Source organism: Heterocephalus glaber, unplaced genomic scaffold, assembly GCF_053883595.1.
Source record: "Heterocephalus glaber isolate CG9 unplaced genomic scaffold, H.glaber_assembly_v1.0 deba00001509, whole genome shotgun sequence".
In the NCBI taxonomy this organism is placed as follows: domain Eukaryota; kingdom Metazoa; phylum Chordata; class Mammalia; order Rodentia; family Bathyergidae; genus Heterocephalus; species Heterocephalus glaber.
In genome coordinates this window covers 10,157,928-10,279,823 of record NW_028258325.1, presented here as the reverse complement: position 1 = coordinate 10,279,823, position 121,896 = coordinate 10,157,928, and the positions used below count along the sequence as shown (strand labels likewise).

At 41.2% G+C, this 121,896-nt stretch overlaps 1 protein-coding gene across 3 annotated transcripts; it reads right to left on the bottom strand.

The window, feature by feature from the left end:
* Nucleotides 1-807: 807 nt before the first annotated feature.
* On the bottom strand, nucleotides 808-99,487 carry C1qtnf7 (C1q and TNF related 7). Of its 3 annotated transcripts, none has more exons than XM_021260265.2 (3): nucleotides 99,120-99,487; nucleotides 7,657-7,902; nucleotides 808-1,924 (listed from the first exon to the last, which is right to left on the bottom strand). In XM_021260265.2, the coding sequence occupies exons 1-3, from the start codon at nucleotides 99,130-99,132 to the stop codon at nucleotides 1,293-1,295; spliced, it is 891 nt and encodes a 296-aa protein (XP_021115924.1). In that variant the 5' UTR covers nucleotides 99,133-99,487; the 3' UTR covers nucleotides 808-1,292. The 3 variants fall into 3 exon arrangements, with proteins under 3 accessions (XP_021115924.1, XP_004847320.1, XP_087043507.1); XM_004847263.3 differs by lacking the exon at nucleotides 99,120-99,487 and adding an exon at nucleotides 62,731-62,986; XM_087187381.1 differs by lacking the exon at nucleotides 99,120-99,487 and adding an exon at nucleotides 14,540-14,810.
* Between the last annotated feature and the right edge of the window lie 22,409 nt (nucleotides 99,488-121,896).

The window sequence follows — 121,896 nt, the reverse complement described above, 5'->3', positions numbered from 1 at the left end:
GAATATGATTGCCGTAACCCAAGGGAGTGGTAAATGAAATAGAATCACAGAGAAGATTAACCAAGGACCTGCAGTTCAGTGGGCAGCAAGATGCCAACAGAGAAGAGGAGATGGACTAAAGGAGGTGCAAGACTTGAAAGAGAAGTTATTTACTCATGTTTGGTCTCTCTCCCTTCGCCTCCTGTTCCTTCCTGCCACCAGCTCACTCATAGATCAGTGGAAACAAGTCTTGCTTCATTGGAATTCAAGGTGTAGAACGTCCATAAGAAACATCATCTCACCCCAATATGAAGTAGTGGTGGTATTTTGAGAAAGCTACTAGGGCAAATGCATGTCCTGGAAAACCTTCAGGTTAAAGGATTTGGGAGAATGACCTACTGGCTATTTCTCTCCATATTGATTACCTATCCCGGGCTTCCTCTATTTCTAGGTTTTTCATCCCATTCCCAATTGAAAACTCATTGAGGTTGTGGGTGGGTAGGGAATGCAGTCACTGATTTCCTTCTTTCCTTTGCATTCATCCCACTCACTGAAATACACATACCTTGGGGTGCCCAGTGTGTTCCTGCACATGACGTCTTCTCTGGTCCCAGTCCTAGGCACTGCTGGTTCTGTGTGCCTCCAGCATTGAGTCAACCTGCCAATGCTGTGAGTGTGCTTACCCTATGCCAGTCTGCATGAAGGTGAGACTTTCGTCTAAACCCATTCTTTAATCTGATCAGTACCCCAGTGTCTGATCCACACAGGCTCAATAAAGAGTTGAGTGAATACGTACAACCATGAAGGAAGGAAGAGTAGAACAAAAAATTTTATCACTTCACTTTAATTTACTTGAAAATACTCAGCATCTCCTACATTTGTATTTTTAGGTATTATAGCCTTTTGAGAGTTGTCAGACTTTAGGAAAGTTATGGTTCTCTTAAATAATAGACAAAAAAATATAATTTTATAAAGATTTAATGAGGCAATATCATTGCCAGCTGGTTTTATCACTAAGGGCATTTAACAAAATTTTTGTTAACATTGTCTTTAATTTGTTTAAATATTTACAAACATTAGTTTCAAGAGAATTCACATCTGGCGTTATTATACATAGTTCATGTTGGTGTGGTTTCAGTTGTCTGGTGGTTTCTCTTGTTTCCATAAATTCAGCGGAACTGTCTGTAAATGCTCTGGCATCTGATTAGGAGCCTCTTCAGATCCCCTTCTTGCTCACTTCACTTCCCAGCTCCCCAGACTGAATCAAAGTGTCAGCCACCGTGACCTCGGCGCTCTCAGGTCTGCTGTGTGGATCACAGTTCCTCGCCTTCTGATATGGAATCCAGGTAATCTGTGTCAACGTAGAGGAGAAAGCCAGAGAATAAGCTGTCTGCCCAGCCCGGGTCTGAGAAGAGGCCGTTCTGGTCTGTGAAGAAGATCTCCAGCCAGACCTCGTCCTCTGGCTGCAGGTAGATGACCGTGGACCCGGAAGCCACGTCGTGGTTCCCTGTGTTGGCGTCAAAGGTCTTTATCTTGTACTGGCCGTTGTGCACCAGCCCGATGGCCAGGTGCTTGTTGGCCAAGGTGATGTCGTAGGAGAAGTAGTAGATCCCTGGGAAGGCGCAGATGAACTTCCCGGTCGTGGGGTTGTAGTGCTCCCCCTCGTTGAAGAGCACCTTGTTAAATATGATAGGCAGTCTTTCTTCCGGGTAGCTGGTGGTGATGCCCACAGAAAAGGCGGATTTGAGCATGATGCTCCCACATCTGCACACTCCAGGCAGCCCTGGGTCCCCTTGTTCTCCTCGGTCTCCCTTTGGGCCAGGAGGCCCCACTGGACCTACTTCTCCTTTCTGTCCCTCTGGTCCCATGGGACCTTTCTTTCCAGGCTCTCCTTGGTCCCCTTTCTCACCAGCAAGACCCAGAGGCCCTGTCTTGCCTCTCAGACCTTCGAAAAGAGGGAATGGTGGAATCAGTAGTTCCTCTGAAGAGTTAAAACCAGCATTCTGATGCACCCTGACTTGTCTGGCACACCCGAACTTTGCCTTTTCAGTCAATCTTCAACAGTATACTACTTAACAATAAACCCTTAAAAAAATGAAGCCACTAAAAATGAGAACAACATTTTCATCAGAATCTCAAGTCCGTTTTCTTGAGTATATGAGCCATTGTTTAGGCCCTGACTAATTTAAAAATACCCAACTTTCATTTTGGTGACAGATCACCTGCCACTCAGTAGTTCCAACTGTATATTTTTAAAGAATACTGCATGAAACGTAACAGATTAGTCAATTTTAATTGGGTTGCTAGATTCCTACTTTCAATCAACAACTTCATGAGACAGATATTTGTATAATCTCTTTCTCTGAGTATAAGCAGAAGTTGTGACTTGCTTTATCCACATCAAGGTACTGATCGCTACAGGAAGAATTCTATCAGCATGATACTGTTATTCCCCAGAGTGGGCCCGTTGGGGCAGACAAACTTTTAGGGGGTGCTTAGTCTCTTGCCCCTTTCTATTTCAGTTGGTGTTAATAATAAAAGTGTTAATCACAATTAAACTCACTTAAGTTTGTCAACAAGTTAATATGTATCAGGAACAGTGTTAAGTGTTTTATTTGCATGCATTATCTTACTTAAATTGCACAATGATTCTGCAAACTAAGAGTTATTATTGCTTCTATTGTAGATGGGGAAACTGAGCCATGGAGAAGTCATTTTTCTCAAGGGAATAGAGCTAATTATGATGGAGCTGGGCTCTGAGCTTGTGAGGCTGCCTGGCTCTGGAGCTTGAGTGTCCCAGGGGACAGTGGTTAGCGTGGCCCATGTGAGGGTTCCATATGCCACAAGAGCTGAAAATCGATGACTGTGACCACCACACAGTAGTTCCTTTTTAGAGGAGAAAAACTGAGTCCCAGATAGGCAATGAAAGTTGGTTCTGTAGCACTGCTACTGGAACCCAAGCCTTTCAAGCCTAACCTGAGACCACAACACCTAGTGCTGTCTTCCCTTCATCAAAATGCCTCTTGCCTTTGGGGCTGGACTCAAGAACCCTACCTCTGACTTGCTGTGCTACTATGTAGTTGTATCCTTTTAGGCAAGAAGACCCTTAATTTCTCTGGGTCTCCTTATATTCAGAGAAGACACAGTAACTGTGAAAGGTCAAATTCAAAGTCATCATACAGGGCTATTTTAATTATATCCAAATCTTTATATCTTCAGTTTAACATTAGACTAATTTACAAAAATGGTGATCCTGGTCATAAGTAATAAGCAAAATTTGCTTAGTTTTTAAATAGCAATGACTTAATATCATAAAGATATGCTATTTAATTTTATGGCAAAATCCATTTTATAAATATTGCTTGTATAGTGATACTTTCTTCCCAAATACACAAATTATTGGTACTCTGTAATGCATGTTGTAGTCAGGGAAACATATTGTTGATGCATGGTTTTATTTGTAATTATGTTTGTGTTTTCAAGAAACTTTATTAAGCTAAGCATTTTGCTCTTGATGTTATGTTGACATATTTATTTGAGTACTGCACATACTTCAATGTGTGAGTTTGAGAATTTGGTCTTTTTTTCAGTTAACTGGAAAATTTAATGAAGTGTTCTCGGTAATATAAATTTGAAGAGAATTCAAACTTTACCTTTAAAGTACCAAGTATTGTGATTTATTAATTTTGGAAAGTGGCATGTCAACAATTTACGCTGTGTAGAGGATGCTAACCATGAATGTGACCCTTTCTTGGAGATTCAGGATCAGTAATCTTACTGTTCACACTCATGTCTCTTAGCTACAGAGAGGAGCTATTGTTACATTGAAACTGTACTAGTCTAGCCAGAACCCACTCTGATATTTACTTCTTGAAATAAGGTCATAATCATCTAATCTTTCCATGTTTGTTTCTTTTTGGTAGCAGTGCAATATGAATAGTATCTTGCTATTAAATTAATTTTAGCATCAAAGACTACAACTTGTAAATTGACATTTTTATCCTTAACAAGAGCTTAATTTTTTTCTGTCTTCATCATTGACCTTTGATGCATTCATAAAAACCGTTTGGGTTTCAGTAACAATTTTGACCATAAGATTTCATTACCAACTCAAGTCCCCCTGCCTCTTTGATTTTGGGGGTCATTCCTGTGTGCTTTCAAATGCTCCATTTGTAATATGGAGAAAGTGTTCATAAGTCTACTCCAAAATTAGTGGGCAAAGCCATCAACAGTGAATTGGCATATTGAAGTATTAAAGTGGCCTAAAACCCACTTTGGCTACAGAGTTGTTAGGTGATTTTAAAAGAGGGGCCTGACCTCTCAGGCTTCAGTTTCCCAGCCCTTGAAATAAAAGTTTGGACTTTTAGATTGCTTAGGTCTCATCCTCTTGAAAATTCACTGAGACCAAATCTTAAATATTGGGATATGATTTCATAATGCTGTGCACAAAAATGTTTGCATAACCTAAATGCTTAAATTTTCTATACTAATACTTTAATATGCTGAACTTCTGGGTAGCAGATATCATAGACTAACTGTAGTAACTTACAGAAACTCCTCCTTTCTGCATGAAGAATTTGATGTGCTAAGGGCCTACACAATAAGCGTATAAGGAAAGAAAGAATCATCATCCCTCTCCCCATTTAATCAGATATATACTTGCGTAGAGAGGAGTATTATGGAGCACTATGGAGTATACTTATGTACACTAAGTGTGTACTTAGATACTGAAGCTTGGACAAAAAGAATTTCTTCTTACTTCTCCTTTAATGAAATGGTTCTATCAAGATTTTCTCTTCAGTGCCACTCCATCCATCCATCCATCCATCCATCCATCCATCCATCCATCCATCCATGATCCATGTCTCCAAGGATCTATGCATGCATGCATCCATCTAAACCATTTAACATGGACTAACCATCCATTATGTCAGTGAGATAGGGACTAGGTGTGACATTGGCATGATAATACCTACACCACCCTGCAGTTGGCTGTTATTACCTTGAGATCTGCAAATTGGGTTTAGCTAAGCTCATGAATACCTAAATCCATATATTGAACAGTTACAAGAGAGAGTTCTAGTGACGTTTGAAGATGTTTACATGACTATGTCTTTAGATTTAATGAAATGTTAATAGTATGCTACTTTTAATAATTGGTACAGAGTAGTGGAGAGAAAGATATATTTTCTGGAAAATTTATAATTCAAAATAATAATCTCTTATTTCTAAATAAGGGTAGGGATATTGGGAGAAAATACACCTCATTCTCCCTGGGCTTGGTTGTGCGTGTGGTGGTGGGGTGTTCACTAAGGGTATGCAGTGAAAAGACACTGTGTGTCATTAATGGGGCAGAAAGGGAGCAGAGGCTCCTGGCCATGCCACACCCAGTTACAGCCACACTGTAAACACGTCCCCAAAGCCCATGAGCTCTGCTCTTGTTTCTGAGTGAAGTATGCTACTCTTCATCAAGCATCCAGTCGCTCTTCTCTTTCTTGTCTGTTATACACCCTTATTGTGTATACTGAGGAAGCCACTTTGTTTTCGAATCTCAATTTTTCATTTGTGGCATTATTTTTATTGCTTATTATGCTTATTGGTGATTATAGTGCTGGGGATTAAACAACCAATTTAAAGTTCATGGCATGTAGTAATTTCTTAATCAATGGTCATTACTTTGGCATATTGTAATTATGTGTTTATATAATGGTGTCTCTCACACAAATATCTGCTTTTCAAGACAAGAGTAAAGTGTCATTCATCTTTGTGCTTCCAGTGTCTAGAATGGAGTTCTCAGCCAGGTGTAGTTTTGTAAGGATTCTTCTCATTCCCAAAGGAGAGTTTGCAATGTCTGGAGACCTCTGTGCTTGCTCCGTTTGGAGGGGAGCTATACTGGCATGTAGGGGATGCTGACAAACCTACCGTGTGCAGCCACATGCAGCAAATAATTACACAGCCCTGAATGTCATTAGTGTAGAGGTTGAAAATACTGATCTGGATTAGTCACAGGTGCACAAAAATCTTTCTCTATGAGTAACGCATGGGCACCTGGAAGAATAAATGGGTTGACATGTATGGGAGTATAGCTGGCCTCATAGAAGCTTAAAATTGTAGCAGTTCTGATCATTTAATTCAATCTGAAATAAAACCAGAAGTACTTTATGAAGCAGACAAATCAGTTTTGGTTTATTGTATAGCTTTGGATAGATAGTCACAAGTTTAGCCATAGTCTATATTTGCAGATCAAAATGCAATAATAACAGCTAACATTCACTGAGTGTTTACAAAATGGCCATCGTTCTGTGAAGTGTTTTGCATGTGTTATGGCCCTTAAGCTTCACAATTAGTTTTGCTATCCTCAGTTTACAAGTGAGGAAACAGGCTCCAAATGACTATTTGTCCAAAGATAGTAAGTTAAGTAAGTGAAGGAAGCAAGATTTGAGTCTAAGCATTTCTGATTCCAATGCTTGTTTGTGTAACCATTACATTATTTCTTTCAGTAAATTAAAAGGGTCAGCTATACATAGCTATAACCCTGGTGTTATGCAATTTCAAGGATATTCATAATCACAGCCCAGTGGTAACTTGTAGATACAAGAGTTACCCTATAGTTGACTTTGAAAAATAACCAAATTTGAAGTTCTTTACATTGACACATTGCCTGAAGGTTCTTTCATATTGAACAATGTTTATAGATTTGGTTGTTATTGATTTGCTAAATCATTTTTACATGGAAAATTCTGAAATGAATTATTCTCCGATAATGTCAACATCTATTCTGATATTGTTTCACAGAATCCCAGCAAATCAGGTGTGGTGATTGGATAGAGACATATTTCACAGATCTATTGATTTTTTTCCTTCCTATCTTTTGTCCCAACTTTTATTCCTAGAAACTTGTTTACAAATATTAACTCCAAATCATTTCCTCTTTTGGAGTTAACACAGCCTCTGTAGAATTTCAATTTGGTTTACTCAGAAGGACTGCGGAGTCTGGCAAGCTTCCCAGGCCAACTTATTTATGGGGAAAAAGAGTGAAAATTACTGAAGGACTAGGGGACAATTGTGTCATTGCAGAGAGCTGAGAGGAATCTGTGGGTTAGCTGCTACAGAGCCCCTGAGAAGGCACTGACCTACAAAACCTGGTTGCATAACACCACTGTCACTTCATCTGTGAAAAAAATGAAATCTTGAAAACCTTTAGGTATCTTTGTTTAGGACATCAGCATCAAGCAGGTTGGCACTTGCGAGTCTGGCTCCTAATTTCCACCTCTGCTTAGTTTGTTCATCTCCTCTCCTGTCCATCTGTCTGTCTGTCTGTCCATCTGTGGGTCCAGGCATTGCCAGGCATCAGGTGTTGGAGTCCATCCCTCGGTCCTGAGCAGTGCATGTCCATCTATACCCATCTCCATGTTGTCACCTATGGCTCAGTTTCCCCCGCACACAATGAGATAACGTCTGCCTGCGAGAGTGGTCATGCCAGTGCAGCAAGCATGCAGGTACAGAGTGGAGGGCAATGTCTCGAGCAGACTAAGGGCTCAAGAAATTCTTATGATTAATGGAGGTGAAGTAGGGAAGATTCCAATTTCTTCCCATTAGAAGAACAGTAATAAAGAAAGGGAGTAGTTTCAGGGTAGGGGGAAGGAGGAGTGTTCATGGAACTTCATCATTCGTTACCTGCAGTTCCCTTTTCACCTTTCTCTCCTTTCCTGCCGTCTCTACCATCTCTTCCTGGAAGGCCAATCCGACCATGGTGCCCAGGGGAACCATTTGCTCCAGGCGGCCCTGGGGGTCCAGGTAAGCCAGGAATGCTGCAGATGTATCTGGGGGAGTAGTTGTCTCCTTTGGGCTGACTACCCCGAGGTTGTCCACTTGCACATATGGCAAAACTTGTAACATAGAGCAACACAAACATCTTTGGCTCTGGAAGAGAAACACACAGATATAAATGCACCCTTTTAAGGTGGGGGTTTCACATGGCTGATTCAGTAAGAACTCGAGAATGAGCATTTGCAACAACTCTCTCCAGTGTTTGCCTTTCCATGCATGTAAAATCAGTTTTCCCTCATCAACCCCTTGAAAATTGTTAACACTTATTGACAGTTCTCGGTGCCCGACACGGGGTGGTGTAGATGAAGGATTGATCAGAAAAATTTCAAAACAAATCACTGCGTTGCATTTATTCTACAAAAATCAATGACAGACATTGAAAAATTACCCTTTCTTTTTGCAAAAGTAATGCATTAAAAAATAGAGTTGTAAGTGAATAAGATAAATAGTGCTGTTCTTACCACTCAGAGATAATTACTCTTTATACCCTAATATTTACGTCTTTCTGCACTTTTTCTTTTATGCTATGCAGAAAAGTGATATTGAATCATTTCTATAATCCTTTCACACTTATTTCACTTAACATGTGTTAAGAACATCTTCCTAAAAAAAGAACATCTTCCTATGTTAAAAATTATTCATGACATTAAGAATTCTTGCTTTTGTCTTTACTGTGTTTTATGCATATCATCCTCCATTATAGACATTTGCTTCCAGTGTTCTGCCAATATAACCGCGGCTACCTAATCTTTGCATGCATCTGTGATTGTTTTCTTTGAATTTACGGGCTCTTTAAAGCAGAAGAAAGAAGAAGCATTTCAGGAAAACCATGATTTTCACTTGGTAATCATGTGTAATGCCAATTAGTGTTAATTGGAGTATTGTGCATGTCCTGAGGGGAGTCTCAAACTTTAATTTAAAATCTGCAGGATATAATGCCATGGTGTCCCACTAAGTCATTAGCACAGGGGGTCAATTAAAGAGCTGTGTGAAACTAAGTCATGCAGCGAGCCTCGTGGTTGGAGCGAAGGGGGCCCTGGGTCTCCTTGGCTGTAATCTAATAGGACTTGGGCTTCCCTCCATAAAGCCTGGCAGCTGCACGTGATGCATCATGTATTAGCCCGGCATCCGTGCTCCACTGAGGGTGGAGGAGGGTGGCATCGACTAAAGATTCCTGTTTTTTAGGATAAGCAATGTCTTGCATGGGAAAATATACACAGGTGGTTTGGGGTTGTATAATGGAGTCATTTTTGTTTTAAAAAGAAATCTGTATAATGCTTGATCTAGGCTATTCTCCCAAAGGGTATAATCATAAAACACAGAAAAAGCAGTCAGATAGTTCCTGTCTTTCTTTTTTGATGGCTACCTCATAAAATTAACCAGGTACAATGTACTATTTTTAGGGTACCTGTGGGAAATTGCAACATTTTGAAATTTGACCTAGAAACTTGCCAGAGCATAGGAAGGACAAACTGAGAGAAACACGGTATGTCTATGAGATTCTGAAATAAACCTCATTCATAGAAATTTATTAGTGAGAAACCAAAGAAACTTATTTAAACAGGGGCTTTCTATTCTCAACCAAATCTTGGTGTTACCAGTTCTCCACACACACACAAAAAAGACATCATTGCATCGCCACGTTTTGCTGCTCCACTTGTCATCATCTATGTTTTACTACTATAATGAAATACTTGAGGCTGGGTACTAATGGAGAAAAGTGGCTTATTCAGCTCACTGTTTTGCATGATGAAAGTTCAAACCACATAGTACTGGCTTTGCTCAGGGCCCATGTGGCTCATAACTTTGTGGCAGATGGCTTCATGATGAAAATGTTGAGAGAGAGAGAGAGGTCACAGAGCAAGTTAGAGAGAGGGGGCATGTCCTGTCTTGTGGCTTCCCATTAGGCCCCACCCCCTTAGTATCCCACCACTGCCACAACTGGGGACCCAGTTCACAACACACAAGCCTTCGGGGCTTAAACTACATCCAAGCTATGGGAAGCACAAGCCCCAAATTACTGATCCTGCTGCTCAAATGTGATTAAAGCACACTCTGACACGCCCTGAGAGCCTGATAAAGATACCAGCTGTTTGAGCCTTGGAGAAAGAAAATGGAAAGAACTTTTCATACACACTCCTTTCTGACTTTAACATGCATAGATTAAATCACCAATTTCCCTCTCTTGTGGAAAACTGAGGAGGGGAAGGAGCTCATCAAGAGGCTTTCACCTACATGTGTAATACAAGGTTCGAGGCCAAGACCAGCACATGGTGCTGATAGGGGCTAGAAGCTGTCTAGAGAGGAGGTACTTGGGCAGTGTCATCTCAGACACTAGCAGAGGTGGGAAAACACAATGATGCCAATGGAAGGGGACCGACAGGGAAGAAGAGTGGAGTAAGGATCTACTTGATGAAGAACAGAGGAAGCAGAAGTTTAAAAGGTGGACTCGGAAGAAAGGATACTTAACATTGTCAACAACCAGGCAACAGGGGGCCCCAAGGAGGAATCAATTAAGGCAATGGACATGGAGTTGTCACTGAATGAGTGGATTGGTTTTGCTGATACATGCACTGAAATATTGTCTATACAGAAGACAAAATGCTGTAAGTCTGTGAATCTTTGTCAGTGTGGAGCGCTGTGTGTGGTACCTGATGTACAAGGAGGGTGTGGTGAATAACACCAGGAACTCCTGGGACTCGGTTCATTCTGAAGACCAGGGACTGTGGGTGGGAATGGAGACCCACAGTGGCTCTTCTCTGCAACAGTTCTCTCTTCCCCTTAAGAGCCTGATACTTCCTGTCACATGGCACATGTCTGTGAGGCCCCCTACTCCCCTGACTTCATCTGTCTTCCAGCTCCCTCTCCTACTTTCAGCCCCTCTGGATTCCTTGGAGGTCCTTTGTATGTTCCTCCTCTCTGTCTAAAACCCTCATTTTTTTTTTTTTTTTTGGTACCGGAGATCGAACTCAGGACCTTGGGCTTGCAAGGCAGGCGGCAGAACCACTGAGCTAAATCCCTGGCCCCTAAAACCCTTTTTGTTATGTCTTTCTAAACAACTGAATATTTTTTATTAGTGCACAATGAGCACACCCATTGTGGGGAGTTGGTACATGTACAGGACATCTCAATTCTTTCTGCCCTGTCTTCATGGATTACTTCCTCACCTGCCTGAAGTCTGTGCCCAAATGCCATCATGCCACTGAGGTCAACTTTTTCACCTTATTTAGCATTGGAAGGTGCTTCCTTTTACCCCTGATCCTCTTTTGCCTGCCCTATGTTTTCTATTCCCCATTGTGCTAATCATCTCAAACTCACTAGGTTATCCCTGTCTTTATTTTATATTGCCCATTTCTGGCTGGTAGTGCATAAGGTCCATGTGGGTAAGAGTTTTTGTCTTAATTATCAATGGGCTCAACTGCTTATAACAACACTTAGTGCAAAAAATCTGAAGCTGGGGAACAGAAGACCACTGGGGGGAAGGCGTGAGTTTTGTGGAAAAAACCCTGAGAAATTATGGAATATGAGAATATTACAAGAGAAAGGGAGAAAAGAAGATTTAAAGAAAATTTCCTGGGGTCTAAGTGTCACTTTTGCAGTGTTTGAGAGGTACAAATAAAGGGTTTGAATTAATTTTATTTCATACAGCCTATGGTGTTTGAAAATATTTAAAATTTAATTTTTGTATAGATAATAATGTACACTTCATAAAAATTTGAAAGAACGAAGAACATGGAATGTGAAGTACATAAATCTCTTTACTTTCTCAAACTTCTAGCTACCAAATTGGCTCTCTGTGGATGAGCACTATTGCAGATTCTTGCGTGTGCGCTTTCCCCATTTGGCACCTGTACACAATAGTCACCACATTGCCTTTTCCCTTTGCTTCCGTATTAGTGTAGAGAATCACCCTTGGCATCCACGGAGGGCTGATTCCAAGACCCCTCTACCATCCACATCGACACCAAAATCCCAGGATGCCCAAGCCCCGATGTAAAACTGTAGCATGTGCACATCTTCCTGAATGCTTTAAATTATCTCTAGATTACTTATTGTATCTAATACAATGTAAATGCTATGTAAGTAGTTGTCACATTGTTTATTCAGATAATAAGAAAAAAGTGTGTACATCCTTAGTGCACAAGCTTTTGAATAGTTTTGATCAATGATTGATTGAATCCATAACAGTGGAAGCTGTGGGTAAGGAGTTAATCTTGGTAAATGAAGAGCTACTTCGCCCCTGTTATTTCAGTGGTTATACAATGCCCATTATATGCGTACATTGTATTTTGCCAACCTCTCCTAATGCACATTTATTCTTTTGCTACTATAAATAGTGGTGCAGTGAATACTTATATCTACCTATCTGCACATGTTGCAGGACGTGAACACTAAGTAATTTTTCCCAGTTTGTCTTTTTACTTTTTTCCATGTGTTTTAAAAATATTTTTGCTGAGAAAATGATTTTAAAATTCTAGTTCATTGTATTTAGAACACTTACATCCTTACACTTCTCTTTGAATTCTCTAGTTCTAATTCATCACTTTAAAAAATTTGATGTTAGAATTTTTCTGACTCCAAAAGGGATACAACTTTATATTTCCAACTCCTTCTCCTGAATAATCAACCCATCACTCACTGCCCACTGCTTTTCAGTGAACTCAGTTATTTGGAATGAACCATTTGGGAGACAACTTTAGAAGCTTTATAATAATTGGTAACAGCTTTATAAAGATATAATTTGCAAACCACAAAATTAGCCAAAGTACACAATTCAGTGCACACCATAGTCCACTTTAGAATCTTTTTAAAATCCCCAAGAGAAAACTTATATCCATTAGCAGTCACTTCTCATACAATATGCTTTAAAAGCATTAAATTGAACTATGCAAATTTATGTAGGTGTGTGCTGAAGTGTATTTCTTTCCATTTTTGTGCTTCTTTGGAGTTGGAAACCAAAGTTGTGGAAATTATGTTAATCTTGGGCAGGTCTGTCCTAGACAGGAATTGTAAATGACTTTCTTATTTTTCTGCAGAGATAACAAAGAAAGAAGTCATTGGCTTGCCAAACACATATTTAAAAAAGTTATACACACATGCATACATACATGTATGCACTGTACTTTCATGTTAATGCATGTTTAGCATCTTTAGGGTAGGGATGTAATACTAGTGTTCTGTAAGTCTTCTTAGCCACAAATATCCTTTGTTCTTGCTAAAGTAGCCATGAAAAACTGGAGGAGAAATGCTGGTGAAATAATGCAAGCACTAAGCTCCCAGAAAATGTGTACATAAATTGAGATCTTTTTATAATAATGTGCTTTTTTCTTGTAGAAATAAAAGATGTTAGTGGGAATGTAAAATGGTGAAACCTCTGGAAAACAGTGTAGTGATTCCTCAAAAAAATTAAATTGATCCAGCAATTCTACTTCAAGGCATACATCCCAAAGAAGTAAAAATGGATTCAAACAGATATTTTCACACTCATGTCCATAGCAGCATTATTCACAATAGCCAAAAGGTAAATGCAACCCAAGTGTTCATCAACAGAGGAATAGATTGAACAAAGCATGGTCTATACATACAATAGAATATTATTCAGCCTTAAAAAGGAACGAAATCCGATACATATGACAGGAGAGATGCACCCTGAAGCCATTATGCTATGTGAAGTAAGAAAGTCACAGAAGGACAACGATCTGTGATCCTTTCATAGGAGGTTCCTAGATTAGCCACATTCAGAGAGACAAAAATACTATTTCTCCATGGACTCATCCACACGGTCATAAAATGGCACAGCAAAGATTTGGACTGAGTTATGTTTGTCTCCAAACATTTGAGTTTTCCTCTACATCATGTGCGGGAAACTATAGCACATTACTTCATGACAAAGGACTGGGCTTGATTATTAATTCCACTGGATAAGGCGCTTTGCCTGGAAATCATTAGGAAGAGGATAGGTGACCAGGGAGGGCTGCAACAAGACATGGCCTTGGCCTGCGCCATGCAGATTTCACAATAGCAGGCTCCATCCTTCTCTGGCTGCGGTAGGAGAGGCACCGAGCTTGGGGCAGGATGGAGAGCTCAGCTTCCACCCCTAGTTCCTTCTTTGCTGCAGGTCCTCAGTTCTTTAGCCCTGGAGCTCTAACTTTCCCATGCAGGGCTGCTCTTCCTGTTTGAATGAACTCCTTCTCCAGGAACTGCCCAGATACCCTCAAGCCCACACCATCCCCGGGTGTTGTGGCTTCTACTTGCTTGCTAATTTCCCCCGCAAAAGGTCAACTCTGTGTCACTGACATATAGGGCAGACACTGGTCTGCGGCAGAGGCCCAACGAAGGTTGAATGAAGAAAAATAAATATTCATTGGGGTTTATTATTACCAGCAGTTCATGATTCATAAAATTTTGACTTTTTCATGTTAAGCGCTATCACAGTTCTACAGCAAACACCTGACATTCACAAAACACTTTATAGTCTACAGAGCAGTGGTAAGTCCGTATCATCCCCCCAAAGGCCCTTTTGTGGTAGGTTGGACAGGACACCCAAATCCAGAGGCCTTTGTCTGCTGTCACAAAGCTAGTGTCAGACCCGAGATTGAGACTTGGGTCTTCAGTCTCCTGGATTCTTCCTACAGAACCACCTGTTTAATCAACTAAAAATCTACCATAATGAAATCAGGCCAGTGCATCTACACTTGCCAAACTTCAAAAAACAGAGTAAACACCATACCGTGCTCTGGGCTGGTGGGTTGCTGCTGGATTCTCAGTGCACAAGAGACTGAAGATCTTTCATGAGAGCTCAGTGAAAAACTTGCTTTGGTACCAGGCAGAATAAGAAATCCAAATTCTCAAAGATATCCAAATAGTTGTGCTAAAAATAATCTTCTAGTTTAGTCCCAAAGAGCCAGATACCCTGGAAGTCATTCATCCACCAAAGCTCAACTCAGGGACCAGTTAAAATTACAGTCTTGTTTGGGATAAACTTTAAGTGCCTGCTTTCCTTGACTGGTAAGTTTACAGGCTTCTCCATCTCTGTGTACTTTAGCCTCCGTTTTGAATTTGTTTACTTAATTTTTCCCTCTTCATTTGTTTTCCATTGAGTAGATGGTTTCGGAAAAAAAAATTACTCACTGCCTGGAAATTAGTTGTTAACTTAGAGAAAAGAGTCATTTCCTAGTTGAGAGTTTTCGAGGTAGAAACTTTAGATTCTAGACATAGAATGAAGTTTCACGGACTAATAAGAAGCACTGCCCTTATTCTTGGTAAATATGGCAGGAAAATGGCCCTTCATGCTTTGTGCTATACAAAGAGAGAGGGTTATGAACACTACGGATGTTTTCTTTGTTCTTTGCTGAAAGGATAAATGATTGAGTATTTTTAGAAGACAAATATGTGTTTGTTCCTGCAGAGAACAGACCATAACAACTCAAAAGGCAGAGTGATTCTCCAAAGCCTAAGACTACTCATCTTTGGCGCAATCAATTTCTTTGTTTCCTTCTGATATGTATTTCTTGTATTTCCATGGTAACAGCAATATATCATTCATGATGTCACTTAGGGAAATTAAGTGGCTGAAAAAAAAATCTTGTTTTTGCCCTCATTCTTCTGAAGCAATAAGAACTTTGAAAGAAATGTTTCCAGAGCAAGGGAAGTGAATACTGACTACAAAATTGACCAAGAATATTAGTGGCCTGCCCACTCTAAGCTTTATTCTGCCTTCAGTACCCACTCTTTGTTTGGGAGGAAATGGTCTTTTGAATTTTGGGCTGTCAAATTCTGAATAACATCACAGTATTGTAAAATACAATACAGAAGCTAATCCAATATTTTTTTCTAAATGAGAATGTATTCTTAATCACACAGAATTCCCGGGTTTGTTTTCTCATCCTCAGAATAAAATGGTTGCCCTTAATTATTTCTAACGTTCTTCATAGTTCTTCATCTGCCTTAATACAGTGTTGATACTGTCAGCTACTGACAAGTTAATTTCAAGTAGTCCAGCCTTTTCCTATGCCCATTTGTTTACAAGATATCACTTCTTAGGTGTGCTTTTTCCATTCATTCGTTGAATGAGTTCTCTGACAGGGAACTTGGATGAATTTGTGCACCAATAAACGTTTGGATAGGGAGATGTGCTCTTCCCTTTCTGACTTCCTTTGGCCAAGTGTTGATATCGTTTATGGATATTCATATTTGCTTTCTGTATCATTTCCCGTTAGTGTTATTTACCACGTTAAAACTTTTTATATTTTTGGTGAATGTGTATCAATTGCAATATGAGTGGGGTTCGCTGTGATCCTTCCATTCTTGCATACAACCTGCACTGATCAAGTCCAGTCTCCCTTCCCACTCTACCCTGCTCCAACCCATCCCGATCCCTCCACCACACTTTTACACTAGATCTTAGCCAAAAGGCCGAGAAGCGATTCTACCACACTTTTGATGATGAGGGTTCTTGTGTCGTGAAAGTATCATGGTATTTTTTTCTGTTCTGTAATATTCAATTTTCCCCTTTTCAGACATTGTTTTTCATTTCAGACAACTTCATATAGTCTGTGCCTTTCTGGATTTATTTTTCCTTCCAGGGAGATGAGCCTTGGAATAGTGTCTTACATCATCCAGATCGCAGATGTGGATACAATTTGTTGGCATCTATTTCACTGAGTTATTTTCGTACTCATTTTAGAAGCAGTAGTGAAAAGCGATGGGTAGAAAAACAAGCTGAAGGGAGCATTGGGTTTGAGTAAAAATCTGGATTCCATCTCTACCTGCCACTTATCCTACTGCCAAGGTCTCATTTTGTTTTTCCTAAACAGGTAGATTTTCTCTCTCAGCTTGTGCTTTTGTTTTATTGTAGCTTTTATTGACTTTTCAACTGAATTCAGTTCAATTTGTTCCAATCCAGTCAATGTTTCCAGAACATCTAATAGTGTGCTGGTAAACCAGCTCTTAAAAAAAAGTTCAGGTTTGTAGCATTTGTGATTTCCTGTGTATAAATACTCCACTCTAGTCAGTTTCAAGCTACCAACCTGACATTTGCTGGATACAAAGTTGGGAAGGATGTGGAGAAATTGGTGCTTACAATGGCTCTTCTAATACTTCACATACCACTGATCTCTCTCTCTCTCTCTCCCTCTCTCCCTCTCTCTCACACACACAAACACACACACATGCATGTACCATTTCACTAGGCACTAGAATTATTTTAAAAGATGATTTTGACAGATATACAAGGAGCACATACAGTGTGCTAAGAAATCGCAAGCATTGCTTCCTTTAATCTTCACAATATGATTTTCTTATCCTCCTTTCATAGATGAGTAATTTAGGCAGTTAACTCACCACACAGCTTGCACACCTCACTACTACACATATTTCCTCCCTAAGGTGTTGGTAACTTTACAAGAGCAGATTTATGTATCCAAACAACTTGCGATTGGGTGGACACACAGCTGCCTCCTCCTCCTCCCTGCAGTGCACCGAGGTCTCTTAGGAATCTAATCTCCCCATTCTAGCCTCACAGCTTTACTTATGTCATTTCCCAAGTCTGCAAGTCCTTGTCCACCATGTCCTCCCCATGCCCCCTTTCCATCTGTTTATCTTCCTTATGCATCATTTTCTCCAGACACTTTCCCTGATTCTCTCCCCAAGGCACAAAATTTCCTCTGCCCACAGGTCCAAAATTTGCTTTTATAAGGAAATCTGTCATAATGCCTTAAGATTGTTTAGGAAACACTAGACAACTGGCTCTGTTTTTCAAATGTTAGTTCATCTCAGAATCTGGGAATGCAAATGGGCAGAGGGTGATTTGAATCCCCCCCTAAGGGTTTAAGAGTCTATGGCAACAGAATTGGGGAATGTCACCCTGGAGTGTGTCTCCACATGGGTAGGCACTGCTACTCCCATCCTTACTACTGTACTGACACAGAGAGCAGAGGTGATGTAAGTGTGCAGAATGACAGCAAACCTTTATGGAGCCTGCTTTGTGGTCTCCAAACCTCTCAACTGTGCCAACTTCAACTTGCCTACTTTACAGAGAGATATTTAGCACTGACAGGTGTCATATCTTTGGATTATGGACAATAAAACAATCATATTCATCAAGAGTTACCATGGGAAGAAAATTGTGATTATTAACTTTATGTGTGAAGTTTACTGGACCACAGGATGACCAGATACCTGATAAAACGTTATTTCTGGGTGTTATGGTTTAAATCTAAAATGTCTCCCCAAAGACTCATGTGTTTGGAAATTGACTGGCTTGGGGAGGTGCTTCACTCATCAGGGGATTCATCATTGATGAGTTTAGTAGTAGAGTGTGCTGTTAAAAGGTGAGGCCTAGTTGGAGGTGGATCGGTGAGGCTGTGATTTGGAAGGGTGTATCCTTTTCCCTCGCTCCTTCCTTCTCTCTCTTTGCTTCCTGATTGTCATGGCTTTAACAACTTCCTTCTGTCATGCTCTTCTGCCATGCTGTTTCTGCCTTGGAGCCAGATGACCATGGGTTGAAACCATAAACCAAAATAAATCTCCCCTCCTTTAAGTTTTGGGTGTTGGGTATTTTGTCCCAGTGATGGGAAGGTGGCTAAGACACAGGGTATATCCATGAGAATGTTTTTAGACGAGATTAGTATTTAAGACTAGGTAGGCCGAGTAAAGCAGATGGTGTCCTCAATATGGGTGGGTATCATCCACTCCAACGAGGGACTGGATAGAACCAAAAGGTGAGGGGTGACTGAATTTGTTCTCTGATTTGGCTGATACATAGATCTTCTACCCTTGGTGCTTTTATGTCTTGAACCTTCAGACCTGGCCCAGAATCTTTACCATCAACTCTCCAGCTTTAGGTTTCTGAGCTATATCACTGGTTTTCCTCAGTCTTGGAGATGAGAGATCATGGAACTTCTGATCCTCCATAATTACATAAGCCAATATCCTGTGACAAATCTACTTGTCCATCTATCCATCATCTGTCTGTCTGTCTATCTATTCTTCATGAGCCCATGAGATAGAGGCTGTGGCTTCCCTACATGTGAGGTGAATGAGTCAAGGTATAGATTGACATTACTGATGGGAAGCAGAGCTGAATTTCAAGGTCTCCTTTTCACAAGTGGTTACTTTATTCATATAGGTAAAATTCAAGAATTATCTATTTAATGTTTTTTGGGTTTTTTTTGAGGCAAACTCTTGCTATGCATTCCAGGCTGGCTTTGAACTCACTATGTAGCCCAGGGTGACTTTGAACTTGCAGTGGTCCTCTTGCCTTAGCCTTCCGAGTGCTGGAATGATAGGTTGCATCACCATACTCAGTTAAAATGTTTTCTTAGGAATCAGTATCAGTCAGCTTTCCCATTGCTGGGACAAAATGTCTGACACACGTATTTTAAAGGAGGAGAGGTTCGGTTTGGCTCACAGTTTCAGAGGATTCAGTGCATAGTCAGTTGGCCTGGTGGAGGAAAGCTCCTCATGTCATGGCAGCCAGGTGACAGAGAGAGGGGAACAAAAACACATCCTTCTGGGTTGTGCCCTCTGTGAGCTGCCCTGCTGACGTGGCCCCACCTCCTAACCTCACAGTTGTCTAAGAAGGCCTCAATGAACTGATCCCCTGGTGAATATAGTGCCTGCATGATCCAGTTATTTTCCAAAAGGTGCCCACCTCTGTATAAAAGACTTCTGAGGGACATTTTAGAGCTGAACCATATAATCTGTCTTCATGACATCCAACAGCAATAGAAAACTTCAATTAAAATGTGCTGTTTGTGAGTTAAGTGTTGACTGAACAGGAAATGATGTTAGACGATAATGCATTCCTCCTAATCCTTTGGTCAGGAGGACAGATTTTCTTAAGTTTTTTCATGTCCTACCCCGTCATCTTATTTTTCCTACCCCAGAGAAAGTAGAATGAATTATTTTATAGGCAAATTCGGGAAGGATAGATAGGCATACTCTGCCAGAGATGAAAATCTGCTCAATTCCAAGTTATCTGGATTAAAATATCTTTTTTAGAAAAGCAAGTTTGTTGAGGTATAATTTATGGTAAGATTCATTCTTTTCATATGTATACTTTGTACGACCACACCCACAATAAAGATTAAGAGCACTTCCCTCAACCCAAAATGTTTCCTCCTGCCCCTTTGTAGTGAATCTGCTCCACCCCAGCCACTGGCAGCCATCTTATTTCTGACCTATAATTTTACCTTTTTAAAGAATACAACATAAATGGAATCATCCCATATGTGGACTTTTGAAACTGTCTTCTTTCACTTATCACACTGCTTTTGAGAGTGTTTCTTTTATTGCTGAGTGGTATTCTACCCCTCAGTTGCAGTGGTTTATCCATTTATCCCTGTCTCAGCTGATGGACCTCAGGCTAATTTTCTATTTTTAGTTATTTTGAAGGCTGCAATAATGTGTGGTTGTATGTTTTCATTTCTCTTGGGTAAATATCTAGGAGTGGAATTTTTGGATAATACGTTAAATGTATATTTAACTTTATAGAAAACTACCAAACTGTTTCGAAAGAGACAGTGTCTGCCATTTTGCATTTTCAGCAGCAATGTATGAACATTCTAGTTGCTCCACATCCTTACCATCACTTCATTAGTTTTTCTTTTACATTTTAGCCATTCTAGTTGGTGTTGGATGGCATGATATTGTGATTTTTACCTGTATTTTCCTAATAGAGTTCAAGTCTCTTTTTGTGATTATTTGCTATCTATGTATCTTCTTTCAGTTCAAATTATTTGCATGTATTGGATTGTTCACTTGCTCATTATAAGAATTCTTCATATATTATAGATACATATCAGATATGTATTTTGTAGACATTTTTTCCCTGTCTATGATATAACTTCTTAGTTTCCAGCAATGTCTTTTGAAGAGGCTTATTTAATTTTGATTATATATAATTCATCAACTTTTTTCTTTTATTGTTTGTGTTTTTGTGTCCTAACTAGGAAATCTTTGCCAATTCTAGGTCACAATTATTTCCTCTGTGACACTTACTTTGAAGTTTTGCATTGAGACCTACAATTCATTTAAAGTCAATGTTTGTATATGGAGGTTGAGGGTTTTCTTTTCTTTTTTCATATTGACAGGCTTAATACACAAGTGAACAATGCTCAGACCTATAAAAACAGAACTCTCACCTAGAAAACCAAGCCCTTATTCACAGCACCTAACCTCGACAGCCCGCCTGTTGTAAGTTATACCTGTAGAAAGTCAGACTGCTATCTCTAGTAACAATCCAGGAAGCCAAACAGTAACTTCTGTAACAATTGGCCCTAAATGGCCAAGACTTGATTTCTAACTGACAACTTCTTAATTTTTGTTCAATCAGACAAAAATTGTAAGTCCAACCAGAGAAATCACATAGAACGCCAACCTTCTAGTCTCTGGTCTCTGCTCTCCCAATCCTGGCACAGCTGAAGCCTCTCTTTTGACCCGTGACACGTTCCCACACCTCTGTGACCTTTGAGTCTCTGACAAAACAAAGGACAGCGATTGACTCCCTTACACATCAAGCTCTGACTGAAGAGCCTTCACTTGTTCCCATGTGGTTGGTCTTCGTTTATCTCCACAATGTGGATGTCAATATACCCTTTGTTTCATTTTTCAATTTGTGTAAATCTCTGGCAGGGAAGGTGGATGCTATTGTTATGAGGCCTTAATACATGGGAGAAAATCAGCATCTAGTTTTAAATGATATACGTCCTGGAAGGGGAAGCTAGACTTCTGTACGTGAGTTACATCTGTATGTTACCCAGGTAGAATGGGCAGCTTAAAATGAACAACTTTGAGCAATAGATCCTCTCTTATTCATCTTTATGTCACTCATATACAGCCATGAACTAGAATTCAGACATGCTCAACATATGCTGGTCAACTTAGTGATTACTTCTAGTTAGATGCTAAGATAAAAGCAGGAAATTGGTCTTTGATGTTGACTGAGTTCTGGAGGTAACTTCTGATGAGTATGTACCAAGAGCCAAGTAAACACCTCTCTTCCCACTTTCCTACAGCAACTTCTTGAGCCTCCGCCCTGCTGTCTCCCACCTGTCTTGCAGAACCTTTTCACTGTTCTCTCTGACTTTGAAGTTTTTTTATCTTCAAGTCCAATCTCCAGTCTGTTTTGAAGGTGAACCCAAGTAGCAGGCATTTGATAAATGAATATTTGATAAACAAAGTAATAATATCACTTTCTTATTTAGAACCATTCCAACAGTTAAGTACACCTTGTTTTTATTTGATCCAAAGAAAAAATAATCTATGATGATAAAGAATACACACTGCATAAACATGTTGAGAATCTACTATTTGATGGGTATTTACCCAAATATATATATATTTATATTCAATCTATACATTGAGTTTCAACTTCATTCATAAGTAGTATTCATGCTAAAGTGTTGATTGAAACTAGATGTGTGATTTGAAAGCATTTGACTGAACTTCCACTGGATTTTAAACAAATACAATCATGTACAACAGCAGTAGCAATCATAATAATGGAGGGCTAGCTAACAAACAAGGATTTGCTTGTCATGAGATTGGAACATGGATCATAGGAAGCTCTCTAAAGTGTCTGCTGAATGAACCTTGCCATACCCATTGCATATCTACATAAACTACAGCTTCAGGAGAGCAAGCGGCTTGTCCCAAGCCACACCATGAGTAATTGTTGGAGCAAAGATGTGAAGTGCTTGGTTTCAAGTGGAACATTCTAAAGTCCCAAGTTTCCACACTAATTGCTTCTCCTAAAATGTCCAGCTAGACTGTGGGTGGGACATGAACAGCCAAGAAATCCTTCTGGGATTTTTATTCTGGCCAGGGCTCAGTGGGCTGATGTGAGGAGAGGCAGAGAGAAAGGAGGCAATCATTGAGCCAGGAGGTTAGCTCTGGCTTTGTAATGGCACCTTTGGGTCCTCTCCCTCATGAAGGTAAAGGGAGAAGCTGAAAGGGAAGAGGGACCCGATATCTCATCTCCTTCTTGGGAGGGTAAGTAGGCAGCCAGCTAAAAACAACCTTGAGCTTGTTAAGACTGAAAAGGAACTGGCTCAAGGGTATTTCATTACGTAGAACTTGGCCAGGGGGCCAGTACAAGGGAAAACTGACAAGAGGTGCAAGTAGAAAGAGGGAGTACTTGCCAGCTAATGGGTGGTATTGGTTGGAATCCACCTTAAGCTTGGATTCCCAGTACACATTTGCAATCAAAAACCAATTCTCACTTCCAGCTGGCTACTGGCTGTGCCTTCTCTGTGGGCAGATGTCCCCTCCCTTTTGCAATGCCCACATCTGGCTTCCCAGAAGGCCTTGGGAGGCAGAATGAGGGCCTATTTGAAGGGTTAGAGTTGCAGCCAAAAAATCTGCAAGGGTCTAATAGTCAACACCAACCATAGAGATTCCTAATATGAAGTTAATAACACCCATATATTGAGCACTTTTTATACGGCAGCCACAGTGAATACTGTGAAGTATGTGAACTTCGTGAAGTACACATGTGGAAACTGAGGCTTCCAGATGAGAGCATTTGCATGCTGAAGGTCATGGCGGTATGGAGGGACAGATTTGGCATTCAAATCCAGATTTGCCTGACCCCCCTCGAGCTGAACCCTTAGTTTAAAGTGAGGGTGGTGATAATGCTTATTTCCTTGGATCATTGTAAAGATTGAAATAATTCATAGAAAATGGGCCACATGTTTGCTAGCATACAGGAAACAACAAGCCAACAGTCTCGGGTGGGTGATAGTTTTGTCATTGTTGCACTGCAGTTTGGTTGCTGTTTTCTGTTACTGTCTGTCTTGTGTTCTTTGTGCTTCTCATCTTTGCATCTGAAATGTCCAGAGCCCCATCCTTGATTGTAAGGAGCTGAGGCCTAACAGCAGCATGGGCATTCAATGAATTAAACCTTGCCAGCTGAGGATTGTGTGACATTATGAATATGTAACAATACTGATGATAATACTAATAATCCTAATAGTTTACATTTATTCTTTATTAAACATTAACATTTATGTTTACCCCACCCCCTAAAGTTACTTCATTTTAGCTGTCTCAGGTCTACTAAATGTTTTTATGTATTTATTTTTGGTACTGGGGATCGAACTCAGGGACCTTGCACTGGCGAAGCAGGGGCGGCACCACTGAGCTAAATCCCCAGCCCTACTAAGTGTTTTTAAACATCTACCCAGACAGTGGAGACTCACTTTACTTCTTGCAGAGCACACGTGTGGCATTCTGGCCAGGGGCCTGTGGGTATGAGCCAAATGCAGGGCCAGCAGCTACCAGAGAGCCAACAAAGGCAAAAAATTAGAGGCAGGTGGTACTTCTTGCGCACATATCCCCTTCCAGCCAAAACAATGTTCTCGGCAGACTCTATCGTAGTGGAGAGAAAACTGGAAAATCTAACAGTGACTCATGTGGTGGGGAGGAAAGCAGATCACCATAGTTTGGCCCACAAAAAAGACAAACACAGTGGAATATTATCCTGGACTCTAAATGAGTGACCACTCCACATCTTCTCTCTTTCTCTATTCACCTCTCTTCATGGCAGCTGATGGAGGAAGGCCACTGACTTTGAATGTGACCTTGGGCAAACTGCCCTGGACAAATGATTCTGGAACCTTACCATTCTCTTTGATAAATTGAAATATTCAAAAAGCCCTGCACAAGGGGGATGGTTATAAAATTGGATGAAATAATGTATCTTGTTGGCTGACAAATTTTTTCTACTCAGGAAATGTTGGTTTCTGTAGGTAGGGGAGGAGAAACTTTCTTTTTGCAGTGTTGGGAATTTATCCTAGGGTCTCACGCATGCTTGGCAAGTACTTTACCGCTGAGCTACATCCCCACTCAAGGAGCCATTTTAAGGTAGATGCATTCATGTGCACTGTTGATGGGGCTAGGAAAGGCACATCTCAGGGGCACCATGCTTGTAGTCTCATCTAGGGGATCAGGATGACTCTCCCCAAGGAAATAACTTCAGAGAAATTGAGACCTGAAGTATGATTGTGCAGTAAGTGTGTAAAGTAAGGTGGAGTTGGGTGGCCTTTCCTGGAGGTGCAGTGGCTTGAATAAGGGCTGGACATTGAGAGAAAGCAAGGAGTCTTGGAGAAAGTGAGAGGAAGCCACTGAGGGTAGCGGAGCAGGGAGGAAGGAGGAATGATGAGAGATGAGCGTGGGGCCCATGGCGGAGGCTGACTGTGTGCACTGTCTGTGTCAGGGACTTGGGGCCGATAAGGAGCCATGAAGGGCATGTTTGAGAGGAAGGAGAGCACGCACTTATTTTAGAAAGATCTCTTGGACTGCTAGAGGGCTGGAGGAAGCAAGCAAGAAGGGGCTCCAGAGGGCAGCACCTTTGGCCAAGCATCGCTCAGAAAACCACCCCACCATAGCCGTGCTTCTAATATAATCGGATTCTAATAGGCAAGTTACAGGTTCGGTTTATTTGTGTGCATGCACGCGTGTGTGATTTCCTCCTAATATTTTTTTTTCTGCTAATACTTTACAAAGTTTCTAATCAAAATACATATGCTCCCCTTTACCTCAACATGCATTTCCTGTTCTCTCCATTCCCAGTATAATTGTTGCAAGGATCTACTCACATTTAATTTTCAATGTATGTTATTAAAGAAAATTTGTAAAAAAGCAAAAGGTAGAAAAATTAGAGTAACAATTATTCATAGTCTATCTTCCAGATAACCACTGTTACCATTTTAGTTTATTTCTGTTGTTTTTGTCCTCTGTATCTGTGTGTAGGCATAGATCTTTTACTCAAAGACTTCTAATATTATCTGTACAGTCTTGCTGCTTGCCTTTTTTATTCTAATGTTACACATAAGCCTATCCTTCTATTATTTCTTGGAGTCACTAATGGCTAAATAATATCCATAAAGTAATTCTATAATTTATTTAATCCCCTTCCTTCCTATTATTGGCTAATTAATTGTTTCCATGGTTTTTCTAACCCAAATGAGATTACACTGAAAGTTTGTATGAATAAGCCTTTATCTCTATTTAGGATTATTTCTTTAGGATGGATTCCTGGAAATGGAATTACTGAGTCAAAAGGTTTGTATGTTTTGTGTCTCTCTGGATATGTGTTGCCAAACTGCTTTCCAAAAGGCTGTGTGAATTCACATTGCCCCATCCCTGTACAAAAGTGGAACACAGAGGACTGTGAGTTCCTCAGCAGTCAGGCATCTTTTGTCCCTAGAACACAGACAGAGCTGCAGAATCTCAGATTTGGAAGGAACTTGGAAGGCTGGTGAAGCTAATCTCCACATGGACAGAACATCAAAGCTTGTCCATGGTAGTATTGGCAATTGCACCATCTCCAGGTTGGGTGGCAACTGAAAAATAATTTTGTATGAATGTCTCAAATTCTATACAACCTCAGCCAGCAGCTAAATCTTGTTCCTTTGTAATGTCACAGAACTAATACCATGCTAGGTTCATTATAGGTGCCCAGTCTACACTGGTAGAATTGGATACAGGTAATCAGGTGCAGTACTCAAGTCAAAGTTATCATGTCATTGTCTTTATGGGCTGATAGCTCTGGCAGGAGCAGAGCAGTCACCTTCAGGGCTCAAGGCGTCAGTGGCCCTCCTCCCAGTGATCCTCTTACATGGGGTTTTGAAGTGTGGGTCACTCCTAAAAAGCTTCCAGGGATCCATTTTGGGTAATGTAGTCAAGCAGTCGTGATGCCTGGGGAAGAGTCATGTGGCCAGGGAAGTCACTGGACCAGGGAGGAGCCATGTGACCAGGGAACTCATGTGATTGGGGAGGAGTCACATGACCAGGAAGGTAGCATCCATTTCCATCTTCCTCACTCAAGGTGTTCTTGATGGCACTGACCTTCCTTGATAGCACTGATCCTCTTTGATGGCACTGCACTGACCCAGTTCCACATGTGACCTTTTCTGTGGCTTTTTTTCTGTCTTCTGCCCTTCCCTGGTACCTCAGTCTGTCTAGAACCTACCCTGATACCAGGCCTACCCAGAAGCTGGTTTTGAATACCCCAGGCAGTTCATTCACTCCCCTGCATCTGCTTGGTACCAGCCACTGGCCTGCTGCTGAAGATGAGTCAGGCACCCCGATTCTGGTGCAGATACACACCTAGTACTCTCAGAGTCCTGAGACTTCACTGGTGTTGGTCTCTTTCAACTGGAAAAGTCTTCCTTTCAGTTTCTTCACCTGGCTCACCCCCCTACTCATTCCAAAAAGCTTTGTTAACCTTCAGCTATGTATGCAGGCGTTGGTCAGAGCACTGAACAGACCTGCTGAGGCCAGGAGTCCGACATGGGTTGGGGCTGAGCAGCAGTGGAGACTTTTACTGAGCTGCCCTGGGTGAGGCTCTGTGCTGAGTGCTCTTCCCACATGGACCTCTTTCTACAGCTGTAGGAGGAAGCCACTATCTTTATTTCCATTATTTAGATGGAAAGAGTGAGGCACAAGAAGTGAGTCACTTGCCTGGAGCCATGCAGGTTTGGGACTCAGCCTCTCTATTTTACTGTCTCTTTTTTGTAAGTAGCTACACAACTGATGACAGACAAATTCTGTGAAGGAAGAGAAGAGGGGTTGGTGAGAGACATTAAAAAACATGGGACTTGAGATTAGGGGAGCAGGATGGTCACTGTAAGGAAGGGACATTTAAGGGGACCCCGGAGGGAAGATGACTTAGCCGGGGAAGGCAGAGGATGAGCCTCTCAGGAAAGGAGAACAGCATGCGAGAGGGGCCGGAGCAGCAGTGGACATTGAGAGTTCTAGGAAGGGTGGGCTGGTGCTCACTTGACAAAGTAGGGTAGGAGAGAGGAGGTCAGAGAGACAGGTGGGTTCAAATCCTTCAAGGGCTTGAAGACGTTTGTTTTTGTCCTAAGAGTCATGGGAGCTGTGGAAGGATTTCCAGCAGGGAGACCCATGATCTTTGTTATCCTTAAACAGTTTTCTGCCTGCTCAGTGGAGAAAGAATCAGAGAGGGCAGGGGAAGAGGGAGGGTGACTGTGGCAGAGGAGTGGGCAGAGATGACCACGGTTGGTCTTTGGGGCAGCAGGGGAGGAAGAAGAAGTGGAGAGATTGTAGGTATTTTTGTTTGAGTCCTCCTGGGTCAGATGAAGCATCCTGAGCTTCCATGCTGGCTGGCTCTGCAGTACCTCCCCTCTGAGGGCCTCACCACATGGAGTGCAAGTTCTGTTATATTTCATAGACTTCCCCTCTGGACTGAGAACTGTCTGTTTTGTTTATTGCTTTGCACTTCTGGCTTCTGTCCTCTGCCACTAGAATGGTGGCTTCTGCATAGTAGGTACTCAATATATATTTTTAAAATTCGTGGAATTGGTGACTTAGAGAATCATTTTAATGTGTGTCATCTCATGTACTGTGCTCTAACCCCACATGAGGTGGCTACTTCCCCTTCCCCATTTTACAGATGAGAAAACAGAGGCATAGAGAGACAACTGTCTTTCACACCTTCAGGTGACTGTGAAGTGTGAGAGCCATGGTGGAATCCAGGTGTGCTGGTGATGAGAACAACGTGTGAGCCCCCAGGTGTATGATATGGCCCTGTACCTCTGTCTAGGCTTGCACGTGAGGGGACCAGGGTTCTTGATTGTATCATGCCGAATTGGAAACCTGGGCACAGGGCAGCAGCCAGCAGCTAGGTGTGCAAGGCATATGTATAGTGGAATATTATTCAGCCACAAAATGGAATTGACTCCTGATACACGCTGCAGCATGGAAGAACTTTGAAAACGTGCTGAGTCAAAGTTACAAAATGTCAGATATTGGATATGCCTATTTATAGGAAATGTCCAGAATGGCTAAAGCCATAGCAACAGAAAGCTGATTGGCTGTTGCCAGGGTTGGATGGAACAAGGCATTGGGTATTGGGTTTCTGTTGGGAGGATGAGAATTGTTAATGTATTAAATGCCACTGAGTTGTACACCTTAGGATGATTCATTTTCCATTATATGAGTTTCACCTCACAGAAAAATATCAAAGAGGACAAATGCTGTAGCTTCCAGAGAATGGTTAACAGAGAGTCAGAGAAAGGATAAAGATACAGTTTTAGTTGACTGCCCTACTTCCTATTTTGTTTTATATTTTGTTCTTTATTCATACTTTGGGTTTTTCATATAAGAGAAAATGTGATATTTAAGCTTGCATGTCTGGTTTATTTCACTTAACATTATGGTCTCAGGGTACATCCACTTCCTAGATAGGATTCAAGTTTGTCCTTCTTTTTTTTTTGGTACTGGGGATCGAACTCGGGACCTTGGGCTTGTGAGGCAGGCGGTGGAACCATTGAGCTACATCCCCGGCCCAAGTTTGTCCTTCTTTACAGCACAGTAATATTACATTGTGTGTAATTTTCTTTATCTGGTCATCTGTTAATGGGCACATAGGCTGCTTCCAAGATATAGCTGTTATGAATTGTGCTGCTGTAGGAGGGCTTCAAGGTTACTGGTCAAACTTGGTGTGCTGCAGGCACAGTTCCTGCTTTAGAATGAATGCAGCACCAACCCAAGGCCCAACAAATGGCAAACATCAGCTCCCACCACTGATGGAGACAGCTGGGCATTGGAGCACGGCAGGCTGAGTCCCCAGGCCCAGCAGCATCAGAGGGCATCTTGGGGGAAGTCACCCCAGCTAACAGTGAAGGGCACTCAAGAGTCCACACTGACTGTGAGGCCCTGCAGGCTCCAGGCCCGTGCACCATGCTCCACACTGAGTGTCGCCGCTCAGGTGTGTTGGATTGCAGCCGAGAAGGCAGAGGGGTGCAGGTGAAGAGCATGCCAAGGCTGCAAAGGAGCGAGGTAGAGCTGGGCTTCTACCCTAGAACAGAGCCTGGCATGCAGAGCAATTACGTTCAAGGAAGTAATGAATGACAGCCAAATGGAAGAATTTTAAAGGGGCTATTAGTCTGGTACAAATATGCAGAATAAAAACCAGCTGTGAGGCACATAGGTTGTTGGTGGAAATATAACATAGCACTGTAGAGTCTTCTACCACTAGAATGGTGACTGCTGCATAATAGATGCTTGCAAAAAGTTTAAAAAGTGTGTGGAATGGGTCACTTACACCCAGTCCTTTTAATGTGTGGCATCGTGGGCATACAAGGTGGCCAGGACTCCACCCTCATTTCACAGATGAGACCAGTTGTCTTTAACACCTTCATGCGACTATGGAAGGAATGCTACAGCCGTGGTGGAATCCAGGTGTGCTGGTGATGAAAGTGTTACAAATTATCTCTTAGAAGTGCAATATGTATATTGACAATGGTACAAAGGACCTGAAAACTATGGAAGCATTTTGTCCTGACACTTCTCCTAGGGTTTAACTCCAAGAAAACAATAAACGCTAAACTTAGTCAAAGCTGGATGTACAAGGATGTTGATCACAGCGTAGCATCACTTTTTTACTGATATAAATGATTTCTTCTACACTTAGAGACCAATTAAGTCAATGGCACATGAACAAAAGGATGATTTTGCAACCATTCAAATCTGCATTATATAAGAGCCGTGAGTGACAAAAGCAAATATTTATAATATATTGTTTAAGGGAAAATGTAGGCCACCAAACAGCGGCTCTAGTTTGGAACATTTATTCTAGTTTAAAATAATATATGCGTCAAATGAAAAGATGAGAAGGCTTAATAACAGAATATGAATGTGGCTGTTTTCCTGGGTGGGAGCTATGGATGATTCATGTTTCCTACATTTTCCAAATATCCTGCAAGGGCAAAAAGCATATTCCTTTCAGTTTTAGAAACAAGTCCATAAATGCTACATAAGAACAAGACAAACCCACTCTACCCACTCGATGGACAATATTCTGTATAAATTAAAAGAAATGTACTCTTTCTCAAAGAAATAGACAACCGATAATATAAATGACCATATTTTGATATTGCCTCCGTGTATTTGCTCTTCATTTTCCTGTCCTATCCCTTTTCCCATTTGGTTCCTCAGTATACAATTCTAGCTGCTTCTCACCCTGATGCCAGACATAAACATTTGGTTAAAGTCCCATAGTCTCTTCTTCTTCTATGTTTTCTCACTGTGGAATTCGAAAGCAGAGAGTCTTGGAGTTTAGACATCTGGGAATGGCCAAGAGTTTGGACTTATTTTGTGAAAAGATGTATTTGTTTAGTTGAGCAAGTGTGAAACAAATGTTTTCAGTGTGTCAATTAATCTAAGTGGCCTGAGTGATGTAAGGGTTCTCTCATTCATCTTTCATGATGCTCGGTTTCATAAAAATATGTTTGGTTTCAAGGCCTTGGTCCCTGCTCTCTGTTGACAAGGAAAAAATTTGGAGTATGGAAGGTATTTTGAATTTTATCTCAAACCCAGTTTGTTTTTTTAATCATCAGCTGGAACTCTATAGAGGTTATGACTAACATTTTATGAGTTGACAAAAACATTTATTTTAGCACAAAAAATTAGAACAAGAGAATCGGAATGAGTGACATCTTTTTTGCCAAGGGCTCTTCCTGGAAGGTTTCAGAGATGGACTGAGAAGGCCGTCACTGTTTATCACAATGAGGAGAAAACGGAGAGATTCTAAATTTAGGTCACAGATTATAAAACGTTAAGGAAGCAAAACAAAAGGATTTTCTAGTTCAGTTGGGGAACTCTGGCCTGATTTATGCCAGCTGGGACTTCGGCAGAATTCTCTTTCGATCACCGAGAGCTGAAGTTAGTAATATCCTCAGTGAGGTGCAATTCATTTGTACCTCCCAAAGCAATATTAGGACATCCTCTACCTTTGATCCAGCTTCAGGACTCTAGGGTAATGGGAGGCAATGCTCGTGTTATAATGTTTACTGCAAGAGTCTCGACACAAAAATGTATGCATTTGATTTTGTAAGAAGAAAAATTAAAAGAAAGGAAGGAAACCCTTCTATATTAAATACAAAACAAAACAAAAAGACAGGGGAATATAACAAAATGTTACCTTGTTTTGAACCTGGAGCTATGTTTATTGCCTCCTGCTTTCTCTGTTTTATAAAATTTTTGATGAATTTGCATTATTTTTATAATAACGATTCTTTCACTCATCTAATACACAGGTGCCATTTGCTAACTTTAAAGATTCAAAGATAATTAGACCATTTCTCTGCCCCAAAGAAGCTTGTAGCACTAGAAGAGAGACAGAGAGAAGTGAATAATTGCCAAGAAAGGTATGCACACTTGGTCCAAATGTGAAATAAGAAGACAGTGGCCGTATGCCTGTGTGGAGAGAGCCAAATGTAGAGACTTCCACATGCATGTTAGTATGGTGACAATATCCCAAGTGCACGAAAGAAAGAATATCACTTCTTAGAATCTAAGTCCTTTTCTGGAGCCACAGGATCAGCTCTAAAACCTGATATGACATATTTTTTAGGGGCTGAATAAGGCACACACAGTATCAGGGTTGTGGCTTTGCAAATTGTCAATTTGAGCAACACAATGAATCACCCTCTGAATCCTTATCTCTGCCCACAGAGCCTGTGCCTCGATTCCCATCTTTTGACTTCTATTATGTTGACATGCAGGTGCTTCACTCTCTTGGCTCACTGTAAATAGATAATCTTCCTTTTTAGTTTCAACTATAACTGAAGCATGTTCCCCTATAAGAGGAAGTGAGTGATAAAAAGCTCAACAAATGAGTTAGATATTATTTAAAAAGATAGAACATAAGCTCTGGATTGGGTCCCAAGGGATTTTCCCCAAACACTGTGCATTTCCTTGGCTTAGAGCTGTTTATTTTGGATGCTAAGAACTCTTTTTGGAGGAGCTGTTAATTTTTAGCGTTCCTTTCATGATTCAAATTGTTGGTTTTGCTCACACTGGTTATTGCTGGGTCAAATGAGTGTGACTTTTGTTACTCAGGCATTTGGTGCCTACTGTGGGCCTGTCCTGTGACATCAGTCATAAGTAGGCAAGAAGTGTTCCTTCGTTGAGGGACAGATATTAAGCCTAAAGACAGCAGGTGGACCTGGAGGCAGGGACGGAAGTGTGTCCGTGTGCTGGTGTGGGGCGGCGAGTGCAGAGTGCTGCCCGGGTACTTAGTCCCCTTTGCTGGATGTCTGGAACAGGGACTGCTTGTTCTGATCAGGTCTTGTGCCAGCGAACTTGGCTGGCTGGACAATACCAGGGCTTTGGTCTCAGAGCCCCCCGAGTCCGACTCACAGGCTGGGTGGACCTCAGGAGAGTTACACAATGCCTCTGAACCTCAGCATTCTCTTTCTTGTTTGGGGGATGTGGCTGCCTCCTGTTAGTGTGCTGTGACAATGAAATGAGTTAAGGAAAGTGATGGATGTAGGTCTCATTAGGTGCTTAGGAAATGAGAGGGTCGGTACCCGTTCTTTTCACTCTCTCTGGGCCCTCTTGCTGGCTCTGTTGGAATTGCTAGGATTCTAATCATTACAGTTTTCTCTACCTAGAAAGTCTCCAGAGTAATGGTTATGCAGGGGGACTTCAGTTGTCTTTTAGCTTGGTTCACTCCCCAGGTCTGAGTAATGGCTCCCAAAGATGTCCTAGAACTGGTGAATGCAAAACTCCACATCAAAAGGGACTGGCAGGTGTGATTAGGTTAAGGAACTTGGGAAGGGGAGTTTGTCCCAGAGAGACAGAAGCAGAGGGGGCAGAGGGGGGGGGGGAGAGAGAGAGAGAGAGAGAGAGAGAGAGAGAGGTGCCATGTGGATGGATTCGAAGATGGAGGAAGGAACCAGGCACCAAGAACTGTGAGCAGCTTCGGGAAGGAATCAGCTTCTCCCTCCCGCAGCGCCCCCCTCAGGAGCACAGCCTGGAACCTACGCAGGGTTCTGCTTCTTACATGAGAACCGTGCTGCCTTAAGACACTACACTTGGGAAAATTTGTTGCAGCAGCAACAGAAAACTAATATTCGAGGAGAAACCTGGAGACCCCACCGAGGAGCAGGCAACAGCAAGAGAGGGGTCTCCAGGGCTGTTAAGATAACCGCTTCTGGATTCAGCGCGTGTTTTAAGACGGACTCTCCCACCTCCCAGCCAGGTGGTCGTGAGGAGCTGGGAGGCTCTCGGTACCTCAGTGGGCTTCGATAGGACAGGGTGAGAGTTAGGACAGGATTTCTCACCAGTTGTAGGTGTCTATAAACGCTGACCTTTATCAATATGAATGAGCTCTTATTGAAATGAATCGATTGTCTCCTTGGAATACTGGGAGGTGAGTGAGTGGTCGGTATCCAGGCCCGGGTAGAAACCCACTAGATAGTGTTGAGTGGAACTGCAGGATCATCTCAGCTGTATACACGTGCATTTGCACTTCAGAGGGGCCAGTGGCAGCTTGTTTACTTTCCTGTTCACATGTGGAATGAGGGACACAATTTGGATGACAGGCATGGACGCTTTTCAAAACTCTGTTTTGTCTCTTGTAACTCACAACTGATGTTGAAGTTTTAGCACTCAAATAAAGCGGTGCCCTCTGACCCTTTTGCAAGGGCCACCTTGTTGCTGCTTGTAAAAAGCGATTCCCCTGACTATTCTGAAAGGCAAGGAGGAAGCACATTCACATGACGTATTTGTGCTTTTCTAAGTTTATCTAGTTAGGGTAATACTGTTCTGTAATGTAATTTTATTTTTCTCAACCAGAAGACTTGGTGCTTATGTGGCTTTAGCCTGAGAAATTTATTTTTAATTTAATAAAATACTCACATACAAAGATGTTTGTTGCAGCATTATTAAGAATGAAAAATGGGAATGAACTGAAATGCTGGATGAAAGTGGAATTCCAGAACATACAATGATATTCACACGGTGGGATATTAGGCAACTAGTTGAAAATGTGGATATAATACCCTTACCATGATAAGGAAAATGTTTGCAATATACAGTTGAGAGGAAAACTGGGAGGCAAAATTGTGTTCAGTATGACTACAATAATTATAGCTCACACATTAACAGCTTAGCAGAAAATATATCAAAATACTGACATTCACTGTGTCAAGATGGCAGATTTATGAATTATTTTTTTTCACTATTTTCCAAACATTTAGTAATATAACTATTTGCATCTCTGAGGGGAAAATTAGTTAAATGAAAACATAAAGCAATAAGCCAAAGCTTCAAGATAATGTGGGAGACATCCAAGAAAATTCTGAATGCATACGTTCATAACCCTAAATTAAAATGGCTAAGGATTTCTAATTTTTTGGATTGTTTCCGATGGCAAGAAAGCTAGGGTGAGAAAATTTAGCCATTAACACTTATCAGGGAATATGGAAATTCTTTTAGCACATCCGTTTTCTGGCTTTAAGTCAACTCATTTGGTTTCATGACACAAAGAAGAGTTTGCCTTTCCAAAATAATTTAGTTCTGATCATTTCAATAATCATTCCAGTACCAGCGAGAGAGAGAGAGAGAGAGAGAGAGAGAGAGAGAGAGAGAGAGAGAGAGAGAGAGAACAATTGCATCTTTGATTTATCAAGGCTTTCTTTGATTTATTGTGGCAAATTCTGTGTGGAGGATCATTGTATCATCTTAATTCACTCTCAGCTCTGTTAGGTAGGTCTTACTGTGCAGATTTTATAGTCTAGATGTCAGGAAACTGAACAAGATGTGCCCAAGGTCATGCCCTGGTTGAGGCAGAAGTAGGTTCAGACCTTGGGATGGTGGATTTGACAGCTTACTGTCTCAGCCAGGAAATTCAGCTACCAGGCTGCTCTGAGAGCACCAAGTGGAGCCCACACAGGCTCTTTTACTAAGAGGTCCAACGGAGCCCCACCAGAAGCTCAGCTCCCTCCTGTGCCTGTGCATGTACACAGTGAGTTTTGAAATTTTCATGCAATAAAAAGAACGCACAGCGAAAAGAAGCCTCCCTTCCACATCACCCCTCATCTTTCATGTTCCCCCTAAGGACACTGCTGTAAGTGGAACGTACAGGTACATTTGGATAGATGCCAGGGGCCTATTCTCAGGACCTAATGACCTACAATCTCCTAGGTCTGCCCAGGAATGTGGATTTTTAAGGAGCTTCTCAAACAATCTGGATGCAGGGCTTGGTGCTGAGAACCATGGCTCCAGTGATACAGAGCTACCCCAAAGAATAAAAAGGGTTAGCAAATTCATCTTGTTTATGTCAACAATATTTCAATTGCATAAAGCCTTTCAGGAATAGAGGTGTTTGATAAAAGGAGATCATTTTCTCTTAGTGTTGTCAAATCCAGTAATTTTACAGAGTGGTACAGTTTAGTTGGAGATGTTTCTGAGAAGAAGTGGAATTAAAAACAGATCTGAAAATTCCCCTGCCCTTGGGCCCCCACTGGTATACTGGAAGATGACCTGGCAGAGGGAGGACCGATGTCTTTGTTGGCTTGTTTGGGCTACCACAACCAAAGACCACAGATCAAGGTGCTGGCAGGATCCACTCCCAGAGCCGCCTTCTCACTGTGTGCTCCTACAGCAGAGAGAGGGAGATGGAGGAAAGGAGAGAAGGAGAAAGACTCCCTCTCGATTTTCTCTCCTCTTTACAAGGGCACTAATCTCATCATGGAGGCCCCAACCTCAGGACCTCCTCTGAACCTAATTGCCTCCCCAAGCACCACCTCTGATATCATCACATTGGGAGTTAGGGCTTCAGCATATGAACTTTGGTGGAACTCAAGTATCCAGTCCATATCACTGGTCTGCCAGTCCAACCCACCAACATCTGAGCATACTTGGGCAGGTTACTTCCCTGTTTGGGGCTATGAGGTTAAACCAGCTGGCCCAGCTCAGGGGTATCCAAAGTGCTCCCCTGGGAGAGCCTAGAGCCTTCCTTCGGGCAGAGATGGAGAGGGGCGTCAGTCGCTAAGCAGGCAGGTTTCCAACTCAATAGTCCAGCCCTTCCCTTCCCCCGTCATTCCACAAAAGCAGCTGTGTGCGCTCTCTCTCACGCTCGCTCGCTCTATCTATCTATCTATCTATCTATCTATCTATCTATCTATCTAATTAGACTATGGACTCTTCAGATTCCACTATGTTTTTGATTAATTCTCATAGTCTTTTCCAGGGCCCAATCTAGGATAACACATTGCATTTAATGTCTTACTCTGTTTTGCCTTTGATTAAGATTTTTAGTTAGGGGGCCGGGGATTTAGCTCAGTGGTTTCACCACCTGCTGCGCAAACACAAGGACCCGAGTTGGATCCCCAGTACCAAAAAAAAAAAAAAAGATTTTTAGTTAGATTTGTGGCTCCAGAACAACAACAGATGGGGACTTTTGAAGGGGTGGAAATGTAGTTCAATCTCCAGTAACAAACACCACACACACATACACACACACACACACACGACGTTTACTGGATTAGCTGTCCTTTAGGTGCCTTCCTCTTCTACAGGCTCAAGGCTGACATTAAAGCAGAGGATTAGGGATAGCACGTGTGAGTAAGCAAGCTGTTTGAAGTCCAGCTGGTCAGATGCGACTTTTACCTCTGGAAGCCAGCAGACACGACTCTGAGCCTCTCTGAGCTTCAGGGCTCTCCCAGCTAACTTGCAAGTTCTGAGGATAAAGTGACTTTCGCACAGGGTGTGGCTCTGAGCGGGATTCTGGCCGCAGTGTCTCGCCCGGTTCATTCATGTTCCCTTCCTCAAGTTAAGGGCCACCTAGGCCTCCTTGGGGCTGTAATGTTGCTGCTGCCATCCAGCATTCTCATCCATGCTTTGCTGAGCAACTTAAACATTTGCATGTGCCTGGCGTGACATTTAATAGCAGCCTGCTCTGCAGCTCCAAGGGAAAACCCTCTGATATCTCGTTTTTTGATCATATTGTTGAAATGGGATTTAAAACATGTACCCTAATTCAGTTGTTCCAAGTTGGAAAAAGCTCACACTATTAATGCATGTAAATCATAGAAAAATTAGAATGAATAGATAACAAAATGGAGAAAATAGAAATCAGCCGTAATCAGACCACCCAGAAATAACCTTGTTATCATTTGGGGATTTATATCTGGAAAGATACATAATTTCTCTCCCACCCTTTTAAAAGATAATTACACTGTTCTATACATTGCTGTTTGTGTTTCCTATTTCTCTCCTTGTATCTATTAAATTTCCATGTGGTAAAACATAATTTTGTAGCTTAGTTTTTACGTTATATTACACAGATATAGTGGAGTTGTTTGTACTAATTCCCCATTATTGGAGGGTATGGATGTTTCTTTTTTTTTTTTTGGTACCGGGGATCGAACTCGGATCCTTGCGCTTGCGCAGCAGGCAGCGAAACCACTGAGCTAAATCCCCAGCCTGATGTTTCTAATTTTTGTTTTTGCCAATAACTTTGCAGCAAGCATCCTTCCAGTGAAATCTTGGTGCATCATTTTCCAACTAGGAAGTGTGAAGGTGGAAGCTGGCAGAGTCGGCCCTGCCCTCTCTCAGAATCCCTGGCACCGTTTTCCGTGCAGTGTCCTACGAGCTGGCCTGTGTGCTCCTGGGGGTCACTGAGCACAAGCAGCTTATCCTCCCTTCCTCCTCTCTGATACTTGCAGCACGGAAGGCCCTCACCATGCCTCTGCTCTCAGCCATTACCCTGGGTTTGTGTCTCGATGCTGGTTCTGCTTGGATAGTTGCCATGTAGGCTTTTAGCTCTGGTCTACACCCTTGCTCATTCAGCAGAGAGCCACTGAACACCTGCTATGTGCAGCACATGGGTCCTGGCACTGGAACACAGCAGGAAATAGGACAACAGAATCCTGCCCTCAGGGAGCAGCAGTATCGAGTGGCAGACAGACAACAAACAACCTAGCAAGTGCAGGGATGACTTCAAATGGCATCAGGGTACCAAAGCCCTTAGCGGGATGGTGAATCTTGGGGAGAGGATGGACAGTTAGGTTAGGAGGGGATCAGCGGTTTCTCAGAGGAGCCAGCATTTTGAGTGATGCAAAGGTGTGGCCAGGGAACGTGGGGCAAGAGTTCGCTGCCAGCTAAAGGGCACCCAGCAGGAAGAAGCACAGCTGGAGGGAGTGAGAAGGCAGAGAGAGCAGGGTGAGGGTGCTGGGGTCAGAGAGGCTGGACTGCAACCAGGTTTGGGGGCTTCGAAGGCCCTGGAGAGGCGTTTAGATTTTATTTGATGGTCCATGGGAACATTTGGAAAGAAGCAAGAAAGGAATCTGGTTTTTATTTTTAAGTGAGCACTCAGCTCAAATTTTGTCTTCGACTTGATTGCCTGGATTAGAAGCTCTCAGCAGAGAGAATGACAGCTCTCCAACAGATACTGGGAAGAACAGGGATTTTGGAATTGAGTTTCCTGAGATTTCTGGGCCTCATTTTGTGGCGTTTGCAGTTACTAAATTGATATCCATTTCCCCCACCTTTGCTGTCAGAATCGTGATTCTGTAGAGTGGTAGTGACGCCCCCTTTCTGTCCTCCCTTGTCAGCCTCCTTTGCAGGGGAGCTTGGGAGGTGTCTGCTACAGTCCAGAGTAGTCTGTTCTGTGTGAGCAGACCTCTCATGGGGCATCCTGAAAAGCCTTTGCCTTCCTCCCCAGTGGCCACATGCCTGAGCCCTCCTCTGCCTGCCTCTCACCCAGAGGGATATCTGAGGGGCAGGGCCATCTTGTTGTCACTTGATGACATAAAGTATAACCTGTTAGGGATGAGACAGAGGGGGAGGAAGAGCCTGGGTCCCTATGGCTTCAAGGAGCAGCGGAAGCAATGCTAGTGCCCACTGGACATCTCCTGTGTGAAGGTAAACAACTGTACCAGTTTCAGCCGTCGTCACCAAGGTATTCTGTTGCTTACACACTTATCAGGGAGGAGAAATGCCAGCTGGCTCTGTGAGTGATTCCATGGGCATCCATGGAAATCCCCGGAGGCCTCAGCATCTCAATGTGCATTACATTGAAAACATTACCGAACCCAATTCATGAAGCCTGCTCACTGTGGAATTGGGGCTCATGACCTCTGATGCTGTGAGGCTGGGCCATTCTACTGCCACACAGCGTAAGAATGATGTCCTCAGGTCAGTGCAGAGTCTTCCACACGGCAGGCACCCTGACGCTTTGGTACAAGGGTGACTGGGCTCTCTCAGACTACATGGATCCCATGATCTTCTTCCCAGCAGAATGAAAAGACAGCTTGCACTGTCCATGCCACTTGAAAGTCCTGAGTACACTTCAAAAATGGAAGAACACACAGTTGAAATGATCCTGCTCACTGGCTCGGCAAACACCTTTAGGGTTGATCCTTTCCCTCATTCATAGTGAGATTATTGGTGGTGATCTCCCTTGCACAATTGCTGTGAAATATAATTTACAATGCTAGCATGAGAAGTACTACTATATTATCTGGAATCTTCCTTTAATTTTCACAAAGATTTATAGACTAAAAGATTATTTTCTTGGTGAAAATCAAGACCCAGAAAAGCTAACTGACTTATTCAACGCCATAAAACTCAGTAAGCTGGTACTAAGAAGTACCTGGTTTCAAAACTGTCTGTGTTCTTTCGGGACCCATGGCACTTGTGTGTTGTGTGAAACCTTCATCTGGTGCACTGCTCGCTGCCTCCATGGTTTGCACAGAAGGAGCGGCTCACAGTTTGGGCCTTTACAGCATTCAGAGAGCTTTTGCAGGGGGTTGACTGGTGGCTTGCAAAGACATGTGAATGTGACTTTATTTGGAAAAAAGGTTTATGCAAATATAATTAAGGATGTTGAGAGCAGAGTTCCCTGGATTAGATGCAACTAAATCCAGTGTGTCCTGAGAAGAGAATAAAAGAAGCAAAAAATACAGAAGAGAAGGCTGTGTGATGATAAACAAGATTGGAGTGAGGCATCTGCAATCTGAAGGTCTCCACGAAGCTGAGAGAGAGAGAGAGAGAGAGAGAGAGAGAGAGAGAGAGAGAGAGAGAGAGAGAGGTAGGGGGGACTGGCTTCTCCCACAGAGCCTGCAGAAGGAACCAAGCTTGCCAAAACCTTTGATTTTGGACTTCTGTTCCCCAGAACTGTGAGAAAGAGTATGTTTCTGTTGTGGTAGTTTCTTTTGGCAGCCCTAGGACACTAAGACAATATTCATAGTGTAAGAAGACCAGGAGAGAGGAGATCAACACTTAGGGTCTGGAGTGAGAATCACAGAGCTGAAGGAAGGTATTGGCCCTTGCATTATGGGAGAACTGGGCTATGAAAGTGCACTCAGAAGAGCCCACTGCTGGGCTTGCAGGGGACCCTGCGGGTAACGGGGAGCTCAGGAATGGGAGGATTTTCAGGGATCGACGCAGTTGATATTATCTGTAGGAGACTGAGCACGTCAGTGAGCCTGTGCTAATTATATTCATGGAAATGTAGCTGCTATGAAAATACAAAGTTTCAGAAAAAATCCAAGAAACCTTCCACCCTTCAGACATAATTTTGCGAAAATTTCATCAGTATCATTCCAGATTTTCTGCAGCCATGCATATATATATATATATATATATATATATATATACATACGTATTTTTTTTGTACCAGGGATTAAACTCAGGACCTTGTGCTTGCAGGAGGCAGCACCACTGAGCTAAATCCCCAGCCTGCAGGTATATATTTTTTAACCAGAAGGCTTGATGAATATGATTTTACAAAAATAGATTAGTACTATGCATGCTATTTTTATTAAAATTCCTAAGCGTAAGTTTACTTGAATTTACTAGAAGAAAAATAAACTAGGAGTACAGTGAAGGAATTACTGAACTTCAGACAAATATTTTGCATATTACAAGAGATATTAGTTCTTGAAAGATACTCCTCAGGTTAAAATGCAATTGTAAAAAAAACAGCAAAAGAATTCAGCTTTTAATACACTCCCTAAATTTTAACTTTAACCAATAATTACTTTTCTCTGTGAAACAGGATTTTTCATTCTTCCTTTGCCCTTCCACCAATGTTATTACTATGTTATTACTTTTGAATTGCCTGAAATTATAACATTTCTATTCTCTTTTGTCAACCAATTCCTGTTACTGTTTTGATTCAATGTTTAGATGTACCCAGTACTTACTCCTCTCTTATGGTGGAGTGTTTAATTTTGATTCATGTCTTGTTGTGCTAGATTTCATCATCAGATATTTTTAAGAAGGTCTTTGCTAATATAGTGGTTGAGTTTATGAAGGTTGGGATGATAATTTCCTTTTTTATTGCTCCAGCATAAGTTGGCTGAGAAGGAACTCTTGGTTCATCCTTTTCTGCCTTAGAGCTTGGTGGATCCTTCTCTGTTGTATCCCAGTGTTGAGTGTTGTGGTGGAAACTTGAAGGAATGGAGCGTCCCCTTCTTGTGACATATACTGTCTGAGCAAGCCAGGCAGAGCGGTTTTCTTTGAATAACAGTATCTTCATAGTATACATATCGATATCACCAATTTTGCTTACTTCCCTTGGGACATGGTGTTTCTTTAAATTTAGACATACTTAAGGCAGTTCTCTTTAGTACAAGAAACTTTTTGTTTTTAATTTAAGGTTTTTCCGGTTTCCTTTGTTCTGCTCAGAACACCAATTTGCGGATGTCAGCTTCCCTTTTTCTTCAGTCTGCATTGTCTTATCTGTCATCATTTTTATCACATTGTTTCTTTGTGTTCCCTTCTGTGTGATTTCTTAAGCTTGTCCTGTGCTTTCAGCAGTGTTTATCTTTTTTCTGTTGCTAAGTTGATGTTCATCTTTATAATTGTTTTACTTTTATCTTTCATTGATTTCCTGAGCTCTGCCAGTGCACTTTTCAACTGCTCTTCATCTCATTTCTCTTTTGATCACTTCTGTTTCTTCTATGAACATTATTTTTCCTGAGAAAATATGCTATAAATTCATTTATTTATTGATGAGCACCAATTTGTGCTTTCTGGTGATATATCATTTATGATATATACAATTTTTAAAAACTCCCTTCTATATTTTTCTCCCTGTCCTTTTCCCCCTTTTGCAAGACTCAGCCAAGATATCCTTCTGGTTTCTGTCTTGTTACTCAGACACGAATGGAGGCATCCAGCTGTCTTACCCACAGTAGTGTAGTGGGGCTTGGTGGGCCCAGCAACTAGGTTTCTGGACTCACCCTGCTCCTTCTACTCAGCTCGCTTTGGTGAAATGTCCTCCTCTGGTCTTGGTGGTCAGGAGTCAGTACGGCTTATGAGGAAGCCCTCATAGATACAGGTTATGTTGGGACCCTGGGATCTGGCCCTCCTACACCCTCGTCATCCCTCTCCACCCCAGGCAGACTTCCCCAACCACAGACAGCCCCTAAACAACAAATACGGCATCTTTCTCTGGTTCTTCCTCATTTATTTTTTCACTCCCATCTCCCTGGCTAGTCTGCAAGGTGGAATGGACTTTTACAGGAATATTCTGGCTCATTCTCTGCGTTTCACAGCACTGTGTGCACACCCAGCAGTATTTCTGGTTCTGTCCTTTTCTGAGACACATGGAAAATCACCTTTCCTCACCATCCAGGGTTAGGCCTGGCCCGGCCCGATAAGTTGCTCCGGGTGTGAAATGTGAGCAGAGGTAGCATGAATCACCTTCATGCCTTTCTCTTTTCCATGATGAGGTCTGGGGCCTCACGCTATGATGGTGGCACTGGAAGATGATAAAGTTGGCTGATTCCCGAGTGTTATGATGAACAGAGGTCTCAATGGATCATGTGGCATCATCAGTACATAAACCTGTGATGTTTAAAGTCACTGAGCTTTGGGATTTGTTGGTAATTGGTGTATAACAGCCTCCCTGACTAATGCAAGGCAAGAAAAACCTGTACTTCTGACAGCAGACAGGAGGAAGGCTGGGAACTAAGCGATCATGAGAGCTGGCTGGAAGGTGTGGGTCAGGGCAGACCATTCGCTCATCCAGGTTACTGAGCAGCTCCAGTGGTTTCCTTGAATGTTGGAGGGGAAAAGTAGAATCTCCAAAGTTAGGGTCTCTTGTTGCAAAGAGTTTGAGATCTCTTGTGTTCACCAAAACCAAACCAATGGAACCTAATTCTTTTCCATTTCTCTCTGCCTCCTTTCATGTAAATATGTCCTGTCTACTGAACCGAATGCTGTTGACAGCATTATTTACTATCCTTGAACAAACTTGGCTGATTTACGATAGATTCCAGTGATCATCTATATCCTTAAAGAGCCATGGGAACTGCTGCCTTTGGGACTCGTTGCAATTTATAGTCTATAAATATGTTTTTCTTTCCCTTTTTTTCCAGTCAAGTTTCTTTTCCTTTTTATAATTAAAAATGTGTGTACAAAGCATTTTTGATGAAAAAAACATTGCATTCCTGAATTACTGTGGGGTCTTGTGACTATGAAAGATGTCATAGCTACAATCTCATTTTCCTAAAATCTAGCCTGCAAATTAACAGCATAGCGTTGTCTCATCTCCAGAACTGTAGAAGACAGCCTTAAATCCCTGCCCTTCTCTGATTACTTGGCCTCAGAAAGATCACGTAACCTTTCTCAGCCATAAGAATTCAAGCATAGCAATAACGTTTTTAATTCCATGGGAACATCAGGAATAGGAGACAAGCTAATATGCAGGAAAGGCTCCAGGGTAGGGTCTGGTCCCACCTGGACAGTCAGCACATTCTATCTTGAGGCACGCCTCAAATTCTGCAAGTGACATCTCTAGTTGGTCACTCACACTTAATATATAAATACGGGGCACCCTGCAGGACCCCTGCATTTCTGGTTATGTAAGACATGGGTGATAGCTGAATTAAATGATAAATTTAGATAAAGTGAGATTTGCTACTGCAATGACAGTGTTCTGAGATCGCAATAGCTGACATTTGAAGGTTACTACAAGCTCAAGCACTGGGTTGAGTCTTTATTCGGTCATGTCCTTTAAGCAGTACCAGTTCTACACACATTCCTCCTGTCTAGAACATGATCTCCATTCTAGACAAGAGGCAGCCAAGGTTTAGATTTAGGAGGGAGCTGGCCCAGGTCACAGGGTAGCAGACCCTGCAGGCAGATGACATGGAGGGCAGGGTTTGCCCACTGCCTATGGGGCCTCCAGACATATCCACAGCTGCTGCCAACTGGCTGCTGCCAGGATGGACAGTTATGAAAGGCCATTCAGAGGTACCTGAGCTCAGCCTTGAGAGTTGAGTAGGTGATGTCCCCTCAGACAGGGGACCTGAGCTTGGGCCCAGATGGCCATGGAAGAGAGGTGCTGGGTAACTGCAGGTAGTTCATAGTGCAGAGTCTGTGAAGGTCAGTGTTGGAGGACAACACCTGAATAGAAGGCAAAAATCTGATAAAGATGTTTTGACATTAAATATAAGACCTTGGATACCAATGAGAGGCCAATGATAGATGTTAAGCATGAGTTTAATAAGATGAGCTCTGCCTTTTGTTTTTGGTAAGTGGATGCTAGCTGGGATTCATTAGAACCCTGGGTCATTCCCAGTTATCTATGGGAGAATAAAATTGAATAATCTTTATAGCCCATAAAGTCCTTTTTACTTGGGCCATATCTCAGTCATGATTGTAATGCAGAAATTAAAACAGCATGTGACCCATAACTAGCACTGAGTGAATTGTTGGATGAGTGACAGTAGCCAAAGCTGAGGAAAAAAAAAGAAGAAAGAGTAGTAGAATTGTGGGAGTGCTCATCTGTTGGTCGAGTTGAGGATGGCCTATTTAGGATGGGGGGAGATGAAGGTGGTGGAACTCTATTTTCCTGTGTACTTTTGCAACTTCTTGGAAGTAGAGCGATGTGGCCACCAGCAGCCATAGACAAATGCTGATGTGACTTGTTAATGAACTCGTTGGTTGTGGGCTGGGCTTTAGTAGGTAAGCCATAGGTGCCCTGTGACTGATCTAGGAATGAGGGTGAAGCTGATTCCATAGCATATTTCTTGCTTTCATTTCTCAGTCAGCATATTTCCAAGCAAAGCCTTAAGGACTCTGGGGAGTGTTCACAGCCCAGCTGGTGTTGAGTCCCTCTCACTCATTAAGTCCTTGAAAGTGAAGGCCATGACTTACTCTGGTCATACCCAGTGCTACTTGGAGCATCTGTGCTCCATCATTACCTATGGTGGGAGAGGTGGGAACCTATGGCAGGTGTGGCACAACAAGCTGTGTTAAAGCTCTAAAAATTTCATCATCACTGCTCTAGAGGTATTTCTGGGTGCTAGAAGCACACTGCTGCTTCAGAGTGGAGGTCACAGGGAATTTCAGAGTAGGGCTGTGTTTACTCAGTCCTGAAGCTGAGTAAGAGGTTCCCTCCCATCCACAGCCAGACCTTCTCTACCTCCATCTTTATCTCCTTCTCCACCTCCTTCTCCTTCTCCTTCTCCATCTCTGTCTCCTTCTCCATCTCTGTCTCCTTCTCCATCTCCATCTCCTCACCCCTTCAGAGCCTGCTGAAAGGTTGGCATCCAGGAGCCTCTTGCTGACACTCTGGGTGACACAGACCTTTTCTACCTTGGCCCTGCCCACCCACTCCCTGCTCCTCTTGCTTCTGTGCAGCCATTGTCTGATGTGACCCATGGCTCCTGGTTGATTCTCTCTCCTCATTGCAGAGGAAGATCCCTGTGGCCACGAATTTCTGTCTTGTTCACTTTTGTGTCTTCCATGTCTAGAAAAAGGCCAACACACAGTAGGCCCTCTATAAACACAAGTTGAATGAGTAAATGACCTTGTCTTGGTGCTAATGCTTAGGTCACCCACTTGTCCCAGCAACCTTATGAAACAGGCTCTGGCAGGCGAACTTTCTTTCTTCAGGTCACGCAGCAAGGAAATTACTCATCTACTCCTGAGAATTTCTATAGAGCCTCTTAAACCCAGAGATACCTACTCCCCACCCTACAAGTTCCGAATTGCAATCTTCAGGCATGGAGAACTGAGAGTCTGCATGATAACACACCCAGGAGACCAGGTGATTGAGAGAAAGGCCAGGGTTGGGAGTTTCCGGTTTGTTTTCCTAGGGGGATTTAGCAGCCTAGGGTCTGTGACTCTGACCTCCAAGGGAGGAACCTTGGCCCTCAAGGTCTGTCTCTGCACTCTTTCATTGCAATTGTTACGGTGATTTTTAGGTTTGAGGGTAGGAAATTCCCAGGCATTGACATCTGTTTTCTGGTCACTCTCATCTCTATTCTTTCCTTACACTCAAATTCCTCTTGGAAATTTCCCCTTGCTTCTTTTTGTAATTATTGGTGTTTATTGCTAAGAGATGGAGAAAGAAAACAGGCCCACAGGGAAGCAAGGCAGATGCTCCTGGCCTAACACTTCCCCTCACACCCTCTGTGCTCCCTGCCTCAGCCTCTGGCATCTGACCAGGAGCAGTCAGGTCACTTCCAGTGCACCTTGGAGAGGCTGAGCTGGGGGAAAGAGGGACATGGACGGTGTCGGTCGCTATGCGATGTGGAAGGCAGGGTGAATGCCCTTGGTGGGACTGCTGTTGATGAGGCAGCTGGAGGGGCACTGGGCCTGGGTGGGAGTCTGGTTCACCTGCTGGCTGCCCCGGCCTGTGTCTGTCCTGGGGGGCTGGGAGGATGGATCTGTCCACTCACTTCCAGGGGAATGGAGGACAGTGAGTGAGATCATGTGTGTCAGGGGTTTCTTGATGTACAGAGCTGTGGGCTGTGGTTACAGTAAGTGGAGAATCTTAGGCTACTGGCTGGAAATGGAGTCCTTTCCTGATGTCTGAATAGGTAGAGGGATTTAGGGAATCGGAAGGAAGCACAGTTCCATTCAGTTTAGTCTCTGTGGCACATCCCTAATATTTTCAGTTCATTTTGCCTCTCTTAAAATATTTCTAACAAATTCACTCAAACTACTATCAGTCTGTCTGAGGTGAAAGGAACACTCCAGAATACCCGGTAAAGCCCTTCGATCTAAGCTAAGGACCTGGATACTCAGGAACACTCCCTCTCTCCTCCTCTGCTCATCCTCCCTGCCTGCCATGTTGCAGAGGAAAAGAAGGAATGTGAGTTCTAGAGTCAGTCAGACTTGGTCTCAAATCTCAGTCTACTTAATTCTTTATGTGTCAGATTTTAACGCAGGAAATGGGGGATATGAATACCTAGTCAGTGGTTTTGAGAACCAATAACAATACTTAACATTTATAGAACTTCAGAACACACCCTTATATCACTTTACTTATATCACCATATTTAATCCTCACAATAATCCTGTGAGGCACACACCTTATAGATGACAAAGTTGATACAACCAGAGATTAAATAACTTGCCGAAAGTCACATAGCTAGGGAAGAACAAATCTATAACTCTTTGCTTTAACTCACTCTTGCAAACGGACACCTTGAATACAATGTCACCTGCATGGGCTGTGTTAATGGAAATCTCTTTGCCTGTGATGTCAACTACCCAAGGAGTGGTACCTCTTCCCTCTTGTTCTTTTCATTCCTGTTTCCCCCTTTTCAGCTCAAACTAAAGCCCCACCTCATCCATAAATCTTTCATTGGGTCTTGTTTGTATATAAACTTATTTGCACATATTTATAAGGAATGTGTGCCCTTTAGGTCATTAAATTTTTAATACTTTGTATTGTAGCTGTGAGACACAGGAAGTATTATTATTACTTCCTCTTCAGAGACAAGAAACAACGCTGCCATTAGAACAGGAGGCTGATGGAATTCCCAGCTCTATTCTGACTTGCACTGGGCTCCAGAGCTTCAGCTATTATGCCCGGTGAAGGAGGCTGACTTTTGCTATTTGCCTAATCTCCTATTTTTTCTTCTAGAAGAGTCTTCTAGGTTTCCTTTGCGACTTTCCCTCCTCCTTCCTCAGAACACACAGTACTGAGAAGAGGTTCCACATACCAGCATCTTAAGGCTACTCCCTTGCTCTGTTTGCAATGATTAGTTGATGGGAGAGCAAACAGCTGAGGGAGCCCACTGAGACTTGGTCCTGTGAGTCACCAATCCTGGGAGTTAGTTCGTGGGCTTCTTTACTGGGATGCTGAGCTATAGGGATGCAGACCTGCATTGCTCCTTCCCTCTCTCTCTCTCTCTCCCTCTCCCTCTCCCTCTCCCTCTCTCATTATAAGGAGAAACCTGGCCAACACTGAAGCCACCTCAGAGAAAAAAATTAAGAGAATTATGAGAGCCCAGACAGACCATATGCCTAGAGCACCTGGATTCAACAGAACCCGAAGCGAGATCTTGCCTATACTTTACTTATGTTCCTTAAGGAAACCCTGACCCCCGGTGGTTCCTTTTGTGCTCTGATGTACTTTGAGTCCATACTCTGTCGCTTTCAATTGAAGATATGGTAACTGAAGTCCCCAGATAGATCGCCTCTTGGGTAGGCGAATGGTAGGAACTGTGGCTAATTGTTCTTTTCCTATTTGTGTGGAAGTGCTGGATACTAACTAGGTGCTCATAAATGCTTGTCAATTCTTAATCCTGAATTGAATGGGAGATTGGACAGTTATTAGGAATTTTGATCTATTACCTTAAAAATCCGTACAGTGGACAATTCCTTTGTTGAGATTTCCAGGAAAATTTGGAATAACTTCTCTCTGGGGTTTTTCCCAACTTGCTTTATTTCCCACTGTGACCAACTATAATTCACATGGATTTTCCCTGGAGAAAGCCATAACGTATTTTTAGTTCTGTTTGTTCAAATTCTTCACGAAGATTTCTTACCTCTTAAGCTTGAAGAGCTAATGTTTCTGAACTGTAAAGTGGACCATCTCATGCTTCTCCTTAGAGTACTGCAGGGTACCTTGCTCACAAGATGAGTTCCCAGCTGTGGATCTATAGGCTTTAGGGAAAACACTGAAGCCATATCCAGTTTTTTAAATAGTCCCTTGGCCAGGCTTCAGTCCTGGTCTATCAAACACTCATCTAGGTTTTGCTGGGAAGGGAGGTTGAGCATGTGATTAAATTCATGATCGGCTGACTTGAAGCGTTTCTAGCTAGTGTAGATGGCCTGAGTCAGTTGGCTGAAAGTGCTGACGAGTAGAGCAGAGGCTTCCCTAAGGAGGAAGAAGTTCTACCTGGGACCATACTGGTTGCTCTGGCCCAATAGATCCAGGCTGTCTTCACTGGAGATCCTCCCTGGCCATTTCCAACTTCTGGCTGGCCCCACTTGACATCTATGTCCTGCTGGTTCTGTTTCTCTGATGGAACAGTGTTGTGTGCAACTGGCCAATCCCAGCCTCCTTGAAAGTGAAGACAGACAGATGTGTAGAGTTATATGGGACAGGAAGAGATCCTGTCATCTTCACAGGTCCCAAGGGCTTAGGGTGTGTCACAGAGACTAACAGGGTTGCTGGCTGAAGGGTGAAGACCAGCATGGCACACAGTTCCTGGTAACCTGACCCGGTGGGCCACCTCAGCTGTCCTTCCTGCCTCCCCAGCCCCTTACATTTTACCAGCAGGGTGACCAATGCACCTGAACCTCTGGAGATCAGAAAGAGACATCTCCTGGGGAGCAAGGAAGGCACCTAGGAGATTTCTGGGCTGTCCAAATAAAAATTCCTTCTTCCCCACTTCTGGTCCTCCACGGGAGAAGTGAAGAGAAGCTGTAGACCAGCATGGTTCTCTGGACCCCCACCTCACTCCCCCACCCACTGTCAGCCTCCCCAGCATGATGTGCAGTGAGACAGTCAGGGGAGTCTCAGCTCACCGTTACCCTTTAAGATTGCCCAGGCCACCGCTCCTCCTGTGGATTCCCTTCTCCACAGCCACTTTCCTGACCCCTCTCCCTCTTCTTCCTGACTCCCCAGGCCCATTCTCATTGCTCTTAGACATCAGGGTCACTCAGCAGTAAAGTCCCCTCAAATCTCCTCTACCTTCAAATCTCTCAAACCTTCTTACCATCTCGTCACTGCTACTTTTGTCCCTGCCCACATTGTATCTTGCATGAATTATTGCTGTGATCTCCATCCGTCTTCCTGTTCCTACCTGGGGAGAAGCCACCCAGCAGACAGAGCAGTGCAGAAGGCCTTGTGATGGCTGCCCTTCTTACTCAGAGGAAAAGCTGAAATCTCAGAGTGAGCCACAGAGCGTCCTGTGACCCGCCTCTCCTCACCGAGTTTCTCCCTCTTTCTCCTTTGCTCGTTCATCTCTGACCACACAGTATCTGAGCTGCTCCTCAAGCATGCTAGGCATGTTCCTGCCACAGGACACTGGCATGCACTGCCCTTCCTGACTAGAAAGCCATCCTCAGATGCGTACCTATGTTTATATCTCTACCAAGCTATGCTACCTATACCTATCTGCATGTATATCTATTCCCACAGATCTGCATGTATACCTATATACTCTGTATCTATACCTGTATCCACCTATCTGTATGTGTGGCTATACATACATATTTGCATGTAGGCCTATACCTATATCTCTGTCCGTATCATCATCTTGCTTGTAAAGGTTCATATCTAGATGTCTCCTAAAAGCCACATGCACTCATAGGCTGAGTTTTTGGAAGAGGATTGGACCATGAGGGCCTTACAGCTGACTTGGGGGGACCTGTTTTCAGGAGGCGGGTCACTGCGGCTGTGACCTGGAGGGGTATATTCTTGTCCCTGGCCCCTCCTTTTGCTCTCTGCTTCCTGGGCACCATGACTTGAGCACCTGTCTTCCACCATGCTCCTCTACTATGCTTCTGAAGCCAGCCACCCATGGACTGAAAATGGGAGCCCAAATAAACTTCTCCTCCTGTAAGTTTCCGCATCAGGTATTGGGTCCTTGAGAAAGTGACTGAGACATTGCTCTCCAACCTCTTTCACGTTTGCATTCAAATCTCACCTTGCTAAGGAAGCCTCCGCTGACCTTTCCTCTTTAAACTGCAAACCTAGCCACTCCTCTTCCCTTTCCCTGCTTAGTTTTATTTCCTGCATATATCATGATCCAACGTACTTCGTATTTCACTTACTTCTTTTTGTGTCATCTCCATATGTCAAACTCCATGAAGACAGGTATTTTTGTCTGTGCTTTTTTTTTTTTTTTTTGGTACCGGGGATTGAACTCAGGTCCTTGTGCTTGCGCAGCAGGCGTTGAAACCACTGAGCTAAATCCCCGGCTTGTCTGTGCTTTTTATTGCTGAGTCACAGGCATTGAGGACAGAGCCGAGTGCACATTAGGGACATGCGTTGGTTAAATGAAATAAATAAAAGCTACAGAGATTGGTAAACAGTGTTTGGTTGGGAACTGTGACCTTTCACCTTTAAAGTCTTCAGTGAAATATAGTTTATCTGTTCCCCAGTCTCTATCCACACAGTGCTTAAAAAAATCTCCTCTCACAAGAGACAGAGGAGAGCAGATGACCATCTTTTAATACATGGAATTTAAGCCACAGACTCCTGAGTGGGACCTCAGGGCCCAGCTGAGCTGGGCTGGGACATGAACGTCCTGCCTGCTCTTGGGGGAATAATACTGAGTGCCAGGAAAGGCGGCCCAGTGAAAAGGAGGGCAAACAGACAGCCTTTTCTTTTGGCTTCCAGGTTTTGAACACAACTGTCTGGTATTTTGAGTTTTCTGGCTAGTGAAATGCAATGCCATAAATGGAATAGTCCTTAGTCAAATTAATTACATTTTATTACTGTGCTGTGATATAATTTGTCTGTCCCAAATGAGAGCAATCTAATGTAAAATATAAACTGTAAAGTAGATGACCTTCATGTAAGTCCACGTTAGTTTGGCCTGTGACTTCTTCCTCATGTGACCTGTCACTGTCATTGAGATGGCCTGCCAGCCTGCAGGTGACCAAGCAAGGATGACAGAATCACTTCCCCTTAGCTTTCAGAACTCAAGTGAGAAGCTGCCAGTCACTCTTCTGCTTTCATCCCTGCCTCAGCTCTCCTCCTTCTGGGGAAGTTCGAGTCTTTGCAGACACAGTCTCCTTCCACTTCCTCTGACCTCAGCTCACCCTCAGGAGATGAATTACAGCCACGGGTATCCTTGCTCCTCCTAGAATCACCCAGGCACGGTCCACCCCCCTCCTCTCTTGCTTGCTACTCTTCATCCCAGAGTTCCACTCCAGACGCTGATCTCATAGAACTCATTCCTCCCTGCAGCACGGGGCCTTGCTGCGGCTTCCAGCCCTCTCTGGCCCACCTGTCTAAAGCAGTGTGCCTGTCCTTTTCTGTCCCTTCTGACACTTTCTTACTCATGGTCCTATCCTGTATGTGCTTGTGTTTTGTGTGTCCATGTACCTTCAATTGGACTCTGAGGGCCTGTTCTGGCTCTGATCACTCGCCATCCCAAGTGCCTACAACTGTGTCTGGGACTTTGTAAGTATGTAATCACTCCTGGCCTTGTGGGAGACTAGGACTTCTAAAAGATTAGCCAAAGAAACAAGTTCTTACTTATAAAAGATTGGGGAAGGGAAAGGAGGAGGGAGGGGGGAGAGAGAGAGAGAGAGAGACACACACACACACACACACACACACACACACACACACACACGCAGAGGTAGAACAATGTTCTCAGCAAATCCTAAATCCCAAGCTCCTAACCATTGTTTTCACAGGAAAATTCCATTGTGGGAGCACTGAAATTCTGGCTGGATCTGGACTCCTCCCCTTGATGTTTGGATGAGGAGCTGTAGGACAAATTGAAGAGGAATCTTGAGCCCCAAAACCTGCTGTGGTCTATGTGTCAGCTGCCTTCAAATCATAGCAGGAAACCCTCCTCAAACCAACCTTATGATTTTGAACAATCAAAAGAAGACACTAAATCTGAAACGTTGGAAGTCAATGACCTCATTTGGCTCAGAAAAGCTCATGCTTATTAAAATCTTCAAAGGCCAGACATAAAAAATGGCCCATATTTTAGACTATCTCTCTCATTTGTCATGTCAGGAACCATTTTTACAACACTGAACACAAAAGCTCCAGAGTTTAGTTTTCTTCCTACATTCCTCTTGCTGGCAAGTTTCCAGAATTTTCCATGCTCGTGGGTCACAAAAGAGAGAATGTGAGGTCAGAGGGTATCTCTAAGCATAGGCACCTGGTTGAAGGTATTTTCAAAACGAGAGGCGTCTAGAGAAGCCAGAGTTCAGGGTTATAAATGAAAGTTTCAGAAAGGCACATGTGTTTCACTTAAAAGGCAAATTTACGGGTGGCGCTGTGGGCTATTTTTATATGAGGTCTTTGTAGATGATCATTTGCTATAAAATTCGATCTGCTAAAGAGAGAAAGAAATGGATATCATTTTCCTTTCTAGTGTTTACTCTATGCCAAGCACCAGCTTAGGGCGCTCTCAGTACACATGTAATGGGCTAACTGTCTTGATGTTAGGCTCTGGTGGGAGTTCCAATCTCTTAGAGAAAAACAGAGAGCATCATTATAGTCTCTGAAATGTCTCCACCTTTTTAACTGGTTCACATTTCTGTCCATCTTCAGTTGCTTCTCTCCTGTCTTAGTGGATACAGGTATGAGTCAAGGTCTGTTCTTGTTCAATACCACACTCTCTACCCAGGTGGTTGTCCCACCTGGCCTTTTGCCTTTCCAAGATCCCTTGGCCCAGTCCTCTCCCATTCTCTGATATCATCAGTTTCTACTACTGGCTGATCATTTTCAACCAATACAAATGTTCAAGTCTCTTCCATTCTGAAATAATCTTAACTTGCCCCCTTTGACTGATCTGACCACCATCCATCTCTGTCTTTCCATGGTAAGTGGACCTGACATGTTAAAGTCATCTTGCAGGATGAATATGAAGAAAGCAAATCATCTCTCTCCAGGGATGCCATAGAGGCTACTACCTGGAAACATTCAGATGTGTCTAGCCAAGTATCTCTACCTTTAATTTGTATCTTCAAATTGGTATAGCTTGGAAATAATCACTATCTCTTTGGAGTATAGATAATGATTATTTCCAAACTATACCATTTTGAAAGCGCAGGTTTTAGATTGATTTTCCAGGTTTCATTGTTTGTTAGAGTGCCCTAGGTAAGGTCAACCAGAAGTTGGAGACTGACCGTGGTGGTTGGGAGGGGTGGTTGACCTGGGCATACAAGTATCTGAATGGGGAAGAGTGATGCAAAGGCACTAGAGGATTTAAATTGTTTTTGTTCTCTTTGCAGGGACTGGTATGGAAGATTCATGGAGAAAGTTATTAATGTCAGACAGGGAAAGCAATGTTTCCAGGAGAGCTTTTCAGGATGACATTTCTGGTGAAGACTCAAGTCTCTGGGTAAAAGCACAACTACTTTGGGAACCAGGAAACTCAACCTAAGGGAATAGCTTCCTCTTCACCTCTGCCCGGAAGTTAGCAACACTGGCTGCATGAAGATTATCAATTTTGGGGAAGACAGGTGATTACATGCTTCTCACTAATATTACCATCTCAAGACAGAAACCATTAGGGCTCATGATTTGTAACGTCCACTATGATTTGGATCACGATTTGCAAAGCAATTGGAGTTCATGAGGACAGGAACAGCAAGAAATACTTGAAGAGGTTGCTCCATGAGAGAAGAGAGCATGATATTGGATTTCTGGTGTTTCTCAAGAGGCCAGAGCAATGAAATGTTTCTCTAATAGAGCGGGATTTGTGTTTTAATCATCTCTGATATGATAGGTCCTAACAAATATTTTTTCAATGAACATGAAAAAATTAATTTGGTTGTACTTGGGCTCGGAAAGGGTGGTCTGCCTGCAGAGAGTGGTATAGTCAGTCTGAACAGCTGTAATCAAGCAGAATCCAGACTATTGTCTAGGACTAGAGTTGAGGGTATGGAAGAGATAGTAATGGAAGAAAGCTTGTCTGTAAGTACAAGGTGAGAAATCGGATGAGAGATTGAGAAGGGTATTGGATTCATTATGGGCAATAACATGGTAACAACTTCTCTAGTAGAAGGAAAGTACCCAACTCATGCTCTATTCTGTAGGGAGCTTTGATTCATCATCACGGGAACTTTATTTCAGTGATTTTCACATCAGTCAGGAATGATGGGTGGGATAGACATGCTCATTCCTTTCTCTCGATAAGAAAAGAGAGAAAAAGGTTAAAGAGTCCACGACTGAACTGTGCTCCAGAATTGTTTTCACCTTACCATATTGGAGGATTGAGATATTGGCTAAAAGCTAGATTGTTGACTGTGTAAATCTGTGGACTCTTTTGGCTTATTTGGTAGCTGCCTGACTTTTAGATTTTGCAGTGGTGACTGTGAGGCGATAAGCTTCGAAAATCCATCTTCAACTGAAAAGATCAGAGCAACATGGGGAGAGAATTAAAATAGAAAAGAATCCAGTTGAAAACCTGGCTCCATGGTTGAGAGGAGGATAATGTATTGAAACAGTCAAGTGGCCCTGTGAAGGCTTTTATTTCACATCCCAACAACACAGAACAAATTGCACCAATTCCAGGAATTATATCCCCTGCTAACAAACATTGCAGTCACTTTTTAAAATGTCACCAAATGACTCTGTTTTGTAACAAGTCGCAAGCAGATGGCACTTCGAAGCATATGATGCATCTTGGAAAACAAAATCACTTAGACATTTTTGTCTGGTTTGCGAAGATAAAGCGATGAAACCCCAAATAAAGAAGCTTGGCGTGCACTGACAGGGAGCCAACACCATTCAGGGGATTTGCTCTAATTTCTTGTAAAGGGTTGGTTCTTCAGTTGTCAACTCTGTCTCAGTTGAGTTTCATGAATTTTTATGAATTTGGTGGGTAAAAGGTATAAAGCAACAGAAACGTGAACTACCATTTCCTGAATGCCTACTGTGTACCAGCCTCTTCATACAGTATACAAAGTTTATGTAGCTCATTTGATAGTGAAGCAGTCCTGTGGGTAGCTATTTTGGTGCCCTCATTTTAAATACAAAGAAATGGAGATCCAGAGACGTCTGATACCTAGTTATGTATACAGCTGGAATTCAGAGCTGAATCTGACACCCCAATCCATTTCATCAGATAGAATTCTGTCCCTTCCTGACTTTACTGGTTATTCTAAAAATATTTTCACATTCAGAAGAAGGATTAAATATTAAAATAGATGCAGTTGGTAAAATGTTTATGTAATACAGTCTTATTTATGTATCAAATTCCAAATGTATATTTTCCAGAATAAGAATTTATAGCATATATTGATAAATACTCACTCAAGATTCATTCCAATTCATTTCCCCTTGGTTTCTTTTCTATATGAAAGATTGGAAAGCAAAATATATGGATTTTCAGATTTCCTTCCAGCTAGGATGGCTACCCTATGTTTGGCCAATAAGATGCACATAGCCAGTCTTGGAAGAGGGCCTCTCATCCCAAGTTAAAAGCCAAGGTTTGACAAGGAAATGATATTTATTGTATGGAATACGAACTCAACCCCAGGCATACAAGAGCTATAGTGACACCACAGAAATGAAAGCCACATGCTCACTTTGGTGGAGTAGGAATATAGGAGACCGCTTTTCTGATGGCAGCCTGTTCATCCCTGAACAACCTACCTCTGACTTTCTCATTATGTGAGAAAAATAAACCCCTTAAATGTTAAAGAAACTGTGTCTTCAGATACTTACAGAAAAGTACAATCCTGATACATATAATAGGATTTTAAAAGGCATTCCTATTTTCTAACAGAGGTTAATTCCATGTCAGGTTTTGCCCTATTTGTATGAGTATTTTCAAAACATTGGAAATTAGACAATATTTTCTTTGGAATGGTGTTCATTTTGTTGGGCACAAACAGGAACCAAATTGTGTCCCTTCTTGGTTGTGGGAAAGTGGTCAGTGCAACTGTAATCTAAGAGAAAATGGCCCATCTGGGTAACTGGGACATCACTTCTGCCCAAAGCCATGGGCATAGGGTAGGGCAGGGAAGGAAAGAGGTCTAGACTCTGTATGACCCTGCTGTTTTTCTTGGTGTGGGTGTAGACTTGGGTTTTGATTGGAAAGTTGAAAAGGGAACTTGAGGAATCATTTTTGTGTATCTTTTCACCTTGGAAAAGGACCACACTGAAGTCATACCAGACATATAGGATAACCAATCTGGTTTTAATAGACCTCTGAGGAAGACAATTTCTCAGCTTCTTCCCTTAAGAGGCTATTTCAACATTTTAAATCTTGCAGTATATTCTTCTTTTACTTAAATAGAATGCGTATTGCATCTGAAAAAAGGTGCCCTTTATTTCTCTAAGGCCGTGTGTAGACCAGAAAGTTAGCAGGTTGTACAGCTAGGCAATCTAGGGTTAAGAACTATCTGGTGAATATCCTTGTGACTTAAATGTACCAGGCATCAGTTCCTCCTCTGTGAAATAAATGAGGCAATATCTGCACTGCACTCCCTAGGATCATGGTGAGGAGCCAATGCATGTAAAATGCTGGGAACATTGTTTGCCATAAAAGCATTTAGTAGCTATTCCCTTTTCTCTTCCTCTCTCCCTGGGCAGCAGATCACCGCCATTCTCTGGTGAGCCCTGAGGAGCATCATGAAATTACTCTACAACTTTCTCTACTACATGCTCATCAACTTCAATTTTTAAATGTCATCCTTTTTGCTCTTACTTTTCAATCCTTGAATCTTAACATGAGAACTTAATTTTCAAAATAATTTTTAGAGATGTGTTTTGCAATTTGGGGCCATTTCATGCAAAGTAAGCCCCCCATAATTGACTGGTACATTTTATGTTGCTGTGCACCTAAACTTCTTGGTCTAGGTTGTGGGTCCATAATTGAGGTCTCCGTTATGGTGACAAAGGCAAAGTGGAGCAGTGAGCCGATCATCTGGACTGTGATGGCCAGGAATGTTCTGGCGATAAGTGCTTGCTTAACTGAAAGACAAAGCCTGCTTTTGTGCAAGTTCTCTGCACCTCGACCTTCACTTTGGGTAGACACTTTCTCAGACCAACTGAGGTCTGCCGCACCATTTTAAGAAAGGAAACATTTCAGACCAGGACTGTTTTTAAAAGCTGTACACAGGGCTCTTGGCAAATAGACTGTTGGATTGGCTGACTGCTGGCAGCTTTGCATATTGGCTGCATGAACTTATGTACAATTTCAGATTGAAGCCACATATGAAGTAATTGTGAAGCCACACAATTCATCCTTCAAAATCTGCCATGTGGTGGTTCTTGTCTGCTCCAACTATGGAATCGCTAGAAACTGTGATGATTAAAGCTTTTCTAAAAATCATTAATTAATTTTCATTTACTTAGAATTTATTATTATATCTATGATGAGGAAGATCAGTATTTTAAATGCCTAGGAAATGGAATACAAGAACGAAACAACTACCATAGTAGAGTTTCATTCAGAGATTTTTCCCCCCTTCTTTTCCTATAATTACTCATAGAACAAGATACTAAGACAGAGAAGGGAAATTCCAGAGTAAAGTTTCAGGGCTGAAAGAAGCCCCATAGATTTAATCCAGCTCTGTGATTTATAGGAGATGAAATAGCCCTGAAAAGATTTTCAGTGACTTTTCTTGTGGCAGGTAGTTAGCCTAACCATGGCTTTGTGTTATTGTGTTTTTGTATGAGTCAAGTCAGTACTAAAAGCCACAAGACTCTCAGCAAAAGAAGAGTCCTCTTCCTGGGACCTGCTAGTCATTCTGTCCATCACCATCCTTTATGCTTCTTACAGTGCTTAGTCTCTGAAGTTGCACTCTAGTTTATAATTCTGTTGTTTGTCACTTTCTTTAAAGTTCAAGCTCCAGAAAGGCAGAGACTTTGATTCTTGTTCACTTTTTATAATTAGAATGATTGGCACATAGTAGGTCATCAGTAAATACTTGTGGATTGAGAGAGCAGAGCTAAAGAGGAAAGGAACCCTTTTTGTTATGCACCTGTCATGCTAGGGCACTGTGGCAAGTTCTTTATGCCTGTTACACAAACTTAAGAGGTAGATGATGTGCTTGGGGTCTTGAAACGAGGTAAAGAGAATTCAAAGCCAGGGACAGTTCCCTTCAAATCCCAACATTTGCCACCACAAGAAATTACTTCCACTGTTCAGTGGTTCCCGCTCTGTGACATACTCCATGACCTCTTCCCCAGACATCTAAAGTTCCCCAGATGTTAAGCATGTGTTTGGCATCCTCCTTTAGTTTTTATCTATTTGTGCCACAGCCATAAGAGTCTCCAGAGAAATCAACCTGAATACATTTATTCAGCACATTGAATACTCTCGGTTGCTGTTTCTCTATATAAAGTATATTGAGTAACTTCTTTTAATAGATACTATATCTTACTTCTAACTTGTTGATGAATTCTATTGAGTTGTACTAATTTTCATTACAGAGAAAGAAATCTTCCCATCTGCTGATCACGGAAGCCTGATGCAATCAAAGGGGTTGATGAGAAAATGTTGAGATGCTCCCAAGGCTTAGAAGGTGACATATGCCAAAAGATGAAGAAAGCACTGGAATATCAACAAGATAGTAAATAACTCTGAAATACTGTTGATTCTAACTACAGGATAATCCACAGATTTGCGTGGCAAAAGAAAGCCAAATCTCTTGTCCTTAACAGGACATTTTACCTTTTTTAGGTGAAGGTCATATCAGATATGACAATTTCCACTTTTCCCAGATTAGAGAACTGGCTGAGGAAACAGTCAAAGCTTGACACACATTGGAATCATGTGGAGAATTTACTAACAAAGGGGCACAAGTACCTGCATTGGTTAATAAGGTATTGACAGTGACAATTATCATTGGTTAGAATCTCACTCTTCCCACAGGGCAGGTGTAGACCTGACTATTTTACAGATCAGCAAGAAAAGAAAAGAATATAGGGTCATGGGAAAAGCCCTGGATTTGGAATCCGAAGACCTGTTTAGATCCCAGTCCTGTTAAAGTCTAGGTGTGTGGGTTTGAGCAAGTTTCTTCATGTCTGAGTTTTGGATTGCTGGTCTGAAGTCATGGAGGTTAATTAACATTCATGGAGATGGGCACTGGGAGAGTTGATAAAGCAATGCATGAGAAAGAATCCAAAAACAAAGGGGAAGGGGGAGGTGGTTAAAAAGTGGACTTTCTCACTTACCATCAAAGCAGATCATTTACTTCCAAATCTCAGCCCTGCCTGTCATCTAGCTGTGTGGCATGGGTGAATTAACCTCAATTGGCTTCATTTTTTTCATATGTGGAAGAGACTAAACAATACCCACAGGTAATCCCAGCTGAAGCTTGCTATCATAACTCCTATGCTCTAGTAAGGGAACAGAGGCCCAGGGGAATTAAGGAACCAAGCCAGGATCCTACAGAGGCCAATTTGGCTTGTGTTCCCAGGCACTCTGGACTCAGATCCTGTGCTCTGTGGCAGGGACGACCCCCCCAACACACACAGAGCAGGTGAGGACGCCTGGCCAATCAAGGGCTCAAGATGTGGCACATACTCAGTAAATATTTCCTAATACTTGAACAATTTCCTTTCACATTCCAGGCAGCAGCCAACTCATTTAGCTATTGTCTGTGGAAATGCGAGCTTGATTAGGGTGCATAAAAATGACAAACATGTTTACCTAAGACAGCACTGTTTCTCATTTGGTTTGCATTGCTGTCAGTGCACTAGGCATATGATACCTATCTATTAGGTAAAGGGGAGAGACAGGTTAGAGATCAGCTCAATCTAAAGGCCAAGATGACTTCCTTATTGAAGGGCTAGCCTAGGATTGGGTTGTTGTTATAAATTCCCAATAACTGAAACCTTTCCACTACCTGGTGGCTTTGAACTTTGAAAATGCCTCAAGCACGTGATGATGGTGATCATAGATGTCCTAAGAATGGGACTCCACTCATCCTGGATGCCTGTATGTGAACCAAAAGCACTCAAAGAGAAGAAGAGAAGTCAGATCATCAACTAGAGTCAAAGGCAATTATTTTTGTTCATTTGGGAGCATTTAGCGAGCAGAGGGAGTGGAAGGGAGCACTATGTAGGCGGAGGTGGTGGAGCCTTACTATTTAAATCACATATAGGGACACACTGCAAGATGGAATCTGATAGTGGAACACAGGGTGAGATCTTGGGACATAGGTTCCATGCAGTCATAGAACTTGGAGCCCTGAAAAGGGACACAAGCCAGGTTTGGTGTCATATGCCTGTAATACCAGTACTATGGGAGACTGAAGCATGAGACTGGCAAGTTCGAACCTAGCCTGAGCAACTTAGCAACACCTTGTCTCAAAAAAAAATAAAGAAGGGGCTGTGAGGATATAGTTCACTGCAGAGGTCCTTGTTCATTCCCCAGTTCAACTACCAAATAAAGTAAGACACATGTAGGGTCTTGTGGAGCAAAATTTCATCAAAACAAAATTATTTCCTTTAAGTTAGTTTTACTCCCTCATTTACTTCCCAATCGTTAGCCACAATCCGATTTAAAATACTTGAAAAAGAAATACACTAATACCGTGCATCATGTATGAAATTATGCAATGCATTTCTATAATTGCTATTAATTAGAACCCATATTTTTACCAACAAAGGTTAGATACTCAGGCTCCTATAGTGCAATGATTATGTTATCCCCCACAGTAACAGGGCACGATGAGCACATTGATTAAATTGTAAAATACAGAGTAAATCAGCACTCTTAACCAAAAATAAATTGAGCATGGATTTTTTTTTTAACACTGCAAAGAAATCACAGAACAATATCAACTTTAATGCTTCCTTTTTTCTCCGTGAAACTCCTACAGTACATGAAAGGAAGGAAGCATGTTAAACTCGAATTGCACAGGCACAGCCTTGATGACAATTCTGTTTTTCAGGAGGAGGCCACAGAGTCACCGGGCTGTGTTTCACCGTTTGTGTCTCACAATGTCTGTGTCCTCTTCAGCCTAGATCTGCAGCTAGGAAGGAGCGTGACCAACGAGAGCTTTTCAAAACAAACCCTTCCCCATCAAAGCCACGCCAGACGACTTTCACTTTCCCTCTTTGGCACAGCGGAAGCATCCCCCAGAGATGCTTTATTGACTAAGCCTCAGTCACTAAACACCCCGAACATCGGAGAAGACACAAAGAGAATAACACCACCATGAGCCAAAGGACTCCTCTCTAGGAGGAGAAAAGCATGAAGATACTCGCATGGAAGAGAGCACGGAAAGTTTACTTACAGTGCTCGAAGGACCGTCCAACAGCTGGGCTCTTTGAACTCAGTGCACACAGATGTGGAGCATTTGCTCAAAATCCTCTATCCTCTGGCAGCGAGGAATACTCATAACTCTGTGTGGCTTCAGATTGATAAGTAATTTCCTGATTTGTTTTCAAAAGTGTTCTTCCAGGCTTTGTACGGTGGCAGAGAAAGGGCGCGTGCAAGGCTAAGGCATGCAGTGAAGTCGTGACCACCCAGCCCTCCAGATTGCTTGAAGGAGGCTTGTGGACAAAAATAAATATCCTCTCCTATCTGCTGGCTCGCTCCCCAAATCACATTTGGGAACAGTGCAGTCTTGACAGTGTTTTAAAAGTGTAGTGTTGAACGCTTTCTCATCTTTCATACTGGGGAAACCAAGGCACTTCTAGCTGGTCTTTGGAGACCAGTTGTTGTGATCGTTTCTTACCAGCCATTTAAAAGGCCATCAAATTCAGTCCCATCTGTGGACAGTGGAAGGAATGAAGCACAGGGCTTGCAAGACTCCATTAGGAGTCTGGAACAAAAGAGCCTCGTGATTGATGAGCCAGTGCTCTGCCCATGTCTAGGAGGCTACAGTAGACCCAGAAGTTTGAGATCTGGCTCCTGACCTCTAGGATATATGTTGCTGAACAAGGTCTTTCAGGTTAGGAGCCTCAGTTCTCACAGCTACAAAATGGGATTCATGAGAGTGATCCTTGCTTGGTCATATAGTGAGGTGACAGCTGTGAAAGATGCTCCTCAACAATGGAAGCTATTGTGCCACGCCGTGGAACTTCATCAGCACAGCCCCATCCATGTACACCTTTGCTCCTTCCCGTTTTCATATTGCTTTTGATATTATTCTCCATGATGGAAGAAGCCACTGAGAGAGTTTTGTATGAAAAATAGAATACTGGGGTAGAATCTGGAGAAAATTTTTGGCCTTGGAAAACCAGGCTGAAGGGTATATTAGTTACTTTTCTGTTGCTGGGACCAAATATGTGACATACATGACTGAAGGGAGAAAAGGTTATTTTGGCTCATGGCTTCAGATGTTTCAGTCCATGGTTACTGGCTATGAGGCAGAAAAAGCATGATGGAGGGGTGTGGTGGAGCAAAGCTGCTCACTTCATGGTGACTGGGAGCAGAGAGAAAGCAAGAAAACCAGAGAGAAGAAGGCACTAGGGAGAAGAATTCGCCCTTCTGGGTCATGGCACCTGTGACCTGCCTTCTCCATGCAGGCCCCCCCCCCCCGCCAAGGTAATAGCATATTCAGCTATGAACTCATTCATGGATTAATTCACTGATGAGCTTAGCACCTCCATGATCCAATCACTTTCTAAAAGCCCCACTTCTGAACACCTGAGTCTTTTGGGAAATAATTTAGATCAAACCATAACAGGAGCATTTGGTGCAGAAAGAATACTGAATCTGGACACAGAAATGTCTGGGCTCAGGCACTGTCTAGAACACCTACCAACTAAAGGATCCTGGAGTCCTTGAAACATTCTGATCCATTTTTTCCCTTTCTGGGGACACAATCCCTCATTTCACCTGGCTCGCTTCATTTTGCTATGATGAGGGCCTGTTGGGGGTGACTAAGTCGTGAGGATGATGCCCACATGAGAGAAATCAGTGAATTTACTTACAGAAGGACTGCACAGCCCTTTGGCCCTTCCACCCTTCTGCCACATGAAGACACATGGTTTGTCCTCTCTGGAGGACACACAGCAACAAGATGCCAACTGGGAAGCAAAGGGTGGGGCTCACCAGGCATCAGACCTGCTTTTGTCTTGATCTTGGACCTCCTAGCTTCCAGAACTGTGAGAAATAAATTTCTATTGCATTACAACTGGACTACAACAGAGTTGAATGTCCAGAATCCAACTCACAGAAAAAATTGTTGATGGGATGGTTCCATATCTACTATCCATGTCATTGTGGCATTGGCTACTACTGCATAACTGGAAGAAATTGGTTAAAATTAGTGCTCCTGGCTTCTACCTTGACCTTAGTTTCTTCTCTTTTCATTTTTAAGGAGCATCTTTCACCCCTCTTCATCTGTCATCTTCTTTATCGTATTTGTCCCCTCATACTTGCCACTATTAGTTCTCTTTGTTAGAGTTCGAATTGTCTCTCCATTTCTCATGCAACATTAAGCATGAAAAAAAGAGAAGGAAACATTTTCCCCTGCCACATAAAAGTATCCACAGAGGCTTGCCCCCGACAGGGCCATCTTTACCATTGTAAGTAACACAAATACCAAAGGAATCAAGATTAGCTTCCTCTTTAAAATGTTCAAGCCCCGAATCTAGCTCATATTTAATTATTCCATTCACTTCCTTTGGCCTTTCATACACTCATTCTTTAAATGTCATTTCTGTTAAGATTTTCACTCTGTCATCTGTAAGAGCAATTTTCTGGTTAAGCCTTATCTTTGTCGTCTTCGGGTGCCACATGAATGCAGGGGGCTGTGTGTTGCACATTTCAGTCTACAGCAAATGTGTAGAAAGTGAGAGAAGAGAGCTACAGGGACATTACTTGTTTCTTCTCTCGTGGAATCCTTAAAGCAAATTGGGAGGTTGGGGGTGACATTTACAAAGCCACAAAGCTAATAGGAGGAAGTTTCCAAATGTAAACTGTGATGACCAGAACACTACTCTTTCCACAGTACATTGCACTCGAGCTTTTTTTTTGAACCTCTATTTTTCCTTCTTACTAATTCCATAGTCAGTTGCGTTGAGACAGGACATAGTTGTCCTCAGCACTGTAAGAAGGAAAAGGGAGCAGAAGGAAGCCCTGTGGATTTGCTTTGGGTCCTCACTGAGCTGAAGCTGACAGATGGGGAAAGGCAACCTAGAATGCCCTCTCCTCAGTTCCTTCCCAACCTCCTCTGTGTTGATAAATCCTCCTCAGTTCAGACTCAATTGCATGTTCCTTCTTTGGGGAAGATTCTTCACCCTGTTCCTCACTACCTTTGTTCTCCCTTGCTATATTTTCATATCTCCTATACTTTAGCTTCATAAATTTTTCTCCTTTTATCATATTTAGGACTATATACATGTTTTATCTCTTTAGCGGTTTATCTCTGTAGTGGTTATAATAGTATTTCTATATTTTCAAGATAATTTGTATACTGTCTCTCTCCTTTATTAGTCTTTTAAGCTCCCTGGATATTTTACTCACCAAGGTATCTGTAGTCATTAGAATACTAATATGACAGCCTATGGGGAAGAAAGGGAGAACATAAATAGTAGTGAAAATGTGCTATGCAATTCACCTGCAGGAGTGAAGAACTGCAAGTGTATGCCTAAGAGCACAGAATCCTGGGCCCTTTATTAAGTCCTCTGTACCAAACATGTACAGAGGACTTAATACGGTACTTTTTAAAAAACATGTACTTTTCTGTTTTGCATGCAGATGTAAGGGTTAGCTAATCAAGGACGAGTTTCTCGGAGTAAAGAGAGGCAGCTGGGGAACAGGGCTTGGAGCCCATCTGTGGGTCTGCTGGTCAACCTATGGACTGGTGCAATGTCAGTGTGGCCTAGATGTCTGCACCATGGGAAGGTCATTATTCATTCTCTTTTGAGAGAGAAAGGACCATGCTGGGAATTTGGCTTATTTATGAATTTATTTATAAACTGAAATTTTTTATTAATTATCTTTTAATCTCCTTTCAAAGTCTAGATCATGAACTTCCAACATCTGTAACTATCAGTGGGTTGGGATCTATGTGTTCAACTGAGTGTCATCCCTGGCCCTGACCTCCCCTGCCCCACTTCTCTCAGAATAGAGACTGGAAGCCTAGAACTACATTTCCTAGAATCCTGTGAAGGCAGAGTATCAGTCAGGGTTGTCCAATGAGGGCCCCATGAGGATGTGAAAGATAATACAGAAGTGGAGGTTATTACTTTTGATGGCAGTTGCAGACAGAGTAAGGACAGTCAGCAGATGTGAGGTTTGCAGCAACTTCAGCTGAGATTCTCCAACCACATACTTCAGAGTGGCTTCCCTGCAGTCCAGTACTTTTGGGTTTACAATAAAATGGCACAGTTTTTCTCCAACTGTTGCTTTCACAACCTCTTAAAGGAAATACTTTTTTATTTAGAAATAACTACAGACTCCTGGGATATTGCAGAAACAAAAGCAATCAAATAACAATGAAAACCCAAACTAGCTCACTCAGTGTGACATCTTATATTGCTATAATATAATAATAGCAAAACAAGAAATGACAATGGTGCAACTATGGACTAGCTACAGAGCTTATTTTGTTTTCAACCAGTTTTTTTTTTTTTTTTTGGTACCAGGGATCAAACTCAGGTCCTTGCAATTGTGCAGCAGGCAGTGAAACCACTGAGCTAAATACCTGGTTCAACCAGTTTTTAATAGACTCACTTGTGTTTTTTTTTTTCCTTTGGTACCAGGGATCGAACTCAGGACCTTGAGCTTGAGAGGCAGATGCTGGGGCCACTGAGCTAAATTCCTGGCCTTCACTTGTGTGTTTTGTAATCAAATACAATTTGATTCTGTGTACAAGTTTTCTACAACTCTTTCAATTTTTTAATGCTTTTATTTCTTGTCTTAAATCTCTATTTAGAGTGACACTGATTTCCCCAAGTAAATGCTAACTGATATGATTTCCTGCTGTAGCTCACATTTGAAATGGTTCAGTAAAGTTTTGTTGCTTGCATTCTATAATGTTCTTTCATGTATTCAATTAAAATATTGTTCATTGACATTTCTTCACATCCTTTTTGTAAACCCAGGGCATCATCACATTTAAATCACTATAACAGATTTTAGGCTTTTTGTTGGCTTTTAGTTGCTCCACTCTCATATATGCACTAATACAATAGCAGTGGGGGACCTAAATTTCCCACTGTCACAAACAGATAGATCAACTAGACAAAAAATAAGCAACAAAATACTAGAACGCAATCAAACCCTTGAACAAATAAACTTAACAGATGTTTACAGAGTGTTCCATCCCACAAAATCAGAATACACATTCTTTTTGGCTGCAAACAGGTCTTTCTCCAAAATAGACCACATACTCACTCATAGAACATGTTTAAGTAAGTGCAAAGGAACTGAAGTTATTCCCTGCATATTATCAGACCATACTGCAATGAAATTGGTGATCAATAGCAAAAGAAACCACAAAAATTTCATAGAAACATGGAAATTGAACAACACACTTCTGAATAACCAGTGGGTCACAAAGGAAATTAAAGAAGAAATCAGAGAGTTTCTACAATTAAATGAAAATGTCAGTACAACATATCAGAATCTATGGGGCACAATGAAAGCAGTCTTATGGGGGAAATTCATTGCACTGAATACTTACATTAGGAAAACAGAGCGAGCTCAATTAAACAACCTGATGCTGAACCACAGGCTTCTAGAAAAAGAAGAGCAGGACAAACCCAAAGCTCATACAAGGGAGGAAATTATAAAGATCAAAGTAGAAATCAATGCAAGGGAGACTAAGAGAACAAAAAATCAGTGAAGCCAAGAGTTGATTCTTAGAAAGAATAAATGAAGTTGACAAACCCTTAGTCAAACTTATCAAAAAAAGGGAAGATAAGGCCCAAATACATGCACTTAGGCATGAAAAGGGTGAAATTACAATGAGCCCAACAGAAATACAGAGGATCATCAATACTTACTTCAAAAACCTATGCGCCAATAAGATGGAAAGCACAGAAGAAATGGACAGATTTTCAGATATGTATGAATTAGCAAAGTTGAACAAAGAAGACCTAAAAATTCTAAACAACCCAATATCAACCAATGAAATTGAAAACATAATTAAAAACTTATCAACTAAGAAAAGCCTGGGCCCTGATGGCTTCACTGCTGAATTCTACAAGACATTTAGAGAGGAACTACTCCCACTGCTGTTTAAATTCTTCAGTGAAATTGAAAGGGAAGCAGTACTCCCAAATTCATTCCTGGAAGTAAGTATCACCTTGATCCCCAAAGCAGAGAAAGACCCTACCAAAAAAGAGAACTATAGGCCAATCTCACCAATGAACATAGATGCAAAAATCCTTAATAAGATACTGACAAATAGAAAGCAGAAGATCATACATCCTGATCAAGTGTGTTTCATCCCAGGGATGCAGGGATCATTCAACATACACAAATCAATAAATGTAGTACACTGTATCAATAGAGCCAAGGACAAAAAGTATATGATCATCTCAATAGATGCAGAAAAAGCATTTGACAAAATCCAACATGCATTCATGATAAAAACCCTACAAAAAATTGGAATAGACAGTCTCTATCTCAATCTGATAAAAGCCATCTATGAAAAACCAATAGCCAATATCATACTAAATGGTCAAAAACTGAAATCCTTCACACTAAAATCAGGAACAAGACAAGGATGTCCACTATTACTACTCCTGCTCAATACAGTTTTGGAAACATTAGCCATGACATTTAGACAAGAGAAAGAAATAAGTAATAAAGATAGGAAATGAAGAATTCAAATTATCATTATTTGCAGATGACATGATACTCTATATAGAAGACCCCAAGAACTCCACCAAAAGTCTTCTAGACTTAATAACCAAATTCAGTAAAGTAGCTGGATACAACACACAAAAATCAATAGCCTTCCTATACATGAACAACAGACTCACCAAGGGAGAAATGGGGCAAAGAATTCCTTTTACAATAGCATCCAAAAAATTTAAATACGTAGGAATCAATCTAACAAAAGAAATCAAAGGTGTCTACTCTGAAAACTATAGCACTCTGAAAAAAGAGATTGAAGAGAACATCAAAAAATGGAAAGACATTCTTTACACCTGGGTAAGAAGAATCAGCATAGTGAAAATGGTCATACTTCCAAAACTACTATATAGATTCAATGCAATCCCAATTAAAATTCCAGAAGCACACTTCACAGACCTTGAGAAAACAATCCAAAAATTCATTTGGAACAAGAAGAGACCTAGAACAGCAAAAGCAATTCTAGGCAATAAAGACAAGGCAGGTGGTATCACAATCCCCAACTTGAAACTTTACTACAAAGCTACTGTGATAAAAACAGCATGCTACTGGCAAGAAACAGACCTGAGGACCAGTGGAACAGATTAGAAGATGCAAAAACAACTCCAGACACACTCAGCCACCTCATCTTTGACAAAGGGGCCAAACACCCCCACTGGAGGAAAGATAGCCTCCTTAATAAATGGTGCTGGAAAACCTGGGTTTCAATTTGCCAAAGATTAAAACTAGACCTATATTTCTCACCATGCACTAAACTAAAATCCAAATGGATTAAAGATCTAAATATTAAAACAGAAACACTAAACTAGCTGGAAGAGAGGTTAGGTAGAACTCTTGAAGCCATTGGCATAGGAAAAGATTTTATGAACAAAACCTCAGTTGCCCGTGAACTAGCACAAACAACAAGCGGAATTTCTTCTTATTAAAAAGCTTCTGCACAGCAAGAGAAACCATCAACAGAGTGAAGAGACAAAACACAACATGGGAAAAAATTTTCACCTGCTCTTCCTCAGACAAAGGTCTACTATCTCGAATCTATAAAGAACTTGAAAAAATCAGACCTCCCAAATTTAAAGACCCAATCCAAAAGTGGGCATCTGAAATGAACAGATATTTCTCAGACAAAGAGGTAGAAATAGCAAATAAACATATGAAAAAATGTTCAACATCACTGGTCATTCGAAAGATGCAAATGAAAACAAGGCTGAGATTTCATCTCACCCCAGAAAGAATGGCTGCTATCATGAAATCAACCACTAACAAATGCTGGCAGGGCTGTGGGGAAAGAGGAGCCCTGCTCCACTGCTGGTGGGAGTGTAGACTGGTGCAACCACTGTGGAAATCAGTATGGAGATACCTCAAAGAACTACGACTGGAAGTCCCATTTGACCCCGCTATTCCACTGCTGGGGATCTTCCCCAAAGAATTAAAAGAATCATACCACAGTGATATATGGGCACCCATGTTCATAGCAGCACAGTTTGTAATAGCTAAAGCTTGGAAACAGCCCATGTGCCCATCAACTGGAGACTGGATAAAGAAAATGTGGTGTTTTTTTTAATAAAATGGAATAGTACTCAGTCATAAAGAATGAGAAACTAAAGACATTTATAGCTAAATGGATGCACATTGAGGCCATACTCTTAAGTGAAATAAATAGGACACACATGTGTAAATAACGAATAGTTTCCCTGGTGTGAGAAACTGAAAGTGTAAATAAGGACTAAAAGATATAATAGATAATATAAATTACTTAGTTTTAGGTATTCTATAACAGTCATGGAAGCCAACTAAGACTTCACCCTTAACATAGTTAAAAAAGGCAATACTATTTTAATAATTTCTGAATAATGACAAAATACTTATAGTTGTTAAGGCAGAAAGTAACAATAAAAAAGTATAGCTATTAGACTGTGGAATGCAAAGTAATGATTATTAATAGATAATAAAAATATACACCTAAACAATGCAAGCAATTCTTTATTTTTTTATTTTTACTTTGTAGGGAATTGAACCCAGGGCCTCACACATATTCTACCACTGAGCTACATCCCCAGTGCAGTGCAAACAAGTTAAAAAGAGCCATTAGAAATCATATATATTCAAGAAGAAATCCAAAGAATCTCTCCAATGTCAGGCACAATCCTATTAAGATGACAAAAACTGGCTAGATACAAAAATAAACACACAAAAATAGCTTTCTTATGATGAAAAAAATCTGAGAATAGAATGTTCAAAAAAGCAAACAAAAAATTTAAAATCCAATCAATATGCTGTTGGTTTCTCAAGAGGAAGAGGAGACCGGTGTCTCTCTTGGTCTCATGAGTGCATGCATTTGACTAAATGTATCAGTTGTATACACTGACCATGTGCTGTTTTTATATAACAATTCCTTTTTAAAAGCCTGGGTATTTTTCCTTACTTGAACCCTTCATCAATTCCACTTGTGTACAGAGACACAAAACCTTGGTGAAAGTGACTGTTTCACCTTCTCATTTTCCCTCTGAGTCTTTAATCCCAAGTGATTCTTTGTCTCTTCCTAATTAAGATGCATTTCCTCTCAAATTGCCCCAGTCAGTAGAGATGTCTCTGGTTCCAGCTTAAAACAAATTCTTTTTCATTATTTCCCGTAAGACAGTGTAGCAACTTGAAATCACATATTTCAGCAGGCGATCTTAGCTGTAGATTCACCATTCAGTGGGCTTTTCAGAATAAAGAAGCTGTGTTCAGAAGATCTAGGCAATCTTCGAGATCTCAAACAATAGGACTAGGAACAGAATCATAGCCAATATTTTTTATGTACTAGTGTGACCCATTCATTCCTCTGGGCATAACCTTAATTAATCCTCACCCCTGCATCAGTAGAAAATTTAAGTCACTTATTCAAAATCTGAAGTGTACCCAAAAGTAGTGCCAAGAAGAACCAGGTGGTGAGGCTCCAAGCCTTTCTTCAATGCCACCACAATTTACTGCTTTTCTTATGGGTGATAACATTTTTCTTCCTAATAAGATTTCAAGCACATTCGTGTCTGAAAATCAACCTGGGCCTCTGGACAAGGATGTTTGTGAGCCCCATTGAGCTGCACTGGTTGCTTCAGTGCAGTCAGTTGGTCTAATTTAAAAAGTCAGTTCTGTAGAAAAATAGCAGGGTGCCAAGTAAATGGGATCTGTGACACTATGCAAAAATAAAAATTGGGAAAGTGATATGGGAAGGTCAAAATTTAGGAAACTCATATGTAATGGGAAATTCCAAACATATGACTTTCACTTCTTGTTGGAAAGCATGCAATGAGGGAGCATTTGGATTTGACTCCAAAATGGAGTTAATTCTTTAGAACTTATACTTTAATTCAGGCAACCAAATTCACATAGTTCTTTATAATTTTGAATTCAGCAGAGTATAATTTTGAAGATTATTTTTCAGTGATAGTTCTTCTTTGAAGCCTAGAAATTGTCTTCTTAACAATTGTAAGATTTTGATCGAAGATATGCAAACACAGGCCTGGCTTCAAAGCATACTTTGTGACCAAGATGGATTTCCTGGTTTACATTGCTTAATTAGTGATAATATTGATTCAAAGAAGAAAGGGTCCAAATCTCAGCAATTTCTATTATTAATAGATGCATCCCCTATATAAACAGTTAAACCAAATTGTATCTTACGAGAACCCAGGCTCAGGCTCTTCCAGATTCCATTCTTCTCATCTCACAGTCATCACCATGTTTTTTTTTTTTTCTTGTTGTTGTTGTTGTTTTTGCCTCCCTACCTCCGATTTCTCCATTCCTCATGTTCAACATATGACTGCACTGTCTCAGCAAGCCCACAGGAATCACATAAGCACTTCTTATATTAACAAACAGTGAAGCATCTACTTTGCTGGTAGATTAGGATAAATATATTTACTGAAGCTGGCTTGTTTTAGTCAAACAACACATAATACTGTAGCTACTTTTTGTGAATGCAAACACTATTTAAGTCACACGTTACCTGAAAGCTGTACATGTAGCCAAAAAAAAAAAAAAAGAGAAAGAATATGATAAAATAGGGAAAGAAGGATTATTAGAAGAAAGGAAGGACAACAATGGGAAAACGATAGGGAAGAAAAAAAAAGACAGAAAAACACCGTGAAAGGAAAAGAAAAAAAAAAAAAGAACAAACAGAATGGGAAGCCAAAGTGAAAGATCCTGAAACTCCAAATAAAACAGACATAGTCAACCCATGCTTCCCATGGGGCTGTCCATAGTATTGGATGTGCCATACCGCACGTTTTACCGTGGATAACACAACGAATAAACAGACTCGACAAGACCGTGACCATCATAAAGATTTACACTCATAAGTGCCATTTTGGGGCAGGGTGACCAGTTGTCCTGATTTGCCTGAGACTGAGGGGGACTTCTGAGATGTGAGACTTTTTGAGGATAGGATCGTTCACGCAAATGTGGATGATTTTTCTGGGACTGGGGATTTTTCCAGGGCATGGGATTCCACCGTCCAAACCAGGAAAGTGTCAGGTAAATTGGGAAAAGTTAGTCCCCTTAGCTTTGAGTAAATAAGTAAATTTATCTCACACGCTCTCTGAGCACTGTGCAGGAAACCCTGGCTAATGCCACAGGCCAGGTGGATAACTTTTCCTCTCTGTGCAGCAGCCTGAGACTCTTTCCTGTCTCATGTGGTTCAAGTTGGGCTATTGCACCTATTACCTTCTCCAAGGTGAGCAAGCCACTCAGTCTGGGCTGGGCATACCAGATGGCCTGACACACCTTGCAACTGTGATTAGTTGATGAGGGAGTATGTAACTCAAGAAGATGGGAAAGAGAAGCACCTTTTGTTTCTGGTGAGGACTGATCATCTCCCTCATCGTATATGACAGAGTGAAAAGACAGAGAAGGAAGGAGGAGAAAGAAAGAGATGATATCCAGAGCCTCATTTGAGCCCCTGGATCCCACTGCACATGAAGCTAATACTACTGCACAGCCACCTGAGCTACATTAAAGCACTCCCTTTATTTCCCTTAAATTCTTTTATTGGTACATTTTAGGTATACAATACATTTACATTTATCATTGGGTGCTTCTACCTGCACATGATGTATCTTGGTTCTTATTTTTTCCCCTTACCTGTGTGCCCTTCACCCCCTCCACCCTTCCCTATTTACGTAGACTTCGTTTCCATTTTTTTCTCATAATTTTTCCTTTCCCTTCTTTCCTTTCCCCTTCCCCTCCCACTACCCCTACTTCTTTAGACCTTTTCTTCCTATTTCAAATTATCAATTATTCATTTTAATCATTTTAACCCTTATTTACACTTTCAGTTTCTCACACTAGAGAAACTATTCGGTATTTACACATGTGTGTCCTATTTATTTCACTTAAGAGGATGGCCGCAATATGCATCCATTTAGCTATAAATGACTCTAGTTTCTCATTCTTTATGGCTGAGTAGTACTCCATTTTATAAAAAAACCACATCTTTATCCAGTTTCCAGTTGATGGGCACTTGGGCTGTTTCCAAGCTTTACCTATTACAAACTGTGCTGCTATAAACATGGGTGCCCATATATCACTGTGGTATGACTCTTTTAATTCTTTGGGGAAGATACCCAGCAGGGGAATAGCTGGGCCAAATGGAACCTCTGGTCCTAGTTCTTTGAGGTATCTCCATACTGATTTCCACAGTGGTTGCACCAGTCTGCACTCCTACCAACAGTGGAGAAGGGTTCCTTTCTCTCCACACCCCCGTCAGCATTTGCTATTGGTTGATTTCTTGATAGCAGCCATTCTTTGTGGGGTGAGGTGGAATCTCAGTGTTGTTTTCATCTGCATCTCTTGAATGACCAGTGATGTTGAACATTTTTTTCATATATTTATTTGCTGCTTTTACTTCTTTGTCTGAGAAATGTCTGTTCATTCCAGATGCCCATTTTTAAATTGGGTCTTTGAATTTGGGGGCTCTGATTTTTTCAGTTCTTCATATATTCTAGATAGTAGTCCTTTAAGGTATAGCTGCTAAAATTTTTTTCCCACATTGTAGGTTGTCTCTTAGCTCTGTTGGTGGTTTCTCTTGGAGTTCAGAAGCTTCTTAATAAGATGAGATCCCAGTTGTTGATTCTTTGTGGTAGTTTCCATGCTACTGAGGTTTTGTTCATAGAGTCTTTTCTTGTGCCAATGTCTTTAAGAATTCTACATAACTTATCTTCCAACAAGTTTAGTGTTTCTGTTTTAATATTTACATCTTTAATCCACATTGATCTTACTTTAGTGTATGGTGATAGGTATGGGTCTAGTTTTAATCTTTGGCAGGTTGAAATCCAGTTTTTCCAACACCATTTATTAAAGAGGCTATCTTTCCTCCAATGAGGGTGGTTGGCTCCTTTGTCAAAGATGAGGTGGCTGAGTATGTCTGGAGTTATTTCTAAAACACTCCCTTTTTTCTTAAGGTGCTTTGAGTTGGGTGCCTGTCACAAGAGACCAAGAGTTGTGACTAATAGACATGCACAGCTCTTTAGTTCCTGACTCAGTCTTGTCAGACAATACTGGCAATGACATACTGCATATGAAATAAGGCAATACAGGCATATGAAATTCTCAGTAGTTAGCATCCATTGACTGCAAACCAAGAAATCTCCTTTGGTTCAATTTAAGTGTCATAGGACCAAGGATGCACATGTATTAGATGGCAGACCTGGAAATCAAATCCAGATCTGTCTAATTCTAAGGCACACAGTATATTTCTCTAATTTATACTATCTGAAAAAAGGAATCTGTTAAGTGATATCCCAGCTAAAGTTAGTTTTTGACTCATACTCTATGTATGAACTTATGGTGCCAAACACCTGCTTCTTTGCTTCCAAAATTCCTGATTCATCAAATGCTTCACCAAGAGAGGGCAGACATGAGTATATGAAGCTAGATGGAAAATAATATCTGCTGTGGTGTGAATATATATTTTTGCAGAGATGAAATTCCAGGTGATGATATGTCAGATTTTCAAGTTCACTCCAGCTTAAATTTTCACTGACAATTAAGAGGTGCTATTCCTGCCTCACAAAGGGGAGATTCTTTACCCGTTCTACTCTTGGTACAAAGAGACTGTTTCCCATAGCTCAAGCCTAGCACATCTAAACGCAGCTGTGTCAGTGAGATAAGTGTTCCGGGTATTTACTTTTATCATCATCATCCCATATGCTTGGCTACTGATACAACAGAAGGATGCTTGTCCAAGAAATATTTCTTTTCCATGGTGGTGTTCTATAGATGCTATAAAAACCTCAGAATATGATTCTCGAACATTTATGGGTTGCTTATTTCTTTAGTGCTTTTATAATATGTGAGGTTATTACAATTCAGGTTTGTTGGTGTATTTTAACTAATGCTAGAGGAACAATGTGTCTTGTTCCAGTATGGATAATACTTTATAGTAAATGCCTTTGGCACAATTTACTGTATGTCTCTGTTCATGAATTTCCTTCCCTATCTACATGACGGCAGGCTCTTGTCATCAGCCATCGGGGCTATAATGTTGCAGCATACTAACCAACTCTGAAATTTCAGCAGCTCATAGCAGCCAACATTTATTTGCTTTTTTTTCACTCATTGAATATATGCAACGTGCCCAAGGTTGCACAGCTGGTAAATGATGAAGCTGAGATTCACTGATTCAACAGATATCATTAAGCTCCTACAATGAGGAGACTAATCAACCTCTAAACCAAAGACTATATCTTAGCTGACAGCATTAAAAGTGAATACAATATCATGACAGTCCCAGAGAGTCAACCAAAAAGACAGAATGTGGGAAGCGGGTAAGATCTAACACGCGCTCATAAGTGAGGGGTTGGAGGACTGGATAATACCAGCTAGAACAGAAGCCATATGGAATCACAGCAAGGTCAGTTAGATAATGGAGATATGAAAACATTGCAAGTGGAAATCAGTTTTGGTCTCTAATTTCACTTGAGGAAGGAGAAAGAAAGGGAAATTTTTGAAGCCATTTTCTCATGTCTACTCTGTGCCAGGCTTTTCTTATGAGAAAAATCCACATAGCAAATATCTAAGATAGTGCTATCACTTTTTAAATGTCTAATGCAAATACAGTATCATTTATTTCTTAGTGTTGTTTTAGCTTGTGTCTAATACATCATTCAGTCAATATGTTTTCATGGTAGATTCTCTTAGTTGCTGCTTGATGTCCTTTCCCCATTCTTTCTTAGTAACAGAGAACTTGTTTGTTTGGGAAGTAATGTGACCAGATAAATACACACCTTGCAGACTCCTTATGGCCAGCAAAAGCCATTTGATTCACTAGGTCAGGAAAATGGTAAGTGAGAAGAAATTGACAGAAGAAGTTGCTGGAAAAGAAGAAAGACTCAGTTGGTGTGACCTGCTCATATTTTGTTCTTTGTAGTTGTGCCATTGACCCGGAATACACTCGTGACACTGAGGTAGAATAAATGTCTTCTGGTTGTGACAGAGAGAGCTGCATGCCCAGATGGAGAAGCAGAAAAGTAGAAGGAACCAGGCTTTGCTGAGAGTGTGAAGCTGCTACGGACTGAGTGTTTTTGTTCTGCCTCCCCCAAGTCCCTATGTTGGGATCCTCATCTGCAATATGATAGTAATTAGAAGTGGGTATTTGGGGGAGGTAATTAGGCCATGGGAGGAGAGCCCTCATGGATGGAATTAGTGCCCTTATAAGAAGAGACATGAGAGAGGTGATCTCCCTCTGCCATGTAAGGATAATGCCAGAGGTGGCCATCTGCAAGTAAGTTGGCATCGGCAGACACGAGCTCTGATGGTGCCTAGATCTCAGACATCCCAGTTGCCCAAACTGAAAAATAAATGTGTAAGTCACCTAGGCGATGGTACCTTGTTACAATACTCAAACTAAGTCAAAACCATTGCACTGACCTCTGAGTGCATTATCTCCAAACATTTCTTTTTAGGTAAGGAAAACAAGATCCTATTTGGGCAGACTGCTGAAGTTGGTTTCTGTTGCTTGAGGTTGAACTGACACAGATTTCCTTTGGATTTCCATCCTAGACTCATTATGAAATACTTTCAGATTTGTGTATAGTATTTCATTGTTTCCAAAGTTTGGCTTCTTCTTGAGCAACTTTTTTGGAATCGTTCATTTTTCTTTTTAGATGAGGCATCATTTGGCTACAGTATAACAAAATTCTGCTCCAATAAAATGCCAACGAATCTTTTTTTTCAAACCAACCATCCAGTACTTAATCGTAGCTTACGGAAATAGCTCCACCTGACTGACAGACTGCTAATTGTGAGGTTGCCAACCGTGGCAACATGAGACAAAACAAAAATCAAAGCTCAAAATAAAGAGCATCCAAAGGAAGAGCGTGTTTACATTTTTTAATCTTGTAACTTTAGCAGTGAAGTTTAGTAGAAAAATAATGCAAAATTCCAAGGCAAAGAATTCAGGTTCAAATTTGTACTGAGCCGGGAGGGGAGAGGGAAGTTAAAAAAAAAAAAAAGACAAGCTAGGTACACGTACCAACTCCCCATGATGAATGTAATTGTTATACACTGAAAACATGTGCCAACAACAATTAAAGTGAGGAATGTTAAAAAAAATTTTGCACTGAACCACTTACCAACTAAGTGGTTTGAGGCAAGTTTTTTCATCTTTCTAGATATTGGCTTTCCACAATGCAAAAGGCTGTTGATAATAATGATGGTTATGGTAATAGTAATAATAATAATACCTGCTTACAGAGCTGGTGGAAAGACCAAGTGAAGTGACATGTGTGAAAGTGCTCTGTAAACAATAAAATATGACACAATCTTTTGTTTCTATTGAGAAGTGAAGAGATATGCCATGTATGAACTGGCACCAAGCTTGTCTGGTTGCCATCTGGTTCGAGGCATGATCTAGAGGTGTGAAACTGACATGCTGAAGGATATGTGGGATGTAAATGCTCTGTTGAAGGTTAGTAATGAAGCTCTTTCATGGTTATAGTTTTTTTTTGCAAACATAAATGCCCATCATTAATGGGAACATGAAGGTAAAAAGAGGAAAAAGCTATCTTTTTTTGATCACTATTATGAGCATTCTGGCATTTTACAGATTTGATCTTCCTTAACTAATTGGAGACATGTAGGCATGTCCAGGTGTTCTCTAAGGACAGGACATCCAGGTTGTCATTGGAGTTACACTGTCTGCAGAGTTGGTGGGATGGCATGGCTCAGGCACAATGACGAGGAAAGATGACTCAGGCTGGGGAAGTCAGGGTGGGGGCCAGGCTTAGGAAGGGGTCTGTGGTCTGAAATTAGCTGGTTACTCCTTCACAAAAGGAGAAGGCCCTTCATACTCAAAGGTTGAGGAGACTGAAGTCTGTTTAACCAGAGGGAAAGAAGGAAAGGAACTTTCCCACCCACAGAGGACTTCCTGTGCCACCAACTGCTTAGGTAATGAGCGCAGATATTTTGCTATGCAGACGGCACCGTGAGAAACACTTTAAATTATTAACTCATTGATCTCCATGACAACCCTATGAAATGTAGGTACCATGCTTAATCCTATTTCACAGAGAAAAAAACTGAGGAATAGAAAGGCTAAGTGACCTCCCCAAAGCTATCCAGTTGGACTGAGACCCAGAAAGCCTGGTTTCTGGGCCCTGCGCTCGACCATGATCCCATCACCTTTTCCGGGAGGAGCAAATCCTTTCTGGGAGGAACAAATCCGAGCATTTGCCCAACAGCTCGGTTGTGAATCTTGGGAACTCCGCTTCCTAAGAAACCCAAGAGGTGTTATTTTCTTGGGTAAAGGCTGGCGAGCTGCTGAAGATCCTTTCAGCCTTACCTAAATGTGACCATAGACATTATATACGACAATGTCTCCTCTTAGTCAAATGTTAAACTAAAAGGGATTTGGGAGGACATCTGGAATTTATTTATACCATTTGGGTTTTGAAATTCAATATTAAATTCCTATATAAAAGAGGCAAAGAAATCAGAGTAGACCACATTCACAAAAATCTGAGTACACAGGAATATGTTTGCAAACCGGGCTTTAATGTCTGGTCAAAATATTGCTCTGAGTAGTCTGGGTCTCTCTTCTCCAAGGGGAAAAACACATACTTGACATCATTTTGACCCTTAGTATACATGGCAATGGAAGGGAACTCATTTCAGGTTGTCTTATAAAGGGCATATGCAATTAATGTGCCTAACTGAGATTATGGCACAAAGATATTTAAAAAAGTATCATCTTGACATTCCTAGCATTTCATTCTGATCCTGGGGAGGTGGCAAGGACTTCAGAGACAGACAGCCTCAGCCTGGTTTTGCCGTTTTACTAGTCATGTAACTTTGGGCAATCTCCATCAGCCAGGGTCTTAACCTAGAGAAAGCAGATGGTGTCAAGTGGAAAACAATAGCACAAATTTGGGGAATTTAGGGGTTCCTTGTGACTGACATAAACATGTGCTTGTGAAAATCAAGGAAAAGAAATCCAAGAAGTATGATCAAGAAAAGTCTTATGTCCTAAGCCAGGGTATTCAGCTTCTATTCTTGAAAACAACAGGGAACTAACAAAAAGTTGTTTCAATTTCAGTCTGTTATAAGGCTAAACAGAATTGCATTTCCTTACTATAAATGGAGTAGCCTATTGTAGAAAACAAGAGATAAAGAGGAGAAATACTTTAAATGGAATCAACTGTTAGATAGCTACTGTTAGCATCTGGGAAATGATTTTCTCTATATGTCATAGATGAATATTTTAATAAAAATATAATCAAGTGGTACTAATCTCTTATACTCCTGTCTACTATCACTAAAAGATTACCTATGTAAGTCAGTCTTGATTTCCTTACATTGCCATTTTTAATGGCTACACAGTATTTAGTGACTGTATGAATGTGACTGTATGAATAGTTTCTTTAGTGGTATTCTACTTTTTTTGTGTTTAAATTGTTTCCACATTTTAGCATACAATATCCCTGTCATGAATATCATTATAACTGTGTTTTAGCACATATCCACGATTTTTTCCCTTGGGATAAATTTTAAGACATGGAAAGAGATGATTATTGTAAACAGTTTTATATTGATTGCCAAATTATTTCCCAGAAAAATTATGTATATATATCAGCTGTCTGACCAGCAGTGTGTGGGGCTAGTTATTTTATTCTAGATCCTAAGCAAAAGGTGGCAGTTAATTTCTCGCAGATTAGATCATTTCCTAAGAAAGTGATTAAAATTAGGGACATTATGAGAAACAGTTAATGGGTGAGATGTCAAAAGTGAGAACTTGGTATCTTGGAAGAGGAAACTGGCAGTGTCTTCAAATACTTGAAAGACTGTTCTGTTGACAGGGGTGACCATGTTCTGTGTAGTTCCCAAGGACAGAACTCAAATCAATTTGTAGAAGTTCCAGAAAGTCAGAGTTCCATGGGTCAGTCTGGAGGAAATTAATGAAATAAGCCAGAAATGGAAAGACAAACACTGGATGTTCTCACTCATGTGTAGAGATTTACAAATACTGATCTCATAGAAGTATAGAATAGTAGTAGTTACCAGAGGCTCAGAAGGGAAGGGGGGAGAAGGGGATAGAAAAATGTTGGGGTACTGTATCTGGTCCCTTGGCCCCTCCACCCTGGAACTGTTCCCCGCCTCTGCTTACTGGTCACAATGAAATAAACAGCTTTGCTTGGTCATGCTCTTCCACCATGGTGTTCTTGCCTTGGAGCCAACCATGAACTGAATCCTCTTAAACCATAATCCAGTTAAACCTTCACTCTTAGGTTTTGGATCTTGGGTATTGTTTCTCAGCAATGGGAAAGCTGAATAGCGCACTAACATTTCCTTAGACCACGTTGGTGTTTTCCCCCTCAGTAGGTTTAGTGCAAGTTTGCAGATGTGGTATCACATCCTCTTGGAGGTATTTGGGATTGGCAACTTTAGTTGGGAAGGAGAGGCCTGGGATGCCAAGTGTTCTACAATACCTTACAGTTCTGCATATGGTAGAATTGTGTCACCCCAACTGTTGGTAGTTGTATCAACTTTCATCCGTCTCTACCTTTCAGTTTCTCAGAGATGCTTCCCACCTCCAGTCTTTTTTTAGGGCCACCATTACATTGTATGGAACCAATACAAAATGAAAATTTGGAACCCCTTGTTTGAAAAGCTGGAGAAAACCCTTTTCTTCTCTGGTCTGACTCTCTCAAATTGTCCTAGTGTTTTCTAATTGCTCTTTCACACATCTTCCTCTGGTCTGGGGATTCTGGGTGGGGCTGAGGAGTTGGTGCCATATTTGTTTGGACCACCTGAGCTCTGGTTTCTCAGGTCTTCACCTAACCCACTGGAATCATTTGCATCCATCGCCTGTCTCTGTTGTCATTGATTTATGAGCTTGCTCACCATGGTGTCTACTTCTTGCTTTGAGGAAGATGCTGTCATGTGCACTATTCCATCTGACCATTACGTTTTGGTACCGGGCATTGAACTCGGGTCCTTGCGCTTATGCAGCAGGCGCCAGAACCACTGAGCTACATCCCTGGCTGACCATTACATTTTTATTGCTTTTCTGAAGATGAGTAAACTTGTCTAAGGTCACATGGCTGGGAAGTGAACTAAGGTTCAATTCAATCTCCCCAACACATTCTTATTGAAGTTTTACAACCCGTGAGCCGCACAAACTCATTTCTTCTAACAAGTCCTGGCTAAGATAGTCCCAATGCATTGATCTCTACAGATTGTTTTGATAACAATTAGAATCCGGTGGTGCCTCATGTGCACATTTGAGGAGGGATAGGGTAAGGCAGCATGTCTCCAAAAAATCATTCTTTAATTATTACCAACATTCAAAAACGCACTCCTCATACTGTTCTTTCTGCTTGGGAACTCATAATTTAAATTTATGTCCTACAATGGGAAAAAATATCATCCTTCTCCCTGTTTTTCCTCTCCTCACTGCCTCTTTGCTTCCTCAGGTCAGCATGTATGTAGTGTGAGGAATATTTTATCTCATATTCTTCCCTGGAAGATTTCCTGGAATCCACTCAGTGTCCCGAAGACATTTCTAAATCAAAGACCATGGGGACTCAGACTCTGGAGCATGAATTGCATCGGGCAGAGAGCACAGACAGCCTAAGATGTTGCTTCACCTGCATGGCTTTCCTGCACCTAGGACAGAGCATAGCACAGCTCAGTGACATACAGAGACTCACTCCAGCCTTGGCCTTCAGAGCGCCTTGAAATTCTGAGACGACCCCCCCCCCCGACTTTCCATTTCTGGTCCTTCTTCCCCAACCCTAACAGTTTAATTTTCCTAAATTTTGTTCCCTGCACGTCTCCCCCTCCCTCTGAAGCCTTTGGTGCCTTCCTGTTCCTGCTGATCAGATCAGAATTATCTCTCCTCTATTTGCAACACCTCACAGTTTGTTCCCTTACCTTATTTTTATCTTACTGCTTTCCTTCAAGAACATTCTTCTCTGACCAGACAGGGCTACGAAGAACTCCATGTACAAGTCCTTCCTTCCCTGTCTCTGACTATGTGGGACCACTCATTCCTTCAGGACCCTGTCCACCCTTCTCTCTGGTGCGGTCTGAGATCTCTGAGCCTCACTGGCCTAGTTGGTAAGTGGGTTTTGATGAGGATTAAGTGTACACAACAGCTTTCCACAAAACCTCCTTTCATAATCAGCTGAGGAGGAGAGCATAGTGCCACTTATTGGATCTGTGGGTACTGTGGAGTGCCCTGTCTGCAGCTTTAGATTCACATAAAACATTCACTTAAATTGCCAAGCAATAGGAAGGATCCAGATCTATTGATTCATCATGGTAATTGCCAAGGGTTAGAATGGACCAGGATCTATTGATTCATTGTGCCATATTATTCTTTTTTGTTACTTCCTAAGATTCTTTCATTCACTGACTCAAACAGATTTGGGACAAATAATTTTTCCTCATTCTCCAACTGCAATCCCACCCTGTACACTGGCCAGGGAGTCTAGTTATTTCTTTCGTTTTCCTCAGCTTCTTTTTATTTTTTGGTGTAAAGGGAATATGCCAATGGTTGAAGGGTGCCACATGAGATCATGTTTGCTCAGCACCTAGTTAGGTTTGAGACACACAACAGGCCTTCAGCAAATGCATACTTTTCCTTTCTTCTGTGACTTTTGTAATCACTAAGGATAATATGGATAACAATCTTGGCCAAATCACCACAAACTCCTTTGGCCTATTTAGTTTGAGATACAAACTCTATTTGAGGCTGGAGTATCACATGGTTTTCTCAAATTTTTGTTAGATAACTTTTAAAGAAAATCTGAAAATATGATCTGAAAAAGAAATGTTTAGCCAATTCTCCCTTTTATGGCATTTGGGCAACTTTTCTGTCCAAACTAAACAGTCTTTCTTATGGTGTTACCTAACTTCATTCTCAAAGAATCTAAATTTGTCCTGGAATGAACTTGTAAGCCAATTTCTTTTAAAATAAAATATACTAAATTATTTTTAAAAAATACAACATGAAATGACTCTGGCTCTTCCAAATGGGCAGTACATCAGCAATTTCCAGGATTTGAGGCTTTTTTTTTTTTTTTTTTTTTTTTACTGAAAAGGAAATGATATTTTGCTCATTCCCCCATCTCATTGCAGAGGATAAGTAACCTTAAAATCTACAGTCTGCAGACCAAATGGAAATCATCTCATTGACACAAATTATGAAGCTATGTATGGCTAATATTATTTTAAAAATTAGATTTCATTCTCTTCTAAGTGAATATACCAGAAATCAAAGCAGCCCTCTGGATCATGGACACCTGGATATGTTAGGAGGAAAATATTGCATGCAAATGGACAGTAATCTGTTTTCAGGGTAATCAAGGGATGTGATGATTGAATTTGTGCAAGAGAAGATGGCCAAATGGGCTGGCAATTGTAGGATGATTTGGTAGGCAGAAGTGAGCAAGGACCACATGTCCACAGAAGGAGGAAGGAGTGGGCAGATGGTGGAGCCCAGTGGCACTGAGATTGGCCACGCTGATCCAAACCCCAACTGCCCTTAGCTCAAGATGCTTGCAGCCCCGATTAGAGTCAGTTAAGGGCAATCCCAATCCTGGCTGGTCCCTTGCTACCTTCCTGGGTATCTGTATTAATGAGGGCAAAGATCTGATGCTCACCCACCTCTGTTTGGAATGATTTGTGCCTTGCTAAGCCATCTGCAACCCAAAGCTGTAGCTGCAATCTGGGACACATTTCCACTTTCATTCATTTTTTCATTAATTTGTGCACAGGCCACGGTGTTGGGCATATCTTTCAAGGCATAGATTTTTGTCAGTTTGCAGTTTTTGAAGGGTAAGGAAACTTGCAGCTCTCCAAGGAATGCCTTTGTGCTTTACACCCAGAGTGGCAGAGTAAAAAGACTGTGGATGATGGGGTCGGTTTATATGGGCCCAGCTTTAAGTCCTAGTTATGCCGCTTGTTGACTTTAGGCAAACTACTGACCCTCTCTGAATCTCATTGGCCCTTTGCAAACAAATTTCCTTGTTTGTAAAATAGGAGGCAGCCATTTTGCAGGATTTTTGTATGGATGAGGAGAGGTGATCATGTAACACGTTTGACATAACAGGAGATTTGAAAAATGACAATTAAAATGAAATACACGGTAAGTTGTAAAGCATGGGAGAAATTTGGTCAAGATCCTCTGGTGAATCTACTGGATGGAGGCAAAGACTTTTTTCACCATTTTCCAAAACTTAAATCACAAATATACTAGCATATTGGCTCAAAAATGTTTCAGTCTCCCATATTCTAAAAATAAATTATATTCTAACAGCAAGTTAGGTTGCTTTTGCTAACTCCTCAAGCTGTCTTCCCCTCTCCTTCCTTCTGGAAGCCAGCATGTTTGTTGAAGGATTAAGCCACTTGCTGTCTATCTTCCTAGCTACTCTGTCCTTTCTTTCATGGTCTGACTTCTATTTCTTCAAATCTGCAAAGCCTCTGTAGATTCTAGAAAGCTATCAGTGTCTTCACACCATGTGTGCAGCCTTGGAAACTCTGCAGAGTTCACATCATTTTCCATCACTTCCACTGAAACAATGGTTCTCAGCTTTGCCTGCACATTAGAATCACCCAGAGAGCTTTGAAAAATTACAGATGCCTGAGTCCCACCCTGGAGAGTCTGATGTAATGATTTTGGGTGCAACCTGGGCTTTGGGACTTTTCCAAACTTCCTTGTTCTTTATTAGAATGTACCAAGGTTTAGAATTAGAGCTGCAACTGCTGCCTTCCTTTATTTATTTGTTGTCATGCTCTGTCTCTCTCACTTGCTCAGCACTTCTGAATCTCTCCCAGGATCTCACTCAATTCCTGTTTGCATTGTTGTTTTGTGCAGTAAAGGATGAAAATTTTACAATTGAGGCAATTCATTGCCAGAGTTGTTACTATGGTGTGGTTAAAATAAATCCGCAATTTTTGTTAAGTTAGGTAATGTATTGAATACATTCTCACATTGGATGGCTTATGTGGGAGGGAAAAGAGGAAGGAAAGAGGGGAAGAAGAAGGGATGACAAAAAAGGAAAGGAGGAAAGAAGGGAGGAAGAGAGAAAAGAAAACCCATATCATGTATTACTGATTTAATACTCTGCATATCTAATGGCTTTTCTCCTACTCCATTCCCATAGAAGAAACAGGAGTTTTAATATTAGCTGTGATGTGTTAAATAGCATATTATTTCATTTAATCTTCACCATAACTCTAATGAAATGAATACTATCATCCTCATTTTTCACAAGGAGATAGAGGCAAAGAGTTAATTGACTAGGAAATGACAGAGCTGGGGCTTCCCCCTAGGTCTAGTCTAGCTTTATAACTAGCCTATACTTTGCTGCTGTTAGCGATTAAAATACTAAGTACTGAACACTAAATCTTCAAAAATCACTTCCCAAGTCCTACTGGAGGGAAATATTCAAAGCCTGAAATCAGTTTTAGAGGGAAAGCCATGGAAGAAAATGAGAATCTTTAGGGGGGAATGGAAAGGAATTCAGAATAACTTTTAATCCCTTCCTTTATCTGTTAACTTGCTTCCATAAACCACCCAGCTGCGGTTCAAACCTATATTCAGAAAGATTTCTGATTAACCAAGAATTATAGATTTTCTTTAGCAATATCATAGCAACAGCTTCAACTATAAATTGCTTTTATTATATGACTTGTGTTCTTTGCTACACAAAACAATGTTCTAAATAGGATTTGAGTGAGGTTTTAAAACAGTACAGCACTGGATGTTCAGCACTGAATATTGATGGATTGCTGATAATAAAGCTGAGATGTGGGGGAAAACACCTGTTCCTAGGCAGAACCTAGGTCAGGGAAAAATAAAAGGAACCCATTTCCCCTTCCTTGGCCTCCACCTGGAGCACACCAGAGGACACATGGGTCACTGCACTCCTGAGAGGGCTTGGGTTTGGCTGCCAGGAAGTGAAATTTCACGCTCAATCACAGTAACCAGATTGGTCCTTGTGGTTCACATATTTTCTTCTTTCTCCTCTTCATGGCTTGGAATTTTTGTTTCCAGTCAAACTGCTTTACTTTGCAATTTTCATTCCATTCCCCTCAAATCAAGTGTAGACAGGACCACCTGATATTTATGGATTTTCTACTACTCACTAGACACTTGTGTTTCCTAAGGGCTATAAGCTGCAGGAAATGAAGCAGAAATACCAACCAAGGAAAAGAATTTAGACTTGAGAGGGAGGTGTGGAGAAGAGAGTATGAAAAACATGAAGAGAGAGGAAAGGATTTTTGAAGAAAATGAAAATTGGAAGGAGAGAGAAGAGTAGAAAAAATAGGAGGAGAGAATTCAGAGAAGGACATGTGAAGAGGAAATGAGAATGGAGGTGATGGAGAATGACACTGAGGGCAAAAGAGACAGATGGAAAGAGAGTGTTGGCTGTTTGAAGTGGGCTGGGTGAGAAGAAGACCCAGTTAAGGTAGGAAAAGAGGAAATTGCAGGGCAGGCCAGTGCTCTATAGGAGGAGGAGAAGCCTATGGAGATTAATGTTGTCAGCTCTGTTGGCTGGCAGCTTACATATTCATTCATGCATGCGTTCCTTCCAATAGATGGTGAGGCTGTAAAACAGGGATGGACAGAGCATCACCTGTAAAAGCGTGCTGGGAGGACCAGAGGAGGCCTGATCTACAGCTGCAGCTCCTGCAGAGTGAGCTCTTTGGCGCCTGGTAAGGTAATTTGCATGCCTGTGTGTGGCTGGTCAGGTCATGTTTACGAGCAGAGTTTCTTGAAATTTCTTCAAAAGTAAGAAGACAGGAACTCTATATACCTAGATTATAGTCAAAATTTATGAGAGTGCCATTTTTGTAGCAAGTGTTTTGAAAACAGCAAGTGTTTTGAAATGGGTGGATTTCACATGAAAACATCCATATATACAGGTTTTGTTGAAAAATCTGGAGATCTGACACTGTCTGGCTACCTTTTCTGTGGATACCCTCCACTAGGGCAGTCACTAGCACACTTCAACCCTAACCCTCTGGGATCTCCTTGTTAATTCAGTCCCTTCCGTTTTCTTCTTGGTCCTACAGATTTAGAATTGTGGCCCTTAGTGTGTTGCCCAGAGTCTTGCTAATATCTTACTAATAATGCATCCTGAAAAACGGGTGTATTTTGGTTTATGGACAAAAGCATTAGGGCAGCAATGCTAAGTTATGTGAGCCAACAGCAGGCGTGAACCACCCCAAACATGGAGAGCCTTAGATACAGAAATCCCCCTTATTTATGGGGGATACAGTCCAAGATCTCCTGTGGATGCTTGAAACCTCAGCAGTTTTGACCTTCACACACACACATACACACACACAGGCACACGCGCATATATAATGCTTTGCCTATACATACACACCTATGATAAAGTTTAATTTTCAAATTAAATACAGTAAGAGATTAAAAACACTAAAGAAAAGGTCTAAATGGGTAGAGGAATTGGGAGGGGTAGGGGAAAGGAAAGAAGGGAAAGGAAAAAATATGAGAAAAAGAAAGAATGGAAACAAAGTCTTTGTAAATAGGGAAGGGTGGAGGGGGTGAAGGGAGGGCAGGGGAATGGGGGAAAAATAAGAACCAAGATGCATTATGTAAAGGTACAAGATCCCAATGATGAATGTCAACATCTTGTATACCTAAAATGGGCCAATGAACTTAATGGACGGAAAAACAGAAATTCAAATTATCAAATAAAAAAAGTCATAAAAAACAAAACAAAACAGTAATAATTAAATGGGACAATTGTAACAGTATATTGTATAAAAGTTTGCACTTTGGGGTCACTGCTAAGTAAACTCAAAGTTATTCCAACACATGTACTGAGACTGCATTGGTCTGATAACTAAAAGGACCATAGAGAGACTAACAGGCAGGCAGCACATACGGAAGAGGGCAGGGGTTGTCAAAGGAAGGATTCACAGCCCAGGTCAGAGCAGGGCAGTGTAGGATTTCATCATGCTACTCAGGATGGTGCACAATTCAAACCTGATGAATTTCTTATTTCTAGAATTTCCTACTTAATATTTTTGGAACACAGTGGACCAATGAATGTGGTCACTGCAGTGAAATGTGGAAAGCAGAACTATGCACAAGGGGGACACCACCAGAATCAACGCAAGCCAGAGAGAGCCAGTCTGGATCTTGCTGGTTACTGCTTCTACTGCATCATGGGAATACTTCGATCTTGGCTGAAGCTCTATTTCTTGCCAGTCCATTCACGGAGTCCCTAATGTGTTTGCACTCCCTTTGCTTGTGCTTTTGCTTTTTTGTTTTTGGTACCGGGGCTCAAACTCAGGACCTTGAGCTTGCAAGGCAGGCGCTGGAACCACTGAGCTAAATCCCTGGCCCATTGCGCTTCTGTTTTTGGTCCCCAACTAGGTGTCAGTTTATCCAAGGAGAAATCTTCCATAACAAAGAGATCACAGGAAGCCAGCCAAAAGGATTAGGCTCCCAACAGTAACCAGCATTTGCATTTCATCTTCTGACCTTCAAATTTTTCTCACATAGCATCTCACTTAATGCTTCCAGTGAGTCTCATTTGAGTGATGAACAGAGGCCCAGTGAATTTAAATGATTTACCATCATCACATAGCCAGGAAGGGTTAGGGCTGAAATCAGTAATCAAATAATAATTACAGATGCTTTATTTTTTCAGTTAACAGAGATGAATACTAGCACCATAGCACCAGTGCAGAAAGCTTTGCTGTAACTAAATTCGTGAAATAATCTGGATGGTTTAGTCAATGTTTTTATAAGATGGCCTAACTGGCAAAACTCATGCAAATTCAGCATTAAGAACTAGGATATTTAAGTCAGAAGGAATAATATTTCTCCTGCACTCTGGGCTGTCAGACAATATCGAGCTGTAGCTAGGACAGCCTTGGGAAACACCTGATTTTCCATTCGATGTGATGGAGTGATCTCTGTGCTTCCTCCTCGCTGACTCGGGATGGGGCTCAGATCCTTTCTCCATAGTGTTTAGGTTGCCTCTCTCCATGTCCATCTCCATTCAGGAACCGCAATGGAGCTGGCATGGAGGTGAAAGGCATCTGGAATTTGGTGAACAGCTTTACATGTCTGTTTCAAGATAGGCCCACACCTCCTGGATGAGACACAGCATGTCTGGGAAAGTCCTCCCTAAGGAGGGTGGTGAAGGCAGGTGAGGACAGTCTGTGTGTATTTAAAATGCCAGGGGACTTTCCCTTCTACATCAGAACAAATACCAACTGTAAGATATTAAAAAGGACCAGATTCTGGCACAATAAAGACCTTCCTGGAACCAGCGGTATTTTCATGGAAGGAATAGCCTTATTAAGTGTGTTTTGCTCCTGCTGGCATTGGAGCTGAAGGTGCAGTCTATAACTTGAATAAATTCTAATGCCTAACTGGGGTAATAGATAAAAAGAGTAAAAGTTTAAATTAAATGTGTAGTTAAGATAAACTCTAATGGGTGCACAGTCTGATTGAAAAGTATGTTTAAATTTGGTGAGTGTTTAAAATTTTTTAAAACTTTACTTGCAGTAAAAGACACATTGCCATTAGTCCCCCCAAAATGTTCCCCCTCACTTCGAACACACTTATCCCATCATCCTTCCACTTTCTGCAGCAGCTCTGGCGTCCTCTTTTGTGAGTGTCTTCAGTTGCACTGTCATGGCTGCCTGGGTGTCCTGAATTGATATAGAACATTTCACTTTCATAGTTATTCTGACTTTGGGGAAGAGCCAGAAATCACATGGTGCCAGGTCTGGTAAGTGGATGAAGACACAATGCCATCTTTTACGGGCCTGCCTTTCTGCTGGATAGCACTCACTCCATAGCAGCTTTCACTGTAATTTTGGTCACATTTTGTAAAGACACTCATGAAATAAGACTTCCAGAAGTGCTTCAAACAGTAGCAAGAAATGAAGGGATATGTGAGTTTAAAGTGAGGAGGAATATTCTGAGGGGAGTTAATGACAATGTGTCTTTTACTGCAATAAATAGTTTTTAGTAATCTAAACATTCAGTGCATATTTTGATCAGACCCCATATTTGGATACCACTGCATTTCAGACACAGGGGTGAGCTCTGGGCAAGCAGCACATTTTTGTTACATGTAAAAGGCTGCCATATAAACTGTCTTCAAGAAGTGAGTTTTTCTTTACATCTTTAGATTATATTAGAATTATATAAAGTTGCTTTTTTTTTTTTTTGGTACTGGGGATTGAACTCAGGACCTTGCACTTGGAAGGCAGGTGGCAGAACCACTGAGCTAAATCCCTGGCCCACAGTTGCATTTTCCATAGGAAATGAAATGGTTTAGGGCCACCAATTTTATAGGGTTTAACATAATCTCTAGAAGGCAAAGGAAAGAACTCAGATTCTTTAGACCTACCTTAGATAGTGGTGAGGAGCTCATTGTGCATAGGGATGGGCAGAGGCAGAGGTGGGGTGAGAGTGCCAGAGAAGGGTCAGGAGATAGACTTTCAAAGCCCCCGTCTCGTCTGCTTTGTGTTGCTGTCATAGAAGGCTTGAGGCTGGGTAACTAATAAAGGACAGAGGCTTCTTTCTTCCAGTTCGGGAGGCTGGAAGTCTCAGGTTAAAGGCCTGCTTCTTGCAGGGCTCTTTGTGCTCTGCATCTCTTTTTCAGAAGGCAAAAAGGCGAGACAGAACTTGTAGCCAGAAGGCCATTGATAACAGGCATTAATCAACTCACGAGGGTTCGCCCTCCCATGGCCATTTCTCAAAAGTGTTGCATTCGGTGTTAAGTGTTCAACATGTGCTTTTTCGGGGCACATTTAAATCATAGCATCCTCTTCCCTAGAGTATACCAAAGAGCACAATCTTTATTGTGAAGGAAAAGAGGAAACGCTAATGAGTCCGGAAGCAGACAGACATGCCTCTGATGAAACAGATCAATGATTCTGATATATTCAAAGAACCTCTTAACTAAGATTCCATTGATGTCAAATTAGATTTTAGAATGAAATGGGTTAAAAATGATGGCATAAATGTCTTTTCTAAAGAAAATGATGTTGCAAAAGAGACAGACAAAAAAATCCCTAAGCAATTTAAGAGAATAAGCTGTTGGGGATGTTAGCCATTATTAGCAAAGCCACCTGTGTTTCAGTGACAGCTCTCGAATACTGCCAGAGTCATCTGTTAAGATGAGTTCTCAGGGAACTACGTTAGCTCTGGCTTTATATTATTGCAGCATGTGAAGGTTCAGAACTGCAAATACTTAATGCTGTTCTATAATAGCCTTTCATTAGTTGGGATGAACTTTCTTTTCTTGACATAGAGGCAGAAGACAAATAGGTACTGGAGTTTGGGATTGGGCAAAGTGCTTTAGTTTGCCGTCCTTTCTCAAACAAGATTGAATCAATCACCCTCCCCCTTGCAGATGTGTTACAAGATAGGCTTCATTATTATTTCAAGTAGGATCACATGATGTTTGTGGTAAAAAAAAACACCTCCATTTAAGAGAAAATTGAATTGGAAATGACTACTGAAGGATTCATCAGGAAGAAGCATTGCTAAACAGAAAATTAAGAATCCTTTCTGGAATTCTGTGTAGCTGTGTCGAAAACATATTAGTTTTGGAGACAGGCACAACGTAACTTTAATACCTGCTCCATCCTTACTATTTTGAAGGCCTTTAGCTTAGCTGCTCATCCTCCTGATATAAAAAATAGAAGTATGAGCCAGGTATGGCAGCACATGTGTGTATTCCCTCCCAGCACTCTGGGAGGCAGAAGCAGGAGGATCACAAGTTTGAACCCAACCTGGGCAACTTAGTGGTTTAGTGAGACTCTGTCTCAAAATGAAAAATAAAAAGGGTCAGGCATGTGGCTCAGTGTGAAGACCCTGGGTTCAATCCCTAATACTGAAAAAAACAGGGACATGGAAATAGCATGTATGTGGCACTACCACATAGTAGGCACTTAATAAATAAAGCATCCTTAATTTATAAATACCACCCAAACTGTGCACTGAATAACATCGAAGAAGTTATTTTATCATTTAGTGGAGGACAAATTTGCTTGATGATGTTTGAATACCTAGTAGGTGTGTGACAGAATCATTTCCTGAAATGTGAATTTGTGCATCATTCTCCATCTCTGACTTAGCATTTTGGGAATCTTTCCTGGCTCTTTGCATGTCCTCATTTCGAGGGGTCTTCAAAACAGGAAGCAGAAATCCAACACTTTTTCCTTTCTTTTTAGAGTCCAAGACCTAAAGTACACACCGGGGAGGGAGGAAACTAGGTGCTTCGGATGGGCAACTTTCGTGGACCTGGGAAAATGCTGCTAGTTAGGGCATCGGTGAGAAGCTGTTTTCCCTGTATGCATGGCCAGCCAGACCTTGGAGGACAGGACTGTGTGGCTCAGCTCATACACTTGGTCCCCACCCTTTCAGTGGTTCCCAGCCCCTGGGCTTTGAAAGCAGAATCCATGGTCATCAAAGGGACAGGCAATTTGTAAGAATGGGTCTGAAGAATGTGAAAGAGGACCTCACAGGAGCTTTGCCTGACCCTGCTGTGGCAGACGGGGGAGGGAGGAGCACTAATAGTTTTTGAAAGTAAAGTTCCTATTGGCATAGATTTCAAGAAGCAAATTTAAATCGATTTAAAGAAAATTAAAAAATGTGACATTTCTCGCAGACTTATGTTTGTAAATTAAGATTCAGACTCACTACAGTTTTAAAGCATTTGGGAATCTATAGATAATCAGTTTTGCTGTCTGAAAGCTTATCACCTGTTTGGGAGCTGCAGGAAGTTATAAATCATTTACGTGAATAACCATCTTTCATAACACTACAAGAGTCAGATGCTACACAGACTGCAGTAAGAGTTTCAGTCACGAGAGATAGACAGTTAAATTTTGTAAAAGGCAGATGGTCAGGAAGATGGACAAACAGTCCCCCTTAGGGATATATTAAAAGGCATCCTCCCCCAATCTTTGCATGCCAACACTATTTATTATGTAATTGTGATAGCTGTAAATTCACAAAACTTTTGTAGACCCTGGAGTTGTTTTGGAAATATGCCTGCTTGATAATGAAGGAGAAGCCTGGAACCTAGCAATCGAATGGGGGACTGTATAGTTAATAATTCCCATAAAAGTACTCTGAATGTTGTCTCCATGGAATGTGGGAGCTCTCAAACGTCAACCAACTCCTCCTGCATTCTCAGTTCTCCACCTTTTGCCATTTGACAGGGCAGAAACTGAGGCCCACATGGAATCTGCATTTAGTAAGGCCTCAGGGTGGTTGTTTCAAAGGACCCTTGGTGAAGGTCAAGTCTTCCTAGGAGGCCCTGCTGCCCCTGAACTGCCGTGTGGCCCCAGCTGCTGCTATCTCTGGCCTGGACAAACCTAGCTTGCTTATGAGAAGTTTTGTCTGTCCATGCTGTGCACAGATTAATTATCTCAAATCATTATTCTCCCCACATTACTTTCTTATGTACCAAGCTTTAATGATTATTCCATGAAAAAAAAAATCCAAACATTGAGGTTTGGCATTCAAGACTTTCTATGATTCCAACCTAGGTCATCTTTCTCTGCTCTCTGTGTGTGCGGTGTTCTGCTTGGGCAGCTTCCCGGCCAGACCCTCTGCTCTGCTTTCTGTGCTTTTGCTCATGTTCCTGTCTTTTCCTGGAAGGCCCCCTGAGAGTCCTTATCCATCTCCAAGGCCTCATCTTAAGCTGTACTCTTGAGGAGTCTGGTGAGGATTACAGGATCAGGTGAACGTAAGTTTCAGACCTTCCTTTACCACTCTGCTTCTGAAAGAGTCCAGGCAGGTCACTGCCATTCTCTGGGGCTCTGTCTTCTCATCTATGAAATGAGGAAATCCGCTCCTACACTGGTGCCTGGTTTAAGGGATAAGTGGGTTAATAACCCACTTGTAAAAGGCTCAGCACAGTTCCTCGTCCCCTGTAGATGTCAAAGAAGGTGACTGATTATTCTGGTTATTAGTTTTCTTTAAATTCTCATTTTCTTTGAACTCTCTTCCACTATGTCTTACGTAATACCTGGTTTTACGTTTTATGATATTAGACTGCATGTTTTATTTTTCCCATTCAATTGATAACTCCTTGCAAGTAGGTTCATGTTTTCTTCTGGAGTCTCTCTTTTGCATTTTCATCTAAACAGTAGGTCCTAAACTGTAGGCAAAGGCTGATTTTTCAAGTGTAAAATTACTGCCAAAAACTTACTTTGCTGTCAACTTTCTCTTTTTTCTAAAAGTTGAAAGTAGTTTTAAAAAAGTTTATTTTTTTTTAGATGTGAGAATTCCAATTGTTGGGCTTCTGGTGCTTAGAAATATGGAAAATAATTTGTGAGGCGCTTGATAAAAATTGGTACATTTCAGTTAAATCTTGGAAAACTTTGAACGTTTTAAGGACATAAGGTCTTCCATCTTCAACTCAACAGACCAACTAAGTCTCACTTCTCCAGGAGGCACCCACGATCTGGGTGCTACTCTTTGGGAGGAAAACTGATTTCCTGGTCAGATTCTAATCATTCCTCATGGAGAGTCAGAGGCTGTGCTGATGAGCTAAATATGTACGAGGTTCTGCTGCAAAGGAATGGCTAATGTTTGCTGCCATTCACTAAGCTCACACCAGGTGCCAGGCACTTTGATAGTAGACCTTCTATGGATTCTAATTTAGTTCTCAGGGTGCCCCTGGGCGATGGACACCTTTGCTACCCTCACCCGACAGATGGAGCAATGAACGCTTGACTGGGTCCATGCTTACGAGGCAGTTAAGGGTGGAGCTGGCCCTTGAAGTCACCTTTGTGAACTTAGAGATGGGACTCGGGTCCACTGTAGTGCCCAGCTTCCCACATTCCCCAAATTGCTTGACCAAGAAGTATGTAGGGTTACTCTCTTATTAACAACTCACCAAAACTCAGGTGCCTGGGAACTCACTTTGGCAAACAGAGCCTTGCCACCCTAATGCCACTTGTTTATGAGAGGAGCCATGACCCTGCACCTCTGCCTTCCAGTGCCAGCCTCTGCCTCGATCCCCCTGTCCTTTATTGGCTCTCCGTACTAAGTGGCTCATCATCCAAGGTCTCATTCAAATGCAACTCAGTGGGAAGTGTCCTTTGATTCCAGCAGGCTGATAGGCAAAGCATTTCTTGGTGGTGGTTTCTGCACCTCTGTTAATGTCTGGCTTTTCTTTGTCAAGGCGGCTTTCAAAGAGCCTTGTTAGAGTGTCTGGCACCAAAGGACCCTTGGCTAAGGCTGACTGAATTAAGATCTTGTCCCTTTCCTAGTTCCTCAGGCATGGATCTCTGAGCCTGGCTTGTCAGGGACCGTCCACAGACTTGGGGGCCCAACCGCAGCTCAGCCTGGTGCGCACCCAAAGCCAGCCTGCCAGAAGCCACCACTCCCCGGGAGCTCAGCAGTTAACACTCTCCTCTTGGTCTCTCCGAGGCCAGGATGCACGCTCAGGTCCCTGTGGGCCTCTCTCATCAGCACCCTTTGAGATAGCCCTGACCTGTCCTTTCCAGGAGGCTGTCCTGGTTTCATTCCAAAGCCCCCAGTGACTGGTGAGTCAGCTGGCTTGGGGTTTTGTTAGCAACCCAAACCGCCTTTTTGTTTTGGTCTTTCTCCGGGGGGGCCTTCTGGGGCTCTAGGGTGGGGCCTGGCGGGTGAGTTTGGCTTTCAGAGATGCTGCCAGCCTCCGTGGGAGCTCAAGATGGGAAGCCACGTCATGTCGTCATGTCGCACTGTGCATTCCTAGGCCGCACCCGTCCCCAGGGTATCCTCAGGCGCCACACAACTGCTGGCCATCCCAGTTCTCCCGCTGCCTGCGATGAAGTCATGGGTGGGGCCCCCGGACCCCACTCCGGATAGGGTGGGAGCTTCCTCTACTGGCCGAAAAAATGGCCTGTCCACCCCTCTGCTCCCCTCAGAACGTTCTGTGGGCTGGCGCGGCTAGAAGTGGAGGGGAAAAGAGGGACAGAGGAGACCCGGCAGGGAGAAGGACGATAGATTAGCACTGTCACTTACCCCACCAACAGTCACATGGAGAGAGACAGCTGAGGAGGGCCGTGCCTCAGTTGTCTTGCAATGAGCTGACAGAGCTGCTGTCTCATTTTCTTTACAAGAATGTCCATCTGTGGACCTCAGACATTGAGACCGAAAGACAGGGGAAGCCACGTCAAGCCACCTTACGTAACTAGAATTGGACAGGAGGAAATATTCCAGAAACAGAGCAACAGCTGGTACAGTGCAAAGGTAGAGGGCTTCTTAGGCTGAGAGCAGCATGCGTGGGCAGCGCCTCGCATTCCTCCCAGGCCTAACGGCTCCGTTGCAAAAAGTTTCCCTACCAGTAGGTTTTGCAGACTGAGGTCACCTCCATGTCCCAAACCACTCAAGCTCAATCAAACCCACAGCGATATTTAACCTCTGCCCGAGAGTAGACATGTGTGCGTGTGGGAATGAATGTGGGCTCTGTTAAAACTCTTAGCCTGCAGGAAGAATTTGCGGATCTCAATGGATCTCTGGTTTTTTGCACCTGGAATTTTGCCTTGGGAAGATGGGAACATTGATAGCAGAGAGCTTCTCAGGGAAAGAGAAATGTCGCACTACACACTTACACTCTCCACCACAAACCGTAAGATGCTTCTCATATGACTAATGCCTAGGAAAACAAGGAAATATCTTAGAGTTTCTGCTCCCTACCTGTGCAAGAGGCTCAGCTGAGAAGACAAAGTCACTCTCCCGAGATAACAATCTGCTGATTGTTTCTTGAATTAGGGAATATTGAGTTTAATCGTTTTTTTCCTCTAAGGATGTATAACATTTCCTGTGTGTAGTCTCGGCATTATTACAAGGAAAAGTCAAATGATTTATTTAACTTGAAAAAACATATTCTACAAATAAGCGTATAGTAAACCATAGTGACCATGATTAAGAGAAGTTTCAGAATGTTATTAAAATCTATGGGAAAGCTTTTTAAGTTAGAAGAATCATAGCTCCGGAAGTTGAGTTGCATATAAGGAAATAAGAAAACATAGTTACTCTGACCTTAGCAATAAATTAGCCCATCAGTGAACTGATGAAAGCTAGGTTCATCATATTGGAGATTTTGAAGGCCCCCTGCATTTTCTGAGAAAAATCCCCACATTTTCCAAATAGTCAAAGATGTTTCAGAGATTCATGCATCAAGCAGAATAGAAAGTAGGAGAAAGCATCGCTGCGGGGGATTTCCAGCCTTTGATTTATCATTTGTCGGCATTCTTTCCACAAGTTTCCCCATTTCTTTACAAGTAACTGTCTTAAGTTCTTTCAGTAAATATTTTGATAAAGTTCAAACAGGAGAGAAAAAGAGAAAACCTACAATGAAAATAGTAGCTTACCTTTTCTGGGCATTGCTGGTATCAAACTTTTCTCCAAAACATGAGACTTTCTTGCTTTGGTTGTCCCATGAATGTAGAAACCATTAAAAAATTTAAAGCAGAAATATGATTGTTGTTCAAAGCTGCTTCAGTACAATGCAAAAACACAATTTGATGAAAAATAAAGTGCTCGCCTGAGCACGAGAATGCATTTGAAGCTTGGAGCTCATGCTGTTGTACGAAGTTTTGAAACTGTCTTTCTCAGTTTAAACAACCTCCCACTCCTTCTTCCAGGCACTTGCCAATTCCTATAATTTAAAGCAACTGTGATCCTTCCCATAATACTCACATTTCAAAGAGCTTAATATATACACTCCTTAGGAATGGGCAATATCCTTCAGCAAACCTCAGACAAAGGCATAAGGAAAGCAAGTGTCTCAGGTATCTAAATAATTCTCTTTCTCTCTTTTGTCCACTCTTGTCGCACCATATTCCTGGGAGTTGCTTTTGCCTTTTAAAGTGATACCTAAGGACTAAACGGCATCATCTTGCTGGAAGCAAAAAGAGCACTTAGGAAAGTTTAGGCCTCAACTTACAGAACAGGGTTATTAGTAAAATTGTGTTTATGAATTGCTTCTGCAAAACAGAATTATTTGCATGGAACTTGTCCCTCATTTATTAGTGCAATAGCTTGAAATAATTGTACATTTTTTTATAAAATGAGGAAATATTTAAAGTGATGTTATTTGCACTGTGGTCTTATTTAAGCTTTATTTCATATGTGAATCATAAATTTTAGCAAGGACACTTATCTTGCAAGTTCTATCTATGTAGTTGAATAAATCCTCTGACATTTTAGTCTGCAATCAGCATAAATCTTCTGACATTTTAGTCTATAAGTCTGTCATAAATTTTACTATTTTCATCCCTTCTCTAATTGTTACTGTTCTCTCTCTGTCACACAGACACACACGAGAATTTGTGAATTCAAGTTATAGCCAACTTAAAGTGTAGTTAGACGAAAACGTTGATTTAAAAAATATTTTATGGCTTCTCTCAAAATAGGACTTGCTCAATGCCTGACAGACAAAAGTACTTAATACATACTGAATGAATGAAGTGTACAGTTTGTTTCAGACAAATCAACAGTTTTTAACAATTTAAATTTGCATGTATACTCCCATTAGGAATGGTTAATATGCCAAAGCTTGTATAAAAGTAAACAGGATAATGTATGACTTTGCCAAGCTATGTAACAAAATCCCCCAAGTAACTAAAAAGCATCAATTAAATAAATGGATCACTCAGTAGGCAATAGAAATATCGACAAGGCTAAAGCCATTAAGTATAGTCACTCTGCAGAGTTTATGCAAACAAGTTTTGGGACAAAAACCTCATTATTTCAAAAGCTATAGATTTTTGAATCACCTAAAGTGACTAGGATGCAATGGCTAGAGGATAATATCTCTGATTGAAATAGTAGAAAGAGCGAAAGGATATAAACTCACAGGGAAGTTGTCAGGCTTTAGGTTTTCTTTGCTGTGAAGGCAGAGCAAAAGATGAAGTCTACTCTTGCTCTGACTTCTACTAAGGGAATTCTGCAGCCATAAGTGCATGTGGCATCATAGAGCTGGGCTGAGATCCTGGATCTGTCTCGTTCCAGTGTGTGACTTTGGACACAGTCCTTCATCTCTTTGAACTTTGATTTCCTTAATGGTGAAAAACTAAGTACAACTATTTCAAAACAACTTATTTGCATCTATCTATCTATCTATCTATCTATCTATCTATCTATCTATCTATCATCTATCTACCTGTATATCAATGCTTATATTTGACAAATATTGTTAGGTACTGCAGAATGTAGTGGGTACTTAGCAAGACCTATTTATGAGTCACTGAGATTGGGGAATGTTTATCACAATAGCTAATATGACTTTTCCTAACTAATAACAAAATTGGTGACCTATATGTGGTGATGCTCCTAAAATGATTCAGTAGCACTGGCCCAATAGCCAGTGAATGAATGCCAAAGGAACTGATAACAGGGGCTGGAAAGGTGAACTTCCATGTTTTGCAGTGGCCAAAGACTGGGTAATTTTGACAGCTATGACAGCTGGGAAGGTAATACGTGCTAAGTAACTTTGTAGCTCTAGGGGAAAGGCTGGGGGAAAACATTCTGTGTGTGTGTATGTTTGCTACCATGGCTGCATTTGTCATGGCATTTCAAGAAAGACATGAGCCCAGGCAAAAAAGGCTAACATTTAAACATGAATAAAATGAAGAAGGAAGAGAGGACATACATTTGATACCTTGTGGTAGCCAATCAATTTCTTGAGGAGCTAAAAATCCTATCTTGATAAAACTATAGAGCTAAGTAATTTCAAGTCTCTACTCCAAATGTCTTTCAAGATTGACAACAGCTTCTTGCACTAGCAGGAGGTGAGCTGTAGGCCTGTGTGGAGGCAGGGTCCCCAGCTCCTCCTTCATGGGGGCCAAGGAGGAGTGGGTATGTGGGGCCTCTCAGATGGAAGAACGGTGGCTGCAGAGAATAAGGGACGAGGAAGTCTCCTAAGCAGACCCAAGACCATAGCAAGAGTGTCCTCCACCCACAAGGGGTGGCCTTTGCTACCTGCTAGGCCAGGCTCCGTATGGTTTCCCCTTCTTCCCTTTTCTGAATGGGAGTTTTTGTAGTGGTTATCTTATTGCTACTACACCATCTGTACAGCGTGAGTGTGTGTGTGTGTGTGTGTGTGTGTGTGTGAGAGAGAGAGAGAGAGAGAGAGAGAGAAAGAGAGAGAAACTTACCTGTTTTATTCATAAACCACTTAACCCCTTCCATTTTAGTTCACAGATCACTGGATTGAGAGCTGGTCGCAGCCACATACACACGGAGGACTTTACAGTCCTAGCCTTTGAGCTAAATGCAGTGATCAGATGGAATTTGAGGCTGATTCCTACGGGGGACAGGTAAGTGTCCTCTGAGTTTGGAAAGAGGGAAGGAAGTAGACACTTGGTAGGCAGAGAGTAAACTATGGTAGATACTTTCATGTTTACTGATAGTTTCCTAGTCTTCCTTGCAGGGAGGTTGATAATGAGGCTGCTTTCTGGCCAGTAGGAAGTGAGCAGAAGTAATGGGGGTACTTCTGGACCAAAGTAGCAAAGAGTTGTGTGCCTGCTCCATGTTCTTTCTCTGTCCTCTACCCATATGGTGAGAAGGCAATGACCCAAAGGGATAGAAGGAAGTTCAAACCTTGAGGCCTCTCTCATCACATTGCTGCCCAGGAGAGCTTCTTCAGCTATACCAGACATTACTGAATAGTAGACAAGCTTGGATTATGTACCTCCACTGAGTTGGGGTACATTTGTCAGAGTTAGCTAGTGCCAGATGCTCTTATTAATACAGCTACCCTGAAACTGTATTGGATGAGTAACTGAGACTATATATATATATATATATATATATATATATATATATATATATATGTATATGGAGAGAGAGAGAGAGAGAGAGAGAGAGAGAGAAAATGTATACATGCTTCAGGAAAAGATTAATACAAGTTACTTTTGGCCTCTACAGTAACAAGAGGTGCTCAAAGTGGTAGCTATTAGATTCTAGATGTTTATTAGTACAGCGAACTGCTGCTTGGGTAACCTTGGCCATTGGGATTGCTACACATGCATTTTCAATTTCTTTCTTTCTTTTTTTTTTTGGTACTGGGAATCGATCTTGGCTCCTTGCGCTTGCGCAGCAGGCAGCGAAACCATTGAGCTGAAATCCTCGGCCCTGCGTTTTCAATTTCTTGTCTAAGAATCAGCATTGCAGTGGGCTTTCTGTGATACACAAAATCCTTTAGAGTCCCCCATATGACTGTAACACCATCTGCTGAAAAAACATCATACTATTTTTCCTTTCCCGAAGAGTGTACAGATTTTTTTGGTGGATTCTATAAATATGAATGTTTTTATATATCAATGTATATATGTGCAAAGAATGCAGAACAGCACCCAAAACCACCTTATTGAGGTATGAATGAAATACAAAATGCTATGAGTATTTAATATCTACAACCTGAAGAATTTGGGGGTGAGGACATACCTATAAAGCTATCACCACATTAGACTATAAACATATCCATCCCTCTAAAAGCTTCCTCTTACCCTCTTTATTATTATTCTGTGATAAGAACACAGAAGATCTAAACACTTGGCAAATTTTTAAGTATTTAGTAAGTATTATTAACTACAGGTGCACAGTATATCAATCTCTAGGATTTGTTCATTTTTTAAAGGTGAAACTCTGTACCCTTTGATAGCTATTTTTATATTAAACATAAATCTCCGTTTTCTTGCTTTCGCAAAGTTGCACAGTTCTGAATACTTGTGTCAACCTAAAGTTTATAAATTGTTTAATAATGGGCCAAATAAAACCATGTAACAATTAGTGAAGAAATAGATACTGCAAGCAAAGCTTACTCTCCTCTTTTAAAAATATATCCATGTATTAAGAAAATCATCCCATGAGTTGTTGTCAGATTTCGTAAGCAACTTTCAAAGCAAAGAATAAAAGAATTTATAAACTTCAAGTTACAAGGTAAGTAGCCCGCTTAGCACTTAACTTTACTCATTCAAACATTTGTTATACCATGTCCTGACACTGGTTTTCACAGTGGAAATAGGATAAATGTTCCATTGATGTTAATGGAGATAACTTGCCTGGGAATTGCCCTCCAGTCAGGCCATGTGTTTTTTTACTGTTTTTGAACTACTTTGAACAGAGGTACAGAAATTCCACGTTCACACATTTTCATTTCTACCTCAGGTATTTGGAGTACTTTTACTAGAAACTCAGCTCCTTCATCACTAAAACTCTTTATAAAGGTTCAGATTCTTTTCCCACTTGCCATTTTAAAGCAATAGGGACAATAATTATAAGCATCATTGAGCTTTGACTATGTACAGAGACTGCTTTGCTTGTGTTATAAATGTGTTCACTTACTTTATCCTCGCAATACTGTAGTCTAGTGAGGTGAGCAGTAACATTACCCCCATTTTACAGATAGGATGTAAGTGTAGAGAGCTGAAGTGACCGGCTCATGGTTACAAACCAGTGGAAGCCAATCTAGGATTTGAACCTAGAGTGTCTGGTGCCAGCAATACAATGCTAGTGAAAACATATTCTCCATTCCAAACAAAGAGAATACGTTTAAACAATGTATTTTCCTTAGTATAGGATTGCTAAGGTTGATATTGGAGATGAGTAGATTACTTCTGAAACATGTCTTAAACTAACTATAGTAGGTTGTTATTCTTGGAAAGCATACATTTCCTGTCTGAATGCAATTATGAAGTTTGAACCATTATATTTTTCATACATTCAATTTTGTGCTTTTCTGGTTACCATTATTTCTTCTCCTTAGCTTGCATGCAGCAGCCAAGTTCCAAATTATATCTGAAACCCAGGTGGTTTCATCTGGATTTTATCAAAAGCCTTTCCTGAGTTCTATCAAATGTGTGAATGCATCAGGAAGAGGCCAAAGGAGAAATGAACCTTGTTGGGCAACCATCTTTCTCTTGGAAGACATTATTACAACTTGGAGAGTGGAGATTAACTGGCTCGATCTTTGTTTAGAATGGGGGGAAAGACCAGTCCCAGCTTCAGGATGAAATCACAGAAGATGGTGGCCCTGCTCAGGTCAGATGAAACGCAGATGCTGACTGTGTCCTTGTCACTGTTCAGTGTTGGAGACACAGAAGGGGCAAAGTCATTTCTTCAAGCTTGAAGCTTCTGATTCATCCTTTCTGGCTTTTGGCTGCCATGAGTGACAGTTTGGATCTCAAATGTCCTCAGAGGCCCATGTGTTAAATATTTCTTCCCCAAAGTGGAACTGTTGGAAAGTGGTGGAACCTTTAAGGAGTGGGTGAGTTCTGGTGTGAAATCTTTAGGTCACTGGGGGCATACCCTAAAGGGAATTCTGGGACCTCAGACCCTTCCTCTTTCTCTTGCTTCCTGGCCATGGGATGAACAGTTATACTCTGTCACACAGCCTACCATGATGTGCTTAGCACTCGTTGCAGACCCAACACCCCTCCCCCAAATGGGCCAACAACAGACTGAAAACTCCATGATTGTGAGCTAAAATAATGTTTTGTCTTTATAATTTTATTATCTCAGGTGTTTTGTTACAGGAATGGAAAGCTGATTCATCCAGTAAGTAAATATGAAGATACTCTTTACATTCTTTGCTGATTTAGGGTAGCAGACCAGCTTATTATAGATAAGCAAAACTAGGAGAGGAGCCTAGAAAAGATCTAGTAGTAGGCTCAGGTGTAGATTTGGAAGAAGACTGGAGCATGTTCTAATTCACTCTCCTACTCTGTTTCTGATTATCTGTGCTGGAAGATGGCTACACCATTTCTGCTCTCCTACCTGGGAAAGGGGTCCACAGCTTCCCAAGGCATAAAGCAATTCTCTGAGCAGTAGTGAATACTTACTTGTGTTTTATTTTCCACATATAAGAGACTTCTGAATATCCCAAAGCAACTCATAGCCTCCTCCTCTCTCCACCAATTTCATCTTCTTTTTCTTTTGAATTCAGTGAGTCTGGCCTTTTTAAACTGCTCTTTATGCAGCACATTTTCAACTGGGTCACCAATTTGGCTGGCTGCCCACTAGTGAGCCAATATCCAATCAATGATTAAATGAGTCACGAGCAGTAAAGTAAGGTGACCAAAAATTTAATAGTGTGAGTTTCAGTCTTGACTCTATCAATTACTACTTTTGGCCTCTGCATATGGGGCAAGCTGTATATCAAATATCAGAGACATCCGACCCTTGCTAGGGTCTGTCTGCAGGATCGCCTTCCGTGAGTCAGTCAGCACCTCTTGGTTCTTAGTGTCTAAAAGTAGTTTCCTCCCTTTAGGTTTAATATCCCTAAACCAAAGCTATTTTCCCTGAAATTCACTCTTCTTGAGTTGCCTATTTGCCATTAATACCACCATCCTCTCAAGTGCTTAGGATTTTAAACACATGTTATCTGTTTTATTTTCTTTCATTTCCCTAAGCATTTCATCATCATATACTGAATGTCTTTTATTGTATCTCTAAGGTTGGCATCCTGAGGCAATTTTATTTTATTTTTATTTCTGTGATTCTTTGGTATATTGTCTGTGGAATCATACTTTGAAATTGTCTATGGAAACGAGAGTATGGTAAAATAAGTTTGGATAACACTAATTATATGTCGGAATTTCCAAGAAGAGGAAATCAATTCATTATTTCATTATTACACCCCCTAAAATTTAGCAAATTAAAACAGTGATCACTGAGTTTTCTTCATAAATCCGTGGGCTATCTGGACTGTTCACTGATCTTGACTATGCTCAGCTAGCTGGTTCTTTAGTCTTGACTGAGGCCAACACATATGGCTAGTAGTCTTCTGGCAGTTGGTGGATCTATGATGATATTGGCTGGGGAAACCGGTTCTGCTCCACATGTCTCATTCTCCAGCAGGACATTCTGGTCCAAGAAAATCCTATGTCCAAGGCCAGAGTCAGTGTGAAAGGCTCTGCTAAAAGACATGATGTCTTAGTCAGTTTTCTGTGGCTACAATAAAATATATAAGGCTGGATACTTATAAAGTAACAGGTTTATTTGGCTAATGATTGTGGTGGCTAGTGAGTCCAGAGAGTGTGGCACCAGTGTGCTGCTGAGGGCTTCCTGGCTGCGTCTCAGCCAGGATGAGAAACAAGAAAGGGCACAGGTTCACATAGAAGGGACCAAGCATGTAGGCTGGGCTTACTTTATGACAATCCATTCTCATGAGAACTAACTGGAGTTCCGTGAGAACTACATTGATCTCTTCCAAGGGTGATAGCCCCAGTGACCTGGCTACTGTCCTGTAGGTCCTCTCTCTTAAAGGTTCCACTTCCTGAACATCACAACACTGGGACCTAGCGTGCAGCACATGAACTTTTGGGGGACACACTTAAACCACCAAACCCAGATATAGGAAAGGACAAGAAATTGGTGCCATGGGCACATTCAGTCTTCTCCTAAGGGGTAACATGTTCCATGCTTTCCAAACACATGATTCAAAAAATGCTTATTTTGAAAGCACAATGTGATAAAAATGTTGTACAAAGCACATTCGTAAAAGGCTGTTCTAAGGTAATGGTATTTGAGGGGAGACAGAGACTTGTCCCTTTTTCCACGTCTCATCTTCAGCCCACAGTCAAGAAAAGAGATAATACTATTATTTCCCTTGTTAACTTCCCTTTCATTTTCTGGTTTCTTCGGACAGAGAAGAAGCTACAATTTCTCTTGGTCCAAGACTGAAACTCACCAGCCATATCTCACTAGGGAATTTTCTCCATCTTCTGTGGTAGATGAAGGAATTATGTATCTTCTCAGGGTGGGCAAGGATTTTGTCTACCTTCTTTCTTCTTCCCAGGTGAGGTAAGTTTTTAGTTTTCTTTTTCTGTGTAGGTACAGGCAAATCTGCTCTTCAAAGGGTAGGTCCATCATTCTTTTACTCTGTTGCAGATTTTTGATCTATATGGTTGATTAAAAAACTGGATTTGGTACTGGCTTTACAGGTTTGGGGGTGGGAACCTGGGAGTAGCAATGATTACTTCTACTTTGAAGCATAAGCTATTTTCAGAGATCAGTTTCTCTTCTCCCAAGCCAGAGAGTGGTATTAGTGGGCACTCTCGGCTGCTCGTAAAAGCACGACTTTATTCCTCACTTGGCTGCTAATCCTTGCCTGCAAAGCTGTCTTGGCAAAGTAAAGCATTGCTTATAAGGACACTCAATTCTTTCAAGATGCAGTCGTTTATCTCACTAACAGGGTACTTACCACTTTCTGCTTTGTGTCACGGTTCTTCACGTATGCACCTCTCCTCAAACAAAATATGAATTTCTCAAGGGCTGGAATCATTTCTTAAACTTCTTTATATCTTTCTAATATTCAGGGTGCCTTACATAACATCTTATGTTTACATGCCTAGTAAAAAAGTTAACAAATGAAACAATATAAGGTTAAAACAAATTTGAAAGGTTATGTTGTGAAAATGTGGTCAGATGTATGAAGCAAATATGAGGTATGCATGCATGTTTTTATCCATTTTTAAACAATCATTAAGTGCTACCAGATATGGTACTTGGCACAGAATGTTAGCATATTGTGAATCCAACATGAAGAGATAGGGTATGAGAAATTGAAATGATTACATTCTGATGGCAATTTACTGCCAGAATGAAAAAGGAAATGGGAAGAAACTCAAGAAAACATTTTTGCTTGGATTTGGTTTCAGGGATGGATAGACTCCTTGGCTCAACTTTTATTTTGCCTTCATGGACAAACAGACTTGATTATGGAGTGTGATTCTTTCAGTTCACAAAGGGTCAAAATAAAATGTTACACAAACCTATGAGAGGATAAATCTTCAAATTTTTTTTAGAATTAGCCAAAACTTGACATAATATATTTTCATTAATAATAATGCTCCTTTCAATTTGCATTATTCTTTATGTCATAAGCTTCGTTCTCACCAGGCTGTACTTGGAAGAAAGCTAATAGTTCAATAATATAAAGCATATCATAGTCTATACTTTTTAATGTTTATCAAAATTTACAAAAATTCTAACATGAAGGCGATGAGTCTTTGCTAGGTAAATTCTACTCTTGGAATTTGACTAAGAAACACAAATCCAACTTCAAACATACTGACAACAATGTAGATGTATGGGAGGTTTTGTGAGGATATGGAGGTGAAGACTACTTCTCACATTGCTGTGGTTTGGATATGGGTGGAGAGTCTTCCTAGGGACCATGTGTCGGAGGCTGTGTCCCCAGGGGGCATTGGCAGGTGGTAGAAACCTGAAGAGGAGGGCCCAGTTGGGAGGTCTTCAGGTTATTGAGGACATGCCCCTGGAAAGGATTAAGTTTGTTTGTAACTCCTTGATTGGTTTCAAGAGACAGTGGTTATAAAAAAAGCAAACCTGGTCCCTGTCCCTCGCTCTTCTTTTTTTTTTTTTTGTATATCCTTTTATTGGTACATTGTAGGTGTGCAATATAATGACATTCATCATTGGAAATTTGCACCTTTACATAATCTCTCTTGGTTCTTATTTTTCCCCCTTCCCCTGCCCTCCCTTCAACCCCTCCATCCCTCCCTATTTACAAAGACTTTGTTTCCATTTTTCCATTTTCTCATATTAATTCCATTCCCTTCTTTCCTTTCTCCTACCCCTACCACTTCCCCCTCCCCTTTGCCCCTTTTCTTCCTATTTCACATTATCTATTATGCCTTTTAGTCCTTATTTACACTTTCAGTTCCCTCTCTCTTCATCCTACCTCACTATGTGATCCTACTTTCCACACAAATCCTTCCATATTCTATGAAGTCCTCACCAGAGCCAAGCTTGGGAGTCCCCGGCCGTTGGATCTGCAGAACTGTGAGCCAAAGATGTGTTAGGTACATGTACCAACTCTCCATCATGAATTCAATCATTAAGTACTGCAAACATGTACCAATAAAAATTTAAAAAAGAAAATTTCCCTTTATTCATAAGTTAGCTTGTCTCAGGTATTTTTTGATGGTAATGAAAGTCTGACTAACATATACATGAAATGGCAAGATTTAATCCAAACTTGCTTTTACAGGGATGCCTTGGACTGAATCATGTTCTCCTCCAGATTCCCATGTTCAATCCGCTGCAGCCCCTGATGTGATGGTAATTGGAGATGGGATCTTGGGGGGGTAATCAGGTTTTGATGAGGTCGTGCCAATGGGCCTTCATAAGGGATTAGAGTCTTCAGAAGAAGAAGCACGAGAGAGCTTGCTTCCTCTTTTTTTTTTGTCATGCGAGGACATGGAGGAGGCAGCCATCTGCCCACCAGCAAGACCTCATTAGGGAACTGAGTCAGTTGGCACCTTGATCATGGACTTCTCAGCTTCCATAACTGTGGAAAATAAACTTTTGCTGTTTATGACAGCCAGTCTATAGTGTTTTGTTGTGCTAGCCCAAGGAGACTAATACAGGATGTGATAGGTAATTACACTGGAACACGAGGAGTACACTAGGGCTGTTCCAGGCACAGAGGAATAATGGACGTGTACTCATTAACCTCTTGGTGGTCCTGAGTCCAAGTCTTCTCTCTTCCAACCTTAATAAGTGTCTTAAATGTTCTTGTCATCGGGGAAATTCAAATTAAAAATATTGTGAAGTAATGCTGCACACTTCCTAACATGACTAAAAATGTTGGCAGTGCTGAATTGGCAAATGTGTAGCAAGTGGAACCCACATACAACGCTAGTGGCTCAATGATGCAACCACAAAAGAAAACTATTTGGCACTTGCAAATAAAGTTAAATTTACCCTAATCATGAAATCCAGAAATTATATTCAAGATAAATGAAAGACTAGGTTTACAAGAAGTTGATTTAAAAATACTCATAGCAGTGCAGTTCATATTACCAAAAAATTGGACATAAAATATCCTTCTGTAAGTGAGTATACAAACAATTTGTACTCTTTCCATAGTATAGCTATATGAAAGATCATCGCTCAGCAACAAATCTGGAAACAACCTGAGTGTTCATTAAAAGATAAGTGAAAAATTATGATAAATCCCCATGATGGAATACTACTCAGCAAAAAAGGCTGACATCTGCTTTATGTTACAATGGATAAATCATTGTAAATCCCCCCAAAACCAGATACAAATAATATTCTGTAATGATTCAATTATATGAATTTCTAGAACAGGCAAAATCAATTGATACTGATTTGGCCTCTCAGTGATTGCCTGGAGTAGGAGTTGTGGTGGAGGCTGAAAGCAAGGGGTCACAGGGAAACTTCTGAAGTTATGGGGACACTCCACCTTGATTGTGGTGAGGGTTACAGTGATAGACAATTGTCACAGGTAACTGAGCTGCACACAAGAAATGGCTGCATTTCTTATATGTAAATAAAGTTGATTTAGAAAGAAAAAATTCTTGAAAGTAATTTCTGAAAACGTCTTGAGAATTCTGGCTCTTGCCCTCAACTTGCATATGCTCTTTAGAACACTGAATGCTATAATATTTGGCAAAAATTATGAATATTTGTTGATCTTTAAACATGCTCTTAGGTGTCCTCAGTTTATTGCTCCACAGATACATGTCTGATAAATGTTGGAAAGGCTTGAAACGCACTGTGATTTTGATAGTTATTTTGAATTATCACCTCTAAGCTTGTCTAACTTTATATATTTGTTTTAATTTGTTTACTTATCTAGGATCACAGTCATAAATAAAATATTCTAACATTTTTGTTGGCTCCAGTCACCTTGTCCTTGGGACTACTTTTCTGGCTCATCTTTACCCTCTCTTCACGAAGCCTTCAATTGTGCTGAATTTTGACACCACGTAACAGTAAAAACCCAGGCTAGAAGTAACTAAGCACCAACTTAAGTGAGGATTGGTTATTAAATCAGCCCAACTGGAAGCTGCCAACATAACTCAGAGGGTGGAGACTGGCATCTGGTGGCCAGCTGCTCAGACTCTGTTAAAAAGAGAGACTTTAAAAGCCTTCCAGATGGAACAAAGTATGCAGGTGGCATCATTTAGCTTTGATGACATGACTCATCAGCCTTCAGAAACTGAGTCCTCAAAAGTTTTCCATTTGAGCTGTTAAAATGTCAAAGGAGAAATAGGCTGATGGTAAACTGAGAGATCTGGGTCAGCGTTTTTAGCAGGAACCGAGTCCCATAGCTGGAAGGGTCCACAGAATTACTGAACCCAGTTCCCTGCTAGGCACGAGGTGGGACTGGGAAGAAAGCTGCAAACACAGACTTCCTCCAGGCCACCTCTTCTTGGCCAACTCCAAAGCCACCAGCTTTCCTGGCTTTTGCTCAGTGATTGGGTCTGGTTCTCCACCCCTGTGGACTGACAGCAGAACCTAGAGCTACCAGAACTGAGGACTTTTTTCCAAGATGGTTTCCAGATATCTGCATCCTCCTGACAGGGGTTCATGCTTACCTCTCATTGCTGTTTCCAGGGCAGCATCCTTGACCAGATGGGTCATGGAGTTATTTTACTCCAACCAAGGTTTCCCAAAAGCTGAGGATCAGAGCTAGCTCATGATATTTCCAATGACAGCTACCAATGCCAGGTCTAGAATCTACATTTCCTGCCTTTGGGAATGCTTACATTGCCCCCAGGGTGTGGTTTGAGGCATTTTAGAGTGCAGACCCTGATCCAAGAATATCTTCTCAAAAGTTATTTAAATGATATCTGTTCAGGATTATTTCTATAAATTGCAAACCACTTGGGAAGGGTTTCTGAGCCTCTTAGACTAGCCACAGTCACCCTGTGCCCCAGCTCCTAGAGTGTTTCACCATTCTTTGATGGTTGATGTGCTACTCCAGTGAAGATAGCGATTTTAGCTGGTCCTTTCACAGTGAGGAAGCGAGCCTGCCACACAGCAAAAAGTCACCTCCTAAATAAATTACTGACAAATTAGTCATTCTAGTCTCTTGTACTTCAGTAGAAATGAACTTAATACCAGAGTTGCTTTTCTAATAATCTACTAAAAATGGCCTCTTGAAGTGGATAAAAGTATTATTTGGAGGAAGGAGACAGGGATCAAACATACTTGACTTTTACTCAGGAGTTTGGGTTCAAACACTGGTTGTTTTGTGCACTTGCCATATAACAGGACGCCGAGTTCTTTGAGTCTTAGCTTGTTCATCCTCAGAAGGAAGCATCCCCCACCACACCTGGCAATCTCAAATGAGCTATATTTGTGCCATGTATTTTTAAGAACTGATGGTGTGAGTCCACAATTTAAAATACTGTAAAATAGCATTTCCAGAGCTTTAATGGGAATCAGTGGTGTGATAGGCAGAATTCAAAGATGACCCTCCAGGCTTTCAAAGATGTTGAACATGTGAGGTATCATTCCAGTGATGCCGGATTTTATGATACAGTTGACCCCTCAGGAGGGAGATGATCTGAAGTGGGAGTGATCTGATGTCATGAGCTCTTATAAACAGAGTTTTCTCCTGCTGGTGGCAGCTCAGGATATCAGAGAGATTTGAAGCAGAAGATGTACAGTACGTATATTCAGTGCATTGTGACTTTGAAAATGTGGGCAGCCTCCTGGGGCCAGGAGTGAACCAACTCATAACTGGTAAAGCAGGAAGGATCTCAGTCATGCAGTGTCAGAGAGAATATACTCTGCCAACAACCTCAATGGCTTGAAGTATATATTTCTGCAGGGCCTTAAGACAAGAGCCCACCCTGGCCAACACCCTGACTTCATACTTGTAAGACTCTGAGTAAGAACCCAATCAATCCCCCTGACACCTTACCCTCAACTCAAGGTGGGGCTATTAGAAGACAGTGGAGCAAACTGGGGGAGATCTTAGGTCATTAGAAGCGTGGCCTTAAAGAGGATTGCAGGACCTTGGTCTCTTTTTCTTCTTATTTCTCTTTTTGCATCCTGGCTCATGAAGGGAGTGGTTTGCTGTACTTCATACACCTCTCCCATGATGCTCTTCCTTACCATAGGCTCAAAGCAGTGGGATCATTTTATCTTGGACTAGGAATCTATCAGCCAAAGTAAACCTCTCTCTATAAATTAATTGCCTCAGTTATTTTGTTATAGTGATGAAAGCTGACTAATACATCAGTCCAATCCTTCTATCCACTAGAAATATTCCCTTTAGAAAATAAATGAAATCTTGTTAGTGACTTTTTTCTTGATAGCCTTTTTTCTAGGAGCATTTTTATAGTTTCCTACTTAAAAAAATTCACTTGTCTTTCCAGAGCATAATGTGATGAAGTGGAGAGTCTATGGGCGGGATTTAGTGCCCTTCATCTAAGACCAAATTCCATCTGTGCGTTGATGAATTATCTATGAAGTCTAGGAGCCTCCATTCCTCCATGTTGATGAGCCTAGAAAAGCCTTCCACACAAAATGTGATCATCAATTTTATGTGTCCACTTTGCTGGGCTAAGGTTCCCAGCTGTTTGGCCAAACACTGGTCTAGATGTTGCAAGGAAGTCATTTTGTAGATAGGAGCAACATCTAAGTATTTCTCTCCTTCCCCCGCTTTCCTTCCTTTTTCTCCTTTCTCCCATTCTTTGCTACCAATGTTTGATTCTGTTTCTCTGGAGAACTCTGACAGACAGAAGCTAAGAGAAACAATGGCACACTGGAAGAACAGGTTGAGTAACCCTTATGTGAACTGCTTCAGGCCACAACAAGTATATTGGATTTCAGACTTGGAATATTTGTATGTATATTATACATATATTTTAAAACATTTAACCTATCTATTTATCTGTCTATCTATGTATCTTATCTCTCTTATCTAAAATATATCTATCTGTAACTCATCTAAGATAAGTTATCTTATCTGAAATAAAATAACTTGAGGATGGAACCCCAACCTAAAGCACGATATTCATTTTGCTTCATATGCATCTTATGTATACATAGCTTAAAAGTAATTTATACAATAGATTTGAGTGTCTGAGTTTTAACTATGCTGTGTCATAGGCAGAATATGAGGCCATGTGTAGAATTTTTCACTTATTGTATTATTTAGCAATAATTTTTTTTTGAAATCTGGAGCATTTGGGATTATGGATACACACCCTATGCTAATAAATGTTCATTATTATTTTTTATTAATTCTGCTCCACATCACAGTAAAATGGACCAAGGGATGTACGACGGAAAAAGTTCGTTGTGGATTCCAGTACTTCATTTCCTTTATTTGGTCATTGCTGGTGATGTGCTTAACTCCTTTCCCTATTTAAAGGGTGTATGATGGTGAAGATTTAGCAAGTTTCAATAATTATGGATGATAGAGGTAATTATCTTTGATGTAACCAGTCAAACTGAAAATCAGGTTATAATCACTCTGCAAAGGGAACCCAGAAATAATTGTTGGGGGAGGATGGGCAGGAGGAAAGTTCTTCTCCTGAAATAATGCCAAGCTTGAAAATGATATTGATGCTGTGTCCCCTTTGAAGTGATTGTTTCTCATTGTCCACATCTGTCTTCCAATGGGCTTGTCAATAGCTCTGCAAACTGAAGAAACCAAGGATTGTTTGGCAGTTCTGGATGTACATAGAACAATCACTTTGTGTAGGAGGAAATGAGAAATGTCTGCCTTGAAAAATAGCAGCAATCTTATATATTTGCATAGATTTTGCAGTGTAAGAAGTGATTTAATTTCCATTAACTCATCTGACTTTTACCAGCAGAGCATCACCATCTCTATTTATAGATGACAGCTTGGATGCACCAATACTTTGGATTTATTCTTTCTGAAAGTTTACTCAGCAAGACAAATACAGTTGCCTCTGGTTTTAGGAATAGTTCTTTTCCCTCTGCAACAGCCATCCTGTTATACAACCGACACATCTCAGGAGGTTGCCAGAATCACTGGCATCTGGGGATAACAGAAATTTTTCTTTGATTGTCCTTTCTAGGGTGAGTAGAGAAACCTAATGATTAGGGAGAAACTCAAGGTGTGTGGGGGCTTTGATGCTGGAGACGTATTGTTGCCAGAGCAGAAAGGAGTGGGTGGAAGTTAGCAAGGAGAGGGGGACTGGAAATGCATAATTAGGCTACTTTTATTAGCTTTCCAGAAATCAAGTCAGTTATGTTAAGGGGATTATTATGCATTTTTAGTATAGGACAGAAAAGAATTTTCAGAAAGAAATGAATTCTCTTGTGGGTGGTGAGGAACATTAACATATCCTGGAGAAGCTGCAAATTGAATGTGTTTTAGGGGCCAGGGAAACAAGATAGGTGAGCTCACTGGCTTGTTTATAGGCCAGTAAAGTCAAGCTCACTCTAGAGGATTGGCGAGACTGGCCAAACAATACGTCTGTAGGTCAAGTCTTGAGGTCACTAGTTTCCTATCCCTAGTTTTTGGCCAAAATAGGTATGTCCTATTAATGCAGAAGGAAAGAATTTATGTTACCTCTACTTGCAGAAATTGGAAGAGCATTAGGCTAGAGCCCAGCTCTCCCCTCTCAGGGGGAAGGCACAGAGCTTATGGTAGTGAGTAGGAAGAATGTCCACTGTGGCAACACTTTCTCTAACACAGAAGGGACTGAAGTAGACTGGGACTTTGGTAATGGAATCTCAGTCTGCATGGTACCAAAGAGAGAAGGGGCTTTTCCAGGTCAAAGACTGGTGATTATTTCTCCTCCTCCTCTACTCTGTAGACCCCTACCTCTGATCACAAGGTTGTATAGCTCTGAAACAATTTCTAAACCTATATTTTAGTTAAACTTTTATTGGCCCCAGCATGGTCTTAGTTAGGGCTGCTATAACAAACTGTCATACACTGGGTGTCATATAAACAACATAAATTTATTTCTTACAGTTCTAAAGGCTGGATGACTGAGATCGGGTTGGTGGCTGGATTTTTGTGAGGGCTCTCTTTTGAGTTACAGACTGCCAACTTCTCCCTGGGTCTGCACCTAGTGGAAAGAGAGCTCTTCGGGGTTCCTTTCATTAGGGCATTAATTCTATTCATGTGATTTCATCTTCATTATCTAATCACCTGCCTGAGGCCCTACCTCTTAACACTGTCACCTGAAAAGCTAGGAATTCAACCTGAATTCAAGAAGACGCAACATTTAGCTCATTGCAAATCTCCACTTATTTCTGGGAAAGGCAGTAGAGGCATTTACTGATTTCTTCAGTGTAGAGGTAAGTACTCCATCTTTAGTCAATTTTAAGCTACCAGTGTGATGCCACTGAATGAGCAGCTGACATTATGTACAATAAATATAAATTATCTCAAACACATAAGAATAAAATGTAGTGAGATAACTAAGTAATATGAGTTTTGCATATTACTTTTGTTGTTACTATCCCTGATTCAATTTTAATAATTGTTGGGTTAAAAACTTGGTTCACAAAATGCTGAGAATTGTAAAATTTGGTTCTCATGAGCTGGTACAGCTGTCTGTAGCACAACCCAGACACGCACGTGTGCATTTTCTAGAAATTATGAGTTTGCAGGAACTGAAACCTCCTCTGAACGAGGTGGTTGCTTCTTGCTTTCCTTCATCCCGTATTTGAATGTCTTTCTTCCTCAGTGAGAACCCTGAAACATGGCCGCCGTATTACTTGTTCGCTCAGTCTTGTTATACATGTGCACTGCTTCACCCATCCCACCGGGGAAAGCAAACTTTCTAGAAGTCTCCCCCAGGCCTCAGCTCCACTCAGGACGAAGGGACACATTCACACATTCACTTGCCTTAGCCACACACCTGCCCAGTCGTATGGCTTTTTGCATTCATTTTCAGTGCATTTGGGTTTGCTTCTTTTAATTTGTTTTTCTTGTTAGGTTTCCATTCCTCTCTCCCAATCTTTGCTGATTTATTTATTTTTTAAAAATTATGTGGGGCATGAACATGCTTCTGAAAGTCTTAAAGATTCAGAAAAATGTGCTCACTTCTTCAGACCTTCTATCTTGTTCCCCTTTCCAGTTTCAGGATTCTCTACTTTGTCCTTCCTGGGTTTCGTTTTTATGATAAGCAGTTACATATTTTTTTCTTACCTCTTTTTCTATTTTTAGACCAAAATAAAATGCTCTATAGGCTTTTTTGTATTTTGTTTTTGCCATTTAGGGTTATCTTCCACCAATCAGTCACTATCACTTTCTTGACTTCTTCGTTCTTATATTCAGCTGCAGAGTACGCCACTGAGTGTGGTCACTACAGTGTATTCAACAAATGTCCTACATGTGGATGTTTATGTCATTTCTAATGTAAAGGTATGTTTATGAGGTTCAGGTTTGGAGTAAGTTCCCGGATGTGACATTGCTGTGCTGATGGATACATGTCTTACGTTGTTTCGAGGCATTGCTAGATTTTCCTCTACAGAGGTCGTGTTTACACCTCTGTTCGGAGTGCCTGTTTCCCCACATCCTCATCAACACAGTGCATTGCATTGTCAAGTTTTGGAATTCCTGTCAGTATGATGGGGAGAAATGCTATCTCCGTGTAGTTTCAAGTCACATTTCTTTTATTATAAATGAAATTGGATATCTCTTAATATGTTTAAGGGCCAGTTTTATATCTCTTTGTATAAGTTGTTAGATGATTTTCCCCGCACATTTCTGAAACGTCTGAGATGTAGATGCAGTATTGATGATATCATAGTTTAATCGGTAGCATTTTATGGGACATGATGCGTTTTACAAGCTTGGGATTTTAGACCTGGTAAAATATGGCAGATAGATAAGACAATACGTCAAGCCTAATAATTACTTTGAGAAAGAAACATGATACTGCAGAGGAGAGCCTGTATAGAAGCCATAATCCTATATTAGTTTGTCTCAACAGTCAAGATGAAGTGGGAAATCTAAGCCAATTGTTTGAATAACTCAGACCCCAAATCACCCAGGAATCAGAACATCTTTTTCTCTTGGTTCAGTTAGCTTTATAGAGCATTGTGGGGCAACTACTATGTCCCTTATGATGGAGATTCAGTTATTTGCTTTAAAAATAATATATTGTTTTTAATTGCTTTGACAATATAATTTTCTCTATCATGATACTAACTTTAAAGTAAAAAGTTTATAAAAAATTGGTCCGCATTTGAAATCTGGGAGTCTTGGATTTGAGCCAAGCTTTTGCCCAGTGCCACCTGTATGACACTGGGAAGCCTGCAAGGGCTAAGCTACCCTCAGTTTCCTTATCTGGAAGGTGGAAAGGGGAACTGCAAGACTGAAGGAAGGATGCAATGCATCAGACAACCACTGACCCAGAGGACAGTGTAAGTTCTGCGGGTTTTTACTGTACTTTTGTTGCTTTACATTAATCTTCATTAAGATTTGGTTCAAAAGCAACAATTCTAGCAACTCAAAATTCCAAATAGGGATGTCCTTATCTAAGGTTTTATCAAATATGGATCACAGGCTGTAGGACAGAATATAGGACATCAATTAAATTTTCATTTGAGATAACGAATACTTTTTTAGTATAAGTACATCTCAAATATTGTACAGGGCATACTTATGCTAAAATACGGTGCTTTTCTTTGGCTAAAATTGAATTGGACAATATTTTTAATGCTAAATTGACAAACTTATGATGGGGATGAGAAAACAAAGATTTCCAAGTGAAATGTCATGTTCTTGGTCCAAGATAGTTAAAATCAAAATTCCATGTCTGTGAATATATGAATAGATACAGTAATTATTCAGCCTTAAAAACAATGAAATTCTGATGCACATTACAATGTGCATGTCTCAGTCATGTTCCTTGTTGCTGAGGCACAATACCTTACATCCACAACTTAGAGGAGGACTTAAAGCAGAAGAGATTCGTTTTGGCTCACAGTTTCAGAAGTTTCAGTCCATGGTTGGACAGAAAGTACAGTGGTGATTGCCAGGGCCTAATGAGTGTGTGGGAAATTTTTCAATGAACACAGTTTCAGTTGGGACATTGAGAAAGTTCTAGAGATGATGATCATGATGTTTACACAGCGATGAGATGTACTTAAGGCCACTAAACTACCTTTCAAGGTGCTTAAAATAGTAAATTTTCTGGTATGTTCATTTTAACCACAATAAAATATTCAAAATTCGGGTGTGAATTCCTTCCCTTCCCTGATTCTCAATTTTCCCATTAAAATAAGGGAGAATGGTTATGGCTGGGCCACTAAACCAGAGGGGGAAGAATGAAATACTGCGTCTGTCCTGTCTCAGATTTTGCCCATGGCTTTATTGAAAGTATAAGGTCTTTCCGCATGACCACCTGCATGTGCACTTCTAATTTAGTAGGATTCAGATAGGGTCAGGAGCCTATAGTTTAATAAGCTTTTCAGTTGAATTCCAAGTTGCAGGAAAGGTTCGTTTATGAAGAATCTAGATATTTTAATAAGTACTTTGGGAGCTCAAATACCCAAGTGTCTCACTGAATTATTGTATTCACATCAAGCTTTTTCCTTCGGGAAGAAGAATCTTTAGATGTTATTAAAAAAAAAGTTCAAAGCCATTTAAATTCAACCCAAACAGAAAGTTAAAAGGCTTAAATAAAATATGTCTAGGTTGATTTCTGTCCCTGGCATAGATTTTATTAATCCATGTTTTAAAAGCTTTTAACTTTCCTCTTGTATACTTTGCATATTTCCCCCTGAAGTTTTCAGCTTTAACTTTGAACTTAGCTCTTTGAGAAATACCGCTGTACACAATGTGGATCTTTGTCTTATTCGTTCTTTTTATCAGGGAAAGAATGTAATTTCCTACTAAGTGTTAATCTGAGATTAAAAAGGATTTCAAATTGTCTTTAGACAAAAGGTCTACAATATTCATTACTTGGAAGAAGGAACACTCAATTTTCAGACTTTCAAAAGTTACTTTTAAGAATAATCTCATCGGTGGATTGTTTTACTGTTTTGTATTAAAATACTTAATAAAATTACTACTGTGGAGTTTCATGGTCCAAAATGCATAATCGCACCAAGCTGTGCTCCATCTAGGATCTTTCTTCTTTGTTTTACACTATAACAACATTGTCCAGCCCTCTTGGTCTATAAACAAGGCTAACAAGATCAGCCTGGGAGTAAAAATTCCAAAGGTACTGCTAATTCACTCATTTGCCACTGCAAAATCAGAAAAACCCATTTATTAAGAGCCTAAATAACTCTGAGAAAAGAAGTCCATGATATAACTGTTTATACTAGTCAGTGTATATAAAATAAACTTTTCTCAGAGGTAGGTGGTCGGGGAGCTGGGGAATGTTTGCGACGAGTAATAGTGTGAATTTTGGACACAGATTTTGCTTACATTCTGGCTCTGCTTTTGGTAAGTGTGATATTTTAATAGAACAACTCAATGTCTTTGTACAAGATAATCTTTGAAAATCACTCTGAAGGTGGTGGCAAAAGTACAAAAGGTAGATCCCCTATAGTGATGATGATGATGATGATGATGATGATGATATATTAACAGCAAATCTTTATTTAACTCCTACTTTGTACTGGGTGTTTAATAAAAGTGCTTTATATTTAATAATTTTTCAGCTCTTATCAGTATCTTACAAATGGGGAAATTGAGGTACAGTGTGAGATTAAGCAGTAAACTAGAATGGAAGCTCTCAGAAGAATAGACTTTAGAACATACTCTATTTTCTTCGTATGCTTTGTGTCCTTCCAGGTGGGCAGGACAGGCCTCAATCCTTAGAATGGTGCCTGATACCTGGTAGAAGCTTAATAAAATTAATTGAATGAATGCATACTTAAATACCTAATGAAATACCTTTCTCAAACTAGGGGTCAAATAATTGGCTGGCTTCATTTACACGAACACCTATTATGCTCTGGTTATCTGGTATTCATTGAGTGGTTACCATGTGCCATACATAGAGCTGGGTTTTATCTTTATTACCTTATTTAATTCTCACTGTAATTCTGTATAAGTGGAACCATGATGAATCCCATTCTGCAGATATGGACATTGAGGCTTGTGATAGTTAACTGATTGTGTCAATGTGAGGTGAGTAAATAATGCTCAACTAAATTGTATCAACATAGTTCTGGGTGTGGGAGACCCACCCTGGCGAGGATTGTCACGAGAATGATGTAAAAGGGAAAATGAAGAAGTAAGGCTCGTTTCTATTTCTTCAGAAGAGTTCCCATCTTCACCTTGGATGTTGTCTCCTGGCTTCCAACACCGACTCTAGCCTCCAGCATAGATCCCTCAGCCTCCCAGTGGAGACCCTTCAGGCTTCCATCGCAAACCCTTTGGACTCCAGATAAGGACTCCCA

Coding starts and splice junctions, on each gene's coding strand:
- C1qtnf7 (XM_021260265.2), bottom strand. Junction 1,925..7,656: donor AGGTGAAAAGGGAACTGCAG/GTAACGAATGAT, acceptor CTCTTTTCGAAG/GTCTGAGAGGCAAGACAGGG.